Source organism: Tubulanus polymorphus, chromosome 9, assembly GCF_964204645.1.
Source record: "Tubulanus polymorphus chromosome 9, tnTubPoly1.2, whole genome shotgun sequence".
In the NCBI taxonomy this organism is placed as follows: domain Eukaryota; kingdom Metazoa; phylum Nemertea; class Palaeonemertea; order Tubulaniformes; family Tubulanidae; genus Tubulanus; species Tubulanus polymorphus.
In genome coordinates this window covers 5,469,115-5,593,984 of record NC_134033.1, presented here as the reverse complement: position 1 = coordinate 5,593,984, position 124,870 = coordinate 5,469,115, and the positions used below count along the sequence as shown (strand labels likewise).

At 40.0% G+C, this 124,870-nt stretch overlaps 4 protein-coding genes across 7 annotated transcripts; 1 reads left to right on the top strand and 3 right to left on the bottom strand.

Annotated features, from left to right (window-relative positions):
• Positions 1–5,693: 5,693 nt before the first annotated feature.
• LOC141910891 (uncharacterized) lies at positions 5,694–12,659 on the bottom strand. 3 transcript variants are annotated; one of them, XM_074801761.1, is made up of 3 exons: positions 12,630–12,659; positions 9,581–9,736; positions 5,694–9,076 (listed from the first exon to the last, which is right to left on the bottom strand). In XM_074801761.1, the coding sequence occupies exons 2-3, from the start codon at positions 9,714–9,716 to the stop codon at positions 6,591–6,593; spliced, it is 2,622 nt and encodes an 873-aa protein (XP_074657862.1). In that variant the 5' UTR covers positions 9,717–9,736; positions 12,630–12,659; the 3' UTR covers positions 5,694–6,590. The 3 variants fall into 3 exon arrangements, with proteins under 3 accessions (XP_074657862.1, XP_074657861.1, XP_074657860.1); XM_074801760.1 differs by lacking the exon at positions 12,630–12,659 and adding an exon at positions 10,184–10,282; XM_074801759.1 differs by lacking the exon at positions 12,630–12,659 and adding an exon at positions 9,902–10,274.
• Positions 12,660–18,727: 6,068 nt separating this feature from the next.
• LOC141910489 (FMRFamide receptor-like) lies at positions 18,728–19,828 on the bottom strand. Its single transcript, XM_074801181.1, has one exon. The coding sequence runs from the start codon at positions 19,826–19,828 to the stop codon at positions 18,728–18,730; it is 1,101 nt and encodes a 366-aa protein (XP_074657282.1).
• A 5,770-nt stretch (positions 19,829–25,598) lies between these two features.
• On the top strand, positions 25,599–26,699 carry LOC141910488 (FMRFamide receptor-like). The gene has a single exon (XM_074801180.1). It carries the CDS (start codon positions 25,599–25,601, stop codon positions 26,697–26,699), a length of 1,101 nt encoding a protein of 366 aa, XP_074657281.1.
• Positions 26,700–32,728: 6,029 nt separating this feature from the next.
• On the bottom strand, positions 32,729–76,548 carry LOC141911032 (uncharacterized). 2 transcript variants are annotated; one of them, XM_074801978.1, is made up of 20 exons: positions 76,435–76,548; positions 75,245–75,310; positions 74,742–74,843; positions 71,649–71,714; positions 70,440–70,574; positions 69,890–70,114; positions 69,385–69,531; positions 68,905–68,967; positions 68,061–68,152; positions 67,691–67,799; positions 66,897–67,068; positions 66,357–66,433; positions 65,386–65,507; positions 64,557–64,719; positions 64,127–64,192; positions 38,881–39,094; positions 38,267–38,399; positions 38,013–38,030; positions 35,516–35,675; positions 32,729–34,787 (listed from the first exon to the last, which is right to left on the bottom strand). In XM_074801978.1, exons 1-20 carry the CDS (start codon positions 76,492–76,494, stop codon positions 34,554–34,556), a joined length of 2,424 nt encoding a protein of 807 aa, XP_074658079.1. In that variant the 5' UTR covers positions 76,495–76,548; the 3' UTR covers positions 32,729–34,553. The 2 variants fall into 2 exon arrangements, with proteins under 2 accessions (XP_074658079.1, XP_074658080.1); XM_074801979.1 differs by lacking the exon at positions 38,013–38,030.
• Between the last annotated feature and the right edge of the window lie 48,322 nt (positions 76,549–124,870).

Below are 124,870 nucleotides of genomic sequence, written 5' to 3'. Positions count from 1 at the left end.
GTGTTATAAGTAATGAAAAAGTGGCGTAACACTACACACAAATGTCAACCCGGTAAGTTAAGTGAAGATTTCCTACATGACTGCCAAATATAATTCATCGATTAGGATCTAACCCTTTCTGTGCGGTATAAGAATCGATTTTATTTGTGGTCGATTTTATTTGTAACTAGAAACTAGCGTCATCCCACGCAAATGCCAGCCCGGTATGTTAAAAGCTAAGTTTTCCAATTTGACTGCGATATTTTTGATATTAGATATTTAAATTTGATCCTGATTTCAGAGTAGGAACTATGCCCGCTACTTTTAGCCCGTATAATCATGTATATTACCTTTTTTCTGAGAAATTACCAAAAATCGATGTTTCTTGTCATAATTCTGCGTAATTTTGACCTCCATCTTCGACGAGGGACTCGTAACGGATTCAAAATGTTTCATAATTCCAGTATATATCACGGCGCCGCTGGAATCTTTTACTTCGACGTTGGGATATGAGGTTGTCGTATCGAATCGTAACAGTTCCACCACGTCTCCCGGGTCGCTTTCAAACGTCTGAAAAACAACAATAAATGAATCCCGTTAAAAAAACGGTACATTCGGATGGCACAGGGAGAACGTGCTCACTCGAAATTTACCCGTGCCCGAAAAAACAAAGGCAGTGTTTTTTTCGTGGCTCTTTATTTACCCGCAAACTAATAAGACAACAGCAGTCCGCGTAACGTGAGATTTAGCTTATTATCTTAGCTTATTAAGTCCTTCAAGCGCTTAGAAATTGTTTGAAAATCCTCTGGACTCTACAAGCCTTTTTTCAATATATTTAAATACACAAGCTGCCCTGTTCATTTATCTGTGCTGATGTTGCGTGGAATACCCCTAATAAGTCCAGGGGCAATTCACTGGGGAATGAATGAATGAGCTTGGCTCCGAACTTATTTGAACTCGGGACACTTTCAAGTAACGAAATCCAAACTGTGGAACTGGTTTGAGAACTATATTTGAGGATCCTGAACACCGTCGAATCGGAAATTTGATGTGGAGTACAGTTGGCAATGTGTAACAGGGGGATTAATAGCGAAACTGATACCAGAGGACGGTTTGTGCAATTGGGTTCAAACCTATGAAACTGTGTTGAATAACGAGCATGCCACTATAGCGCGCCTACCGAGCTGCGATGTTTCGTTGGTTAGCCGGGATCTACTAATATTTCACGTTCGAAAGGTGCTGCCATCTTTCAATACCAGATGAAAAAATCAATTACTGATTATATGAATACACCACAGTGCAGTGTACTAGTGAATGGCTATCACCAGCTGTACATCGCACCGTGGTGTACACGCACTGAAAGGTAAATGGATAGAAGCGTAGTGTACGTACCATTTGACAACTGGTAGGGTATCCCTTGTACGGTGTATTGAAAGAAACTGCTAAAACTCCGCTTCCGGATAAACGTCGATTTTTCGGTTGCGAATTACAAAATGAGATCGTCGGGCTCGGAAACGTCGACGGCGTTTGAATCTTTGTGCCGTTTTTACACCCGACCACCGTCACTGATTTCAAAACCGCGTTTCGTCTCCACGAACACACTGTCACGCCGGTACCGTTGCAGTTTTCGACCGCGACGTTCGACAACGCGATTTCCGACCAATCGTCATCCACGTACAGTCCGGCGGCTGATGAGTTTTCGATTTTGACGTCGTGTACGCGTAAATCTGCCCCGTGACCAGAGATATTGAGGGCGGCTATTCGACCCGTCTGCCCGGCGTTCTGCACATTCACGTGACCGATTGTCAGCGCTCGATTACCGGCCGTCGCCGTAATCGTAATCCCGACCCATCGCCTCGTACGCACAGGCGACATCTCGCTCGAGATGAACGAGATTTTTTCGGCGGCCGTGCCGACCATTTCCAGCGCGCCGCCGCGCACGTTCAAAACGAGCCCGGCTCCGCGTTCGAAACGGATGATCGCGCCCGGTTCGATTTTCAGCGAACCCGTCGACGACACGGTCACCGTTTGACGCGTTTTAATCAAATACGGACCAGCCGCTTTGGTCACCACGTGAGTACCAGTGATCGCGCCGGGCAGATGTAATTCAGTTAGGGCGGACGCGAGCGACGCAGCGGTGACCATCAACAACGCGACGGGCAGCGAAACTCTAGTCGGCGTCATTTTCGGAGTGTTTCCGCCAATATCGACCTCTAGATTCCCATTCAATAAGTCTCGATTTCACACAACGGATTAAACGATCTGAATCTAGAATAGAAAATGACGTGAACAGCATTTGAATCTTCGGACTCGTTATAAAAGGAAAGAGTGGGCGAAGAAATTTTGATAAAATGAATTCAAAACCTGACGTTCTCGGCATAAAGCTGTGGTTTCCATTTGACTAGCGATGATAACAAATGCGATCGGCATATGAAAAATTTATCGTTAATACTACACAAGTATACGTGTAGATCTATGCCTATATTCCCTACGAGTATAGTTGTGTATCGGGTTCAATGGCGAGATTTCGGGGAATTTTTCTGCGATTTAAAAAAAAACATCTTTTAAAGAAACATCTTTTGAAATGTTTCGCCATTTATCGGTATTTCAACGACTGTGAGACAGTTCTACAGCACGCCGGTGAATTAGGAGCTGCTTCCTTCGACCGTTCGTCATTTAGCGAAAAATTAGGTCAGTAGATATCAGTCAGATGTGAGTTGACTTTGCCGAAATCACGAGTCATCGTTACTCAAAATGTGACAAAGCCAATGGTTGGGAACTCAGGTCCGATTAGATCACCCGATCGTGAGCAGTTAAGTATTCCATTTTTATTATTCTGATTGTGAGAATAGTAAAATCAAATTATTCTGATTGCTTGATGAATTAAATCAGAATCAGATTCGGATTGTGAGATTAGAGAAATCAAATTATTCTAATTCCTATCACCGGGTGGAATTTCGAATGTTTCTTCGACAGCGCGTATGAACGTGGCCGTATATTCAATAATGGTCGGCCAACATTTAACCGCTCCCACATTTTACTGACACTGACAAAAATTTGTTTTCTATGTACAGTCCAATAATTCTTTAGAATGCTTTAAAACCTCTATCGCAGCGAAATAACTTACGTTTTCATTTTTTGACAAGCTATAAATTTGACACAGCGAAACAAACGAAACGAAATAAAATGTAATATACATACGAATAACGTGATCGACCTCTAACATTTAAATGTCGATATAGTCGTGGAATAAACCCTAACGTTGACGCACAACTGTCTAGATAACTTCCTGGTTGACAAGCTGTTTGCGAAATGTGGATTTTCCGCCGGAAAAAAGCATCGATTCGAAAGGCGCTTGACCTATTTCCGTAACGACGGAAATACTCGAATCAGTTCTAGAAATCTTTCATTCCAAACGGAATTTAAACCAAAAATAGACACACGACTAAACATTAGTCGATTGAAGTTATTTCGAATTTTTCGATTGCAGATAATGAATTCGTGTTGATATTAATTCCCTTAGGACAAGACTATGAGCTCAAATAGTCTACTTATTTCCAAATACTTCAACTGATTTTCCACTTAAATACCTACTTTCTTCGTTAATTCCTTTTAATCGAATTTATATCTATATTTTGTAGTAGTAGCAGTTAGTAGTAATTTACTAACTGTACGAGACGCGTATTGTATGAATTATGATGATTGTATACTATTTCATAATACAGCACGATATCGGATTGTGAGATTGGTTAAATCAGATCATTCTGATTGTGGGATTAGTTTAATCGATGTTAGATTGGTTAAATCAAACAATTCTGGTTGTGGTTAAATGAAACAATTCTGATTGTGGGATTGGTTAAATCATATTATTTTGATTGTGAAATTGGTTAAATCAAACCATTTTGATTGTGGTTAAATGAAACAATTCTGATTGTGGAATTGGTTAAGTCAGATTAATTCTGACAGTGAGATTAGTTAAATCGATGTTAGATTGGTTAAATCAAATCATTCTGATTGTGGTTAAATGATTCTTAAATGATCATTCTGATTGTGGGATTAGTTAGATCAGATTATTCTGAATAAGAGAGATTAGTTAAATCGGATGAATCTGATTGTGAAAGGTAAGAGAAAACAGATTATTCTGATTGTGAGATTAGGTTGAAGTGACAGAATCTCAAGTAAAGTTAGATCTAAAACCTGCAAACCTAGTGGATTCGATAGTTTCCTACTGAATGTTATCCTCAATTGAATTGTTGGAAGTTCCGCATTGAATCAACTAATCCTCGATATTTTAGTCAACGTAATCCGCCAAACTGACAAGTCTCGTTAAACAAATTTACGATTTTCAGATCATATATCTTATAATCAATATCACTGGAGAATTTTAAAACACATTAGAAAAATACCTACCGATATTATACTTGTGTGTGTGTGTCTGTGTGTCAGTGCCAGACTCCTGTCAGGTTTAATCTCTCACGACAAAGCAAGTCGCTCTCATTATCAAAACCGGTTTATGAATTCCTCAAACATAAAAACAACAATTCAGTGTCGATATATTCACACATGTATTCAACCAAACAAGTTTTTTTTTAATATTTAGCGCTTGCCGCCAGGATTGTTAATGTTGTGAGCTTCGGTGGGTGACAATCGAGCCCTGGCAAGCGCGGATGGTAAAATTTGCACTTTTGCTGACGACGGTTTTGACCGAAAGCGTTTTAATCTATAAGCAACTATGAAATCAGGGGCTTGAGCCTCGTATGACAGGGGTACTTCCTTACTGGTGTAGGGCGTCCCGGCGAACGCTGCATGCCATATGCCCTTGCGGGGGTCCTCCCCAGAAACGTTGCAAATTAAGGTATACCGTATTTTATGTTATTTCAGTGCATATTACTGCTTAAAGAAGTACTGTAGACTCTTGTCACAGATCAATGTAGGGCGAATTCTTTCACATGTGATTTTGGGCACTTGGTCAAAAGGGGGGTTCTGGGTTAGCACCTCCTAATCGTTTTACTCTTCAGTCACGTGGTACAAATCGAATCACCTTAAATAAATTACCTTACTCTCCAGAACCGGAATCTGAATTTTCTACGATCGAAAAGGCCGCCTTTTTGTTTTTTGTTAAATCTATCGCCAAATTACTTTAATATATGTTTCCCTTTCGACTTTTTAATCACTGACTCAGTTCTTTTGTTTTGTCCTTGTATAAACAAATTGTAATATTCTCCTGTTCTCACTACGCCCGATGATGGCTTATAGTCTTTAGCCGAAACGTTGCGCAAATATATATACTCTTCTTTTCTCGTTTCGGCTGTATTTATTGTAGGATTTCTCGCGTTTCTTTAGGTTTATAAATTGTTTGACTTTCTGAAAAACTATAAAAAAATCCAAGGCACATAAAGTTTGCGGTTTCTATCAGTTTTACTCGGCAGTGAAGTGTTGTCCCCATCTCGATCCTCGCAGGTGCTCGCGGACTGATAAAGTCTAGCAACTAATTGAACAAAACCCACAATATATCAATCAAAAATATCAGCTATTGTTCCATTCCTGACTATGTGAAACTAGAGTGAATCGAGTCCGATTGTGATCTTTGGGGATGTTTCCAGTAACCAGACGCCGTTTTTAAAACATGATTCACATGGCAGTGGTGATCAGCCCACGAAACAATAGAATCACGAACAAAAATGACGGTAATAAGATGATATGAATTATTGCGATATATCTATTTTATTGAGGCGCAAAGCAGAATAAAACAGAGATTTAACTAGAAAATTTACTATGGTAGCAGTTATACCAGCATAATGTTGATATAACTGTTCGTATAATCAACAACTTTCTCGGCATTCTCAAAACGGGTACGCGCAGTGCTACTGTGGCAATCGAGGATTCCACGTATGGCAGGCGAGGATCCGCCAGGTTCGCTAGTAGATATTTGGTCGTTCTACATTTCAATAAAGTCTGAATGAAAACTTTTCTCCAAATGTGAATAAATTATTTGAGAAAGCTACAGCGATGTCCGAGTAGAAGAATGAAAGTATTGTGTATTTGCTGGGTGCTGGGTGATAATAATATCGATTCGGGAGACAGTCCAAAAATCCAGTTCAAAGTTCATTGAAAATGAACTAATTTTGACATCGGGTGACCTACTACTCGTCACGCCATCTGGCGGGATAGCTTGTTGTGCGCGTACCCCATTCCCCCAAAGGAAATATCTAAACTTACGGAATCCAATGTATGAAATATAATTTCCAGCTGAATATTATCGAAATTATACTAGATAATAAGTGGGCAGTTAAGATTTCAACAGAAATACATGTTTCACGACGGTGATTTCATGATTAAATTTTTATATCAGTGCAGTTCCGTTCCGTCTCTAGAACGGACGTTGTTCGTCGTAGAGGGGAACTACCAAGGTGATAAAATGACTCTCAATTTTTTATTGAGTTCCTTTAGCGCTGATTTGATGTCGTCTATGATCGCAGTATGGTCGCCGCCCGTATAACCGATATGCAGAAAAGACAGGTGCGCTAGATTATCGATTAATTCGACGATTAATTCGACGTTTTTGTCGATATCGTCCTGTGTATCGATGCTTTTTCTATGCGCGAGTAACTTTAACCTACGAAGCGTCGATACCGTTTTAATTTGTCGTAAGATGGTAATGTGATGTTTCGTTCCATCGAGATAGCGACTTCTCGCAGCTCGTTTACCGCATTCGATGACAGATACCGAACAAGCGCGTCGCCGTCAGCTCCTGAACGCAAATCTATTGATAACACTGTCAGCTGTGGCAGTTGATCTAGAATTCGGCTTATTCTTGCATTAGCAAAAAGGTGCTTAAGTTTCGGCATTGAACCGACGCTGTCGCTAATTTCTGCCCATTGACTTGTGGTTAATTTCTTCAGATCGAGCCAAATTGTTTCGATATCTGAAGACTTTAAGGCGTTGTTAAAGTAGTTAAATTCTTCCCCGCTCAAATATTCATCGAAGATCTCGTTGAGGTGAACGCTCTTCAACACCGGTATTATCTTCGTCAGCTCTCCGATCACATTTTCGCTTTTAACCGGAGGTACTTGGAGAAATAAATGCTTTACGAATGGATAGGATTTCCGAATATCGCCTAAAAGTTTCGAACTAGCCGCAGTTTCGATTAACAGAATTTCTTCTCTACTCTTTGTGAAAGCATCACGACTGGTCAGCTGATCTTCATCTTCACGCGTAATCAACCGACTGGTTCTAGTCCATTCGCAATTAAACTTCTTGTAACATATACAAACATTATTTCCATCTTCCCACACAAACCAATCTATACTGTTGCTCTTCTGACACGTAGGCAAGTACGGATTTGGTCCGTCTAATGACGATGACGTGTCCGTCTTAACTATCATACCCCGAAGACTAGTGTTACTAGTTATGGCCGTTCCTAATTCGCGGTATTCATCGGCGCATCCACCGGGTTCCAGTTCGTAATTGAGATCTATTATGTAAACAACCTCGATCGGGCATTCGTTTTGTCGGAGTATTTTTGCCAGTACGTTTATTTCGAATCCGCTATCCACACGGACGATTAACATTTTTCCCATGTAGTGAACGATTTCGCCGATGGCGTCGTCCGGACAGTCGGCTTCATTCAGGTAGATTAACAACTGATCTGATAATTGATAGCTTTCGGATTGTAACTGGATGAAGCGTTCGTAATCGGGGACGAGCGCCATCAGGAGTCCATTTCGACGGCTAAATACATCCACGAAACCCTCCACTTTTACTTTTACAAATCTATCATCTATCAAAGTCTTGAAGAGTTCAGCAAGGCCACGGTTATGCATGTAACGATGCAGTAGCCCTGCAACGAATCTCGGGTATAATTCGCCATATTTCTCAAGTTCGTCCGGTAGTTGATCAAACGCGCATCTGTTCCAGGGTATTTCGCCACAATGATCGTTGAATTGCACGACCGAGTCTACCGCCGCCAGAAATTCTTGCACAGATTTGTGAACAAATCGTAGCTGGACGGAGCGGTCCGATTTATGTCGCGGTGACACCTCTTTGCACGTCAAAGCCGTCCTCTTCGATTCGTCGGGTTTCAGACGATTTTCGCTAAAGCTGTTTTGACGCGCGATGAGCGTCTCGTACGCAATTTTACAAATTTGTTTGAGCGCTACCGAATTTTCAATATCGCCGAAAAAACATTCCGACGACAAGTCGAAACCCTCGCGTTTACTGATCAGAAAACATGTCATATCGATGTAGATATTGGTGAGTTTGGACGGAACCGTAATTTCTTCTTCGTCCATATAGAGAAAACAAAACATATGTAGTATCAGAGGGTTGTAGTAGATACTTTTAAATAAAGGAGTTACTTTGTTACTGAGCATGTTGAACAGATCATACGGATCGCGCTGTGGAAATTTTCTCCTCATAATGTCGATGACCTCTTCCATTCTGAAGCCGGATATCGAAGCAACGGTGAATTTTGGATCAGTGACGATTATGCTGCCCCCGGACTCACGTGTTGTTATGACGATATGCGCTTTCGGTAATGCATTGATAACGCGTACGATGTCCTTCTTCGCTTTATCGCTTTTCAACTCGTCGAAGCCGTCTAGAAAGAATATCGCCTTCTCTGAATTTTTCCGTACGAATGTCTCAAAAATACTAATCGGCAGATCCTGTTTGATTTCTTGATTCAAAAGATTTTCGAAAATGTACGTATGAATACACGGGTTATCAGTGGGCAGATCATTTAACGGTATATAAAACAACATAGGGAACCCCTTTAGAAACTCCGTCGGTGAGCTCGTCCAGTTCAAAACCAGATTTATAACCTGCGTTGTTTTACCCATACCGGGCTCACCTACGAGGCACACACGTTTCATAGCGCGCGGGTAATAAGCGAAAAGCTTCTCGAAATCATCGGGTAAAATCACTGACTGCTCCTCGTTGTTTTCATTCTGCTTTCGGGGTCGAATTTTTGCGTGTTCTCTGGTGAAGAAGTCGTGGAAATTGATGAATTTATCGCTCCACCAAACCTCTTTGTAATCTTCAACATCGATCATTTGGTCGTACGTTCGTTCGAGACACTTCTGAACTTGATTGACTTCTGTAATAATTAGATCAGTTTTGGATTTTTATAGTGCAAATATAAAACAATTACTACATGAAGTACCTTATTTTCGATCAGAGAAATAATGATTTCATATTTGTTTTCAGATAATAGGCTACATGGTGGGTTAATATCCTATTTTTCTTTTTGTGTTTTGTACAAAGATTAAAACCAAGTGGGTCGATTGGACCATTCTCCAGGGGCAAGGTATCCTTGTTGTCTCCGGCCTTTGGAAAAGTCTTATGATTTACGATTGCAGTAAGGCTTTACTCAGTAATCAGATCGGAGCATCCGTTTGCCTCCAATCGTATTCTTATATTGGTCAAATGACCTTTTAGCGTGTTCCAAACCTCCGTCCTGTTAAGGTGCGGGTGCGATTCGGATTTAGTGTGGAGCCAACCGGATAATTCGGTTGGAGACTTCGGAGGTCAAAAAGAGTACGGTGCCCTAGAACCAAAACGAGCCCCCTTAACGGTTAAGATGGTTAAAATCGATAATTACCTAGATTCTGAGGAGGTCTTTCGTTGGATAGTTTATCTTCATGGTGGCAACACTGATTTATTATCATTGTACATTTGTCGCCGATTTGAACTGATTCCGAATTATCTACGTTTATCTGTGGATTACTCTCCGCCATTATGCATTATTTTAGGCCTACTGAAAAACAAAATTCACAATTCAGTCATTTGCAGCTCAAAAAGTGCTGACAAAGCACACATACTTTTCTGAACAAGCACATATGCCTGGTTTCAAAGTTAAGCCTACTCATGTTAACACACAAGCTGCCCACGTTGATTTTTTTACGTAATTTGTACTATTCACCTTTAAAGGCAGATTTCAATCGTTTAAGTAATATCGATTCGAGATTCACAAACTCAATACCGAGACTTTCGGAATCGGCAGAGACCGATCGGAATCTGCCAAACTCTCTACCGGCCACTTGAACTATCAGGTTTACGGATTACAAACTCAGCACCGGCGACCGCTTCTATCAGGTTTACAGAACATGCTATTCCGGTATAGGTTGATCGTATTCTTGTCGCAACGAACGCACCAAACTATCTATTTTGTCCCTCTGATAAATCCCATCTCAAACTGATATACCTTTTATTCATAAAAGAGTTGCCAAGTGTTCATTTCAAATTCACGTAATCCTATGAATCAGCAACATCAAGGAAGCAAACACATGAACAACAACAAGCTGTCAGATAGTTAACAAACTACTCTACACGAACAAGGATGAACCCCGAATATAGGCTGCACCAGTTATTTTCCATGACGCATATCACATGTCAGACGTTTATTTGTTTGTATCGCACTTAGTGCGTTGACGCTGTGCTATTAGTAATTCAAGGTTTAACTTATCTGTCAATTTGACCCAAATTCCGTTATGTTATTTACATGTAATATAGATCAACGAGAAATGATCTATGATAGATAAATTGTTCATTGCAGTTGACAAAATCAGGTCAGATTTCGTGGCGTACATAACGTGATAGCATTATAGTGCCACAATTAAATGAGAGAGGCCGAAATCTGCCTAATGCTGATTCTTTACTAACTATAGTATTTCAGCTGGTCGACCCAGCCATCGTCATACTTTTAGTTCTGTTCTATGTCTCTAAAGTTGTATATATTTCAAAGAGCAGTGAGCTGGCGACTGTACCACCCATTTCGAGTGAGAATTCCGACGTATCCAGAGACGGTTCATGCGAACGCCAGGGCCTGTCATACTTAATAATGAATGTATAAAGCCTCTGTCAATAACCAACCACAGTACCCATTGTATCTAAAAATAAGATCTATTGTATACACGATTCGTAGGTCATTGTACCCACACCAGGATGGGTGTGTTGGGCCTAGGCTTCCCCCTATTTGTCAAGACAACATTTTCACAACAACCTGGACGAAGAAAGTCACAATTAAGATGACAAATTAAATCCAGTCTTTCATTTCTAGAATCATACATCCCCAGGAAATGATAAAATTCTTTTTTATAATAAGGGTCTCTGCTTCTTCGAAGAAACCGTATTGTAATCATCGTGATTATTCCTTTTCCACTTTCCAGACATATCTTTTTCATGAAATGTATCTCCTCTCAGATTGGACTACTAACAGCTTATGAACGTAATTTTCAATTCTGACAGAAATACAACTCAGCGTCTGACCATTTCGAATTTGCGTATAGTAATTTGTTATGAATAAATCCCGTGTAATTACCGGGTCTAAACAGCGACAAGAATAACGCAAAGCATTGTCATCCATTGATAATAGTACATCCGGAAAGCCTACAAATTACCTGACGACCTCGAGCGTCAAACTCAACCGTAATTCACGAATTCAGACTTAAAATTAGTCCGCATCCGTCAGTTACCGCGAACAATATCAGCCAGTGCGCAGAGTCTTATTAATGGAAGAACATGGCGGATGGTGGAAATCATTTTCGGCTTAAATTTATCGCAAATCTATAGCGAGTTTTAGGACTTACATTAACTATGATCCCTAAAATGAGTCAATTGATAAATTCTATTCGTAAATCAATTTACGTTGGCTGCATTTCACGAAGATTTCTGACTCAAATCAACGTAATATGGACTGAAATGTTAGGGATTTTCATATGGAATTTTACTTCCGCGTTCACTTGACGACTCGGATCGATGTCAACGGCAGCAGAGTTTATGTAATTTAAGGTGAGAATCCATTAACCAGGGAATGTTAGACATGGTTTTTTGGTCTAACTGCAGTTAAGGTCACCTTACCACTGGGTGGTGCTATGATATGAGTATACATATGGTAGCAAATGAGTACTCCGCGAAGCTACGCCAATGATCATTGTTGGCTACCTACTTAATGCCTAGCATTTTTTGGGGTTACACCTAGAATAAATCCAGGCCCTTAATGTAGTGTGTAGAGCCAGTGGAGAAATCCTAAGTACTTAGTAAGGGGCTGGTTTATACTCATGTATATGACTATTTATGTCGATAACTTTCTTTCCAGCTTATATTCGTGGAATGAACTGGTCACTACGGTCTCCAATTCCTCTGCAGATTCTTGCAGCTGGTGGGAATATATTTAAACCACAGCGTGCAAGTGTACTTTTCAAATCAAGCTTTTTTGTCATTGGCAGTCAAAGCCGTAACTTATGCGCAACTGTCTCGCTGTAAGTGCCTGACGTTGTGTGTAATTGTTTTTTTTTCTAATCCATGTTTACAATATTTGGATTGGTAATCAGTCGTGCTAACGTGCATAAAGAATTAGATTCATTGTTATTATGGGATGATAATTCATGGGCATCAAGAGTCCTACGACTTACCCTTGATATGAAGCTTTTTAAAGTTTATCAGTGACTTGTTTTGAAGTAAACCGAATAGCCCTTATACCAATTCCACATGGCTTAACGGTCGGTGTCTATGCTCTGCGAGACAGTAGTAATAGATGTTTCACGACAAACGTACGATACAATGCGACGTACGATACAATACGTGTAAAAACAAAACCAACTTGAAAGATTGTTAATGCCTTGAAGGAAGATAAGAAAAATTATACGTACATATTCATTGCCTCATATTATCGACAACGGGTTGATGAAAATAGATCGACTCCAAATATTCGGAATGCAGTCGGGCCCTAAACCATCAGTCGGATTGGTGGCCGAGAAGGATCTAGGCTAACGGGTTAGAATCCTGATACAGCTCAGATGTTGTCAGTTTGATTGCGAATTAAAGGCTTCGGTTGCGTGTTCCAATGTTTAATCAGCCCTTATAACAATGACGACTATAATAATAATGAAGCAACTGAAGTGAAACCACCCGACGCTAGATTTACTATTTCAGATCCTAAGAATGTGGAAAATGGCACTTTATTATGTGTTGGTTATTCAAAGCCACGAAACACCCAAATCTCATCGAACCAGATATTCTAGGCCCATTAACGTTTACACGTCTCAAACATCTCCTTGAGCCGATGTCGGAACTTCCTTCTCGACGCGACGTAGACGAAGAAATTCGCCGACGCCGAACATTTCCTCATCAGATCTTTCGCGAAGTCCATGTACGGACCGATGCCGGCTAGAAGCGAGCCACTTTTACCGTATTTATAAACAAGAAAGTTATTTACCGTTCCGGACATGAGCAGAGTACGTTTAACCAGATAGATACAGCAGATTATCACTAAAGCCAACGTCAAACTGCGTTCATCTTTATTCCTAGAAAGAATCGTCGATGACGTCATGTGTTTCCGGGTATTCGTGGTAGATTTGAGTATTTTGATTATGTTTGCCGTTAACACGAGAACGGTGGCGGGTGGGACTATATGAAACACCGGTGCGTACACGAATAGCATGTATAAACGATAATTCCGACTTTGGTTGAACGCCGTTAGTCGTGTGATCCATCGTTCGTGACCGGTACACGGATTAGTCGATCTCTTAGCCCATTTCTGAAAGAACCACGGACAAGAAATAGCAGCCATTAAGATCGTAATTCCTAATGTGTTGTAGCGAGCCCGTTTCAAAGAAATTAGCGCGCTCGCTTTCAAAGGCCACCGTACTACGATAAATCTATCAACGGCTATGATTAGAATTAACAAATCGGCTGCACCAGAAAAGTAGAATCTGATCTTCTGCGTGTACGGGTATGTTCGTTTAATGAAGTGGTTGAATTGTAAGGTATGGTCGAGCAGTAACGTGTGACTGTACAGTTTATTTTGAAAGTCGAATAACAGATACGATGCGCACATACAAGCGTCTAGAATAGCCAGATATTTCAGATAGAAAATACTCGTATTTTTCCCGTTATCTTTGCGAAGAATCGCGTAGGACAAAACGTTTAGGAAGACGCCGAAAGCGGCGACGCTCGCGACGACCCAGTTCGCCGCCTGATAGAAAGCGTTCACGTGAAACGGTTTGTAATCGGAATGGTGGATGAATTTGCATCTGGGATGCGGTTTGAAGCCGCCGTTTGCTGCAGTGACGCCGGTGACATCGGTAGCATTGAAGCTCAAACTCGCATTTATCTGAGCTTCCATCGAATACCGTTCGTCTACTCCTGAATACAGATAGTCGTCTGCCCTTCAAAACAGATAGTGTTCTGCTCCTCAATACAGATATTTGTGTGCTCCTCAATACAGGTAGTCGTTCTGCTCCTCTATACAGATAGTCGTCTGCTCCTCAATGCAGGTAGTCGTTCTGCTCCTCTATACAGATAGTCGTCTGCTCCTCAATACAGGTAGCCGTTCTGCTCCTCAATACAGATAGTCGTCTGCTCCTCAATACAGATAGTCGTCTGTCGTTCACTGCAGATAGTTTGTCTGCTCCGCTGTTGAAAAGTCAGCCGACAAAACTCTTCATACTTACATTCAACATCGCCTTTAACTTAGAAATGAGCAAAATGCTTTCTTTTTGCATCATTCTGGTGGAGTTACTACTCGATAAAATGAAGTCCCGACTCACGTTAAAACTCCGTAAAGAAACACCAATAATGAGCGCTCACAATGTGCGCAGATGAGTAGAATCGATTTCTTGCAAAACTGATGTACGTAGCTATATTTTTAGTGGAAATCTATATTTATATATATACTAACCAGAAAAATGTTACTAAACTTTATCGATTTCTCAAGTCGATTTTTGTGAGCAGAGTCATGGAATATTTTTTTTCTCTTTTTTTGTTTAATTAACTAGATAAATACGTCAATAGTCATCAGCCAATCTTAATTTTTATGAGTTCGGTTTGGACGATATACGAACAATAAAAATACGTATACGCAGATCTTTCAGAAGAATTTCAGAAATACCTGAGGCGAATTCATCTTGGTAAATCAGATTTCATTTTTATAATCGTAATGTACGTGATCCAAATGTCCAAATAAATAATTTTCATAATCGTAATGTCTAAAAGCCGAAATCAATACGCAATGTGTGCAAATACCTGTTTTAAATAATCATGACATTTTCATTAAATTTGGAACTTTCACCCAATCGCGCGGTGCATGACAGAAACGGACCAAGCCTCCGAGAGGCACAGTGGCCGAGTGGTCGAAGCCGCCGGTCACTGGTCTTGTCAATCCAGGGTTTATGGGTTCAAACCTTGGTCGAATGTTCTTCTGTGGTCTCCCCCATTGGGAAAAAGAAACATCGAACCCACTTATAATGCCCTGCGTGGCGCTTAGTGGGTTGAGGGTGTTAAAAAATTTTAAAAACTAAGCCTCCGATCAAACTGAACTAGGGCATAAGTTGCCGACTTTTCTTTTGCAACAGCCACTGCTAGCACTCCATCAGACCTCCGATAGCTTCCCTTCTTCAAACGCAAGGAAATCGCCTTTAACCTCGATTCCGTCAATGAAATGTTTTAGAGAAGCTTTTTCTCAGAATTTCTGGACTTCTGGTTTATGTACAGTTTTGGATTCTAACTCGTTATTAATGTTGTTATTATTATAGAATCTCCAAATTGTACTAAATCGCCTCTTATATTTCCTAGGACAAGGAATTTGCACGGGTTTCGATGTTTGCGCCTGCGACAGCGGGTGGAACTCATCGCTGAAGTGTGACGTGGCCACGTGTTCGACTCCGTGCCAGAACCCGGGCGTCTGCACTGATGAATAATACGTGCGAGTGTAAAACTGGTTATTACGGTAACAACTGCAGTCGGAGGTACGGCGTGAACCTCTTCGGTCCAGTTTTTATCGGAATTCTGTGGCCGGTCGTTCCACTGATCGAAAACTGGCCGGAGAGTTTATCGTTTATGTAGAAGCGTCGGACGAAGGCACTCCGAAACAATGCGTCGTTAAATACGATTTCGAAGCGCAAAGTCTTGATCAGGCGACTAAAGCTGGTGCCACGCCAGCTCCTACAACTAAACTAGCTCCTACAGCTACACCAGCTCCTACAACTACACCAGCTCCTGCAACTACACCAGCTCCTACAACTACACCAGCTCCTGCAACTACACCAGCTCCTACAACTACACCAGCTCCTGCAAATACACCAGCTCCTACTACAACTACACCAGCTCCTACTACAACTACACCAGCTTTTACGAGAACTAAACCAGCTCCCACAACTACACTAGCTCCTACAACTACACACGCTCTACAACTACATCAGCTCCTACAACTACATTGGCTCATACAACTACATCAGCTCCCATAACTGCAACGGCACCACTTCGCCCTAAACCGCCAACTCCGACCGCAAATGAGGACGAACTGCTCATCACAGTGATCGCCTCGTTGGGAGGTGTGTTAGGGTTGGTAACTCTAATCGCTATCGGGTGCAGTGTGCACAGAGTGCGCCAAAAACATAGACGAGGCTTGACGGAAAATCAGCCGGTTGCGGATTTCAATGCGATGGAATTGGATAGAAGATAGTGATCATTTATTTGTTGTCAGTCTAAAACTGGAAATGTTAACTAAACCTTCATCTAAATATCGCGTATTCAATTAAACGATTTATTATCATCATTGGATGATGATAATATTTTTTGAGATTATAACCCCTATCTTGTTTGTACAATATTTGGCGGGAGCATTCGTTTAAGCTAGATTTCGGGATCCGGTTTTTCCTCCCGCTATTGAAGTTTGAACGGCGCAGTTTGGGAGTCGTATGCAGTCTGTCCACCCTAGCGCCGATTTAGTGTTCGGTGAAATCATGGACTCTAAAACGTTTTGGAGTCCATGGTTAAATGGTGGCCATCAATTTAAACGCTTATGACATGTTAAAAACATAAGTCTCTCTCGTAATCCCTCAATCTGGGATCATACGATGATTTTACTGAATATCGACCTAGTATTTCGTCCTTGCTGTGAAAGCGTACGTGATTTCGGTTTTAATCTTGTAAAATTTGTCCATTGAATTTTTCTTGAAACCGCATGTTTTTCATGGTTCTATGCAATTATTCAATGTTCAATGTTCGTATAGTGTTTGTTTATAGGCCTACATACGCCGGGTATACACTATATTTTTCTCCGAGCAATAAAAACGCCACGAAAAAAATGTCATGTACGTGTACAATCACCGGAATGCATCGCACAATTTGTCAACAACAAAAATTCCAGAACTCACAATGGTGTGCTACTCGCCTTTAGCGCATGGCTACGCGTCTGTATAGTCAAATATGTCTCAATATTGTTTACAGTGTATATTTTGTATTCAAATCATGTAATGACTGATTATTCTATATCCACGAAGAACGAATTTTTGTATTGTGAGTCTCACTCGATTCGATATGTGTCGCTACTAGTGTTTAGATATTGCGAATTATTTTTTAGAATTTTTACTGAATTCATATGAATGAATGAACGATACATATTAGAAAACTAACGTTAGATGGTCTGCATTGAAGCAACAGTGAGTTGGATACGGGGATGGTGATGATGGCGGTGGGGATTGTGAAAATTATATTTCGTACATTGGATACTTGTAAGTTTAGATTTATCCACTGCGAGGAATTTGTGAATGACACAGGTTGTGGATTATACGAGCAGTTATATCATCATAGACAATTTTCTGATAACTGTCTGTCACATCGGCTCTCCGTGTGACGTTTTGAACCGTTCGTTAATAATCGATTGATCTACCTTTATTATGCATCAATTTGTTCAGTGAGGTATTTGCATTCAGGAATAAACAACGATTTTTACTAGAGTTGCTTTTGTTTTTTTATTTATGAGCGATAGTTTACTCAGCATACGCTCGCGTAATGCTGAAAAACTGCTCCGCGGACGCTCGGAAACGTTGCTAACACGTCATCACGTAATCATTTGCATAACAAAACACTGTAGGTGGCGCCACATTACGGGCCACGAACATGCATTTATGCTAATTCATTATTCATTTTTGAATGCAGATTACTTACTGAACAAAATGATGCAGCCATGACATTCACTGATCAATTGATTGTTACCGAAATTACAAACCAAAACGTCGCACGGAGAGGATGTGACAGACAGCAGATGTAATATCTGTTCATATTACTCTGATTTGCGCTTCAATGAAATAAATATTGCAATATTTCATGTATTCATCTTATTGATTACGTCTTTATTGATTGCAGGATATTCAGTTACGTGGCCTGATCACTACGACCATCACTGAATGCAGTTATGCAGTTGCGATTTAGAGTTAAATCTGAGTTAGTTCATTTTCAATGAGTTTACTATGAGTGAAATCTTAACTCAAAACTCTTGAACTGCAGGTGCTGATGACTAAAAAAACCCCAACCAAGTGATACGATACAATACGTGTCTAAAAACAAACCTAACTTGAAAGTTTATTGATGACTTGAATGAAAATTACATATTTATAGCTTCATATTATCGACAATGTTTCGATGGAAATAAATCGATTCCCAATATTTGGAATGCGGTCAGGCCCTCAGCTATCAGCCGATGACGACCGTGACGTTCCAATCCGGATACAGCTCGGATGTCGTCAGTTTAATTGTAAATGAATCGGCCGCATGTTCCAAAGTTTTATAAGCCTCTACAACAATGACGATGATAAAGATAAAGCACCAGAAGAAAAAACCACCCGACACTAGATATTCTATTTACGTCAATCATTGATCGTGATCTAAATGTGAAAGGCGCATTATTACGCGTTGGTCATTCAAAGCCACAAAAAGACGCCATCTCGTCGAGCCAGATATTCTAGGCTCAAAAACGTTTAATCGTCAAAAACATCTCCTTGAGCCGATGTCGGAACTTCCTTCTCGACCCGACGTAGACGAAGAAATTCGCCGACGCCGAACATTTCCTCATCAGATCTTTCGCGCCATCCATGTACGCGCCGACGCCGGATAGAACCGAGGCGCTTGGGCCGTATTTAAAAACAAGAAAGTTGTTTACTGTGCCGGACATGAGCAGGGCACGTTTAATCAAATAAATATAGCAAATTATCACTAAAGCGATCGTCAAACTACGTTCGTCTTTATTCCGAGACAGAGTCGTCGATGACGTCATGTGTTTTCTGGTATTTGCGGTAGATTTGAGAGTTTTGATTATGTTCGCCGTTATTACCACGACGGTGGCGGGTGGGACTATATGAAACACCGGCGTGTACACGAATAGCATGTATAAACGATAATTCCGACTTCTATTGAACGCCGTTATTCGTATGGACCATCGTTCGTGCCCGGTACACGGATTCGTCGATCTCTTAGTCCATTTCTGAAAGAACCACGGACAAGAAATGGCCGCCATTAAGATCGTTATTCCTATTGCGTTGTAGCGAGCCCGTTTTAAAGATATTAGCGCACACGCTTTCAGAGGCCACCGTACTACGATCAATCTATCAACGGCTACGATTAGAATTAACAAATCGGCAACACCAGAAAAGTAGAATCTGATCTTCTGCGTGTACGGGTATGTTCGTTTAATGAAGTGGTTGAATTGTAAGGTATGGTCGAGCAGTAACGTGTGACTGTACAGTTTATTATGAAAGTCGAATAACAGATACGACGCGCACATACAAGCGTCTAGAATAGCCAGATATTTCAGATAGAAAATACTTGTATTTTGCCCGTTATCTTTGCGAAGGATCGCGTAGGACAAAACGTTAAGAAAGACGCCGAAAGCGGCGACGCTCGCGACGACCCAGTTCGACGCCTGGTAGAAAGCGTTCACGTGAAACGGTTTGTAATCTGAATGGTGGATGAATTTGCATCTGGGATGCGGTTTGAAGCCGCCGTTTACTGCAGTGACACCGGTGACATCGGTAGCATTGACGGTCAAACTCACGTTTATCTGAACTGCCATTGAAAACCGATTGTGTTTCTTTTGTGCGTAGCTTATCCGATGAAATGAAGTCCCGACGACCGTGGTCGTATTTAAACCCGAACTCACGTTTATCACTCCGTAATAAAGACCTCAATAATGAGCGCTCACAATATGCGCGGATGAGTAGAATCAATTTCTAACAAAACTATTATAGCTACAATTTATATACGTTGAAATCTATATACGTATGGTCAGAACAAATTCTAATCTTTATAGATTTCTTAAGTCGAAATTAATTTTAATTCTTTTTTTGTTATTTGCTTTCCAGATATACGTCATTAGTCATCGGCCAATATCATCGATTATGAGCTCGTATGTTTGGAACGATTATGAACATTAGACATTATGTATATACGCGCATCTTTCAGCAAAATTTCAGCTGAGGCGAAATTATCCTGTCAAATCAGATTTTATTTTCCTTAATCGTAATGTCCACAGCCGAAATCGATATGCAGTCTTGACAAATCTCTGTATTTTATGATCTGGACATTTTTATCACATTTTCGAACTTCCTCCAATCGTACAATGCGGTCGAAATGGACCAAGCCTCCGATAAAACTTAGCTACAACAGCAAACTTTTCTTTTGCAACAGCCACTGCTAGGTCCACCAGTTCTCCGTCCCCTTCTCTCTGTAACCATCACTGAATCATCCTTTACGATTTATCCATTTTGATTAGAGATTTATATTACATTATAGAGCATCATTTTTATCAGTGTGATATTTCCTAGTTAGATATCATAATTAATTTTATATGAATATCAGACTTTTTAGTACATTAACTATTTTAGGAATAAATTCATTCACTCGAAATCGGAGTAGACACGTCTTCGTTTATTATAGAAACTTGACGTGACATCTCATTTGAGTGTGTTATGATTAATGTTAAAGGAAACTGCTTCACCCGAAATTCCGTCTATTAGTGGACCAAATTATTGGGCAAACCTCCACCTTAGCTCGGTTTCTATCCACCAATCGGTTGCCTTGTCCAAGGAGGTGGAGCCAAACCCAAGAAGGTCTATGATCGGTCGTAAATCTGGATCTGTTGTGCTGATAGTTTAGTAGTTTAGATAAATATACGGAAGCTGGAGTTCATGGCTAGTGTTGTTATTCCCAGACAACCTGCGTTGATGCGTACGTCATACATAAACATAAATAGAAGAAATACAAATAAACAAGTCTGAAAGTGACGTATGTGTCTACGTAAGTAAACCTAATATGGTGCGGCCATTGACTCTGTTGAGTGCAAAAATATATTTATAGAAAATTGTGACGTGTGCAGATACGTCATCGCCCATACATGGATGGGAGGAATGTTGTGACGTATGAATACATCACAAGCCATGAATTCCAAGCCATGTGTGGAAGAGGACCTGCACACGTTACAAAAGAGAAAGTAATATAAATAGGGAGGTTTCAGTAAACACGGGAGCTCCGGGGAATGATCTGGATACATCTGGGAAGAAGAAATAAACGAAAGATAACTTAAGAAATTGTTTTGTTATATCTGGGAGCCGTGTAAGAAGTCAAAACCAAGGACTGGGATCTGACCTAAGAGAGTGTCCCTCGCAACATCGACGAGAGGAATTATTACCACAACGCTAGTTGGAGAACCCAACCCGGATTCACAGCACTGGTAGATATACGCGACCATAACATTGGCGGAGAATCCATCACCACAACGGATCATTCTGGTTTTGGACTCACAATAACAAAGAACAACTATTGAATATCATCGTGTTTTGGTCTTATTGAGTAAGTGTATAATTGTATTTTCAGATCAAAGGTCGAAATGTCGGGCTTAACTCAACCTTTCTCCCTTCAATCTGAAAATACAATTATGCACTAACTCTAATATTTATGTGTAAAAGATACAATATTAAAATAATCAACATTTTTGATAAATAAAAGTGTTAATTTAATAAGATATCAATATCTTTTGGAATATATTAAGTGTAAGTAAGGTGTGAGCAAAATGATTTTAGATATTTACTGAAAACATAATAAAATAATTGATTAAAAGTAACGAGTCAATAACGAGTTGATAAAAATATATTTTTTAATACTTTTTACAAAATAAAGGAGAAAAATAATAAATAAATGAGGAGTAAATAACATATGATATTTATAAAATACTTAATGAAATATATGATAATATATGATAATAATTGACTTTACAAAATAAAAAGTTATAATATAACTTGGATTTTAATATAATCATTCTAGAATTCTTAAAGAATTATTAAAGAAAAATAAGAAACTAAGAGAAACGGTAACCACACTCATACGTGGTGAACGGATAATAAGATAAAAACACACTATCTACAGATTAAAAGAATTTAAAAACAAGAATTTATTTATTCGATCTAAAATATTTATAAGACACGACGTTTCGATCTCACCCTAGAGATCATCCTCAGGTGTGAGATATAGGTTACAAACAGGGGAATATATACAGAGGAGAACAGGTTAATTGAGTAAATTGGTGAGTGAGTAAATAATTAGAAAAAAAGAAAATTAGAAATTAACCGAATTCGAAATTGAAATAAAAGAAGCTAATAACTGATTTTCACTTTTTTACATTAAAAACTATATCTCAGCAAAAAAATCTAGTGTATGGAAGACAATATGAAATTGATAATATCATTATGTTTAATCAATTACTATTAAATGAAACATATTTAATTATTGAACTAATAGATACTTTAGATTATGGTATTAGAAATCATAAAATATTTAGTACAGTGTTAAATTCTAAAGGTAATTTCGATGAAAACATAATAGGTATTCTTGAAATTCCTTTTAATGAAACAAAAATTAATATAATACTTTCAAAAGGTGATGATTTGATAAACCTAAAAATTAAAGAATGACATTTAAAATATTTCAATTTTGATGATTAACAAATTATTGATGATGAACATATATAAAATATTGGAATTCAATGTGATTAAAAAAATAGTAAATCTTTTAAAGACATTGCAATTCAATGTAGTTTAAATAATGAATTGAAAAGATGCAATCCTAATAAAAAATGTATTCTTATCGTGGAGGTAAATATTTAAAAGCACATAAATCAAAGCATTATCAAACAATTAAACATAAAAAATATGAAAGGAGTAATGATTCTATATTGAAAATAGATTAAGTTGAAATACTAGATTATATGTTTCAAATATATAAAAGTGAAACATATCAAAAATATCAAAATATTAGAATTAAATCTGAAATACTATCATATGTTTCAAATATATAAAATTTGTATATTAAAATGATAATTAATAAATTATGAAATCATGAAATTATATGTTTCTAATATATACAAGTTTTATGTTAGAATTACAATTAATTAAATTTTAAAAATTAAATCATAAAATTATATGTTTCTAATATATAAAAGTTTAATATTTAAGAATAATTAATGAAATATTACATTCGAATCTTGGTAAATTTCAAATTATGTATTTCAAATATATAACAGTTTGATATTTTAAAATATATATCGAATATTAAATTTGAATCTTAAATCTTAAGCTTATATGTTTCAAATATATTATAAATTAATGATTGAAAAATAATATATGTATATGTTTAAAATTTAGTAGCTGGAGGTTTAATATTGGCTGCATTATATTTTTATAATGAAAATATTTCAAAAGATTTATTAAATCAAAATATAAAATTTACTAAAACATTGTAAAAAATTAAATGGAAACTATCATAAAAAGTTAATATTTCAAAGGAATTACATTGTTAAGAGGTATAGAATCTTGACTTGCAACAAAATCAATTATAATTTCAGATGCAAATATGATTGATAACAATTTTATTGTATCATTTAAATTCAAATTTATTTCTGTTTATTTTAGAATTCAGATATCTATTTTATATTTCACAATGAGATACTAATATCGCAGATTTATATAAACTTTTAATGACAGTATCGTTTATTTTCATTTCATATTACCTCCACAATAACAATACATTTACAAATTATTCTATTAACACTTTTAATATTTTAAAATCTAAATTATTTTACTCACACTTTACTCACACTTTTCATATTGAAAGCTATTAATGACAATTAGGGATGAGAGGGAAGACTTCGAATTGTTGAGAATTCTTTAAGAATTCTTAGTTTCTTAGTTTCTTTGATAATTCTTTAAGAATTCTTGGATGATAAAATCAAAATATAAATCATATTATAACTTTTTGTTTTTTAAAATCATATATTTTTCTATGTTTTCAGTGAAAATCTAAAATTATTTACTCACATTTTTTTCACACTTTTCATATTTCAAAATATTGATATTCTATTGACACTTTTATTTATTGAAAATTTTGATTACTTTAATATTTTTCTATTTTTTCAAATAAATATAAGAGTGTATAATTGTTTTTTTTTTCAGATGGAAGGGAGAACGATTGAGTGAAGCTCGACCTTTCGACCTTTGATCTGAAAATACAATTACACACTTACTTTCTTGGACATTACAGGACGTATCAGGACAATAGCGGACAAAACCTGGGGCCCCAGGTTTTGCCGCCTGAATACATTCGCCGCTTTCGTCAAAAAACGCAATACACAATTTACGCGCAAAATAAAAAAGCGTTTATGTAATAAAAAGAAAAAGCATTAATATATCTCGACAAAAGCGAGGAAATCGCCTCGTTACAACCTCGATTTCCTGCAATGAAATGTTTTAGTAGCTTTTTCCCAGAATATCTGGACTCAAATTTAGTTAATTGTTTTGAAGTACATAGATGAGAAGATTGCTTTAACCACTCGCCCACACCACCCACTTGCTCGTATCAGATGGGTACCGCGAAAACCCTTTAATCCGATGTAGAAAATATATTTTTGCACCTCCCTGCGACAAATCAGTTAAAATGGGTAAAGTATTTTGCCACCTTTTTCGTAATGATAAAATCAAGCATTTTCTTATTGGTAACTTTTTTGCTTCTTGAATGTTCGTCGCTTATTTCTAAATTTACTATGGGCCTGCGTGGTTTTAATGAAGCGTATTTGATAACATGATAAATATCGGTAAATTCCTCTACGTAACAATAGTTTTGTATGTTTGCTTTGTTGTCTTTGTTGTCTTACGTCGCTTGAATCTTGCTTTTCCGAGACTAACCCGATCATTCTTATCTGCCGAAATATTCATTCAACCTCACGACGTTTCACGCCTTTGCAGCAGGACTCGAACCCATTTGCCACTCAAAACTAACAGCTAACGTGGTTATTACGCCTTATCCTATACTGAGCTCCAATATGCCTTCGTAAATTCTTGACTTACATGATATAATCAATTGGATTCGTTGGTGACTATCAACGTTTACCTGAGCTACTTAAAAAAGGAAATCGTTCCATGATTTTACTCTATAAAAATTTCTTAGAAATCTATGATGTTTGGAAAAAACTTTCTAATCTGAATTTGCCGATATAAATCTCGACGACCTTCTCAAAAATATAGAGCTATATCGGTTTTGTATGGAATCGATTCTGCTTTGCCACGCATAACATGAACGCTCGTAATTGGCGTTTATGTACGGGGCATTTAAACGCAAGTTCGAGTATCAATGCGACTACAGTCGTCCGGACTTAGTCTCAAACGGAGAAATTTCGTGAAAAGCGAAAAGGAACTACATCGCCCATCGATAGAGTTTGAGGCGGTGCGGACTGTGACTATGACCCGTCTTGGTGGCTGAATATTCGTGAGCAGACTGTATTCAGGAGCAGACGATCGATGGCAGCTCATATAAATGCGAGTTTGAGCTTCAATGTTACCGTTGTTACCGGTGTCACTGCAGTAATCGGCGGCTTCAAACCGCATCCCAGATGCAAATACATCCACCATTCCGATTACAAACCGTTTCACGTGAACGCTTTCTATCAGGTCGCGAACTGGGTCGTCGCGAGCGTCGCCGCTTTCGGCGTCTTCCTTAACGTTTTGTCCTACGCGATTCTTCGCAAAGATAACGGGAAAAATACGAGTATTTTCTATCTGAAATATCTGGCTATTCTAGACGCTTGTATGTGCGCATCGTATCTGTTATTCGACTTTCAAAATAAACTGTACAGTCATACGTTACTGCTCGACCATACCTTACAATTCAACCACTTAATTAAACGAACATACCCGTACACGCAGAAGATCAGATTCTACTTTTCTGGTGCGGCCGATTTGTTAATTCTAATCATAGCTGTTGATAGATTTATCGTAGTACGTTGGCCTTTGAAAGCGAGCGCGCTAATTTCTTTAAAACGGGCTCGCTACAACGCAATAGGAATAACGATCATAATGGCGGCCATTTCTTGTCCGTGGTTCTTTCAGAAATGGGCTAAGAGATCGACGAATCCGTGTACCGGGCACGAGCGATGGTCCATACGAATAACGGCGTTCAATAGAAGTCGAAATTATCGTTTATATATGCTATTCGTGTACACGCCGGTGTTTCATATAGTCCCATCCGCCACCGTTCTCGTGTTAACGGCAAACATAATCAAAATACTCAAATCTACCACGAATACCCGAAAACACATGACGTCATCGACTATTCTTTCTAGGAATAAAGACGAACGTAGTTTGACGATCGCTTTAGTGATAATCTGCTGTATCTATTTGGTTAAACGTTCCCTACTCATGTCCGGTATGGTAAACAACTATCTTATCTATAAAAACGGTTTGAGGGGCTCGCTTCTATCCGGCATCGGCCATTACATGGACTTCGCGAAAGATCTGACGAGGAAATGTTCGGCGTCGGCGAATTTCTTCGTTTACGTCGCGTCGAGAAAGAAGTTTCGACATCAGCTCAATGAGATGTTATATATAATTAAACGTTTGTAAACCTAAATACCTGGCTAAACGGTCATTTATAGTGGCTTTGAACGTGGCCTAGCTGTGTCCATTTGCACAGTTGTCATTTGTATGAAACCAATCATAATTCTCGCGACAGCCTGCGACGGGTTTATCATAATGCGGTTCAATGGAAAATGTACTGGTTCCACTAGAAACACCGACTAGATAGTACCACACTTGAATTTTACATATTTTGACTTCAGTAAAAGTAGCAGAATTTATCAGATTATCTACCAGTGTTCGTTAAAATGATATGTTCATACAGTAACTAAAACCCTTTTACCTTATCACTTTCATATTTACACCCAAAAAACCAAATTTAAGTACGATCTTCAATGAAACTTTAATGAACTGTAATTCGTCAATCATCTTTGGCATTACCATTCAATACCAGTATCGATACTAATATCAACATCAATATCAATATCAATACCAATATCAGTAATAATATCAGCACCAATACCAATATCAATACCAATATCGATATCGATATGAATACCAATATCAATGTCAATATCAATATCAATGTCAATGACAATATCAATATCACTACCGAGTAATTATGAAAATTATACGGGACACTGCAATGAAAAATGTGATGAATATTACATCAATTTATTCGTCACCCTATAAAACATTGTGTTTATCAACCTCTTTCTTCACGCTAGGAAACCCTGCCACACTAGATCGAGTAGCTGCTACATTCGTTACGTACTAACTAACTGTGCAGCTTAGATGATGTCATTATTAGCCAATTAGATATCCTGTTTATATTAGCATTGGCTCTTCAATGTACCGCTCTTCCGTGAAATGTACCTCAGCGATTGTACAACCAACAATCTGATTGGCGCCGCGAGTTTTCGGACGGTAAACCTGCGCATGTAACTGCGCAACCGGTCTTGTGTGGCAGGGTTTCGTACCGTGGCTATGTCTATCGATGCCATCAGGTTCGAATCCCTGCCGAAGGAGGATGTGTTTTTATTTACCAATACTGTCAAAATAGGATCTCAGTATCGTTCATCATGTTCGTATATCATATCACTTATTCGTGAAATAAAAATTCGGTATCAAAAACGATTTTTGCGAAATTAATTCCCGTATCTTTGGTATTTTTGTTCAGTTGAGATGAGTTGACGATCACTTTTTTATCTTTGCGGCAGGCAGATCAGTTTTTATTTTCTATGGTTTATATTCTGTAGCTCTACTCTAATGGCAGTGACCTTTCATACGCTCCATAGAACAGCGATACAAATCAATCAAAACCTATTTCACAAATAAACAATTTACGACACGCGCTAAACGCGTGTTGGCGCAACCTCAAAGCAAACACGCGCACCGGGATGACATGATACGTTAATCATTACAAAAATGACGCACCCATGGGAATTCATGACTTCGATAAATAAACGAAGGGGGGTAGCGAAGACAAACACGGCCGTCAACTTCCGCCGAGCGCTATCGGTGACGGACTGAATACGCGGTGCCGAGTTACAATTTACACAACTAAAACCGCGTGAATTCATACAAAACGATTCGACACATTGCTAATCGACTTGGCAGGCTGCGGTTGAATGGGCTCGGTAAGGTATATTTTAGACCCACACTATCGACGTTTAATAACGAAAATAAGACCAGTTTCAACTAGTTATCGTTATCAATTTTGGACCTTGTGGGTCATTTTTGTATATAAATGACCCCGATATATTCAAACATGGATATTCTGGGTCATTCACGAGCATATAAATGACCCACTTTATACAAATTCGATGACGATAACTCAGATGAAACTGATATTTCGGGTTAAATCTTCAGGGGTTTTTTATTCTCAAAAACATCTTCAACGATCAGGTCTAGTTTTAGATGATTTGCATCGTTAGTCTTCAATGGCGTTGGTCTCTTATATATATAAACCACATAGACTCGGTCTAATCTTATTTCAATTGATCTCAAAAGGTTTTTTATCACGTCAAATGACTTTTTGAAATCCAGAATATTCGCTAATTCGACATTACACCGAAGTTACATATCGTAGAAACTAATCGGATTGTCAGAGCTGTATTGGAGATATTTTAGATTTCACCGCAGAATCGTGAACGCGAACGAAAAAAATGTCGATCAGAATTTCGCCGTCGGATCTCGTGCTGAAAACCAACGACCACGCAATTACGTTGGACGTTTCCGAGCAGCAGCAACGGTTGCAGCAATCGGAATCTTCGAAGCGCAAAAATGGAGGCGGCATCGGCGCGGGTACGGTCTACACAAAAACGGCGATTTACCCCGTATTTCGACCGATTTTGATCAGCATGCGGATGCTCGGTCTGTACCACGATCGTCACGGGGGATCGTCGGCTATTCGCTGTATAACCGCTAACGAAATCTACTGCGTAATCGCGTGTTTGGCCTGCGGGTGGCTGACGTTAGCTCGTTTCGCTGCCGACACGAAAATCGTCGCGTTCGACCAGTTCACCATGTTTGCCATTTTAGGACTGATCTACTGTTTTTGGGTCGCGTTCAACTTCACGTATTGTTTCGTAATTTGGCGCTGGAAGAAACTAGCACCGTCGCTGATCATCGAATTACAGAGTGTCTTCGAAACGATCAAGTGTAAGGAGGCGTGCTCGTTCGAGAAGGGCGTCGGATGTTCGATTCGGTCGACCACGATAGCTTGGTTGTTCGTACTCTTGAACACGGCCTTCGCGACGTACATAACCATCGAACCGTTCGAAAACGGCACGCTCTCCGGAGGCAACATATTATCACCGGTATTTTGGTTAAAGGACGCGTCGCCCGGATTGAAATGGTTCTTGAGAATCGGCTGCGTTATCATAAACGTGTACATGAGCGCCGGTTGGGTGATGACATCTTTCTTCAATCATCTGTCCGTTCAATGCGCCGTCACCGCATTCCGCAGTTTGAACAGCCGATTCGTCGAAGAGATGACCGATGACCCGCGCACACTGCTTCGCAATCTAGAACAACATCGCAAGGATCACCAGAGATTGTGCCACCTGGTGGCGCATATCGACACTATCCAACAGTTGTATAATTTGAACACGACTATGTGCGGTCTGGTCGGGTTGATGTGCGTCATGTACAACACTATTTGGCATTTTCGATTGTCGTCGGGCGCGTTCGTAATCTTATCGCATATTTATTGGATTCTACTGATGTGCGTTTTAGTTGGAATGACGCTGTTCGATGGAATCACCCTCAATGACAGTGTAAGTACAAAACATCAATAATCTGTTGCAAGCCAATGGTAACCACCGATATCAAGCTATGCTTGCCCGCAACTAGCCTACCCTCGCGTCCATAACATCGTTATGAACGTAATCACCTCGGGGTAAAGTGATACCGGCAGAGCTACTGAAGCGAGGATTCAGCGATAATCCGCCAGGATCGCTAGTGGCACTGGGTTACCGCGTTTCGATTTCTCTATACATAAAAACTAAATTCAACTTTTCTTAGTAGTAAATCAATTGTCAGTGAAATATTTACCAACTGCTGACTGCGTGAGAATGGCAATCTATCCGATGACTCGTTTGATAATTTTCATACTTGGAAGCCTGAAATTCAACTTCAACTTTCTATTTCTATGAACTGAATTTCACTAAGAATGACCCAGTATTTTGTTGCACCCTCTGGTGGTGTCAGCATCCCATTGAGGAGCTCCACATTCCCCTTAAAATGGCGTTCATACAGGTGCCATGCTGTAGGATGGGTCCACATCGCGCCATCGGAATGACAATGTTGTGTTCCCACATCCAACGCAGAGGAATAAAACCTAGATGGGACAATCTAACTGCTCATTATATGTTTGTAAGAACCTTGTCCATGAATACTGCAACATTACGTCACGGAAGGGTGGTAATGGCTGCCGTATTGGTATGTCAGATTACTAAGCAATTTTTACTCGTAGCCTGAAATAAAAGATAGACTTTCAAAATGGTTAAGTTAGTTTCATAGAATGAACGTTGATTGTTTCGTTTATCTTCTCAATTATCTGCGATTTAGATAACATAATCATACTATTCTTTGCATAAATTCATACAAATTCCCGCCCACGAGCTCTTTATTATATCCCTATATGAATCATTAGATTAAACGTCGTTTCTGGTTTCTATTTTTCAAGGCGCACGATCTGGTCGAGTCGATTCACGATCTGAATCTAAATTCGAATGAACATCTTTCGACCATGCAAGTTTTACAGGTAAGCATTGCACGATGGACTCAAGAGAAAGAGAGAAAGAGGGGGAGAGGAGGAGAGGGAAGGAGGGAGGGAACATGCATACATGCATACATACGTACGTGCGCGCACGCACGCACGCACGCACGCACACACACACACACACACACACACACACATACATACATACATGCATGCATAGTTTGACGTCCACTTATCATTAACAATGTTATGTATGGATTGAATACGTTTTTGTATATACGTCATTTCTATTCGTCAGTTTACAACTTTTGTCGCCCGGTTACAAGGCCCACCGATTGGCGTCACTGCCTGGAAATTCTTCGTCATCAATAGGGATACGTTCTTGACGGTAGGTTATACGAATAACTTAGGAACCTAACACAGCTTCGATTTGAAAGCAAATTGGCGGAATTATTTCCTCAAAAATTGTACGCGTATAGGACGAGCTATACATTATAACCGCTGGACAAGTAGACTAGTTATGTTGGTCTAATGGGGCGAATTCCTTTACAACTGTCTGAGAACCACCGGATAATTTTCACCAAGGGAATGAAATAAAGTCATAAAAGCATTGTGGAGAACGTTTGTCTTATCAGTTTATGGACTGGTTGCTTTTCAAATTCCATAACTAAAAGATAGATTTAGACTAATGGTTGCCTGTATAATCACTTAAATACTATGTTGGGTGTTTTCATAACCGCATGATCGATTAAAGAGTGAACTTGGAGGCATTCGGTGGTCACCGTATTTGTATTTGAGTACGCTCCTCATCGGCGTGCTTGTTTTCTACGCACGAGACCGGGGTTCGAGCCCCGGTGAGTGCACGTAGTTTTACTTACACTTCTATATATCGTTAATCTTACCGTAGTTCCTGTTTTCCTCATTTCCAGTTGACCGGTATGTTCCTGACGTACTTCATCATTATCATACAGTTCGACGCGACGGTTACAAGTCAATCCGCAACAGCGCAAGGAAACAGCAGTGTATCCGACTGAGTCGCTATTTAGGTAATTGTCTGGTTTGCTACATGCAGTCTACCACAAGTGCCGCGATAACCTCCAATGGTCGTTTGACGTTCTATTTACCGGTGTTTTTGAATACCACGGCACGGGGTTCAGTAAGCGAAACGACCGTTCAGCCTTAACTAAGCCTCGCACAATAACGACCGTAGTATAGAAACATTCGGCTGATTTCAGGGCTAGACTGGCAGGAATATCACAAAGTGACGGGCTGAGTTTGAACCCTCTGCATCAAACAACATAGACGTACTATGTAGCATATGAATATTGGGGCGGGCAGAGAAATTATTATTATGCTTTCAAAGCCTTTAAAAAACGATATAACGATTCTTTCTATAGGTCCTAACAAAACTCTGCTAGGCCTGTAACAAAATCCTCGTTAGTGCCGAGTGAACGATTCTACATTAAACGTCTATCGGATGTAACAATTGTATTTCATAAGACTAGACAATTATGTTGCACGACGGTTTCGTTATATACAATTAAAGTGTGATTTTGACCATTGGTTCTCAGAATTTTGGTGCAATTGAAATACAGACTAATTTTTCAAAACGGGCACGAGCCGATACTAAAAAGGCACGGGAAACTCGTAGGGAAGGGGGACATTCCTGCTTAACTGGACTGCGTCACAGAGATTTTAGATTCATCCGTTTTTCGTTACTTACTTAACGCTAACTCAAGTTGTCAGTTACGCGCGATAGCGATAGTATAGTTTTATTAAATTCTTTTTTATAAATATCAAATATAGATGATAATAATAATAATAATAATATTAGTAATAATGATGTAATGTATAAGATGATGTAATACGATATAATATATGGTATATAATGTATTATACTAACAATATCAACTAATATTTTTTCAAGAGCAGCTCGGATACTGTAGTAGAAAAGGATCCTCGCTACCTTCAGAAAAATGACGAAACAAATTCTAAAAAAAAACCCAAAACAAAAAACTTATAACATAATTCAACAGTCTTTACCACAAAGATTTCATTTCACGAAAAACTATTCAATATAATCTAAATATCCCGAATATCTAATAAACTGTTTTTGTAGAGATTTGACCTATGACTTTTAAACAGTAGTTTTCCGATTATTTTATTCAGCCGGCAAAAGGTTTTACCGTTTTTCAGCGCGGCCTTCTATCTACATCATTAATTATCTACGGTTCATTTTCTTTTAAGTTTTCCCTTTTTCGCAGATAATGTATGCAATTAATACACAACAACGAACTAAACATTTTCGAAGAAAGGTCGAATCTTGATTTATATCAGTTTGTAATATATGTCAATATACAATCAGTTTGTTATATATGTCAATATACAATTATAAATATCACTTGATATATTCACATGCAATAGCGATAGAAATACTAATACATCACATATTTGGCGTTCGGTACCGGGCAAATTATATATTTACAATTCAAGCTCAAGCGACCGTCGATAAACATGCGATTAAAAATCCTTTAGTACTACAAGAAAATATTTTTAGGCGAGCAAAATATTGTTCATTTGTATCCTTTAACGAAAAAAAGGAAACGATGTAATGTTTCAGTTTACAACGTTGACGTTATGTACGTTATTCAGAAGTCGGTCAGCGGCCTGGGGTTAAATTTTGCTCAGTTGCTCGATAGCATATTCCCGATGCAAACCACGAATCAAAGCCGTTCTATGGAGGTCAATCTCCTTTCTCTCAAAGCTGTGGTCAGGGCAACGTAATGAATTCCTCGCGAACCCCTTACATCCGTGGAACAACTACAACGGATACGAAGCTAATTGAAGTAATCCTTCACAGGTGTGGTGAGGAGGTGGTGAATTCCCCTCACGATTTGTGTAGGAGTGAGTGGCCTTGAACAGACACATAGGTGTCTAGGTGAACTACCCTCACAACGAAGAGTGTGGGACTAAAGTAGGCATCTGGGATCTTAAAGAACACCCTCACAGCAGTGTTGGGAGTGAGTAACTTGAACAGACAGTCAAATGGTTTCTTGGTGAGCCCCTCGCAGCTGTGGTGGGAGATGAGCATAATTTATTCGCAGTTTGTTGGTGAACTTAGTACCCTCACAATTCAGGCCTCAATATCGCGGGCGGGTTCTAATCGAAATCCAATAGATTCTTAACACCCAAAAGCGAAACCGACCTCGTCACAGCGAAAGCGAAAATATTGCAAAGGATACTCGAAAAAAAGCGAAATTAAAACTAAAGGATTTAAAATCGATGCTTGAACGCTATTTCTATCTCTGGTTAAAGTACTAATAAAATTGTCAAAACGCTGTTTTCTAGATCAGCGTTGTTCACATTAATTTAACACTACTGGGAAGACAGCGCGACACTGTTTCACAGTCCCGATACGAAGTATAGCTCAAACCAGTTTTCATTTAGCTTTTGCAAGTACAGCCGAAAAGCTACGTAAGGCTAGGTTTAACTGTAGACTGTAGCAACGTGAATCAGAGAATAAAAAAGGGCGACAACATTCTATGGTAGAATATCAAAATTGCATATATAAATCAACTACGTCAGTGATCGGGATCTTCTACAAATTCTGGTATTTCATACAAGGCGATTCAGCACATTTATGATTGATGTTAAAAGTTTTATGAGGAGAATCTCTAATAAAACACCGAACTGGCTAGAATTCGCGATTTCAGCTTGCCGACTTTGCTTTTGAACAGTTTCTCCTCTTCTTCGAACAGCTCCTTGTTGTCGTCGATTCTGATTTTCGCTTTGATCAGACCGCGCCGGATCGCCTCGCTGATGCCGATTTTCTCTTTGGTGACGTTGTTCACGTAGACGTCCTCGTCCATGTCAAGCAGCCCGAGGCGGATGGCTTCGTCGAACGACACCTGTGGCGATACCAAGCGGTGGAAATAAATGCTTAATGTTTGATTAGAGGAAAATTTCATTAGACCGGTTTTTGAACCAAATTGTCCAAACAAAAAGTTAAAGATGTTACCCCATGAACTACCAAAAGTCACAATGTGCATGATGCAGTAATAAGACATGACATTGACATAACATTAACATAAATTGACATAAAATTAACACATAGATTAACATAAACCACCGAAAAATTTGTCTACTCGAAATTCAATATTGAAATGTTAAAGCTGTGGGATTTAAAGTCTTATGTTGGCCCATGTTAGGTAGACATTGATTAACTATTGTGCATTAATCAAAAGGTATTGTGTGCGTCGGTGTGCACTACGTCATCGATATTGGCGTTAGGAAAATAGCAATTACAATTATAAATTCTGGCGTTCATTTTGTAATGAAATGTATTTCATGGCTATTAGATCATTCTATTCAACGAGTTCTTGTGTTATTTGATAATGAATTTCGAGTCGTTGTGCCGCCCTACGTCATCAATATTAGGGCTAGCTCGGTAAGACTGGTACCCGGGCAATTCAATTCAATTAAGTCGATATATTATTCGAATTCAAAATAACTTCATGGACCCTAGATAATATATCATATTCATAACATTAGGCAATATATAAAGTAAAAACATATTTTATTCTTCTATGTCAATAGATTTTAAAGTTTTGATTTTTCGTTTTGTTTTTCAAGTCACCTTTTGTTTTTTACGCTGGTCGACTACTCCATGGACGGAATACGTTCTGGTGACGGACTGCGACTCTCCCGGGTCGGTGTCGTCGTATTCGACCTCCAGTAAACCTAAATCGATCGCTTCGGAAAGCGGAATTTCCGCCTTCTCTTCTTTGTCATAATATCTGCAACAATTGGTGAAAAGAAAACGATGTTGATTTCATTGAACTTCTGTATCTGTATTCGAAAGCGCGTGTCGGCGAAGTTCGGGCCTTTTCAAATACTTGGAGTACGGATTCATGAGAAATACAATAGAAGGGCAAAAGGAAAGTGAAAAATGGGGAAGTATAAATTAATTACAGGCTTTTTAATGATAAGAAACCCGGCAAGAACGGATATCAAATTTGAAAATTTTTGAACGTATGCGGAACAAATAAGATTGCTGAAAATGTTGATCAATTCATTAATGGGACAAACACCAAAAAGTGGCTTTTTGCAAATCATGAAATCGAAAATCGAGGTGGAAATACTAAGAATCAAACTTTAAGTTGAAAGATATTGATGAAATCGGAGCGATAGAATGCAAAAAATGTTCCTGGCTCGTTCGCAGGCGGCGGATCCGTACTTCGAGTAACGTGAAAAGGCTCAAAAGTGCTGTTGGAAGCAATTTCGTCACTGCGCGGCCCATATAGAGACTTATAAAGCAACGGGCTGTGACCTTAACGACCAGCAAGGAAAAAACATGCACCATAAAAAAACGTGGTATAACGTGTAAAAAACATAAACTATCTAAAATCTCGCTTTATGGAAATTCGTGCACTGGACTTGCAACAAATTGCTGGAGTGCAATCAGACGGTGCAAGATACACAGAATATGGACGATTTTTTCAGCAAATGCTGGAAAGAAACGAACTTATGGAATCCGATAGATAGAGCCTTCGAATACCGTTGATAAAACACTGTATCCGTGTTGTGACGGTCCCACGATAATAACGATCACAAATCATGTGAAGTCATATAAAGTCGAAACATCGAATAAACTACTAATCAAGGAACTACTTTCGGACTTATCAATAGTTTTTCGTTATTATTGTGGGATTATCTGTATACAACGTATTGACAACGACCTTCCGAGGATAGAGTACCTCGGCTGCTACCGGGAGAGTAATGTGCATCTTTGGATACACCGGTTTACATCAGGCGCAATGGACCACCGTTCCAAAGAGAACCTGAAAATGGTGTACCCCGCTTTACTAACGGCCATCATCAGGTATATAATGCATTTCCAGGTGCAGGTACGAGGGGTTACACCGATGTACCTGATATCCCTTCGACTGTATCAGGTACACTGCGCTTGTTCAAGTGCCATGCAAGAATTCATTCATCGCTATTCCATAATTTCGACTTTCTTGTTCGACTATTGGATTTGATGATATTTATAAGAAATCAAAAAGCACGTTGCATTCTAGTGCTCGGGTGTATTTACATAAAATAATGCAGTGCCCAGTACGCGTTCGGTTCATTTTTTTACTCAAAACCATGTGATTGAGAAAAAAAAACAAACATATATAACATGCTATAGTACGAGTTCGATTTTCGGGAGTTCGCAAAAAGTATAAGAAAAATGATTTGCGTGCAATTGTAAAAAAGGAGAATAATTCTGCCGTACAACATGCTACGTGTAGTTTACTAGGAAATGCAACTCAGGGACCAATTGCACAGTCAAAGCTTTATAGATCTACTACTAAGACCATCTTCAATAATCAAGTTGAATTCATGTTCAATACCAATGAAAAAGCATAAACCAGTCTCGGCTAATTTCGGTTCTAAAAACGATCTAACATAAGACCAGTCTATAAGCCTATGACCAAGCAAAGAACTCAAGACCAGCCTAAGCCTATTTTGCTTCTACGGCCAATTAACTAACTGATGGATTGCTTTCTGACAATTTTCGATTAAAGACGCAATTCCGCAACTGGGCTTAACGAAAATTGATTTTAGGGTTCGAGTTTCTGCTGCAGAATTTGGAAAAGTTTGTCCGATCGTTATCTATAAGATATGCAGTAAACCGCATTTAATCCGGATCGATTTGTCCACGCAAATTCTTTTGACGAATACTATATCGTGCACAAGGTTCTTACAGATCAGGGAGTCCGAAATCCCCAGACCCTCGACCAGAAATACCCAGATTTTACATAAGGCATCCTCAGTGGGGCAGCCTCTTATCAAGTGATTCCCTGTGCCATTCGACACCAGAGCAAGAACAACTTAACACCAAAATATCAGATTCCATGACACTTTCCAAGAGAAGAGTCGCATGAAGATATACTGAACTACAGTCGCCTAGATCTTTTAAAAACCAAGTGAATCTTGTGCGAATATATATTCTTTTGTTGGTGTGAGGCTCTGGACTGTTTGGATAAGATGGAAGTCCGGATCAATGATGCGTGATTACTGTAACTGATCTTGCATATAGAAAGTGGAGGTGCAAAACATTGATACTTGTTTTTCAAAAAAGTTACCTGAGCTCGTGACTGGGTCTGTATAATACGTGCAATAAAGAAATCAATATCAAACTGACCGTTTTTTCAAATTTGAAGTTTCAACTGACATTAGCTACATCTTTTTAATTTCATTACTTTTGAATTGCTATTCATTGAATAATTGAAATCAACAAAAGATATATTCAAAATTTGATTACGTATCTTTCGCAATTTGAGTACAGATAAGATAATGGTAATCATTAAGCGATATTCTGACAAATTGCTTTACTTACTTGCCGGTGTCAAGGTCGAGGATGCCTCGTTTCTTAGCCTCGTCGATGGAGACGAATTCGTCCGTTTCGGTGTCCATAACGCGTTTGATTGTGTACTGCTTTCTTTGTCGTGTGGTGGTAACCGTCAATACGCCTATGAAATTAACATCAACATCGCTACAATGAGTGAAATATTCCCGGGGATTTTAAACTAGATTAGCGATATATTCAAAGGGGGCAGATTTATTTGGTGTAAATCATAGAGGCTAGATTTGAATTGAGTAATATTTGATAAACATTCAATAATCGGCATAGATATAACTAACAAAACACAAGCGTGGAACTAAATTGAGAGTCACATTAAATCCGCACAAGTGTGGAACTGGGTTCAGATTCAAATTAAACCCACAAAACTTTGGAACTGGATCCAAAGTCAAATTAGACCCACACAACCATGGAACTGGTTCTAGAGTCAAATTAGACCCACACAGCTGCGGAACTGGATTCAGATGCAAGAAAAACCTACTAAACTGTGCATCTCGATCACGAGTCAAATTAATTTGTGTCAAATTAAACTGTGGAACTGAATTCGGAGTCAAGTTGACCCCCAACTGTGGAACTGAATTCGTACTAACCGTAAGAAGTTTTCTCCTCAGCCGACGTTTCGCTAGTTTTCAGTTCCATGATGATCAGTCGTTCGTTCATCGCCTGCGGAATCGGTTTCGAACGTCGCGTCAACGGATTGTAGTAGATACCCTCACTCATGCGCAGTATGCCCTTCTTCGTCGCTTCATCGAAACCGATTTCCTTGCCGCTTCTCGGATCGACAACGGCGCTGATAACCCACACCTGAAGAGATTAAATGCGATTATTGAAATTAAAAGAAGTGAGATGCCGATTCTTGTTCGTCTTAGCGACCAGCGGGGTCAGATTTTGGGTCAGGTCATCAGCGGGGTCAGATCATCGCTAATTCGAAATCATTTCATTTAAATTAATTATTTGAAACGTCTCAAATGCCCCAGTTCAACAGCTCGTGTGCTGATATCGTCCTTTTCTGACTGCGAACTCGGAGGCAAATTGAACTCAAAAACTGCACCGAGATTTTTTTTTAGTTTTCCGTTAAAACGCGTTTAGTTCAAGAAAGAAAGAAACAAATCCATCTAAAAATAAAATTCGAGAAGACGTATCAAAACCTGTATATCCAGTTTTCTGGTATGACGATGAAACGAAACTTTTGTTAGAACGTTATTTCACCATAAACAACGAGAAACCGTCGAAAATAACAATTTGAAATCTTACTCGGGCTAAGTTTTACGAGAAAGGTCTATTCACAGTAATATAGCAAAAGCCCATTATAACGACACTATTGCGACCAATGAAAAGTATGGCATTAAAACGAATTAGGCAGCGTTATAAATAATGGTATTTCCATTGGATTTGCATTAGATTGAGCGAATGCCTTCCCTCGAAAATGTTGGTGTTCGGAGTGAGCAATGGTATTTAAGAGTTATCACGGACATTGACTGTGTTTGGTGTTTTGATATTTTTGTCACTTCACTTTTCACAACCCTTGCTCAAACGTTGAAAAACTTTGCCCGAGGTTTGTTTTACACTTTTCTTCTGTTAAAAGAAAAAAGAACGAGAACTCATTGTTACCACGTAGTACAAACACATTCATAATTCGTTATTGAATACATCAGTTAGCTCCACGAAAAATCACACCAAAGTTTTTACCGTTTTCTCGGAAGAAGAACTACACTCAATCGGTTCAGACATGTCCATCCGTTCCTAAAAACCCCAGCGAAAGCAAAAGCGACATTTGAAGGTAAATAAATAAGCAGGGGCATGCTGCGAAAATGGGATGAACAAGATATGCCGTAAGCAGGATACAGCGATAAAATTTCATATTTCATCTTAAAATGTAGAGTGCGAGACCACACTGATAGCAGAACTCAATCTAAACCGACGCTTCCAACGATGTTTGGAATCTTACCGTCTCAACAGTCACCGCCGCCGAGGCGAAATCCTCCGTCGTCTCGTCAACCGCCGTCTCAAGGTTATCGGCGTTAGGCGCGGCTTCCGAAAGCGCAAGCTCATCGGCGTTGATCTCCTCTTCATAAATCTGATCGGTAATCTCGTCTTCCCCTAGTAACGTTTCCGACGATTCGTTCAATTCGTCGGCCGTGTAAAGGGCGTTCGACGTGTCGTCCTCGTCAGCGGTGAAATACAGTGACGACGTCGGCGAAAGCATCTCGTCTCTATTCGCCGCTTTAGTCGCCTCCGTATCGATCACCAACTGATCGTTTTGTAGGCGACTAAGTTCATCTTCGTGCTTGTTATCTTCTGTATATTCTAAAACGTGACTCGACGTCCAATCGACATCAGCCCTATCGCCGGCAGCCGAGATAGATTCCCGGGGCGGTGATACGAGGACAGATTCGGACCTTTCTTCGCCATCGGAACCATTCAAAACATCGAAATCGAAATAATAGGTATCCAATGCCGTATTTATCGGTTCAGGTTCTGACGCGACGATATCATCTTTGCCGATGACATCTTCAATTGGTGCTTGGAAGAAGGCTTCTGTTTTCTCTTCGGTAACCGGAACGATAGACGATTCTTCAACGTCGGTTACATCAACGTCGTTTGAGCGGTTGAATTCTTCAACCGGTTCTTGGAAAAAGGCTTCGGTCTTTGTTTCACAAATTGGCACTATTTGTATCTCGGAATTACCGGCTTCTACCGTTGTATCGGCGTCCGGTGAGACATAATTTACGTTGTCGAATGATAAGCCAGTACCATCCGGCAAGTGCGTTTCTTTTGGGTCGGTTTTTCCGTTCGTAGTACTAAGCAAGTCTTCAACTTTTTCCAAGACTCCGGGATTCGTTGAAGTATGCACATCAGCCGATGCAGTTACGTCGGGAAGTAACGACGTTTTCGCGCACTCCAGCTCTTGATGCGATTTGTCCTTGTTTGACAATGACTGGCTATTGGACATCAATACATCTGGAAGCGGTAACTCAATGGCCATAACCGATCGAGTATCCTGTGTTTTAACGGTGTTATCCGGTGACGTCGTGTTGAGTTTTTCATTCGCTTCTGTTCGTTTCGAATCGGGCGTGGTTTTAGACTTTCTCGGTAATTTAGGGGTTAGCGTTTTCTTAATCTTTCGAAGAGCTTTCTTCGTCGACTGAAACGCGCCGTCGGCTGAGGATGTGTTGTCAACTGCGTTCGTTACCTCATCCTCGAAGATTTCCTCAAATGAATGATTCAGTTCGTCATCGCTCAGCTCCGCCACAACATCAGTCGATTCGACATTTTTTACGAGAGGAGCCTTACCTTTGGAGCCTGGTCGTTTGGCGATGGTGAATTTATCTTTTATTTTGTCGAAAACCGAAGGATCAGAAGAGTGCGACGGAGCTACGTTGGTGGCTTGTATCGATTCGTCTTCAATCGGCAGTTCTTCGTCGATTTCGAAATTGGGCTCGAAATTAACCGTGTTGTACTGAGTGTTGAAATCGCCGCTGTAATCAAAATCGTTTCCGAAATCGGGTAACGTTTCAACCTTATTAGTTACTGTACCAGTGACTATAATCGGGTCGTCCGCTCGGGACATTCTCAACTGATAATCGTCCAATATCAGCGGGTCGGGCTCGTTTCTGTTTGACCAATTACCAGAAGAATGTATAGTTTTCGAAATTCCTCGATCGCTTTCGTCCCGCGCTACTTCACAGGAATCGAATGCAGCCATGAATTCTATGACGTTGTCGTCGAATCTCCGAGGCGCCATGCTCTCAGTTGCCGTTATCCTTTCGACGACCACTTCATCGGAATTAACCTCATCTGAATCGGAGGCGAAAACATTTTTGACTTTTTGTAGGAAGTTTTCAGCTTTGGCAGTTTTATTGACGGGGCTAGCGTCCTCGAATTGCGCAGATTTAACGGTCGTAGTCTGGTCGAACTTACCGCTGGAATCGGGTGAAAATCTTTGCTTGACCATTTGGATGATCGATTTTGATTGTACCGCTGCCTCTTCCACGCGATCGACGGCGATTTCATCGTAAAACGGATTCTGAACAGATAGTTCACTTTCCGGTTCGCTTGTCCCCTCAGGAGTATAAACGATGCTTTTCGGTTCATGCGTTAAAGCATTTTTAGCTTTCCCCAGGAACGAATTAGATTTATTCGATTCACCGTCGATATCGGCTATTTCAACCTTTTTATCACCAAGACCGAAACGCGGCAATTTTATACCAAAACCTAAATCACCTACATCTGAAGTGGATTCGGTCTTCTCCATGTCCATCAGCCTGTCAGTAGTACGCGAACTAGAGAACTTTGGTAATTCAACACTTGTTTCGCTGTGTTTCAATTCAATCTTAGGAATTTCTTCTTCGATTTCTGTACTTTCGGTCATAACCAAATCAGTATCTAGGTCACCAGATTTGCTAACGCGGCCAAAACGTGGACCTTTGAATTTTGGGAACTTAAAGCCAAATCCAAAACCACCTTTTTCAGATTTGTCATATTTGCCTTCTTCCGTTGTGTCGTCATTTGTATCTGGTGCGGTTTCAGTCACATCCATTTCCATCAACTTGTCAGTAGTATGAGAACTAGCGAACTTGGGTAATTCAACACTTGTTTCCGGCTGCTGAAATTCAATCTCAGAGATCTTTCCATCTTTATCAATACCTTCAGTTTTAACTTCATCAGGATCTAGGTCATCAGATTTGTCACCTTTACCAAAACGTGGGCCTTTGAACTTTGGGAACTTGATTCCAAATCCAAAACCGACTTTTTTAGAATTGGCTTTATTCATGTCGTCACTTGTATCTGGCGCGGTTTCGGTCTCGTCCTTCTCCATCAACTTTTCAGTAGTACGAGAACTAGAGAACTTCGGTAACTCAACTTTTGTTTCGTTCTGCTCCATTTCAATCTTGGGGATCTGATCTTCTATGTCAATATCTTCAGTTTTGTCAATATCAGTATCTAGGTCAGCAGATTTGTCAACTTTACCAAAACGTGGACCTTTGAACTTTGGAAACTTGATACCAAATTTAAAACCACCTTTGTCCGAATTGACCTCACTTGTGTCGTCACTTGTATCTGGCGCGGTTTCGGTTTCACCCATTTCCATCAACTTTTCGGTACTATGGGAACTAGAGAACTTTGGTAACACGACACTTGTTTCGGTCTGTTCCAATTCAATCTTGGGGATCTGTACATCAATATCGTCAGGTTTGTCGACATCAGTATCCAGGTCAGCAGATTTGTCACCTTTACCAAAACGTGGACCTTTGAACTTTGGAAACTTGATACCAAATCCAAAACCACCTTTTTTAGAATTGGCTTTATCTATGACGTCAATTGTATCTGGCGGGGTTTCGGTCTCGTCCTTCTCCACCAACTTTTCAGTAGTACGAGAACTAGAGAACATCGGTAAGTCAACACTTGTTTCATTCTGCTCCATTTCAATCTTGGGGATCTGATCTTCTATGTCAATATCTTCAGTTTTGTCAATATCAGTATCTAGGTCAGCAGATTTGTCACCTTTACCAAAACGTGGACCTTTGAACTTTGGAAACTTGAAACCAAATCCAAAACCACCTTTGTCCGAATTGCCTTCACTTGTGTCGTCACTTGTATCTGGCGCGGTTTCGGTTTCACCCATTTCCATCAACTTTTCGGTAGTATGAGAACTAGAGAACTTTGGTAACTCGACACTTGTTTCGGTCTGTTCCAATTCAATCTTGGGGATCTGTCCATCAATATCGTCAGTTTTGTCGACAACAATATCCAGGTCAGCAGATTTGTCACCTTTACCAAAACGTGGGCCTTTGAACTTTGGAAACTTGAATCCAAATTCAAAACCACCTTTGTCCGAATTGCCCACACTTGTGTCGTCACTTGTATCTGGCGCGGTTTCGGTTTCACCTATTTCCATCAACTTTTCGGTAGTATGAGGACTAGAGAACTTTGGTAACTCGACACTTGTTTCGGTCTGTTCCAATCCAATCTTGGGGATCTGTCCATCAATATCGTCAGTTTTGTCGACATCAATATCCAGGTCAGTAGATTTGTCACCTTTACCAAAACGTGGGCCTTTGAACTTTGGAAACTTGATACCAAATCCAAAACCACCTTTGTCCAAATTGCCCTCACTTGTGTCGTCACTTGTATCAGGCGCGGTTTCGGTCTCATCCATTTCCTTCAACTTTTCGGTAGTATGGGAACTAGAGAACTTTGGTAACTCGACACTTGTTTCGGTCTGTTCCAATTCAATCTTGGGGATCTGTCCATCAATATCGTCAGTTTTGTCGACAACAATATCCAGGTCAGCAGATTTGTCACCTTTACCAAAACGTGGGCCTTTGAACTTTGGAAACTTGAATCCAAATTCAAAACCACCTTTGTCCGAATTGCCCACACTTGTGTCGTCACTTGTATCTGGCGCGGTTTCGGTTTCACCTATTTCCATCAACTTTTCGGTAGTATGAGGACTAGAGAACTTTGGTAACTCGACACTTGTTTCGGTCTGTTCCAATTCAATCTTAGGGATCTGTCCATCAATATCGTCAGTTTTGTCAACATCAATATCCAGGTCAGCAGATTTGTCACCTTTACCAAAACGTGGGCCTTTGAACTTTGGAAACTTGATACCAAATCCAAAACCACTTTTGTCCGATTTGCCCTCACTTGTGTCGTCACTTGTATCTGGCGCGGTTTCGGTCTCACCCATTTCCATCAACTTTTCGGTAGTATGGGAACTAGAGAACTTTGGTAACTCGACACTTGTTTCGGTCTGTTCCAATTCAATCTTGGGGATCTGTCCATCAATATCGTCAGTTTTGTCGACATCAATATCCAGGTCAGCAGATTTGTCACCTTTACCAAAACGTGGGCCTTTGAACTTTGGAAACTTGATACCAAATCCAAAACCACCTTTGTCCGAATTGCTCTCACTTGTGTCGTCACTTGTATCTGGCGCGGTTTCGGTTTCACCCATTTCCATCAACTTTTCGGTAGTATGAGAACTAGAGAACTTTGGTAACTCGACACTTGTTTCGGTCTGTTCCAATTCAATCTTGGGGATCTGTCCATCAATATCGTCAGTTTTGTCGACATCAGTATCCAGGTCATCAGATTTGTCACCTTTACCAAAACGTGGACCTTTGAACTTTGGGAACTTGATTCCAAATCCAAAACCACCTATTTTAGAATTGGCTTCATTTATGTCGTCACTTGTATCTGGCGCGGTTTCGGTCTCGTCCTTCTCCATCAACTTTTCAGTAGTACGAGAACTAGAGAACTTCGGTAAATCAACACTTGTTTCGTTCTGCTCCAGTTCAATCTTGGGGATCTGTTCTTCTGTGTCAATATCTTCAGTTTTGTCAAAATCAGTATCTAGGTCAGCAGATTTGTCACCTTTACCAAAACGTGGGCCTTTGAACTTTGGAAACTTGATACCAAATCCAAAACCACTTTTGTCCGATTTGCCTTCACTTGTGTCGTCACTTGTATCTGGCGCGGTTTCGGTCTCACCCATTTCCATCAACTTTTCGGTAGTATGGGAACTAGAGAACTTTGGTAACTCGACACTTGTTTCGGTCTGTTCCAATTCAATCTTAGGGATCTGTCCATCAATATCGTCAGTTTTGTCGACATCAATATCCAGGTCAGCAGATTTGTCACCTTTACCAAAACGTGGGCCTTTGAACTTTGGAAACTTGATACCAAATCCAAAACCACTTTTGTCCGATTTGCCCTCACTTGTGTCGTCACTTGTATCTGGCGCGGTTTCGGTCTCATCCATTTCCTTCAACTTTTCGGTAGTATGGGAACTAGAGAACTTTGGTAACTCGACACTTGTTTCGGTCTGTTCCAATTCAATCTTGGGGATCTGTCCATCAATATCGTCAGTTTTGTCGACAACAATATCCAGGTCAGCAGATTTGTCACCTTTACCAAAACGTGGGCCTTTGAACTTTGGAAACTTGAATCCAAATTCAAAACCACCTTTGTCCGAATTGCCCACACTTGTGTCGTCACTTGTATCTGGCGCGGTTTCGGTTTCACCTATTTCCATCAACTTTTCGGTAGTATGAGGACTAGAGAACTTTGGTAACTCGACACTTGTTTCGGTCTGTTCCAATTCAATCTTAGGGATCTGTCCATCAATATCGTCAGTTTTGTCAACATCAATATCCAGGTCAGCAGATTTGTCACCTTTACCAAAACGTGGGCCTTTGAACTTTGGAAACTTGATACCAAATCCAAAACCACTTTTGTCCGATTTGCCCTCACTTGTGTCGTCACTTGTATCTGGCGCGGTTTCGGTCTCACCCATTTCCATCAACTTTTCGGTAGTATGGGAACTAGAGAACTTTGGTAACTCGACACTTGTTTCGGTCTGTTCCAATTCAATCTTGGGGATCTGTCCATCAATATCGTCAGTTTTGTCGACATCAATATCCAGGTCAGCAGATTTGTCACCTTTACCAAAACGTGGGCCTTTGAACTTTGGAAACTTGATACCAAATCCAAAACCACCTTTGTCCGAATTGCTCTCACTTGTGTCGTCACTTGTATCTGGCGCGGTTTCGGTTTCACCCATTTCCATCAACTTTTCGGTAGTATGAGAACTAGAGAACTTTGGTAACTCGACACTTGTTTCGGTCTGTTCCAATTCAATCTTGGGGATCTGTCCATCAATATCGTCAGTTTTGTCGACATCAGTATCCAGGTCATCAGATTTGTCACCTTTACCAAAACGTGGACCTTTGAACTTTGGGAACTTGATTCCAAATCCAAAACCACCTATTTTAGAATTGGCTTCATTTATGTCGTCACTTGTATCTGGCGCGGTTTCGGTCTCGTCCTTCTCCATCAACTTTTCAGTAGTACGAGAACTAGAGAACTTCGGTAAATCAACACTTGTTTCGTTCTGCTCCAGTTCAATCTTGGGGATCTGTTCTTCTGTGTCAATATCTTCAGTTTTGTCAAAATCAGTATCTAGGTCAGCAGATTTGTCACCTTTACCAAAACGTGGGCCTTTGAACTTTGGAAACTTGATACCAAATCCAAAACCACTTTTGTCCGATTTGCCTTCACTTGTGTCGTCACTTGTATCTGGCGCGGTTTCGGTCTCACCCATTTCCATCAACTTTTCGGTAGTATGGGAACTAGAGAACTTTGGTAACTCGACACTTGTTTCGGTCTGTTCCAATTCAATCTTAGGGATCTGTCCATCAATATCGTCAGTTTTGTCGACATCAATATCCAGGTCAGCAGATTTGTCACCTTTACCAAAACGTGGGCCTTTGAACTTTGGAAACTTGATACCAAATCCAAAACCACTTTTGTCCGATTTGCCCTCACTTGTGTCGTCACTTGTATCTGGCGCGGTTTCGGTCTCACCCATTTCCATCAACTTTTCGGTAGTATGGGAACTAGAGAACTTTGGTAACTCGACACTTGTTTCGGTCTGTTCCAATTCAATCTTGGGGATCTGTCCATCAATATCGTCAGTTTTGTCGACATCAATATCCAGGTCAGCAGATTTGTCACCTTTACCAAAACGTGGGCCTTTGAACTTTGGAAACTTGATACCAAATCCAAAACCACCTTTGTCCGAATTGCCCTCACTTGTGTCGTCACTTGTATCTGGCGCGGTTTCGGTCTCACCCATTTCCATCAACTTTTCGGTAGTATGGGAACTAGAGAACTTTGGTAACTCGACACTTGTTTCGGTCTGTTCCAATTCAATCTTGGGGATCTGTCCATCAATATCGTCAGTTTTGTCGACATCAATATCCAGGTCAGTAGATTTGTCACCTTTACCAAAACGTGGGCCTTTGAACTTTGGAAACTTGATACCAAATCCAAAACCACCTTTGTCCGAATTGCCCTCACTTGTGTCATCACTTGTATCTGGCGCGGTTTCGGTTTCACCTATTTCCATCAACTTTTCGGTAGTATGGGAACTAGAGAACTTTGGTAACTCGACACTTGTTTCGGTCTGTTCCATTTCAATCTTGGGGATCTGTCCATCAATATCGTCAGTTTTGTCGACATCAATATCCAGGTCAGCAGATTTGTCACCTTCACCAAAACGTGGGCCTTTGAACTTTGGAAACTTGATACCGAATCCAAAACCACCTGTGTCCGAATTGCCCTCACTTGTGTCGTCACTTGTATCTGGCGCGGTTTCGATTTCACCCATTTCCATCAACTTTTCGGTAGTATGGGAACTAGAGAACTTTGGTAACTCGACACTTGTTTCGGTCTGTTCCAATTCAATCTTGGGGATCTGTCCACCAATATCGTCAGTTTTGTCGACATCAGTATCCAGGTCATCAGATTTGTCACCTTTACCAAAACGTGGACCTTTGAACTTTGGGAACTTGATTCCAAATCCAAAACCACCTTTTTTAGAATTGGCTTCATTTATGTCGTCACTTGTATCTGGTGCGGTTTCGGTCTCGTCCTTCTCCACCAACTTTTCAGTAGTACGAGAACTAGAGAACTTCGGTAAATCAACACTTCTTTCGTTCTGCTCCATTTCAATCTTGGGGATCTGATCTTCTAAGTCAATATCTTCAGTTTTGTCGAAATCAGTATCTAGGTCAGCAGATTTGTCACCTTTACCAAAACGTGGGCCTTTGAACTTTGGAAACTTGATACCAAATCCAAAACCACCTTTGTCCGAATTGCCCTCACTTGTGTCGTCACTTGTATCTTGCGCGGTTTCGGTTTCACCCATTTCCATCAACTTTTCGGTAGTATGGGAACTAGAGAACTTTGGTAACTCGACACTTGTTTCGGTCTGTTCCAATTCAATCTTGGGGATCTGTCCATCAATATTGTCAGATTTGTCAACATCAATATCTAGGTCAGCAGATTTGTCACCTATACCAAAACGTGGGACTTTGAACTTTGGAAACTTGATACCAAATCCAAAACCACCTTTGTCCGAATTGCCCTCACTTGTGTCGTCACTTGTATCTGGCGCGGCTTCGGTTTCACCTATTTCCATCAACTTTTCGGTAGTATGAGGACTAGAGAACTTTGGTAACTCGACACTTGTTTCGGTCTGTTCCAATTCAATCTTGGGGATCTGTCCATCAATATCGTCAGTTTTATCGACATCAATATCCAGGACAGCAGATTTGTCACCTTTTCCAAAACGTGGACCTTTGAACTTTGGAAACTTGATACCAAATCCAAATCCACCTTTTTTAGAATTGGCTTCATTTATATCGTCACTTGTTTCTGGCGCGGTTTCGGTCTCGTCCTTCTCCACCAACTTTTCAGTAGTACGAGAACTAGAGAACTTCGGTAAATCAACACTTGTTTCGTTCTGCTCCAGTTCAATCTTGGGGATCTGATCTTCTAAGTCAATATCTTCAGTTTTGTCAAAATCAGTATCTAGGTCAGCAGATTTGTCACCTTTACCAAAACGAGGGCCTTTGAACTTTGGAAACTTGATACCAAATCCAAAACCACTTTTGTCCGATTTGCCTTCACTTGTGTCGTCACTTGTATCTGGCGCGGTTTCGGTCTCACCCATTTCCATCAACTTTTCGGTAGTATGAGAACTAGAGAACTTTGGTAACTCGACACTTGTTTCGGTCTGTTCCAATTCAATCTTGGGGATCTGTCCATCAATATCGTCAGTTTTGTCGACATCAGTATCCAGGTCATCAGATTTGTCACCTTTACCAATACGTGGACCTTTGAACTTTGGGAACTTGATTCCAAATCCAAAACCACCTATTTTAGAATTGGCTTCATTTATGTCGTCACTTGTATCTGGCGCGGTTTCGGTCTCGTCCTTCTCCATCAACTTTTCAGTAGTACGAGAACTAGAGAACTTCGGTAAATCAACACTTGTTTCGTTCTGCTCCAGTTCAATCTTGGGGATCTGTTCTTCTGTGTCAATATCTTCAGTTTTGTCAAAATCAGTATCTAGGTCAGCAGATTTGTCACCTTTACCAAAACGTGGGCCTTTGAACTTTGGAAACTTGATACCAAATCCAAAACCACTTTTGTCCGATTTGCCTTCACTTGTGTCGTCACTTGTATCAGGCGCGGTTTCGGTCTCACCCATTTCCATCAACTTTTCGGTAGTATGGGAACTAGAGAACTTTGGTAACTCGACACTTGTTTCGGTCTGTTCCAATTCAATCTTAGGGATCTGTCCATCAATATCGTCAGTTCTGTCAACATCAATATCCAGGTCAGCAGATTTGTCACCTTTACCAAAACGTGGGCCTTTGAACTTTGGAAACTTGATACCAAATCCAAAACCACTTTTGTCCGATTTGCCCTCACTTGTGTCGTCACTTGTATCTGGCGCGGTTTCGGTCTCACCCATTTCCATCAACTTTTCGGTAGTATGGGAACTAGAGAACTTTGGTAACTCGACACTTGTTTCGGTCTGTTCCAATTCAATCTTGGGGATCTGTCCATCAATATCGTCAGTTTTGTCGACATCAATATCCAGGTCAGCAGATTTGTCACCTTTACCAAAACGTGGGCCTTTGAACTTTGGAAACTTGATACCAAATCCAAAACCACCTTTGTCCGAATTGCCCTCACTTGTGTCGTCACTTGTATCTGGCGCGGTTTCGGTCTCACCCATTTCCATCAACTTTTCGGTAGTATGGGAACTAGAGAACTTTGGTAACTCGACACTTGTTTCGGTCTGTTCCAATTCAATCTTGGGGATCTGTCCATCAATATCGTCAGTTTTGTCGACATCAATATCCAGGTCAGTAGATTTGTCACCTTTACCAAAACGTGGGCCTTTGAACTTTGGAAACTTGATACCAAATCCAAAACCACCTTTGTCCGAATTGCCCTCACTTGTGTCGTCACTTGTGTCTGGCGCGGTTTCGGTTTCACCCATTTCCATCAACTTTTCGGTAGTATGAGAACTAGAGAACTTTGGTAACTCGACACTTGTTTCGGTCTGTTCCAATTCAATCTTGGGGATCTGTCCATCAATATTGTCAGATTTGTCAACATCAATATCTAGGTCAGCAGATTTGTCACCTATACCAAAACGTGGGCCTTTGAACTTTGGAAACTTGATACCAAATCCAAAACCACCTTTGTCCGAATTGCCCTCATTTGTGTCGTCACTTGTATCTGGCGCGGCTTCGGTTTCACCTATTTCCATCAACTTTTCGGTAGTATGAGGACTAGAGAACTTTGGTAACTCGACACTTGTTTCGGTCTGTTCCAATTCAATCTTGGGGATCTGTCCACCAATATCGTCAGTTTTGTCGACATCAGTATCCAGGTCATCAGATTTGTCACCTTTACCAAAACGTGGCCCTTTGAACTTTGGGAACTTGATTCCAAATCCAAAACCACCTTTTTTAGAATTGGCTTCATTTATGTCGTCACTTGTATCTGGCGCGGTTTCGGTCTCGTCCTTCTCCACCAACTTTTCAGTAGTACAAGAACTAGAGAACTTCTGTAAATCAACACTTGTTTCGTTCTGCTCCATTTCAATCTTGGGGATCTGATCTTCTAAGTCAATATCTTCAGTTTTGTCAAAATCAGTATCTAGGTCAGCAGATTTGTCACCTTTACCAAAACGTGGGCCTTTGAAATTTGGAAACTTGATACCAAATCCAAAACCACCTTTGTCCGAATTGCCCTCACTTGTGTCGTCACTTGTATCTGGCACGGTTTCGGTCTCACCCATTTCCATCAACATTTCGGTAGTATGAGGACTAGAGAACTTTGGTAACTCGACACTTGTTTCGGTCTGTTCCAATTCAATCTTGGGGATCTGTCCATCAATATCGTCTATTTTGTCGACATCAATATCCAGGTCAGCAGATTTGTCACCTTTACCAAAACGTGGGCCTTTGAACTTTGGAAACTTGATACCAAATCCAAAACCACCTTTGTCCGAATTGCCCACACTTGTGTCGTCACTTGTATCTGGCGCGGTTTCGGTCTCACCCATTTCCATCAACTTTTCGGTAGTATGAGAACGAGAGAACTTTGGTAACTCGACACTTGTTTCGGTCTGTTCCAATTCAATCTTGGGGATCTGTCCATCAATATCGTCTATTTTGTCGACATCAATATCCAGGTCAGCAGATTTGTCACCTTTACCAAAACGTGGGCCTTTGAACTTTGGAAACTTGATACCAAATCCAAAACCACCTTTGTCCGATTTGCCCTCACTTGTGTCGTCACTTGTATCTGGCGCGGTTTCGGTCTCACCCATTTCCATCAACTTTTCGGTAGTATGGGAACTAGAGAACTTTGGTAACTCGACACTTGTTTCGGTCTGTTCCAATTCAATCTTGGGGATCTGTCCATCAATATTGTCAGTTTTGTCAACATCAATACCCATGTCAGCAGATTTGTCACCTATACCAAAACGTGGACCTTTGAACTTTGGAAACTTAATACCAAATCCAAAACCACCTTTGTCCGAATTGCCCTCACTTGTGTCGTCACTTGTGTCTGGCGCGGTTTCGGTTTCACCCATTTCCATCAACTTTTCGGTAGTATGAGAACTAGAGAACTTTGGTAACTCGACACTTGTTTCGGTCTGTTCCAATTCAATCTTGGGGATCTGTCCATCAATATCGTCAGTTTTGTCGACATCAATATCCAGGTCAGCAGATTTGTCACCTTTATCAAAACGTGGACCTTTGAACTTTGGAAACTTGATACCAAATCCAAATCCACCTTTGTCCGAATTGCCCTCACTTGTGTCGTCACTTGTATCTGGCGCGGTTTCGGTTTCACCCATTTCCATCAACTTTTCCGTAGTATGGGAACTAGAGAACTTTGGTAACTCGACACTTGTTTCGGTCTGTTTCAATTCAATCTTGGGGATCTGTCCACCAATATCGTCAGTTTTGTCGACATCAGTATCCAGGTCATCAGATTTGTCACCTTTACCAAAACGTGGCCCTTTGAACTTTGGGAACTTGATTCCAAATCCAAAACCACCTTTTTTAGAATTGGCTTCATTTATATCGTCACTTGTATCTGGCGCGGTTTCGGTCTCGTCCTTCTCCACCAACTTTTCAGTAGTACGAGAACTAGAGAACTTCGGTAAATCAACACTTGTTTCGTTCTGCTCCATTTCAATCTTGGGGATCTGATCTTCTAAGTCAATATCTTCAGTTTTGTCAAAATCAGTATCTAGGTCAGCAGATTTGTCACCTATACCAAAACGTGGGCCTTTGAACTTTGGAAACTTGATACCAAATCCAAAACCACCTTTGTCCGAATTGCCCTCACTTGTGTCGTCACTTGTATCTGGCGCGGTTTCGGTCTCACCCATTTCCATCAACTTTTCGGTAGTATGAGGACTAGAGAACTTTGGTAACTCGACACTTGTTTCGGTCTGTTCCAATTCAATCTTGGGGATCTGTCCATCAATATCGTCTATTTTGTCGACATCAATATCCAGGTCAGCAGATTTGTCACCTTCACCAAAACGTGGGCCTTTGAACTTTGGAAACTTGATACCAAATCCAAAACCACCTTTGTCCGAATTGCCCTCACTTGTGTCGTCACTTGTATCTGGCGCGGTTTCGGTTTCACCCATTTCCATCAACTTTTCGGTAGTATGAGAACTAGAGAACATTGGTAACTCGACACTTGTTTCGGTCTGTTCCAATTCAATCTTGGGGATCTGTCCATCAATAACGTCAGTTTTATCGACATCAATATCCAGGTCAGCAGATTTGTCGCCTTTACCAAAACGTGGACCTTTGAACTTTGGAAACTTGATACCAAATCCAAAACCACCTTTGTCCGAATTGCCCTCACTTGTGTCGTCACTTGTATCAGGCGCAGTTTCGGTTTCACCCATTTCCATCAACTTTTCGGTAGTATGAGAACTAGAGAACATTGGTAACTCGACACTTGTTTCGGTCTGTTCCAATTCAATCTTGGGGATCTTACCATCAATATCGTCAGTTTTATCGACATCAATATCCAGGTCAGCAGATTTGTCACCTTTACCAAAACGTGGGCCTTGGAACTTTGGAAACTTGATACCAAATCCAAAACCACCTTTATCCGAATTGCCCTCACTTGTGTCGTCACTTGTATCTGGCACGGTTTCGGTTTCACCCATTTCCATCAACTTTTCGGTAGTATGGGAACTAGAGAACTTTGGTAACTCGACACTTGTTTCGGTCTGTTCCAATTCAATCTTGGGGATCTGTCCATCAATATCGTCAGTTTTATCGACATCAAAGTCCAGGTCAGCAGATTTGTCACCTTTACCAAAACGTGGACCTTTGAAATTTGGAAACTTGAAACCAAATCCAAAGCCACCTTTGTCCGAATTGCCCTCACGTGTGTCGTCACTTGTATCAGGCGCGGTTTTGGTTTCACCCATTTCCATCAACTTTTCGGTAGTATGGGAACCAGAGAACTTTGGTAACTCGACACTTGTTTCGGTCTGTTCCAATTCAATCTTGGGGATCTGTCCATCAATATCTTCAGTTTTGTCGACATCAGTATCCAGGTCAGCAGATTTGTCACCTTTACCAAAGCGTGGACCTTTGAACTTCGGAAACTTGATACCAAATCCAAAACCACCTTTTTTAGAATCGCCTTCATTTGTGTCGTCACTTGTCTCTGGTGCGGTTTCTATCTCGTCCTTTTCCACCAACATTTCAGTAGCATAAGAACCAGAGAACTTTGGTAACTCAACACTTTTTTCGTCTTCGAGCCAATATGGTAATTTTTCTGATGAAGAACTATTCTTAAAAGTATTTACTGTCCCTACAGATGCTGGCATTTCAGGAATTACATTAGCAATGCTACATGTAAGCACGGGTGTCGATTGGCTTTGCCTGGATTCTGATTTACTCATTTCTTCAACAATCTCAACTGGGTCATTCTGTGCAGTTGTATCTTCTTTCACTTGTTGTGCATATTTTTCTGCAATGCTGTCAATGAACATCTTCTCTTCATCAAGCAAATACGGTAGAGAGATTGATTTCACCAATGGCTTTTCTTCATCGACTGCGTGAGTTGGTGTTGGAATAGTATCTTTCAGCCTTTTCTCGCCTCCTGCTGACATATCTACCACACTCGTAGTTCGAACTTGTTCAGGATACGATTCTGATGGTTTGCTTTCAATAAGCCTTTGACTTACACGTCTTTTGATAACGATCCTCTTCACTTGTCTATTTCCTTCTGTTGGTTGCACTGTCTCGACTGTTTCCACTGCTTGCGAATAAACCGGTTTCGAGTTGGTAGCCTGAACCTCGTCGGATACTATATCGGACGGTTTGACTTCCGATTCTCCATTGCTCTCAATCAGTTTCATTTTCTTTCGCGGTGAAGATTTCGAATTTTCTACCGTTAAAGATCCATCGTCCAAAATTCCGTCGATGAATTTCTTTTCATCATCGAGCCAATAAGGTGATGGTTCCAATGACGAACTACATTTGGACCCATTTCCTGTGTCGGCAGGAGTTTTGATATCTACGTCTCCTGAAAATTCAGGAATTATATTCGAGCTTGAAAAGACAACGGGCGTTGCTTGGCTTTGCGCGGATACCGATTTACCGATCTCTTCTACAATCTCAACGGGTTGACTAAGAATCCTTGTATCTTCTTTGTTTAGCAGTGCGCATTTTTCGGAAATGTTATCTATGAAGGTCTTCTCTTCATCGAGCCAAAATGGTACAGAAATAGAGGTGTCCGATGGTTTGGCTGTTTCTACATCATTCTCTACGGGGAGAACCTCTATTGGCAGAGCTTTATCTCCTTGCTTTACAGTTGCATCTACCTGTGGAGAAGGCACTGATTCGAGAGATTTTTGAATTTGTTCACCTGATTTTGATGCTGGTGCTTCGCCATCAACGACAACTCTTCTTATATAACGTCGTTTGCTAAACCCCATATTCACCTGGTTTACATTTTCCTTCGGCTTTATAGTTTTGATTGGTATCACCGACGGCAGATAATCAGGCTTTAGAGTTTCACGATCTTTTTCCGATTCCGCTTCAGTTGGTTTGCCTTCAACAACCTTTCGTTCTTTAGAGTCATCGTTCATCAAGCGATCCTTCATTGGTGTTGTTTTAATCGTTTCTGTTTGTGGCGAAGTATTTGTACTCTCATCCCTTGGTGCAACGATAACAGGCGTTGCTTGACATTGCTCGGAAACAGATTTGCCAACTTCCTCGAAAATCTCAACCGGTACGTTGGACACCATCTCAGGAGCAGACTGGTCAACGACGGACTCAATGAATGCCTTTTCGTCATCGAGCAAAGACGGCAATGGATCCGATTTACAATTATCCTTGACCTCAGGAGCCACGACTTTTAAATCCTCTTTACTCGACGAGTCGAGTGAGGTGTCATTCAAGCTAACTATATGTGATGGCGTCGAGTGATTTTGGTAGGATACTGATTTACCAATTTCTTCTGCGACCTTTACTGGTTCCTTGGGCACCATCTCAGGAGCGGACTTGTCAACGATACAGTCGATAAATTTCTTTTCGTCATTGAGCCAATACGGCAATGGATCCGTTTTTCTATTTTTAACTTCAGGAGTGAATACTTTTGAATCCACTTTACTCGCAAATTCAGGTATTATGGTTTTATTGGAGCTAGGTATGGTTGCGGGTGCGGAATGATTTTGCCCGGAAATCGATTTATCAATTTCTTGTACAATCTCAACCGGCTTCTTGGACATCACCTCAAGAGTGGACTGGTCAAGGATAGAGTCGATGAATTTCTTTTCATCATCGAGCCAATATGGCAATGGTTCCAATTTAGTTCGATCTTTGTGTTCAGGAGCGAATACTTTTAAATCAACTTTACTCGCCAATTCAGGTAAGGTTTCATTGGAGCTAGGTATGATTGCGGGTGCGGAGTGGTTTTGCCCAGAAATCGATTTACCAATTTCTACTACAATCTCAACTGGCTCCTTGGACATCATATCAGGAACGGAATGGTTAAGGATTGAGTCGATGAATTTCTTCTCATCATCGAGCCAGTACGGCAATGCTTTCGATTTAGATCTATCTTTGACTTCAGGAGCGAATACATTTGAATCATCATTACTCGCTAATTCAGGTAAGTTTTCATCAGAGCTAAGTATGGTTGCGTCCTCTTTTGCGACTGCTGGTTTCGTGTCTTTTGAATCAGGTGTTAATTTGTCTTTTATCCTTTCGATGATAGACTTTGATGCTGGTTTATTTGGCTTCATATCATCTTTATCAATTGCATCGGCCATTTCCACCGGTTCAATTTCAGTTGATTTACCGGCAGTAATGCCCATGTCGGATCCTAAATCTTCTCCAATCGTAGGTTCTGGTGGATTGGTCTTGCCATCATCATTGGGTTTTGTTGGTGTTTCTTGTAAGTCAGTGAGCTTTTCGTCACGACCCAACCTTGAAGTACTGAATTTTGGTAATACCAGATGAAGGCCAAAATCATCTTTATCGGGTTTGTCCGAGTCATCCTCAATTTTTGGTTCAATAGCAGTTGGTTTGCTTTCGGTATGAAGAATATCCACTTTCGGTATTTCGACTTCGGTAATGTTTTCTGCAGTGACATCAATTTCGCTACTCTCATTATTTCTCGGGTCTTTTGCGTTTGAGATTAGCTTGTCTTTAATTTGCCGTACAATTGACTTTGATGCTGGTTTACCAGCATTCATATCATTTGTTTCAACTGCGGAAGATACTGCCAAAGTTTCAATTTCAATATCCTCATCAACAGTTTTCTTCGGTTTAGTATCTACATCCTCAACCCCAGGAATTGCTATAGGCCGATCCGATTGTTCCTCGTCTTCTGGTTTTGTTGAATCAGACGGTTGGTCCCCTATAGGTTGATCCGATTGTTCCTCGTCTTCTGGTTTTGTTGGTGCTTGTTTTAAATTGGAGGGTTTATCACCGCGACCAAATTTTGGAGCATTGAAGTTTGGTAATTTCAAATCAAAGCCAAAAACACCTTTATTGGATTTGTCCGAGTTGTCTTCAATTCCTGATTCACTAATAATTGGTAAACTTTCATTTTTCACTGATTCCCCTTTCGGTATTTCGACTTCAATTACGTTGTCAACAGTTTCACTCTTTTCACGATCATCATTTTCCACTGTTGGTTTTGTATATTTTTGATTAGGTGTTAATTTGTCTTTCATTTGTTGTACAAATGATTTTGTTGCTGGTTTACAGGGTTTATAATCAATTATCTCAACTGTAGAAGATGGATCAGACTTGCCCACGACTTCGGGTTCTGCTGCTGTTTGATCTGGGTCAGTCGCATTATCACCACGACTAACGATTGGTACACTTTCATTTATCACCGATTCCACTTTCGGTATTTCGACTTCAGTTACGTTGTCAGCAGTTTCAATCTTTTCACTATCATCATTTTCCACTGTTGGTTTTGTATCTTTTTGATTAGGTGTTAATTTTTCTTTCATTTGTTGAACAAATGACTTTGATGCTGGTTTACCGGGTTTAGAATCAATTATCCCAACTGTAGAAGATGGGTCAGACTTGCCCACGACTTCGGGTTCTGCTGCTGTTTGATCTTGGCCAGTGGCATTATCACCGCGACTAGCAATTGGTTTACTTTCTTTTTTCACCGATTCCACTTCTGCAATTTCGACTTCAATCACGTGTTCAATGGTTTCAGTCTTTTCACTATCCTCATTTTCCAATGTTGGTTTTGTGTCTTTTTGATTAGGTATTAACCTTTCTTTTATTTGTTGAACAAATGACTTTGATGCTGGTTTATCGGGTTTAGAATCTGTTGTCTTTACTGTAGCAGACGGATCAGCCTTGCCAACGACCTCAGGATTTGTTGCTGTCTGATCTGAGTCATCACCATGACTAGCAATTGATTCACTTTCATTTTTCACCAATTCCACTTTCGGTATTACTTCAATCACGTTTTCAGGCTTGTCACTATCCTCATTGTCAATTGTTGGTTTTGTCTCTGCTTGATTAGATGTCAACTTTTCTTTTATTTGTTGTACAGTTGACCTTGGTGCTGGTTTATCGGGATTAAGATCATTTTTCTCAACCGTTGCAGATGAATCAGACTGGTCATCGAGCTCAGGTTCTGTTGGTGGTTGAGCTGGGTCAATGGCATTATCACTACGGCCATTAAATTTCGGTAATTTCAGATCAAGGCCATATCCACCTGTATTGGGTTTGTCTGAATGGTCTTCAACTTTTGGTTCACACGCAATTGGTTTGCTTTCGGTGTTGACCAGTTCCACTTTTGGAATTTCAACTTCAATCACGTTTTCGCTAGTTTGGCCTATCTCGCTGTCATCATTTTTCACTGTTGGTTTCGTGTCTTTTTCATTAGGAGTTAGCTTGTCTTTTATTCTTTGAACAATCGACTTTGATGGTAGTTCACCGGCTTTCATATCATTCGTTTCAACTGCAGCAGATATTTCCAAAGGTTCGATTTCTATATTTTCATCAACGGTTTTGTTCAGATTAGTACCTACATCTTTAACCACAGGTGCTCTTATAGGTGGGTCAGGTTTTTCCTCATCTTCTGGTTTTGTTGAATGAGACGGTAAGTCCCCTATAGGCTGATCAGATTGTTCCTCGTCTTCTGGTTTTGTTGGTGCTTGTTTTAAATCGGAGGGTTTATCATCGCGACCAAATTTTGGAGCATTGAATTTTGGTAATTTCAAATCAAAGCCAAAACCACCTTTCTTGGATTTGTCCGAGTTGTCTTCAATTCCTGATTCACTAACAATTGGTTCATCATCATTTTTCACCGATTCCATTTTCGGTATTTCGACTTCAATTACGTTGTCAACAGTTTCTATCTTTTCACGATCACCATTTTCCACTGTTGGTTTTGTTTCTTTTTGATTTGGTGTTAACTTTTCTTTTATTTGTTGAACAAATGACTTTGGTGCTGGTTTATCGGGTTTAGAATCTTTTGTCTTTATTGTAGCAGACGGATCAGCCTTGCCAACGATCTCAGGTTCTGCTGCTGTTTGATCTGGGTCAGTCGCATTATCACCACGACTAACGATTTCGACTTCAGTTACATTGTCAGCAGTTTCTATCTTTTCACTATCATCATTTTCCACTGTTGATTTTGTATCTTTTTGATAAGGTGTTAATTTTTCTTTCATTTGTTGAACAAATGATTTTGATGCTGGTTTACCGGGTTTAGAATCAATTATCTCAATTGTAGAAGATGGATCAGACTTGCCCACGACTTCGGGTTCTGCTGCTGTTTGATCTTGGCCAGTGGCATCATCACCGCGACTAGCAATTGGTTCACTTTCTTTTTTCACCGATTCCACTGCTGGTATTTCGACTTTAATCACGTGTTCAATGGTTTCAGTCTTTTCACTATCCTCATTTTCCAATGTTGGTTTTGTGTCTTTTTGACTAGGTGTTAACCTTTCTTTTATTTGTTGAACAAATGACTTTGATGCTGGTTTATCGGGCTTAGAATCTGTTGTCTTTACTGTAGCAGACGGATCAGCCTTGCCAACGACCTCAGGATTTGTTGCTGTCTGATCTGAGTCATCACCATGACTAGCAATTGATTCACTTTCATTTTTCACCAATTCCACTTTCGGTATTACTTCAATCACGTTTTCAGGCTTGACACTTTCCTCATTTTCAATTGTTGGTTTTGTCTCTGCTTGATTAGGTGTTAACTTTTCTTTTATTTGTTGTACAATTGACCTTGGTGCTGGTTTATCGGGTTTAAAATCGTTTTTCTCAACCGTTGCAGATGAATCAGATTGTTCATCGACCTCAGGTTGTATAGCTAATTGATCTGGATCGGTGGTTTTATCAGCACGACCAAACCTTGGAGCATTAGATTTTGGTAATTTCAGCTCGAGGCCAAATCCTCCGTTATCGGCTTTGTCTGAATCGTCTTTTGGTTCACTGGCGATTGGTTTGCTTTCGGTTTTCACCACTTCCACTTTTGGTATTTCAATCACGTTTTCACTAGTTAGACTTTTGTCGCTGTCCTCATTTTCTACTGTTGGTTTCGTGTCTTTTTGATTAGTAGTTAACTTGTCTTTTATTTTTTGTACAATCGACTTTGATGATATTTTATCGGGTTTCATATCATTTGTTTCGCCTACAGCAGAAATTTCCAAAGGTTCAATTTCAACTTTTTTATCAACATTGATGTCAGAATCGTTATCGATTTCGACCACGGGCTTTGTTCCCAATAGGTCAGGTGTTCCTTCATTGTGAGGTTTTGCCGGGCTTTGGTCAGAGTTGGAAGACTTAACGACTCCGCCTAACTTTTGAGTATTGAATTTTGGTAGCTTGAGACCATGACCATATCCATCTGGTATATTTGTTGTTTCCCCATCATTCTCATCAATTGGATCTGGCGTGGTTTTTGTGTGTTCTAACTCCACTTTTGATATTTTAGTTTCAATTAACTTTTCATCAGCCACTTTCAAATCGATGTCTGAACCTTCAATTGGGGGTATCGTTTCTCGCGAATAAGGATCTAAATCACCACCAAGTTTTGCTAGGGTTTCCTCTGGATCTGATGGTTTTACTTCCCCGCTGAAACTTGGAGTATTAAACTGAGGAAATTTCAAACCAAATCGAAAACCTCCTTTATCACGTTTGTCCGGATTCTCTTCGACTTTGTCTTCACCAGTAGAAGGTTTGCTTTCGGTTTTTCCAAATTCTACTTTCGGTATCTCCTCTTCTTCAACTGAATTTTCGTTTTCTATATTTTCTACCTCTGGCTTCTCATCTTTTGGATTAGATGCAAGTTTGTCTTTAATTTTCTGAATAAAAGACTTTGATTCTGGTACATCGGGTTCTACGTCATTCTCTACAGGTCTACTATCTACTACTTTCGATTCGACTCTGGTCATTTCTTCTTCAACAACTTCTTCGGGCACCACCTCAATCATTTTCTTAAGTATTTCATTCTCTAATTCATCTAATGGCTTTTCTTCTGGTTCAGGCAGACTTTTCTTACCATCATCACCAGTCATTAAGTTTTTTGGAGTAATCTCTCGAAGATACGCTTTCTCTTGAACTTCAAGACACTCCACTATATCCTTTGAAACAATGTTTGTCATTTTTATGTTATCGTTATTCTTGTTCGGCGGGGTTGGGTTGTTTCCTGTCGTGCGGGGGTCTGTCTGGTCGTTATTTTGTCGAGTATTCTCGTCCAAATTGTCTTTATCACCCTCGTTATTTTTTCTCGCTTCGATTCGGCTGAGCCCGGTGGCTGTATCGGTGAAATATTTATATTTATGGAGCACGTAGCATTGGCCGTTTTCGACGATATCACCACCATTTAGAAGCCGCAAAAGCTTTTCTTCTTCGGGCGTAATATCCTCGCCGTCCGACGACGGAGGACTACCATCACCGATGATGTTCACCATGTTAACCTTATTCCAAACTCGACCACTCGCGTGGTCGTACTGCAGCGTATCGTCGTACTTATACACGTAAGCTTTTTCTCTAGTAACTACTGAAGGATCGCTTAGTTCGGTGGTCAGATATATTGACTCGTATTTATTCCAAACCCTCAGCGTTTGATCATTTTCGTCGGACGTATCCGTTTCTTGAAAAGGCAAATCGGAGCTTATTGTTTGGATTTGGTCAGCATTTTGATCTTGCGCAGCAGTTTTCGAATCAGATTGCTCAGTTTTCCCAGCCTGTTTGTTCCTTTCGCTTCTTGTCCTTTTAATCTTCTTCAACACTTTATTCGATGGCACTTTCCTGAGAAGTCCTATCGTATCACATTTTTTAGGTCTCGGGGCTGCTATTTGTCGGGAATCTGTTGTATCAACCGATTGTACACTAGTTGCAATATCCTCGAAATTCGGAGTGGTCTGCATTTGAACTATATCTGTTGGCATAATCTCAACATGTTCCTCTACTTCATCCGGAACGTCTGTTTTCATAATTTCGTTTGACCCGCTAGTTCCATTCGGGGCTGGTTTTTGATCACCTGAAAATTTCGATCGGTTTGGCGATGAGGTACTTTTCTTTTTACGTTGAGGCAGAGGGCTTTTCTTTTTGCCAGTCGGAGACGATCGACTGGATGGAGCACCTTTTTGTTTCTGCATCGAAGGACTCCTACTCCGGTCCGGTTTGATGCGAAGGTCCATGTAAGTCGGGTCTTCAAGTGAAATGAATTGAGGGAAGAATATGCGCTAGATGAAAAAGAAAATAAGCAAAGCATACGTAAAGCAAGGTCCGTGCTATCTATATATGGACCTGAAGCACCTGGCATTTGTTAATATAGTAGGAAAGCCCATACATATAAAAGCGGTGGCGTGCTAGGGAAAGCTAAGGCTAATAACGTAAAGATGTTTTGATAAATCAAAGATGAACAGGACTTCAATAAAATACCCACAACAATTTGTACATACAACGCAGAATAACCTTAACAAACTACAAACTACAGACTACTAATAATAATTCAATATAGAGCATGCAAAAGTATGTACATCTTCAACCACACGAACGACTTATGGAAACAATGGGGAACCTTAAACACGAGTGTGGAAGTTTACTTATAGCTAGTTTGAAGTCTCTGGGTGCACCAGTACTGTACTTGGTCTATTACAATTCAATTCATTATACGTTTTGATTGCAATCGAAGCAACCATTCTTTGTCAATCAATTATAACATGGGCTTTATCAATAAAGAGATTTGATCGGAAATTCGCTAATCAAGGCAACTTAGCTCAATGTTAGTCATGTAATCAGGTGAAAAAACTTGTGTTGTGTACCCCATTGTTTCAAAGGTCAATGTGAACAGTCCCTGTGCTTGCAGCTGATTCATGGAGTATTTGAAGGCATTGCTGAGGGACAGTATATACTTCAAGTGGCTACGATACATCCACGTAATAAACAGAGTTGTTTTTGTTACCTGTTTCTGTTCGTGGGAGGCTTTCATGACGGCTTCAGCGTCCGCTTCTTCTTTTGTTTCCGTCGCCTGAGATAACCATATTATACAATTAATGATAAAAAGTAATCTGGGAGACCAATCCCAAATGCGTTTTTCCATACCGGGTTGGTGGTAAAGTGACTAGAATTAACCGGTTGCTCGTGAACTCCATTCGCTGAACACAACCGACATAAAACATTAGACATTCTATTTGCACTCTTTTAAAGACTGATTGTTTATTCTTTTTCACCCTTGGCATTTTTAATTGATAATGAACTACATAGACCGGACATTAGACTTTTGATCAGAGCTTCATCGGCTTCACAATAATATGATAAATGTCTGGGATGTTCGCAGGCTGCAGACCGATATGTGCATCGAACGACCGAGCATCTCGACAACTTCAACATACCTCGATCTCTTTCGACGTTGTTTCCGGTTCCTGGTAGTTTTCGGTAGCTGTCACTTCAGTGATCGTCTCTTCTACGATATCCTGACTACTGCCGTCTGCTCCGTCATTGCTGTCCGTCTGGTCGATCATATTCATATTACGGAAGAATTCTTCCCGCCATTTACTGAAAATGTCAGATGATGTAGAATCTTTCAGTATACTTGTATATACTGTGTCATTATACTTAATCGGGTACTGATCAAGGGGTTGCTTGTGGTGCTAGTGCCTCATCCCCTTCCTCTTAGTTAAATGCCTCTAGTAATAGTTCGACGTAGGTTTTATATCAGATGATCAAAAGCAGTGCCTAAAATGCTTGTAAATGAAACAAAATATTGGAAATTTCTCAGAGAAGACCCACAGACCATATTACTTGTCTTCGGTGCCCGCAGTTCGGCGTCTCGTACATTTACTTAACTGGTTGACCCTGGGTGGCTATTTAAGACTTTTTCTACTTAAACCTGACGATTACATTTCGACAAGGTTAAGGCTTATCTGCATAGATAGCTCCATTTAACCCTCGACAGTGGAACAGGGATGACTTTGCGTCAGGTTAGAAAAGTAAATTTCAATCTACTTTGATTCGTTAACGCTAATTCATCGTTAACGCTATGTCTTCATACTCTACGTCTTCATTCAATTAGCTCATTGGTCCATTGATTAATTCAGGGGTCACAACTATGGAACTGGTAACATATTAGTGGTCCTATTTTCCATGTTCTAGGAAGTTTCATAATACTATTTCATCCATACAATTTCATGTAGTTGTTGTAAACAGAAAATGTTCCCTTACGTTATGATAGTTTCCATGCTGGACCAGCTGTAATTTTCCCAACCTTCCGGCATCAACATGAACTCCGGCCAACGCGATAGCTGTGTCAGTAGATTGTAACGTTCGAACCCTCCAACAACGTCCTACAAAGTATGGATTGATATTTAGAAAACCATTGTTCTTAAAGCATGCATCACTATCAAGAGACACCTAATAACCAGTCCTGGTAACTAACTTATAAACATTTTCGGTGAAATGGAGCGGCCAAAGGATACATAGCCCGATAAAATGTCTACTACTACTTTAGTTAGTTTGTTCGAAAATAAGGTGATAATTTTCAAAACGAAAATTCCAATTGACATATTGCTATATGAAAAGAACTAAAGACGAACCTAAAACCAACAACCCCGAACGCAAACACGAAACCAGAAATCTGTTTTTGGGAGTATTAGATTTTTTTAGGAAATGCAATCGGATGTTCCAAATAAGACCAATAAACATGAAAGGCAAAGTGAGCAATTGTTCTTTGATTTAGGTTTATGATTTACCCGTCAATATAAAACGCAAATTTCCATGTCAAGTTTCTTATCCTAGTGTTGTGATAGGGTCGTATGTTTCAGGTTAATGGTACTTAGAATCAATATTTTACTCACACCAGTAGTTTTTTTTTAACACCCTCAACCCGCTAAGCGCCACACAGGGCATTATAAGCAGGTTCGATGTTTCTTTTTCCCAATTGGGGAGAGACCAGAGAAGAACCTTCGACCAAGAAACTCTGTCGCCACCAGGGTTTGAACCCATAAACCCTGGATTGAGGCGCAGTGGTCGAGTGGTTTAAGCCGCCAGTCACTGGTCTCACACCAGTAGTGGATTCCACACATATTCTCAATGATTAGGAAACGAGAAAATCAAGCAAAGCGTGCGCTCGATCAAGTCATAACATGAGAAGATAATGGTAGACATCAAAAAGCTCTAGATCTTCTTTAACTTACCCGCCATAGCAGCAGTAAATCTCTAATAATCATCCCATGTTCGTTGAGGGTGCTAACTTCTGCGTCGTTTGCTGCGACTGTCGAAATAAAAGTAAATGGAAAGTTAGGTTACCTTTTCAGAACATTGCCTTCTTATTCCCTGTGAGAAAGGTGCGTACATCTTCCTGGGCTCTGGGTCAAGTGACGTTTAGTTTTGATCAGCCGTTCCGAGATCACCAGCTGCAATCGTCTCATGGTAAGTAGTTTTTTCCTGGGCCTGATTTCATAGACTGACTATCAAGCTTACGGCTTAGGGTGAATTCCCAACCTAGGTCACAGGTAGACTAACATCGTAGGTCTAGTTGTGACAGCATAATAGTAACACGTAAGTCACCATGTTACATCACCAAATGTTCTATATTCTGAACAATGGCAAAGAAGGTGGTATAAAACAACATATCAATGAATGGTCAACTAGCTCTTAACGATTTTCGGAATGGCAATCGAACAATTCTGACCTTGACATCTAAATCCTCCCTAACTGCCCCATGGTTTAATTACCTCTCGTTGTTGAACGTTCCGTCAACGTATTGCTAACGGATTTCACATTTTCGTCGAACTCATCAAACAGCGGGTGTGAGCATCGGAATACACTGACAGTATCCGAACTATCGGTCAATACTGTAGAAATCTCAGTCTTTGAGTTATTCGGCAAAGCTTTCAAAATACGCTCCTGAAAAGGTTACATGTAATCCTATTAGATTTGACCCTAGAAGACACATTCCGGAGTTGCGAGTAAGCTCCGACTCAAAAGAGTTTAGCTTCAAATGATTTAACCCTCGTTCAATTTTTAACTCATAGATATGTTGGTCGGGAGGAGTGATGTTGTCCTGGTATCAAATCAATAAATGCGAAAACACGTTAATTAGATTTCTGTTAACGATACGAGCTTTTAAGATTAGTCCGTAGCAGCTTAATCAGGTAAATGAGCCGTGGTTTGGACCCCAGTACCCAGTCCGAAATTAAGTTGAGGATGTTGACTATGTAATCAAAGGAACCAATAAAATCCAAAGTTTTGTTACCAAAGGGCTATTTTTATGAGCTTGAATACACAAGATCAAAAGAAACTAAGATTGATCGTTTTACTCCAAGACTTCTAGCCAAGGTAGTGCACATAATTCCATTACTTGAATAATGACATATTCAAACTAATTGTTGGTGAAAAGTAGTCATAATCAGTGATTATGTCAAAGTGCGTTTTCATGAAGGCAACAATCTTTTGCAGCATTCCTGTCTCTAAGGGTCTTTAATTTTGTTGGAAAAGAAAGGACCCATCCCATCGACACACATCGTACCTGATTGATTTTCCAATCTTTGATACTGCCTGCGACGTACGGGAAGATGCATTTGGCACAAAGGATTTTCACGGCCAGCGACCAGTGACCTAGAAGCTGGACTAATGATCTGAAATGAGGATGAACATTATCTATTACTAAACGGCACGTACATGATAGCTGCATCTAAGATAAATGTTAAACTAATGGGCAAAAATTCGAGGCAAATATCAAACTCGCCATTACTGCTAATAAGGATTGCAAAGTAATTCTTAAGGATTGCTGGTGATATCTTTATTTAGAAAACAGAGAAAACGCATATTTTTTCTTTGTAATGCCTTGAGTCGGTGGTGTGTCAAGCGACTGGAATACAGAGTAAGTTGCAACTAACCTGAATACTGCTTGGATTGCTTCAGTGTCCGGTGGAGGAATCAAAACCACTGGAGCCGGAACGAGACCACTATTTCCATCTGACGTTTTCACCTGAATGATAAAGATTTTTAGTATTCCTAGTCGAAGCGACCGTGACAACGGATACTAGCTGGATCAACGAAGTTCTGAAGATGTTTGTGATCCAAAGGAAAATACAGAAGAAAATATAGAAAAACTGCTCCTTCATCAGGATAAAGATCGTAACACAACACAGCTTCCAGGGGTCAGTTTTAGAGACTGGTATTTTCTTTAACCCGGGGACTTACTCATTAAGAATTGAGTTAGCCCCGGGTTGAAGCTAATGCCAGTCTATTAAAGCGGACCCAAGGTTTTTCTTTCTTACACAAACATAGACTGAGAATAGGCCTAATGAAAAATGAAGATAAAAAACTAGATACCAAGCATTTGATAGAACATAGTATTTGATAGGACATGGATTTCATAGAACGTGGTCAAAAAGTTAATTAACCGTATGTACATACGACGGAAGGGTAGACATGTTTTACTGACAAGTTCACAAAAAGTGTCGATATTATTACAAAACAAGTGTACTAAGTGGGGGACGGCACAATACATCTCAAGTTTAAAGTAGTTCTAGAATTTCAAGTGCGTGTAATAGGCTATTTCATACAGTGGAACCTCGTTAATAAGAATCTTGTGACCAATTATCGATTCGAACGGGTTTCGTGTCCAAATCTGAATTGGTATGAATATTTTAGCAGGTACTTGCTGAAGATCATCGTAAAAAATGGGTTTCGTCTTCAAACAGAATCGTATTAACGACGTTGCTGGAAGTCCCTTACCTTCCACATTTCAGGGTTCGAGTTGTCAAGTAGAAGCAGATCTTCGCCCTCTCTGAATTCGACCTAGAACAGAAAATATCGGACGATAACGACTGCGTCGTGAATGGGGAACTGACACGCGAAGTTGCGGCGATCGAGGATTTCGCTTATGGCAAGCGAGGATCCGCTAGGTGTAACTAGTAGTTTCTCAATCCTCGGCTTTCAATTTCGAATGAACTTTTCTCTTAAGTAAATCAATTATGAATGGAAACTATACGAATTTCTGAGTAGAAAATGAGTTGAATGTATACTTAATGGGTCAGGTGATGATGTATGGAATTTGGAGCCTGATAATTCAGTTCAAAGTTGATCATTATGAACTAATTTTGACAAGGTAAAACCGAGTGCTTTTAACGCCATCTTCCGGGATAGCTGCTGTTGAAATTTCCGGTAGGATCTAATCATTTGAGGCCGGAAAACGCTCACAGCTCTAAGACTTACGTTAGTGCCTTTGAAAGCGACCATCGCTCTGACCGGCAACGGTTCCTTGTTGAGGTTCGTTCGCTTGTGAACCGGCACGATAGAATGCGATAATTCCAGCAATTCGACGATTTTCGTCTGATACAGTCTCAGTGCGAATAACAAATCCTGCAATATATTATCAATAAACGCTTACTTCTCGTTACATAGATTTTAGAAACTCGTTCATTCTGTTGGCAACGATCATCTGTTGGATTCGATATGGGTTCCAGGAAAAAATATAGGTTCCCCATTAATTGCCCAGAGATATCATATATTATAACTATTTTCTTTTTTTTCTAAATTTCAAAGATTGCTAGCTCCTTAATTTGCAACAAAAAAAAATTGCGCACGGATTATTCTGTTATACAATACACATTACGTATTACATAATACAAGGTGACCAGAAGATTGCATGGCATAAATTTATAATAATATTTATAATTAATATATAGTATCTCGGGTTATGTAAGAGTAAGTACTATACCTTTCCCTTTTGCAAAAGTCGTTTTCCGTCGTCGACGTTCGGGTTGAATTTGTCTTCCTCGAGACTTCGGATCAGCGCCGGCAATTTCGCGTTCAAACATTTGCCGTATTGGTCGGCGTTCATGTAGAACTGGTGGTAGTTGGCCGCGTTGCGTAAGTGAACGCCCGTCGCGTCGTGTAAGCGTATAACCCATGACCACGCTCCTCTCGCAGATAGCAGTTCATCCTTTCGAAATTCGAAAACGATTCGGTCAAGATTCACATACATATGAGCATACATGTACATATATACATACATATGCACATACATACATGCATTTACGTATATTTGTATACATACATATGTACATACAATATTCTATGCTTAATGAGGTAGAGAACACAAACAATAGATATATTTATTGTTATCATTAAGTAGACGAAAACTGTTTAAAAAAATTTCTGACATGATCAACTTCGACTAGATTTAAATTGCAGAAAAATTGCAGAAAAATGACTTTACTAAATTCCTAATCGGTGAAGTTTCAATGTCGAACCAGAAATAAACTAACCGTGGCTACGAGTTTTTCGATCGTCGTCTCGTCCGGCAGTCCGTTGACGGTCTCCTCGTTTTCCGCTTTACCGGCGTTGTCTTTGTGTATTTGTGACAGCGTGACCGAGCGCGAGTCATAACGATGGGCTAGATCCTTTAAAACACGATAGAGGAGCACAGTGTAATTTCAAGAAAAAACTTCGCGGGATAAGTCGATTTTCTTTCGAATAAAGAGTGGAAGACCAGTATTCCTATACTTCTACACCAATTTTCTAGTAGTTTCTAAACGGAATGTGGAGCGGTGTGGCCGGGTGGTTATACCATTCGGCTCTGGGAAGCCAGGTCGTGGGTTCGAACATTATCATAGTGTCCTCGGGCAAGACTCTTAACCTCATTGCCTCTCTCCACCCAGGAGAGAATGGGTACCCGGCCTGATAGATGACTCATGAGCGTTTGTTGGCCGCTCGGTGATACTTCTCCTCAGGGAGAGATGACTGATACATCTTAGAGTATTGAAATGGCTGGTGTAATAATACCGAAAAATGTAAAGCGCTCTCACTGGATTTAAGACACATGTTATTATTTGTGATCATGCGAAAGTCTGGAAGATTTCAAAATCGAATCCCTTTCCGGAGCTAAGGCCTACTGAGGCGCAGATCCAATGGTGCCTAAGCTGCCCGAACCCCGTTTTTTCACAACATGGCTGAAGAGAATTAATTACACGTGGCAAATCAATTTGCCAGTCATTTTGCTCTAGAATCACTCGGGATGCTAAAAACATTATCCATTTTTCCAGATTTCCCTGGAAGCTCAAAAGCCCTTGATGCACTAATCAAATTTATCCTTGATCAACAGCTACTTTTTTAAGGTCTTGTTACATTTTTTCTATGGGCATCCTTGATCATGGAGAAGGCATATTTGCAGGCGAATTAGCAATTTAGGCGTCGCAATCGTAGACGGATGCATTTTACAGCATCTCCAATCCAAGAAGTAAACATTCCCTTACCCTTTAGAGATTATGCCAACGAAGTTTCAGAATATTCTACACGATGAGGCAGTAAAAAGTAATGAGTTCATTCAGACAAAGGCATATCAAAATAGTCATGTGAGTGTCTTGTACGAGGCCCACATAACCCCCTGGATCTGCGCCTGGCTCCGGGCAGGTGTGACGATCCAATCAAATAAATACGAGTGACGATTCCCTATATTTGAAGACCGTGGGACTCACCTTGCTGCCTTCCTCCAATTTACCGACTGAACATATCTGCTGTTTGTTGCTGCCCTCGGGCGCCGACTTGAAAATAGAAAAAGAAGACTATACATTCTTGAGACGGATTATTAATTGCAATGGTCTAGAAATATACTCGTAGGGCAAACACAATTATACTAATTTTCCTGGAAAACCCTAATTGAAAAGAAAACGCAAATCCAGGTTATTTGTAAGAATGAAATAAGAAAATACGTGTGTCATAAATAAGAGGAAGATTCGAAATCTAAACATTTAAAATGATTTCCTCGGTGAAAGTAGAACATTTTTCGCGAAGTTTTCATAGACTTGCACTATGTGAGTAAATGAACTTATCATTACTACAAAGGAATCCGTCACAAGACTTGCGGGTATTTCAAAATTCAAAACAAAAATGCGATGATATCAAAACGGCTCAACGCGACCCTCGTAATAATACAATCTGTTATCGCATTTGTGACATGGCGTTTCGAATACGATAATGTTCGCATAATTTGCAAATTGTTGACGACGACGCCCAAGATTTTTTCTGCTGATACTTTTCGTGAATTGTGACGAGCCATCTAGTAGCTTCCATTTCCTTTTTTCAAGTTCAAAGAAGTCAATATCTCCCAAGTTACTATTGGCGACACCAACAGACGTTACCCTACAGCTGATACTAAATTCAAACAGAAAAACTTTAATCAAGTTACGGTATCTATATTTTTGAATAAATGCTTACCAGCCTTTGCTCGAAATTATTATTATCATATCAATTATGAGTATTTTGTATAATATGTATTGAATTTATACATTTTGTGCTCTGTGCAATCGCATTTATTGTTGAGCAAATAAACTAAACTGAAAACTGAACAGAAAGCTGTGTGGGTGAGCGGGTATAGCGTTCGTGGGTTCGAACCCCGTACATTACCGTAGTGTCACCAGGCAAGACATCTCCCTCCACCCAGGAGTAAATGGGCACGTGGTATTATTGATAGCTCATGAGCTGCCTGGCGACTGCTCGGCTATTGCTTCTCCCCAGGGAGAGATGACTGATAAATATGGATTAACTAAGGCACGATGTAATGATGCCAATTCAAATTCGTCGTTCATTTTTGAACACCCGATATACATGTATATTCACCACATAGACAACACGATTTGAAGAATTTTTGCATAAGCAATTAATAACTCTATAATAAATTATACTATTACAAGTAACATGTGCATCGTCAACGTTTAATTCTCGCGACTCGTCGCGAACCGCCGCCGCCACGTGTTATAATCCGTGTACCATTTACAAACAAAATGAATTCATGACTTGATGAATGAATTAATCAATATACTATACATACGACATACACGTGATAAATCTGCGTCGAGGTATAAAGTATTGGCGATACGAAGCCAGGTAGAAATGCCATAGTTAGTCATAGCTAACAATGCCATCGGTAGCCATAGGTAACAATGCCATAGGTTGCCATAGGTAGCAATGCTATAGGTGGCCATAGGTAACGATGCAGTAGGTAGTCATCGGTAACAATGCTATCCATAGATTAAAATCACATAGATAATAATGCCAGATATGATGCCTATATAACATAGGTAGAGGTAAATGCAAAACAATTTCCGTTCTACGTGGGCTACTTCATGATGTATGGACAATTTTGTTCTCTGCCTGTATTCTGTTCCGGCATTTCTATATCTGGCATTCGTAATATAGAAATATATTCTACCCTCTTGGATTTGGCATTTCTATCGGAGAATTTCGACTCTCTCTCTCTCCTTGGGGAAGCCCATGCCTCGATCGGAAAAAATAGAAGCATCTTACGCGCTTGTAAAATGTCCGGCGAGGTGTTCAGCGGGTAGAGATCTAAAAAACGAAAAATCTGACCTCGACCTCGGGCGCCCTGTCTCCGAAGCCTCAACAGCGTTAAGCGATAGTAGTTTGTGTCGAAGGCAAATAAACTAATAAACTCTTTATCGAGCAGAATGTTCTGTGAACGGTAGAATACCCTCACTCGAACGGGGAGAATGCATTATATGATGAAACCCGTAATGTACAAAATCTAAAACCAAAATCATTATTCAAAGAATTAAAAAATTCGACATTAAAATCATTCGTACATTCCTCTGTTTTTGATTTATTTCGAAATTTAGATTTCGAAATTTTGAATTTGTACATTTTGGTTTTTATTATCATATGGACTAAATATGATGAGCCCTCGGAACCATTTCATTTTAAAACTAGGCCCAGCTGAACAGGCAAAAACTGAACCACGATCATTGGCAAATGGAAATAAGATACAAAAGGACGATATTTTGTATCGAAAAAAAGACTCTTTTGATTAATCAATATGTATGATTTGTATAAACATATCCAGCACGCTTAGAATATGCGAGTAGGGTCCCGGAAAAACTGTGCTTAGATCGCGTCATATGCGATTGAAAAGCAAATATCGTGAGAAAATGATATTGCTATTTACTTATTGATATGGCTTTCAATTGCTATTATGCAATAGATATTTACTTAACGGAGAATATCAAACAATATCGCAGAGAGGTTAGAGTGTCTTCACAAGGGTGTGATGAAAGACAATATATTTTATAGTCGAAAGTGCAAAAAAGCCTTATCGCCTGTAGACATCTACAAGTGAAACTCAGACACTGTTGAGCTGGATTCGAATTAAACCCACACAACTGTGGAACTGGGTCTAGAATCAAATCGAACTCACATAACTGTGGAACTGGGTTCGGAGCCAAATAAAACCAACTCAACTGTGGAACTTTGTCCAGCGTCAAATTAGACTCACGCAACTGTGGAACTGCGTCCAGAGTAAAATTAAACCCGAATAACTGTGGAACTGGGTCCAGAGTCAAATTGAACCCACGCAACTGTGGAACTGGATCTATACTCAGATTGGGCCCACAAAACTGTGGAACTGGATCCAGAGTCAAATGAAATACCCAAACAACTTCGTAGAACTGTGTCTACAGTCATATTAAACCCACAAAACTGTTGAATCCACTCAACTGTGGAACTGGGTTGTTCATATTAAAGCCATGCAGATGTGGAAATGAAATCTTATTACTTACAATATTATCGATTTTGGTGAGATATTCACTCTGATATCTGTAAATACATTCTCCTTGATCGTCATGAATCCGGAAACTGTGATGAAAACAATCCGCCAAGTGCTGCACAAACAAAAAAGATAACAATTAATATCATTCATTCCGAATCGGAGGCGTAAGTATCGCGTTCTTAAAGCCAAAATCTATGTTTTAGACTGGGTTTGGGTGTCACGTATAAACACGACATCAAGCTTTGGGTTCGATTCGCGGTAAGTGCGCGTAATTTGTCACTGTCACTTCACTCTCTACGCGAAGTCAACTCACAATCGCGTTCGGAAGCAGAACCTAAGTTCTGTTAACCGTTGCTAGCTGTTGAGGCGCAGTAGTAAAGGCTTCTCCAAATATAGAATATTTGAAATAACGAAACAACTCAACGGCAGATTCAATTCAATTCTCGCAATTCTGTCACAGATGATGCGTTACTGGTTGTTGGATGTTTAAGCCGGGAAGTGAAAGATACTTACTCTTTCCATGTTTCTGTTTTTCGGTCGATTGCAGACTGGTCTATCAGTTACACTACGATCGCAAACCTGATTTGTAGAACAGAAAAACAAATTCGTGAAACAACAATTTCTAGTTCGAAAATGTTTAGCCTATTATCGACCTTATTTAAAACGTGTCTCGTTCTCATACCGGGCAAGCTGCACAGTCGAGGTTTAGATTTAATATCAAAGTTCTAATAGTCAATGTAACAAAAGACAAGTGTACGCTCATTTTGGTTCTATAGTCAATCTTACAGCTTTTAATACTAGTCTAAGCTAAATTTGGTTCTATAGCCAATCTAACAACTCAAGACCAGTCTAAGCTCACTTTGGTTGTATAGCCAATCTAACAACTAACTTAAGACCGGTCTAAGCTCAATTTGGTTGTATAGCCCATCTTACAACTTAAGACCAGTCTAAGCTCAATTTGGTTCTATAGTCAATCTTACAGATTAATACTAGTCTAAGCTCAATTTGGTTCTATAGCCAATCTAACAACTTAAGACCAGTCTAAGTTCAATTTGGTTCTATAGCCAATCTAACAACTTAAGGCCGGTCTAAGCTCAATTTGGTTCTATAGCCAATCTAACAACTTAAGGCCGGCCTAAGCTCAATTCGGTTCTAAAGCCAATCTAACAACTTAAGACCAGTCTATGCTCAATTTGGTTCTATAGCCAATCTAACAACTTAAGACTAGTCTAAGCTCAATTTGGTTTTATAGCCAATGTAACAATTTTAGACCAGTCTAAGCTATCTTCCCAACTTGGCGGATAGGGTGTTCGGCTCACAGCTAAAAGATCGCGGCTATGCAATTCGGGCAGATCATTTTGCTTCTTGCAAATGTACCTACTTATTTTTGAACTGTTCACGAAATCCTATCGCAATTTTTAACCATCTTTAACGTTTACTCTTTAGCGTTACTTTGCCGTAAAATGAAATCCGCAAACTACCGACCAATTCAAAGAATCAATGTATTGAAATCAAATAGCTAGAGCTATTCACTTTAAGCTGTTTCAAATATAGTTTATCTTCTAAAACGAGTTCAGAGCTAAGTCTAACTTGCTTCGAATTTTCGACAGAAAGGCAATTTACAAATTCACGCTAACTTGATTGAAACTGAAACTTAAACTGAAAGATTGAGCATAAAAAATGTATTCATTTTCTAAACTCACGCATGCGCCTCCAAACACGACGGCCGTCAGTACCCCTTCGATATCGCGAAACCTATCCATTTCCCGGGGATTTTAGATATTCCGCCGGACGCGAAAAAGAGCAGTTCCCCTGCGCGCGATACAGCCAACGAGCGAATGCGTTGTATTCAAATAACGTTCGTATTTCCAATACGTTTGAGCGCGGTCATAAATGATTCATATGCGCGGATATTATGCAGATATCTCGTGTAGAGAGTTCGAACAGACGAAAATCCATAACAATAGCAAAAAACGGTACGAATGTAATTTTCTAACGAGATGAATTAGATATATTCATCGTTGCAGCAGACGATTTCGGGAGATTTGTTATGTTTTTGCTAATATGGGTGTATATTGAATACGCGACCAGAAGACACACAATATCTGTGCATGTGATGATCCCACAATAAATTCAGCCAAAACGAGAAACTTGAATAGAAGAGTATATATATATATATATATATATATATATATATATATATATATATATATATATATATATATATATATATATATATATAAATATATATATATATATATATATATATATATATATATCATTATGTTAGTGGTGTAAACCCTACACCTTCAACGATTACCTATCAAGCATGTCACTCAAGCTTTTTTTTAAATGTACACACAGAATTGTGTACATGAATATTTGATTTCACGCGCACCCGGTTAAATAAGGCTAACGAACGAACGCGTCGCCAAGCCAATTACTTTAGATACATGCACAATGTTATTCATAATCATTCCAATTCATGTTCGACTGATCTCGTTGATTTCGGGACATTGTTTGAATTGAAAAACAAACAACTGAAAAGCTCTACCTAATGTAACGTCTATTGACACATCTTCAAACGGACATAGCACTGAGGCTTTGGATGTGTTCAGTACTTTGCCCGATACATTGCTTATTGAAAATTCACTATTAGAAAACCATTGATAGAACACTATATCCATGTTGACGCGATGTAGAGAGAATCCCACAATTATAACGAAAAAGTACGAAAATGTAACTTTGAAATAGTAGTTTATTCAACGTTTCGACTATATCCTAATAGTCATCTTCAGGAATAATTCATTTATCCTATTAACAATAGTAATAGTAATAATAATTCATTTATTCCTGAAGATGACAATTAGGATACAGTCGAAACGTTGAATAAACTACTATCTCAAAGTAAAATTTTCGGACTTTTTCGTTATAATTGCGGGATTCTCTCTACAACTACTAGAAAACCAAACATAGAGAAGATATTTTATCAGCGCGTTTTCAAAAAGGCGTTCGTCCGGACTTAACATGCACGATCAGACATTTACCTAGTGAGACATTTTAATTGAAAATGAACTACAAACACCAGACATTAGACGTTTTATCAGCGAACCTCCAAAACTGGAAAACTAGTCATCCACACTTCAAATGTGTTCAGAACTTCAGCGGAGGCATTTTTGATCAAAAATGAACTACAAACAGCAGACATTAGACGTTTTATCAGCACACTTTCAAAAACTGATCGTCCACACTTCACATGTGTTTAGAACTTCACCTGAGACATTTTTAATTGAAAATGAACTACAAAGACCAGACATTAGACATTTTATCAGCAAAATTTCAAAAAATTGATCGCCGACACTACACACGTGTTCAGTACTTCACCCAATACATTTTCTACTTATTTTGTTACTACCGAAAAAAAACAACCTCATTGTTGATTTTACGACGAAAAGTTTCCTAAAGCCCTTAAACTCCTAAAGTGCCCACTCGTAAAAATTGTAACAGCGAAGTCCTGCTAAAAGTGGCCACCATGATATTTCACGAAGCCCCGTTGAAATCGGGGCTACGTACACTTATACCATATTTGCTTTGATATCGTAAAAATAAATGATCGTTACATTTCAACGTGTTTTTATGCCAATTTCAAATATAGAGCGTGAGTTTCGGCACTATCGTTTTTTTTTTATAACAGTGCTTTGACTTAACACCAATTTTGTATTATGTAAATCATTTTATCGTATAAGGATTACATAAACGTTTTTCTAAGAGAACCCAAAGAAATACGATACGAAAAAGAAAAAAATGCATAAATATGACGCAAGTTTCTTGAATAAGTTAAAAACAGCAAAACCAAACAGCACCTAAAACGTGCGCGTTGAGTATTATCTGCAAAGCTCTTTGAAAAAAATTACTCTTTCTCATTGTTGAGTTATATGAAAGCCGAGACTCAAATTCTAATTGAGAACCTGAAAAAGGTCGTTTATATCAATCTCCTGATTCATGATATACTCTTTACTTCTTCGTTAGAAACATTTTCCCCTACCTTGCAAAAAATACGACGATTGATGAAAATGATGTTGATTATGTAAAGATATCCTTTCGACCACTCCTCTCCCGACCGACAGTGCCCAGGTGTCCGGCGTTGTGTTGTTTACGACGACGAAAACCGAAATTCTTAAACGGCGACTTCGTTCCGGATAAGCGGGTCTGAATGCACCGAGCGCTTCGCCGAATGATTTAGGCCCTAAATTGGCTTAAGCGCAGTAAGCAGTACATTTATGCTATGTATACTTAATTCAAAATAATAAGCATTTTCATGTATTTACAGGACTCGCGCTGGCGATTTCGAGCGAGGAAGACGATTACACAATGTTTAGTAACCTAGGTTCCGATTAAAACGTCTTCAGGCATATTTTATCTTAGATTATCAGAATATCATTTGCAGCAGACAGTTCTGGTAGGAACATGTTTGCAGTTATTTCATCAAAGTACGGGAACTTAATTAATTAATTAACTTCTGTTTTTTTCTGTTCATCGGGACTTGAACCATATTCTAGTGACATCGGACTGCATGTACACTCGCACAAACTGACACCTGGCCCGGTTTACTGACCGGTATTACCTTTAACCCGGGGCTAATATAGAACTATAGAAGGTTATACCGGTCTACAAAACCGGGCCCTGGGGGGTTCTTGGTGAACTCCCCTCACATATGTGGTTGGAGTAAGTGACTAGAACAGACACTTGGGTTCTTGGTGAACTCACCTCACAGTTGTGGTGGGAGTAAGTGACTAGCACAGGCACTTGGTTTCTTGGTGAACCCCCCCCCCCACAGCTGTGGTTGAGTAAGTGACTAGAACAGGCACATGGGTTCTTGGTGAACCCCCTCACAGCTGTGGTTGGAGTAAGTGACTAGAACAGGCACATGGGTTCTTGGTGAACCCCCCTCACAACTGTGGTAAGAGACAGTGACTAGAACAGACACATGGGTTCTTGTTGACCTCCCCTCACAGCTGTGGTTGAGTAAGTAACTAGAACAGGCGCATGGGTTCTTGGTGAACCCTCACAGCTGTGGTTGGAGTAAGTGACTAGAACAGGCACATGGGTTCTTGTTGACCTCCCCTCACAGCTGTGGTTGAGTAAGTGACCAGAACAGGCACATGGGTTCTTGGTGAACCCCTCACAGGTGTGGTTGGAGTAAGTGACTAGAACAGGTACATGGGTTCTTGGTGAACCCCCTCACAACTGTGGTAAGAGTCGGTGACTAGAACAGACACATGGTAGTAGTGGTGTTAGTTAATGACTAGAACGGACACCTGGGTTGTAGGTGAACTCCCCTCACAACTGTGGTGGGAGTGAGTGACTAGAACGGACGCCAAGCCCAACGGTCGTGATGGTATTGCTTTCTTATTGAATTCGCGTTCTTGATGACCTTATCTTATACCCCATCTCAAAATGACGTAAACGTCTATTGGCCTGCATTATACTAATTATCATGATAATCAGCCGAAAAAAGGTAGTACTTGTTTTCCATCAAGGAAGTGCTTGTTCCGTTTTTAAGTAATTGCAACAGGGGCTAATATAGAACTTGTTTTACTCGACGGGGCCGTAATAACGATATCATCAGTGTTTGATTATATTAACTAACAGAAAAAAACGACAATAATTACTACTTTCTACGTATAAATTCTTGTCTCGTTTTGTATATCCTACGAGCAATTAGCTCGTAGGTCTAGCGAAGGTCGTCGGGGTTACGCCAACCCTTAAGTATTTCTGAGAATAATAATATCGCGCTCGCGAACGCGTAACGTAGAACCAGACTGAACCGGATTTATAATCCGAACACGCATGGTTTACGCGGCCCGGGTTTCTAAAACTATAATCCGCCGAACAACCCTGACGCTACCCTCGTTCACGACTCGGGCCGAAAGTTGGCTCGCGTTCAGGGTCCTAGTTGTTTATGAGGCGCTTGGTCTTCACGGCTAACGCACCGGTTAATGCGTAATGTCTTGCAAAAACAACATTTAAAACGTTATTATCGCAATCACTATAAACTTGTTTAGAATTCCACAGGAGTGGAGATCTTTCCCGGGACACTCAATTCGATTGTTTGCAGAACGTCCCAAGGAACCCTGATTTAGGACGGGTTAGGATCAATCAGCTCTTATGCCTAATCATATTTGACACTGCTTTAAAATGTTGAAACTTTTGAAGAATTTCATTTTTAAATGTCTATTAGAATCAATTCAATGATAATGACATTAATTACAAATATCTTTATAACGGGCGATTCTGCGATTTTGTATTCATTGTGTTGAGCAATCTAAAAGTTCTATGAGTTTATCTGTTTACAGATTTGAATCGTTCTAAATCTGTGAAATAAAGAGAACATAAAATGATATCCGGATGTTGTTTGGGGCGTATTCAAAAAGCCATCACTCTTCACCCCCATCGAGCCAGGATCCCCCTAGTACGTGAACTGTAAACCTGGATACGTATCGGTGACAAGATCTAACAATATTCCTCCAAGGGAAATTGAATATACGTCGTTATACTAATTTCAAAATGAGTTTCAGCTTTCTAGCGCTGCACCAACGCGACACCTTTTGTTTCACTGCTACACTAGCTCGTACTACAGAAACGATTTACAGCCGTTCTAAAGCTAACAGAGATGTAGTCGCGTCGCCCGATATACGACGCCTTTTCGAGCATCACCTGCGTCAAATCTTACTTTCGTAAGATGTCGATTGAAAGACGGGACGACCAGAATTTGGGTTCGAATCCATTAATTCGCGGTCTTGATCGGTATTATACTGTGAATATTTCACCGAGTTGACAATCAGGCTGGTTATGGCTTAAACCTAAGACCGGTCTAAGAGCATCTTAGTTCAAAGCCAATCTAACAACTCAGAGGATTTAAGACTATGTGGGGACTTAATTCTCGACTCTGGAACCGGCCCTTAATAACCGGGTAGCGTTAGGACCGCTGTGAAGATTTTACCGTTATGAAAATCGGGGAAATCGTTGGCTTATGAAATATACACGTGCATATCGTATTCGTATGATATATTTCGCCCACACATCGGGTGGCGTTATAAGATATATTTGAACGTTGACACTGATTTAAATAGAGTGAGAATTAATGATGTAACATGCAACGTGTTACCCTAATTGCAAACAGCTTTCCACTAATATGCCGGTTGAATTACTTGACAGGCTAATTTGGTCACGGATTACAATTAATGGACTATCAATCAATTTGATAATTACATTCTAAGACTGCATTAAAACGTCATACGGTCAGAGTCCGTTAAAAAAGCCGCCGCTGGGTCTAGGAAACAACGCGGTGTTGCAATAACGAATCTACCGCCGTTAAAGAATGGCAATAGAAGATCCCGCTTGTAGTGAGGGTCCACCAGGTTCCACTGATGTGTGCAGTAGGACTTCAACTACTGCCGCAATAGAGAATTCCACTTGTAGCGCGAATCCACCAGGTGTCACATGTATGCAGTTGGACATCTGCGGCAATAGAAGATTCCACTTGTAGTCAGGATCCATCGACTGCTGTAGCAATAGAGGATTCCATTTGTGGCAAGTGAGGATCCACCGGGTATGACTAGTTTGCAGTAGGACATTTACACCTGTTACAATAGGATACCACTCGTGGCAAGCAAGGATCCACCAGGTGTCACTAGTGTGCAGTAGAAACATTAACATGTACAGGTTTTAATGATGGTAACACTTTGCAGCGCTTCGATTTCGTCGACATTTCAATTAAAATCGAACCATCAATTGAAAAAACTAAACAAAACTTCGATTAGAAAGCCATATATATATTTTGTAGTTGCTTATGATAAGAGTTCGAGGTTAAATGAAAATGAACTTAGGTCGACAACCCTAGACTGTATGCTAGTCGCGCCATCTGATGGGATAGCCGCGCTTTGTTGTATAACGCAATTTCCCACGACAGTAGGTCCCAGAATAAATCAACGTATACCAATTTGTCAACAAACGCTCGTGAATTAAAACAACACTACACATTTTGACAACCGCCGCCTTATGGAACGCAGGGGGTGTCAAATACAAATTGAACATATCCCGACAGGTAAGGACAATCAACCAGTCAAACCGTAACAAGTAATACTACATATATCATGGATAATATATTAGATTATTCGGTAAAAATACAGCATGAATGAATTATATGCATAGGCACGTATGATATATTACGTCTATGTTTACACGCATAGATCTAATTCCAGTTACAATCCTGGAGATAATACACCCACAAAAGACGATTAACGAAATAAATTCAGTCGAATTCAAAAGAGCGACCTAAATTTGCGAGAGTTTCCGTGATTTGGAACCGATTATTTTCGTCTGCGCTTTGTTTGGGTATAGTCGAAAATGACGTCATAAACGCAATGATTAGTGTCGGGGCGTTTTTAAAGCGGCGATGGCTGAAACGGAATTCTTTTCAAACGCGCGGAGCGACCTTAATCCCCCAGAAATAGTATGGCCGTTTTCTCGTTCGAAAGACCTATAGTAATGCTTAGTTAGACATTTCGTATTATATAATGTTATGGTGTAAGTGGAATCGGAAGAAATTGAATGGAGGTCGTTTATAAGAGATTTATTGTTCATTTTCTGTCATCTAAATCAAAAGACAGACACTACCCACAGTTTAGCCACAGGACTTCAAATACAAACCCTGGGAACTTTGGTTTTAATAGATAATTGTGGAACAGAGTCAAATTCAACCCACGCAACTGTGGAACTGGATACAGAGTTATATCAAACCCGCACAACTGCGGAACTGGATCCAAAGTGTAATTAAACCCACACAACTGTAGAACTGGATCCATAGTCAAATTAAACCCACACAGCTGTGAAACCGAGTCCAGAACCAAACTAACCCAATGCGACTATTGAACTTGGTTCAAATTCAACCCACATAACTGTGGAACGGGATCCACAGTCCAATTAAACCCGGACAACTGTGGAACTGGGTTCATTCGGAGTCAAATTAAACCTGTTGAATTTTCTGTTTGACTCCACCTTAAAAATCAACTCATTTACCCTTAAGAGTTCACAATAGTTGGAACTGTTAAAGGTCATCGGGTGAAATTTGATTTAGGGATAAAATCATCATCATTTGTTAATTTCAACTCGAGATTCTAACTTCACTGACAGCTATACGGAACACTGGGACCCCTCTGAACTGATCTAAAGTTCGCCTAGTGCAATAACCAATTAGCCAGAACGTAAGCTTTATATATATGTTCATCATAACTTTTCACATTTTTGTCACATAAATCATCGTTTGATCTCTTTTATTTTCACAATTTTCCAAATGCGAAAAGGAGACTGTTATTTCTTGTTCAAAGCAAAGTATGCTTTTAAGTGGACGTTTTATATGACCAGACAAAGTTTCAAAGCGAAATCGAAGCCGTGTTTTTCTTTGCGAAAAAGAAAATCTCCCGTTCTTCGGACGAGAATCGATCGTTTTCGATATTAAGATTAAACGGGATTTTAACTCTCCATTTGCTAGCCTAGGCTAGGTATCGAAAATAGATCAAATTACCAAAATAAAATGCCTGATTCTGGCCGTGAAAATCCGCCGAGCTTAATACATGTCCGAAGTGTTGAATTATTGGTAATTCTACCCAACTGCGACCAATCTAAGCAGATCTGGCAAACATTTGCTTTCTCATTTTCCAATTAGCTTTTCAAAATGCAGACGACATTCTAAAAAGCATTTCAATTTTTTTCGCCACCTCGCTTAAACATTTCAAAAAACTGGTTTCCAATTTGCACAATTTGACAAGGCCCGACTGACTAGATAACGTGAAAAAAATTGTATACATTAAGGCCGGTTTCGATTGGTCTGTGATTCCGGAATTCTGGCGCATTCGTTTCGACCGAAAAAAAGACGCTCTACTTATTCTGGAATAGCGTAATCTGTAAACCTGATAGAAGCGGCCGGTACAGAGTTTGTAATCTGTAAACCTGATAGAAGTGACCGGTAGAGAGTTTGTAATCTATAAACCTGATAGAAGCGGCCGGTAGAGAGTTTATAAAATCTTTAAACCTGATAGAAGCGGCCGGTAGAGAGTTTATAAAATCTTTAAACCTGATAGAAGCGGCCGGTAGAGAGTTTGTAATCTGTAAACCTGATAGAAGCGGCCGGTAGAGAGTTTATAAAATCTTTAAACCTGATAGAAGTGACCGGTAGAGAGTTTGTAATCTATAAACCCGATAGAAGCGGCCGGTAGAGAGTTTGTAATCCGGAATTGTTATTCCGAAATCGGAATACGTTAAAACGAAAGTTGTCTCATATATACGCATGTAGTTCGTTTTCTACTTTTCTATCATCATCAGGAGCAAAACCGCAAAATCTATTCCCCATTCTATTTCAAATTCGAAGCAATACAAACAATCTCATTTGGAAAGAGTAGTTTGATCGTTTCTCAATCAGTCTGAATAGACCGATTAAAGAATACGAATTCGTTTTTTTTTAAGATGCGACTATTTTGGTTCAAAGATATCCAATACTCTCTCACCGGCAACGCCCTGGAACGTGGTTCCGATCAAAAGTCATCCCCGCCGAGAGTGGATTTCGGTCCCAAGATCGAGAAATTCATCGTGAAAAAAGATAGTGACAATACCCACCTATTTGTCGAATAATACGCTATTGTCCACGTCACGTTTACATTTGAGATTTATTAGTATTTTGGGTGGTGATATTTGCCACCCGCGCAAGCAAATACATATATGAAAAAAATGTTGTTTAGATGCTCTTTTCGGAGCTTTCACCGAAGTATATGTTTTTTGTCGGCCTATATGAGATAAGTCCTTTACAGCGCAACCACGACGAACGGCCCCAGGTAGCAAAAGCATTATTGTGGGTCCGTCTCAAAGTTTTTACCAGCTGCAGCCATACGGCGAGATATTCCTCAAAGACAAGCCCCGTGACCCACCATTTCGATCCAACCGAAATCTAAGTCTAGAACCATTTGTGAATCGATGTAAACAACAGATTTAAATTTCTGTGAAATAAGAAGCCTAAAGCCCATCGCGAACCGAGCGTATGTTATACACGTGTGCAATTGAAAAACCTCGTTGATTTGGCAAGAAAAATTGATCAAAATCTTAAACCTTTGAGAAAAGTCATAATTCTGTGTATAGATGTTGCAGAAGTCTGACATGCCATTGTGAATTTGTTCTCGCTAGCTGGCGCTAGTCAGACCGGAAGCTATTGTATGCAGCCACTTACCAAAAACGAGTTGCTGATGGAAGCTTTCAAGAAACGTTCATTTAGTACCGGGTTACCATAAATTAACGCAGCTAACCTCGGTGACCTCGATAGCATTCGAAGCGTCAAATGCAAATGGCAAACACTTCCATTGAAAATTTTTTTTTTAAAGCGGTAAAAAACCATTACAGCGGACAGGAAGTGAGCAAAGGTGGCAGCACATGATGGTGATGGTGATGATCTGGTGGTTTATAGGCGAAAGCACAATAGATTATATTTAAGATTATTCGAAATATGAATAACTTTTCGTGTTCGGTACCTTTCCATTGAAAGAATGACGTATTTCTAATTGACATGTAGAAAAGATGTAAGCGCTGTTAACAGGTTAGACATTTTGGAAAAGTACACTTTATGCAATTATCATTGTCAAATCCAATAGAACTGCTCTTTTTCGGGATTCTCTAAGCCCTCCACCCTCCTCCACCCTCCTCCACCCACAGAAAAAAGAAACAAATTCAAATGCTAGATACAGTCCTGGTTAACCGACTATATTGACTGAAACCACTCGGTTCCTAAAGTGACCCAGTTTTTGGATACATTTACAAGGTCTAGGATGAATTAAGACTTTCCGAAATGTTTTCATCAATCTCTAGAAATTCTCGTCTTACCCTCGGTTGATATCTTCTACCTTGTACGGGCATAGCTGCTCTAATCGACTAACAGGTATGAACTATACGAACTGATGATGATAACTTAACACAGAATCAGTCAGAATTCTACAGCTAATATAGTATGCTAGTACACACTAGTTAACCTTCCATATATGTAGTCCTACTGTTAACGCGCGTAATTCGTTCGCCACGACAAGTTTTTTCGGAATTTCACTTTTGTTCAGGCAGGTCACGGTCAGGTCGCGGGTGACAAATGACACAAAAAGTGCCTCGAACCTAACGCAACAAAGATTTCGATCCGCTCGACTAGACGTCAGTATATTTCACTTTCAGAAAGTCCTCGCGCAATCCGATTTGTATATATTATTTTAAATACGTATTTCCCATTCGGCTGCGCGCGCGTTCGTTCCCGATCAAACTCACTTTCATGTAAAATCCTCGATATCCGATACGAAATATTCCCTCGAAAAAAGTTTCAACAAAATGATCTTTCCAGCCCAAAGTATGTATGCTTCGAACGCAACGATAAGGTGCGGTAGCTTACGCGGAATATTTTCTCAAATGTTGAACAAACCGAAATAAATTCTTCTAAACTATGTATAGATATCCGAAATACTCGCCAGTTCACGCTTCCAACAATAGTCTTTCGCGACACAATTCTATATTGGTAAATGCGCTTGCTGGTTGTGTATATAGAGGCGACAGTATGAAATAGTAACCGTATCGAGCTAAGCCGGTGGGGTTTTCTATCGGCTATACGCGCGCGCGCGGTCGAGCGAGTCAAATTGATTATCACCCGCGACGCGCATTGCACAAACCACACGTACGTACGTATATGTTTTTACAAATATCGTTTTTAGTGAGAGTTTAGCATTTCCCGTCTCGATTTCCTCTCGCATTTCCCGAACGATGCGCGCGCTACAACAAGTGTCAATATCGATTTATATCGAAGTGGGGCATCCGCTCTTGCTATCACATATTAATATGCGTACTTACGCGTACGAGTATGAAAACATTCCTCGCTATCCCCCCTCCCGGCGCCAGAACGATCTCAGAACATGTTGAGATCCACAATGATTTGAATTTCTCGGAGAATTCAGGCTCATCAAGGATCGAAATTAGCTTCGAATGTTCTTCGATTTACTCTAGAATTTAGACCAGCCTAAAAGACCAACCGATTTCTATAACTGCCAATATCTAACAAGTCAAGGCCATGTTTGATTAATTAACTCCTACTTTCCATTTGTCCAACACTCTGTTCATCCTGTTTCCAAAGCTAGAGCCACATCCCCATTCCCTCTCATAAACTTGTTCTGTCCCCACCCCCACCTCCTAATCGGCTGGCCTCAGTATGTACGTACTCTCTCACAAGCCCGTCGCCTAATGGCAATCGTTTCCGAGACAGATATACAAAGTGTGATATGAGTCTCATGTCATGTGTCCATATAGTCATCGAATACGCCTTGAAAACATCGAAAAGCATAGTTAAACTTTTAAGAACGCATGAAATACTGACTTCAATGGTCTACAACTGAGTTGCACTAAAACGATCTCAAAAATAGTTGAATATCTCGAAAATGTGGGTTCATTTAGGGTCAAAATGAGCTTTGTTCTTCAATTCACTAAAAGGATTTAGTCCGGTCTAAAAGACCATCCGATTTCTGCCAACGCAAGACTTTTGGATTTTTGGCCCTCGTCTTATATGGAACTATCAAAATTCCAGTTACGAAGTTGATACGTGAGCAGGTTTGCGGCAGGTCGCCCCTAACGGCGGCCGAAGCGATTCCGCGAAATCAATACTCGGATGTCGAACCACGTTTATTCGTCCGCCTCCCAGAACGGCGGCGGCCGCGTTCGTGTTTATTTAGGACGCGAATATTACAAAACGATTGCGGGAAACAAAAACATCATCGGAATGTGACCGAGGTATTACAAGCGAAATGCTGACTGTCAATAGGGATAAAAATATCAACGCGATTTCGACACGTTCGTTATCGAGTTTCATTGCACAAACACCGGATAACATTGCCAGGTCGTCTTTATCGCGGTGAAACATCGCAGCTTGATCTGGAATCCTTGGCCAAGTTTTATCCATGGCCAGATTTGTTTGATTCGTGACAAGATCATGTCATTGATTCGATATCGATATAGGCTAAGGGGGCTCGGATTCGTATAAGTCACTTTTTTCTTCTCTGGGTGTTCTGTATTTCCTGTATTTTCATTATTGCTCTATATTGTAAAAAAAAAATTCACACGAAATCCTGTTAATTTTTCTATTCTATAATTTAATTTTGAAATTCAAAATAAATTCACGACCTGGTTTCTCAGGGTCGAACGCTCTAACAACTCGCCCACGCCGCTCCACATAATTTGTGACTGCCTAAGTCTTCCAGGGACAGTTTGCAAACAGTACAGTTCCCGCTTAACAAGACAATGCTGAAGTTGTTCAACTAACTTCTTCAATCGGTGCCGTATGAATTAAGATGAATTGAAAATAATCTTGAAAAAAACATGAAATTATCTTCAATTGCCTGTGGCATTCCTCTCCGAACCGCCAATTTATCGGTTATTTCCTCGCTATTCATACCAGATATCTATATAAATGTATGCCAATCAACGGTGGAAAATAAATACGTGATCTAATTCTGAATATCGGCGCTTTATTTGCTTTCGAATATTTCTACCGTCATTTCGCAGACTCGACAAAAAAGCGGACATGTTTTTCCGTGATTTTGACGCTAATCGGAACACCACTACAGGGCGTATGTAAGCGTGTGTTTGGACCGCTGGCGCGCCGAGACCTACAACCATGGCGTTCAAGCTATTGTCAAAGTATTAATATCCTAAACAACGTCGCGAAGAATGTTCGAAAATAAAACCGGTTATCATTTCACGGTTTGTCTTTTTGTTCGAAAATTCACAATGCTTTGATTCATACGCGGATCTATGCCGGGACACCGGTGAGAATGTAGTGATCGAAGTACGCGGTCTACTGTTAGAACGGGGGGTTACTTTTCTGAATTTGATAGTAATTCATAGCTTGAGTTAACCTCTGTATACTGAGGTAAAGTCTAAGGGCATATAATGTATTCTCACATCTATAAGGTCACTGAAATATTCACGAGGGTGGACCCCATTTATGAATTTGCGAATAAACGTGGTCACTCCATTGGTCGTGTTGCATGATATCATCGCTTTGGCTGACAGATGACTTAAAAACCCACTCAACTACTATTATTCCCCGAGGGGGGGAGTGGTTGGGGGCAGAGCTGTTAGACTTGAAGCGATACAAATGTGATCTATCATTTCAACGTTTGATAAGTCAAAATTAGCATATATGTCATTCATATTCATTTAGTGTTCTAGGGATGCTTGACTTGAAATCAATTCATACTATTTCCGAATACTTTAGAAAGTCGTGGAATTCGTATACTTTTTATGAGAACGTCCAAAACATCGACTATCAACACAAATCGTTACCAAATTCGAGGACGTCATCGGCAAGTTCTGATTTCAAATTCGACTATTCCGGGAAAGATGAACAAGCTTTCACCATACAGTGGACTATATCGTCTGTAATTCTGATATCACGCTTACTCGTGATTTTGAACTGAACACACACCAACCTCTTTCGAATCAACCACTGACCTGGCCGTGTACGGCGTCATTTGAATAACCTGTTCGTTATCAATCAATTTTTATCAATCATATCTAATTTGCACACATATACATACAGCGCACTACTTAAAAAGCAGGGAATAATACTGTGTATTGCGGAAATAATTACTAAATGATATATAGTGCTAGTTTCAAAAGGGCCTTAGTAGTACGTCGATTACACAAACGGGATACATTATATTCATTGAGAAAATATGAGCTGGAATCAAGCTTCAGAGATATGCTATATTCTGTATATGTTTTCATGTAAAATCATATACGCGGTTCATCTAGAATTTCTTGAATTGCGTAACATGAATTTTTCTAAATGTTGGGAGTGTGGAAGGATGGATTAAGATCGCTGTGAAACTGGATCCAGAGTCAAATTAACCCACACAAACAAGTGTGGAACTGGATTCTGAGTGAAATTAAACCCACGCAACTGCGGAACTGAATTCTGGTTGAAATTAAACCCCCGCAACTGTGGATTCAGAGTCATATCAAACCTACCCAACTGTGAAACTGGATGCAGAGTCGAATTCGACCCACACAGCGGAACCTGTTTCGGAGTCAAATAAAACCCATACAACTGCGGAACTGGGTCCAGAGTCAAATTAAACCCGCACAACTGTGGAACTGGGTCGAATAAGCCACACAACTGTAGAACTGGATCCACAATAAAATTAAATCGACAAAACTGTCGAACCTAATTCAGAATCAAATTAAACCCACACAAGTGTGGAACTGGGTCCACGGAATGAACGTCCGTAGCCACTGTGATGGCGCAAGACCTATTTATTCAATCATTCAAAATCCAGGGGCGGATCCAGACCGTATTAGCCGTATTGCCCAATACGGTCTAGAATTTTTAAGTGCCCTTCGAAATTTCACCGTCAATATTTTTGACGGCATTTATTTCAGCAACCGCTAATTCCGTGTCCGTAATCCGGGCATAATTATAAAATTAATCGGTATATACTGCTGCCGAGAAAGTGAGGAGAGATAATCATATTTGTAAAGCCTTTAATCATGATAAATTAAAAAGGGCACTTTCCTTTTGCAAGGGGCACTCATGCTTTAGATGAGGGCACTTTGTCCTTGCCTTTTCAGGGAGGGCTAAAGGGGCACTCGTACTTTAGAAGAGGGCACTATACGCGGAAGATGTTGAAGAAAAGGGCACTTTTTTGCCTAATTTTTAAAATTTTAGGGGCACTTTTGGTTTGGAAGATGGCACACGACATAAGGATAAATGTGAAGACGAGGCAATTTTTGCCGATTGTTAACAATGAAGGGGCACAATAGCCGTATTCTGTATAATTGTTAAGGGGCACTTTTAAAAATTATAGGGGCACTAGGCGAAGTTGGCGACAACCATTCTTTCATGGGTTCGCCAGCTTCATTTTTTATCCGCATCTGTTGAAATCTTGTCTCGAATTCGTTTATTCTGGATTGCTCTGCTAGCCTCTAGAAGCCCTCTAAAAGCCTTCAAATGGTACCATATTTTCAAAATTTTCTGGGGGTGGGCTCCTAGACCCCCCTCGATGGACTTCGCGCCTTCGGCGCTCGCATTGACCTGGATACTGGGTGTGCCCTAGATCAGAAAGGTGCCCTTAAATTTCCTTCCAATACTGTCTACCCATCCCCCTGGATCCGCCCCTGAAATCAAATTCACTCGAGCTAAATCTTCGAAAAATATAATAACAGCTATCTCGTTGATGATTCTCTATATTTCTGACTGATATTTTCAGTCGACTATTCGATAATGCGGATCGGCCATAAAATGTGTTAATCATTCCACGCGATAAAAAAACTGTTTTTAAACTACAAACAAACCATTATGCTTTACGCGCATATAGCGCACGGTCCCGTTTATGTATTCGCAATCAATTATTTAAGCTATACTCGGCGCGGATGTCAATTTTCTAGAAAAGCGAGAGCTCTTCAAATGTCATTCGTTAACAGTTGAGCACTCTTTGAATAAATGCGATACCCCGATATACGCGCGCGCCGACCAAACATTAATTAGACTATTGTTTCAGCGTGCGAGGATACAAACACACATTTACCATTCAAATAGTAAACGTCAGGCTTCGGAAATGATACTCTGAAATATGGGGGCCATTTCATAGGACGAATTAACGGGATGGTGTGGGATGCGCCCCGCCCCCGCCTAAGAATTCAATGTTCCCGGTATAATGAAGAATATTTAAGAATAAAGAATGTTAAAAATTCTTGGCTGGTTCGTCTGTTTTCCGATGCGTGGTCATTAGGGGGCGGTCTACTCTTTTCATTCTAATCATATGGCCCAGTTCGGGGGTGCGCCGCTCCCAAAATTAGACCCTGGATTCGCCCAAGGTCTTCAAGTTGCATTGTATATAGATGCCCGCACGAGGCTGGGAAGATATTTTGTTAAAGTTGGACTCATTATTTCATAAAAACTGATAACGACTAATTGAAAATTGTATAAAGTATAAGAACAACATAATAGATGAGTGTTATCTTAAAAGTGTCGCAAAGATTAACTTAAAACTTAAAAGTGAAAGTTTAAATGAGTAGCGTCATGAAAAGCTTATTTGATCGATATTTCCATATTATTTTCATTGCCGCCCAATCCAGAGTTTAAACGAAACGAAAAAGACAAAAACACTTGTAAAAACTCGAATAGGGGGAAATTATTCAACAATCATGTGGGTACCCAAAAACGTGGTGCCTGGAAACTGTAAATAGGTTTGTTTTTGACACAATGTTGATGAATCATTGATAAATTGTCTTCACATGAAACAGCCCCCTTGTTCCGCGATATACGAAGTAGATTTAAAGTTGTTTAAAGTTGTTGAATTGTTATCGAAAAGCAAAATCGAAAATGAAACTAATTTCATCTCTACGATTAAATCTAGTAATCTAATTCGCGACTTCGGAAGCAATAGGCCCGATATTCAGATCCTGACGAGTTCAATCAGCTATTTTAAGTTGTGAATATAAAAGGTTATCTATTTCTGACTACAGTCAAATCTAAGTTTTACGCGCTGTGCAACCGGGGACCAGGGTTAAATTTCGTGAAAAAGTTTAAGCTTAAAACGGTTTAATTTGGAAAAAGAGAGTTTAAATTGTTGTCCTCAATGAAATCATGAGGTTATTAATAGCAGTAAAAACCAAACATTTGAAGTGAACTTTTTCGTTAAATCGAACCCAGGCTCGGAGATTAGATAGATTGTTCGGAGATTTAGAATAACCGGAAAAAGAATTAAATAATTTTGCCTCTGAAAAACTTAACGAACCTTCACATACTAGACTAAAGGTCCATCAAGGTACTTTTTTACAGGCGGCCTAAAGAAAACAACGAAATGGCGAAGCCAGTAACAAGTGGCAGTATATACCGCGTACGCTGCACATACCTTACAATCCGCGCGAAACCAAATCCCGATTAACACTAAAACGAAAACACACGGAAATAAAAACCAGTCCCCAAATTTGAGCGTGACGTCATACGCCGTGTGTTTTTTCAACACGCTTGTTCAGGCAAATGCAGGCGCAGTATAGGCCTATAGCATTGGGAAAAAAAAACTACAAAACGGGTTTTACATGTTTTTCTTTAGGTTTTGTGCAAATATAACTCTAATTGGAATATTCGTGCTTTAAAAAGTGGCTTAGTAGTGGTACGTACGTGTATATGCGAAATAATTGGATAATTAGGTACGAATCGTGCCGTCGGAATGGGAATGCAGAAATCCTGGTTCTGTAAACATGTATACAGCCCTCAATTCAACTTGTGTCGCCATGTATGGTATAATTAGTATTAATGCCTATAGATTAAAAAACGCTCCGTCAAAATAAGTTCAAAACAGGCTATATATAGGCCACTGTTGCGTAAGTTGGAATTTGTTTGAAAAAAAACCTGGCCTCGGTTACTCCAAAAGTTGGTAAATGTTAACCAGCGGATAGTTGATTTTGAAATTTACGTATTTATGCTGTTCTGGAATAGGTAGAGCGCATTCTGGTCGAAACTAACGCGCCAATAAAAGATAATTCCGGAATGAGCAGAGACCAATCGAAACTTACAAAACTCTCTACCGGCCGCTTCTATCAGGTTTACAGATTACAAACTCTACCGGCCGCTTCTCTCAGGTTTACAGATTACGAACTCTCTACCGGCCGCTTCTGTCAGGTTTACGGATTACGAACTCTCTACCGACCGCTTCTATCAGGTTTACGGATTACGAACTCTCTACCGGCCGCTCCTACCGTGTTTACAGATTACGAACTCTCTACCGGCCGCTTCCTATCAGGTTTACAGATTATGAACTATCTACCGGCCGCTTCTATCAGGTTTACAGATTACGAACTCTCTACCGGCCGCTTCTATCAGGTTTACAGATTACCAACTATCTTCCGGCCGCTTCTATCAGGTTTACAGATTACCAACTCTCTACCGGCCGCTTCTATCAGGTTTACAGATTACAAACTCTCTACCGGCCGCTTCTATCAGGTTTACAGATTACAAACTCTCTACCGGCCGCTTCTACCGGGATCACATTATTCCGTAATTGGTAGAGCGTATTCTGGCCAGAGGATAATCCCGGAATCGGCAAATAGAGACCAATCAAAACTTGGTTTCGGTATACAAGTTACCGTGTTTATGTCAAATAAAGGATGAGCAAGTTATTATTACAGGAGGAATGATGGCAACTTTTGAAAAGATGTCTAGCGCGTGAGAAATAATGGGAGGGATAGGCTCAATGTAACCAAAGCAAAGGATTTTATGAAGCCAGACATTTTGTACACAAGAAACACAGTATAAACACAATTCAATAGGAGCCATTTCCAAAACTCTAGATTGAAATTTCAAACGATAGAATTAGTTCGAACGTTTAATACTCTCTTGTTCTTTCTTCGTATTTATGGGTTTTCTTCAATCGAAACCTATGCCTAACTTAACAAAACAACCGACAAGTTTTTCAGTATGATCTGCAAATGTCTCACAGTCGTTTGCATGCACTACAACTCATAGACAGCGCTTACCAAGCGCTATATATCTGTACTTCGATTTCTGATTTTAAAAACAAACCCCCTGTATCGCTCCCGACTGGTGTGGTGGGTCTGTGAAGTATAGTGGCTGATTCGGGACATGTAAAATTATTTTATTACGAAAACGCACAAAAACAAATCTGACCGCGCAAAAACAAACTTTTAACGCGCGCGAAAAAAACAAAATAATCCGTTTTTGCGCGGGCGCAAAAACAAATATTACCGAGTAAAAACGAAATAATCCGTCTTTGCGTGCGCGTTAAAAGTTTGTTATTGTGCGCGCGCGCAAAGACGAATATTTGTTTTTGTGCGGTCGTGAAATTAAAAAATATTACGCCTGCTGGTATGGTGTTACGCTCTCACCATGTGATAACTTGTTAGATCTACCTAGTCCCAGTCCTCATTAACATAACATTTGAACCTAAAATGGAACTGGTAGAAAATTCGGAAAATAGCTGAAAATAGCAATTGAACCCAACTATTATACCCAACTGTTGAAACATTACAAAATAATCAATACGGTTAGTCATGGGAAATCTTTTGCGTGCAAAAACAAATATAACCGCGCAAAAATAAACTTTTAGTGCGCAAAAACGGAATCTATTGATTTTGCTAGTTAAAAGTTTGTTTTTGCGCGGTAATAATCGTTTTTTCCCGAGCAAAAACAAACTTTTAGAGCGCAAAACGGATTATTTTGTTTTTGCGCGTTGAAAGTTTGTTTTTGCGCGGTAATATTTGTTATTGCGTGGTCACATTTGTTTTTGCGCGTTTTCGTGGAGGACGAAAAAATAATTTTTCATGTCCCGAATCAGCCACCATAGTAAAGGGACACTCAATCGAAAAAAAAAGTCAAACGAAAGTTACCAACCAAATGAATAACGGGGTCTATCCCTATTCTAAGATCAAAAACAGTGGTTCATCATGAAGTGCAAGTAAACAGGACGACTAACTTGAAAGTTAATTGCCCCCTTGACAAGTAGCACATATATTGCTTAGTATTGTCGAAAATAAGTAATATCCTATAAATTGTATAACATTAAGGATCAATGAAGTTATTTTCGATTTGTTTAAGTCGATAATTGAATTGACCGGCAACCAGTCTAGCCCCGATTCCGTAGTGCGCATACTCTCAAAAATGATTACTAAATGAAATAAAAGTTATGAAACATATCTAATTACCCAATAAACGACAAAAATCAGAAGTGTCTGTTATTTTGAAATGCCAATAGTGATGACGTAGTACACAGAACTACTTCAGTAACGCTTAATACTATTACTGTGACGCAAATGAATGATAATAATAATGATAATTTGTGGGAAAATAGTTGGATTTTAGTTAATTTTTATGAATTTTCCATCGCTATTTTTCCGTTCACCATGATGCGCATACGTGGTTGAGATATGTTTCTGGTCTTCATGTCTCCCTGTCAATGAGCTATCCCGTCAGCTTAGACAAAACTGATTCGATTGAATCAATGTGACGTTGTTTGTCATCAGAATTCATCCCCGAGACCATCGCCATCTTACCATCAAGAGCCGATCTTTGATCCGCTCGTTCGCTGGTGGCGATTTAGAATCTCCGTGGCGACCACCTTGAATCGTTTATTCGTTACGCAGTATATGAAGAAATTGAAACAGGAATCAGTGACGGTCAAACCGTACGATATTTTCAGTAATATCATGCTGATCTCTTCCGGGAGTCTTTGAAAAAGAAGTTTAACCAACGCAAGCGGAGCTTCGAACACGATGTAACAAATGACAATAGCGGCGGCCATTTTGAAAAAAGATGTCTGCTCATTTTTGTTTTCGTGTTGGTCGTGACTGATAATATTTCTTTGTTTTTCCTTAGCGAAAATAAGAGTGGCCGCGATTACCGAATTAATAGATATCAAAGTCAAAATAGGCGTAAATATAACAAAGCTCACTACTAAGTATTTGGAACTGAATGCTGACCAGTTTTCGAAATAGTCCGAGTACCATTTGTATTTACCTAGTAAACGCATGTAAAAATAGGGGCCCCGGTTTCGACGGCAGCTCGTTCTGTATATACTGTAACCAGGAACGATGTATGGGAAACTTATGAGTATCGCTATTGCGTAGATAACGGCGACGAAAATATTGACAGTTTTTCGAGTCCAAAATCTCCGCGATTTCAACGGAAAAACGACGACGATCATTCGTTCGAAACTCAACAAAACCACCGACCAGTTCCTCAATATAATGCTCAAGTTGAACAAGCCTTCGTTGACTAGAATGAACTCGACGCCGAAGTGCCAGTCGTCCACGTGGAATAGTAACCTACCGACAGTTATGAACACGTGGGCCGTGCGCAGCGGGTACATAACGAAAACCGTCGACGCGTAAAACACGTCATTTATAGCCAGTATTTTGATGAGGTGACAAGCGGCCGATTTCATTCTCCCCAGAACAACGAGAGTGAAAATATTCGACAAAATAGCGAACACGGTGACCGGTCCGTAGAACGCTAGATATACCAGCACACTGAATTTATAGTCCCATTTAGCTGTCGGGTTCTGCTTCAACCATTCCGAGCACCAGTCCTCGCTGTATACTGCTGTCGAATTCATTCGAACACTTAATAATTGTCGAGTTTCTTCCTGTAGATAACACTGGATTGTCCAATTCAACTCGAAAGTGAAAATCGATCTCGATTTATCATCTCCCCCGCGGGCTATTCTGTAATTTCGCGATTCCTTCAGTAATCAAGATCGCACGATAGAAAATTGCAGCTTATAAACTTGAGAATTGATTTATTTTGAGAATTATTTCTCTGTATCTTCATATAACTTTCACATCTTTCTTCCCTTAAATCAAGCCTTCGGGATAGTTTCACATCTCGTATATATGTGAATACGAAGGAAAATGACCATGGATGACCGGACCAAGTATAGAATCCAGTTGAGCAGTTCCAGGACGAATCACATATTCATATCTATCCATCCTACAGAGTATAACTGGCCGACTGATCGACTGGATGACTGTACGACTGACCGACTGTACGACTGGCCGACTGGATGTCTAGAAGACTGGATGGATCACGACGATTGATCGACTGGATGACTAGATGACTGTCCGACTGACCGACTGTGTGACTGGCCGACTGATCGACTGGGTGACCGGACGAATGGACGACTGAATGACTGTACAACTGGCCGACTGGATGTCTAGATGACTTAATGACTGTACGACTGGATGTCTGAATGACTTAAGGACTGTACGACTGGCCGACTGGATGCTTGGGTGTCTGTATGTTAACTTGACGACACGTTCAATAAATCAAGTGGTGATGGTGGATCGGGCGTGATAGAGGAAATTGTGGTGACTATGATGGAATTGATAATCATGAGTAAGGAGATCCTGGTGATGGTGAGGACGGTAGTCATGGTGGTGGTAAACGTGATGATGGTGATGGTGGTGATGCTGGTGAAGGTAATGGTGGCTATGGAGATGATAGTGATGGCGAAAGTAATGGTGATAGCGATGGTTTGATGTTGGAAATGATCGTGGTGATGATGAAAAAGGTTATCGATATTGGAGAAGGTGATGCTGGAGTTGGAGATGATGGTGAAGTTAGTGATGATGGAGAATGTGATTGTGTTTACGGTGAAGACGACGGCGATGGTGGTGATAGAGATGAAGCTGGAGGTGATGTTATGGTGGTAATGCTGGTGGAGTGATGGTGTTTATGGTGAAGACGACGGCGATGATGGTGATAGAGATGAAGGTATTGGAATGGTTATACATACTTTTATATCAACCATAGAATACTGCTCACTAGAGCAGTAACTTGTTCTGCAGTAACGTGTATTCAACTGTGTTCAACTGTATTAAACTGTATTAAACTGCATTACATCTGTACGTCATGCTCAGTACACATCATGTGATATTTCACTATATATATTGATATGTAAAGGGTAGAGGGAGTCACTTTTGAGAATAAACTACTTTAATGTCAACACCGAGTCGTACTGCTAGTCACTTCTTTCTGGAGAAAAGGTATTGACATAATGGTCCCTCGAGCCGAGAAAGAGATGAACCAAACTTCTTAGAAGAAGCCAGAGAATCAGAGAACAATGGCGGAGAATTCAGCTACCGAAAAATCAGGAGTTGGTGTAAAACTTTCGAGAGCAGGACGTTCAGCAAACAGAAGAGTCGCGAACGCTGTTACCTCTGCATGTGATACAGCTATCAGAGAACACGACTTACTAAAGGCTAGTATCAATTTGAACAATCTCAAACGCAAATTCAGCCAGTTAGAGATGATTGATGGCCATTTATTAGACGAGATCCAGTCTGATATTGAAATAGAACAATTTATTTTGGAAGCTGAAGATTATTTGAACAATTTGAATGGCAGTATTTTCAAATTTAACCGTGAAATCGGGAAAATGTCTTCGCTAGAGAAACAGTCACCAGTGAGATCAACTGAAATTAAAACAGCTTTACTACAAAAGTTACAACTTCCGAAATATAACGGAAATTTGAAAGAGTGGCCAACGTTCTGGGGTTTATTCGAAACGTCAGTTCATCTCAACTCACAGTTTTCGGAAATCGAAAAATTTAGCTATTTGAAGTGTTTCTTAATCAGCGATGCAAGATCGTGCATTGACGGTTTGCCATTGACGAATGACAATTATTCAGCGGCTGTTAGTTTGTTGAAAATGCGATTTGGACAGAATCACAAGATATCACAGGCTTACCTTTCCGCGCTTGTTGATTTAAGTCCACCGAACAACGAACGATCATCCCTGCGTAAATTTTACGACGAATGTAATTGTCACATGCGTCAGTTGAATGCACTTGGAACGTCTCATGATAATTACGGCGCAATGTTGGTACCAATAATTATAAGAAAGCTTCCGTATGAAATCTATCGAAATATGTGTCGCACAAACAAAAATTGTGAATGGTCAATAACATCTCTTCTTGATTGTTTTAGATTCGAATTAGAAATTATTGAGTCCACTGTATCTCTTGATGTCAAAGATGTGAGTAATTGTACTATTACTGAACCTACAAGCACCGTAAGTCAATTTATTCTTATCGACCGGAGCTCAGAATTCTAAAAAGAAGTGTTTTTTGCGAAGGTTTGCATGCATCCAACGAGTGCACTGTAGTTAATGATGTTAAAAAGAGATGGAAATTCTGAGAAACAAATCTTTGTGTTTTAATTGTTTAGGAGATAAGCATCATGCCGGAAACTGCAAGTCTAAATATTCGTGTCGTATGTGTAAAAAGCGACATCATACCAGTATTTGTTTTCAAACGCGGAAAACACGACCTTATTCTGTTCCGAATTCTAGAGGTGTCAATTTTTCCGTTGAGGAAGGTCAAAACCGTGGTATAGGCAATGAGCAAAATAGAATCAAAAGCAATATGACAAATTCTGTGACAACGCAGTCTTCATCGGTTCCGATTTTTGAAACAGAGTCTTTAATACAAAGTGATGATCACATTGAGACACAAACGGCATCTCAGAATATTAGTTTGTGTAATTCTTTCGGAAATGTTCTGTTGAAGACTGCAGTTGTTAATATCGAGAACCCGTATAGTGGTTCTATTGTGTCCTGTAATACATCGTTCGATGATGGCTTGATTCATTCGAATGGTCGGTTAGAGAATGCAGTTTTGGACGATTTTGCTAAACGACCAATACTGCTTCCAAAATATCACCAGTATGTCAATTTGGTGATTCGTCGATCACATTTCAGAATAATGCATCAAGGCGTTAATGCTACTGTTGCCGATATTCGATGTAAATATTGGATACCGAGTATCCGTCAAAGAGGAAAGGACCTACTGAAATCATGCTGTTAGTGCAAACGTGAAAAAGGTAGACCCTTTTTCTTACCGTTACCTCCTTCACTACCTGGTATCAGAGTTTCAGAGGTTCCAGTCTTTCACCATACTGGTATTGATTATTTAGGTCCACTTGTGATTAAGGTATTGACAGAAGGTGGGAGTGATGTTATGGTGGTAATGCTGGTGGAGTGATGGTGTTTATGTTGAAGACGACGGCGATGATGTTGATAGAGATGAAGGTGAAGATGATGTTATGGTAGTAATGCTGGTGGAGTGATGGTGTTTATGGCGAAGACGACGGCGATGATGGTGATAGAGATGAAGGTGGAGGTGATGTTATGGTGGTAATGCTGGTGGAGTGATGGTGTTTATGGTGAAGACGACGGCGATGATGGTGATAGAGATGAAGCTGGAGGTGATGTTATGGTGGTAATGCTGGTGGAGTGATGGTGTTTGTGGTGAAGACGACGGCGATAATGGTGATAGAGATGAAGCTGGAGGTGATGTTATGGTGGTATTGCTGGTGGAGTGATGGTGTTTATGGTGAAGACGACGGCGATGATGGTGATACAGATGAAGCTGGAGGTGATGTTATGGTGGTAATGCTGGTGGAGTGATGGTGTTTATGGTGAAGACGACGGCGATGATGGTGATAGAGATGAACGTGGAAGTGATGTTATGGTGGTAATGCTGGTGGAGTGATGGTGTTTATGGTGAAGACGACGGCGATGATGGTGATAGAGATGAAGCTGGAGGTGATGTTATGGTGGTAATGCTGGTGGAGTGATGGTGTTTATGGTGAAGACGACGGCGATGATGGTGATAGAGATGAAGGTGGAAGTGATGTTATGGTGGTAATGCTGGTGGAGTGATGGTGTTTATGGTGAAGACGACGGCGATGATGGTGGTGGAAATGAAGGTGGAGGTGATGTTATGGTGGTAATGCTGGTGGAGTGATGGTGTTTATGGTGAAGACGAGGGGGTTGATGGTGATAGAGATGAAGCTGGAGGTGATGTTATGGTGGTAATGCTGGTGGAGTGATGGTGTTTATGGTGAAGACGACGGCGATGATGGTGATAGAGATGAAGGTGGAAGTGATGTTATGGTGGTAATGCTGGTGGAGTGATGGTGTTTATGGTGAAGACGACGGCGATGATGGTGGTGGAAATGAAGGTGGAGGTGATGTTATGGTGGTAATGCTGGTGGAGTGATGGTGTTTATGGTGAAGACGACGGCGATGATGGTGATAGAGATGAAGCTGGAGGTGATGTTATGGTGGTAATGCTGGTGGAGTGGTGGTGTTTGTGGTGAAGACGACGGCGATAATGGTGATAGAGATGAAGCTGGAGGTGATGTTATGGTGGTAATGCTGGTGGAGTGATGGTGTTTATGGTGAAGACGACGGCGATGATGGTGATAGAGATGAAGCTGGAGGTGATGTTATGGTGGTAATGCTGGTGGAGTGATGGTGTTTATGGTGAAGACGACGGCGATGATGGTGATAGAGATGAAGCTGGAGGTGATGTTATGGTGGTAATGCTGGTGGAGTGATGGTGCTTGTGGTGAAGACGACGGCGATAATGGTGATAGAGATGAAGCTGGAGGTGATGTTATAATGGTAAGGCTGGTGGAGTGATGGTGTTTATGGTGAAGACGACGGCGATGATGGTGATAGAGATGAAGCTGGAGGTGATGTTATGGTGGTAATGCTGGTGGAGTGATGGTGTTTATGGTGAAGACGACGGCGATGATGGTGATAGAGATGAAGCTGGAGGTGATGTTATGGTGGTAATGCTGGTGGAGTGATGGTGTTTATGGTGAAGACGACGGCGATGATGGTGATAGAGATGAAGGTGGAAGTGATGTTATGGTGGTAATGCTGGTGGAGTGATGGTGTTTATGGTGAAGACGAGGGGGTTGATGGTGATAGAGATGAAGCTGGAGGTGATGTTATGGTGGTAATGCTGGTGGAGTGATGGTGTTTATGGTGAAGACGACGGCGATGATGGTGATAGAGATGAAGGTGGAAGTGATGTTATGGTGGTAATGCTGGTGGAGTGATGGTGTTTATGGTGAAGACGACGGCGATGATGGTGGTGGAAATGAAGGTGGAGGTGATGTTATGGTGGTAATGCTGGTGGAGTGATGGTGTTTATGGTGAAGACGACGGCGATGATGGTGATAGAGATGAAGCTGGAGGTGATGTTATGGTGGTAATGCTGGTGGAGTGGTGGTGTTTGTGGTGAAGACGACGGCGATAATGGTGATAGAGATGAAGCTGGAGGTGATGTTATGGTGGTAATGCTGGTGGAGTGATGGTGTTTATGGTGAAGACGACGGCGATGATGGTGATAGAGATGAAGCTGGAGGTGATGTTATGGTGGTAATGCTGGTGGAGTGATGGTGTTTATGGTGAAGACGACGGCGATGATGGTGATAGAGATGAAGCTGGAGGTGATGTTATGGTGGTAATGCTGGTGGAGTGATGGTGCTTGTGGTGAAGACGACGGCGATAATGGTGATAGAGATGAAGCTGGAGGTGATGTTATAATGGTAAGGCTGGTGGAGTGATGGTGTTTATGGTGAAGACGACGGCGATGATGGTGATAGAGATGAAGCTGGAGGTGATGTTATGGTGGTAATGCTGGTGGAGTGATGGTGTTTATGGTGAAGACGACGGCGATGATGGTGATAGAGATGAAGCTGGAGGTGATGTTATGGTGGTAATGCTGGTGGAGTGATGGTGTTTATGGTGAAGACGACGGCGATGATGGTGATAGAGATGAACGTGGAAGTGATGTTATGGTGGTAATGCTGGTGGAGTGATGGTGTTTATGGTGAAGACGACGGCGATGATGGTGATAGAGATGAAGGTGGAGGTGATGTTATGGTGGTAATGCTGGTGGAGTGATGGTGTTTATGGTGAAGACGAGGGGGTTGATGGTGATAGAGATGAAGGTGGAGGTGATGTTATGGTGGTAATGATGGTGGCGTGATGGTGTATATGGTGGAGACGACGGCGATGACGGAAGTTTTGCTGGAGGTAATGAAGATGATGATGATGCTTTACAAGGTGATTGTTGATATGAGGATGATGGTACCTAGGCAGAAAACTGGACATGCAGTCGACAAGACGGTCAGTCATCCAGTAATCCAGTCACACAGTCATTCAGTCGACGAGTCTTGCAGTCTTCCAGCGATCCAGTCACCAAGTCACCCAGTCGACCATTCATCCAGTCATCCGGTCACACATTAATCCAGTCAGCCAGTCACTAGTCAACCAGTCATCCAGTCAATCAGTCAACCCAGTCAAGCGGTCAACCGGTCACCCGTCAACCAGTATATATGTATACCACGTTACCTGTATACTTTCGGTGGGTCTTCGAATCGCGTCAAAATTAATTCAGTTTCTGGTTCAAATCTAATGAGTTACATAAATTGTTATAAAAAATGGTTGGAAGGATCATTTGAAAAATCAATTGAAACAGGATTAATTAGAGTCGAAATGACAAGTATTTCATCAAGACAAGGAATTAAACTGTTAGAAACTTTTAAATCGGATGTTCAAAAGAAAATATCTATCATACTACCTGCATACCTCTAATTAAAAGCATTATTTGCTGTGTTAAACAAACTGTGCGTATTTATAATACCGTTGAAATATGTTTCTAATTTTGTTAGTTTAGTAATCTATCAACAAGAAAATGTACAGGATGTATATCTAGAATGAGTAATGATATAAGTGAATTATCATATTTACTAATATTATCAATGTTTACGATAATGTGTTATTGAAGTTAAAAAGTAATCCAAAAATGAAGGATCTGTAGTTATTCCATGATCTAATTCAATGTTAACCACGTGGAAACAAGATATTTCAAGGTTCAACTCAAAGGAAACAGGAATTTAATTTATAACATTAAAAAAGAGATATAATATTAAATCTAAAGTTAAAATCAAAGTTAAAATCAACTAAGATGAAGCAATTAAAAATTATCGAAAGAAAGCAAAGAATAACATCAAAATTGTCTCAAATTGAAGAAAGTCAAGAAGGTTTATAAACGAATTTTCATTCAGAAAAAGACAATTTCATTTACAAATTTAAAGCATAATTCAAAACAGTGAAGGCTCCTATATTTGAATTTAGGGAACACTATATCCTCGAAATTCACATTGAAAATGCATTATGTTCCTAAAATTACCGGATAAGACAATCGAAAAATATTTGAAATCAAAGGTTTTTCCTATAGCAAGAATCCAGATAATGAAGAAAATAACTGTGAAAATACTATTACTTAAATTTGTAAATGAAAAATTCTTTAATTTCATAACGTTTAATCTTTCTCTTCATTCATAAATCGAACGTATCTCCATTTCGTAATTCATATATCGCGTTTTCTTTATTCGAAAATCTTATGTATTTCTGTTTTTTGATTCTAAAATCAAAGGAATTGTTTTAATTCGAAAAGATAGCCCCAGGAAGGCTGTGTTTCGTGATTCTAAATGTATTCATGAATTTATGGAAAAGCGTTTGATTTTTTGACGAGTTATATCTCGTCGGTAAATGGGTAAAAAATCATTTCAATTACTAAATCGATTTTCTGACGAGCTATATCTCATCAAAAAAGATCTGAATCTTTTTTCTTAATTCATAAATCAGAAGAAGAAACTTTTTTTCTCATGTCCCCAGGACGTTTCCGTATTTCTCAGATTTTAGATAAGCAAAATTGTAATATTTTCTTTAGTAATTTATTTTTCTGAAATGATTTTATACAGCGTTATATAATCGCAGAATATAACTGAAGTTTTAACTAATTCATTATTTTCTGATTTATTATACTTATTAATGTTTACTCCTGAAATATCAGCTATATTATTATTAACAGTTAGATAATATAATATTGAATTTGCATATCTATGATTCATATCTTTTGTTGGTATTTCTATCGTTGAAATAATAACATTTTCTACCGTTGAAACGTTAGTGCTTAAACGTTAGTAAATTCATCATTTTTAATTTCAATTTATAATCATTTTCTGTTGGCATAATTAATTTACCAAAATCTTTATAATCACACATATTCGTATGTTTTGATAATGCATTTTATGTCATGAATTTAGACAAACATTTTCTACATAGTCCGATCTAAATAATAAATCTGTTCATCTTCATCATTTTCTATGATATAATGAATCCACTACATTATCATCATCACACTTTTCTATTAAATATAAAGCTTCTAATGCATAATCTTTGATATATTTTTACCTTTTGTCTCTTGTAACTGCATCAATTCGAATATATATATTTTGGATTATTAAATTTTTCTATTTTAGGAATCATTTTTATAGTTACTGGAATTTGATCAATTTTATATTATGATTCATATTTCCGATAATCCGTTATTCTAATACTATGTGTAATATATTCTGTTGGATGCAAACAACTAATAATTGACCATAGAAAACATTAATTATCTTCATTTTAAACATTTATGACTGCTATTGTTATAAATGGTAGCTTAAAATAAGAAGATGCTACAATATTCTTTTCTGTTGTATATTTGGATTTATTTGGAAACATTTTATTAATTTTTGATGTTTTATTCCTTTTTGTATTTTGAATATTTAAATCTAAATATATAATTGCATTCAGTGATAACCCAGAACCCTCAAAATATTTCTCTTCAATATGACGTTTAAATTCATTAAATACTTTATCCAATTTCTCTTTAGTTTGTGTTTTGAAAATTACATCTTCAGAATGTGTTTGAATATCATATTCCATTTTTCATCAGATTTGATAAAACTTACTTTTTCCAGATACACTAATTTTTTGGATATCCAACATCCGAAACATAATCTATTATTTTCTTTCCATTATTTCAATATATTTGCTTCTATTGTTAATCCTTTATAAAATCTAAAAACATTAACTGCAGGTCCGATCTAACTATTTAATGTTTCTAATATTTTAATTGCGTCTTTAATTTCTAATGAATCAATATAGTGTCTAATATTAAGGCCCATATGAAATAGATTTAGTTTTTGAAACTAGCCTTTTGATGGATTTTTTATACAGGTTCCATCATCAGAATATTCTGTAATATTCTGTAGAGTTTTGTTTAAGGTTTGTTGATGTTTAAAAGATTGTATTGGTATTGGAGTTTCGAAATCTACGACATTCTTTTCCTGTTTTGCAGAGTTTTCATGTCGGGCATTATGAGATTTATCGGCAGGGAGGGAGGGAGGGAGGGAGGGAGGGAGGGAGGGAGGGAGGGAGGGAGGGAGGGAGGGATGTAGGGAGGGAGGGATGTAGGGAGGGAGGGATGTAGGGAGGGAGGGAGGGAGGGGAGGGAGGGAGGGAGGGAGGGAGGGAGGGAGGAGGGAGGGAGGGGAGGGAGGGAGGGAGGGGAGGGAGGGAGGGAGGGAGGGAGGAGGAGGGAGGGAGGGAGGGAGGGAGGGAGGGAGGGAGGGAGGGAGGAGGGAGGGAGGGAGGGAGGGAGGGAGGGAGGGAGGGAGGGAGGGAGGGAGGGAGGGAGGGAGGGAGGGAGGGAGGGAGGGAGGGAGGGAGGGAGGGAGGGAGGGAGGGAGGGAGGGAGGGAGGAGGGAGGGAGGGAGGGAGGGAGGGAGGGAGGGAGGGAGGGAGGGAGGGAGGGAGGGAGGGAGGGAGGGAGGGAGGGAGGGAGGGAGGGAGGGAGGGAGGGAGGGAGGGAGGGAGGAGGGAGGGAGGGAGGGAGGGAGGGAGGGAGGGAGGGAGGAGGGAGGGAGGGAGGGAGGGAGGGAGGGAGGGAGGAGGGAGGGAGGGAGGAGGGAGGGAGGGAGGGAGGGAGGGAGGGAGGGAGGGAGGGAGAGGAGGAGGGAGGGAGGGAGGGAGGGAGGGAGGGAGGGAGGGAGGGAGGGAGGGAGGGAGGGAGGGAGGGAGGGAGGAGGGAGGGAGGGAGGGAGGGAGGGAGGGAGGGAGGGAGGGAGGGAGGGAGGGAGGGAGGGAGGGAGGGAGGGAGGGAGGGAGGGAGGGAGGGAGGGAGGGAGGGAGGGAGGGAGGGAGGGAGGGAGGGAGGGAGGGAGGGAGGGAGGGAGGGAGGGAGGGAGGGAGGGAGGGAGGGAGGGTAATGAATTCTAGGAGGATGAATTCGATGCCATCAGGTTCCCTGCCGGGGGAGGATGTGGACGGCTGCGGGCATCCACCGCAACGATGGGATCACGTTTTCAGTAACAAGCTTTACATATGCGGATATTTTCCTGCTTCAGTTTTTGGAATGATTCTAAACTCTGCTTCTATTATAGTTTTCCGGAAGATCGGTCGTGATATTTATCAAACTATAATAGTTCTTGCCTGGTTTGATTTACTGTTTCTAATTTCAGTGTTTCTTCTTTATCCGATTCGAATATTTGGTATCATATTTTTACATCCCACCACACTTCTCGGCCGTTACGATGACTGGTATTTTGGACACGAATTCATAATCTGGGTTCTACCGCTGTTTCATACGTTTCAAATGGCAAAGAATTGGTCCGTAGTTATAATCAATTTTGAAAGACTTCTGGTTGTCGCGAGTCCGCTGTATTTCGAACGATTCTGGAACAAAAAACAAATCATTTTTCTGGCAGTTTTAAACGGTATTTCTTCCGCCATTTGTTTCTGGCCGTATTATTTTCCGTCATCTTTACCCGGAAGAGCCACGGATCCTTGTTTTCATAATTTATTTACAATGGGTGCTTTCGGCGTGACAACAATTCGGACACCTTTTTTTCGATATTATTCCTATATCGCGACGGTCATCCTTCGGAATTCCTATCTTTTCATGACTGTCATTGGACCATTTACGCTTCTAACTGCGATTAATCTAACTTTGTTCGGAATTATGATGTTTAGAAAACTAAATCGAAAGAAACAATTTCACACAGACGCCGCGGCGCCCGTTGAAAAATCTACCGAACTGAAGATATTAAAAGTGGTTCTTATCATTAGGGTTTTCACAGAAAACCCTATTGATATCCGCGTGATTATTATTAGGGTTTTCTGTTATTTCACAGAAAACCCTATTGATATCCGCGTGATTATTATTATTATTATTTTCTTCCACACTATTTTTACCAAAAGAACATAGGCTTTGTTACCTTACCGCTGTTTCATATACAATCCATATAATATCGTTCAGCTCACTGAGATCTACAAATAGCCCGCGTGTTTTTTCACGAATCATCGTTACAAAAGCGCTGTCGGGCCGTAAACATCGAAAATTTAGCCCCATTCAATGCGGCGACATGTTTTTCGAGTCGTCATCCCGAAATCAACCCGCAGGCCGACTGTCACTTCGATTATCAATTCAAGTATAAATGAACTAATTTATTGCCGCAGACTTCAAACTCAGTCGCGGTCTTCAAACAGTGATTTTAACAATAGCCCATTTTCCTCATCAAATCATATTACCGATACACTGGAAATTGACTACTTTAGATTTTAAAAGCACTGTCGAGCCGTGAACATCGACGAATCAACGTGTTCAAGTTCAAGTTCAAGTTCAAATTTATTTCACAGAAAGCATGATAGGCTATGTACACAGGTTGAGAGAAAACAAACAATAGAATTTACAATTTTTTTAAACAAAGCACAATTATAAAAAGCGAGAGAGAACAGTAGCTTTCAGTGTGGGCCAAGCAAAGCCTTTAGGCCGCTGTCGCAAGCACCCAGGGAATAAAAACGAAAGGGAAATGAAGAAATAAAGTGGAAGGAAATGAAAGTTGATGATTTTTGATAATTTCAGGAGAGTTTATATGAGTAAGCTAGAGGGTTCAGGAGAGTGAGCAATTATAACAATTAGGGTTATTACATTGATGGATATCATTGTAGGTGGAGGTGAGATATGGTCTGAGTTTACGTTTTAAATTTTGTTTGCTTGTTTGTAGGATATCATTGGAAAAAGGTAGTTTTTGCCAGATGTTTGAAAGAATGTTTTGAGGTGAATTTTGATGCGGGGTTGGCGGTGTTTGTTTTGAAAATAAAGAATATGCGTGGTCTAAATATATGCTTTTTCTGATGTTGACTAAAGGAGATAAGTTTTCCGCGGTGAAGTAATTAGAAAAGTAATGGGGTGAAGATTTGATGGTGTTTTGAATAAAAAGTGCAGTTTTAAGGATGAGGACATCATTGATTTTGAGGATTTCAAGATTTTTAAAAAGTGGGTCTGTGTGTGCAGTGTACTTAGAGTTGGTGATTATTCGAACAATCTTCTTTTGGATTAGGAGGCATTTTTTATTATAAGGCGAGTGGCCCCAAGCCAACAAGCCATAGTTCAAATGAGGATAGACTAAGGTGTAGTAAAGAGAAAGTAAATTTTGTGTGTCTAGGATGTTTTTAGTTTTGTTTATGATACCAGTAATTTGTGAAATTTTCTTGTGTATTTTGTCGATATGTGGTTTCCAGTTCAGATTTTCATGTATTGTCAAGCCGAGGAAATCTTTTTGTTTTACTCTTTCAAGTTCAAAGTTGCCTATTTTGATTTGTTGTATGTGGTTTATGAATGGTCTTCTCTGATAATTATGAAATATGATATATTTAGTTTTGTTCAGATTAGGGGTTAGTTTATTAGCGATAAGCCAGTCATTCAATATGTTTAGGTCATAATTAATATACTGTATGAGTGTGTTGAGGTGTGTATGAGAAGCAATGCAATTTGTATCGTCAGCGAATAATATGTACTTCATGTTTACCGTGGAGGCATAGATATCATTGATGTAAATTAGAAAGAGAAGTGGACCTAGGATGGAACCCTGGGGTACACCGATGTTTGAGGATAGTGTAGAGGAGTTGTAGGATTTGTACGAAACGTATTGTTGACGATTAGAAAGATATGAGGAAAACCAATCTCTTGCTATTCCTCGGATGCCGTAATGTTCAAGTTTATCTAGTAGTATATCGTGGTTAAGAGTGTCAAAAGCCTTCGAAAGGTCCAGGAAAATGCCGATTGTCCATTCATGGTTATTTAGTGAGTTAGAAATTCTGTCTATGAGTTCGAGTATTGCATGTTCGGTTGAATGGCTGTGTCGGAAACCATATTGGTTAGGAAAAAGGTGTTTGTCAATGAATTTAGATAGTCGTTTATGTACAAGTTTTTCGTAGATTTTGGAAAGTGAATTTAGTAGTGAAATGGGTCGATAATTTTCGATCAGGTTTATGTCACCTTTTTTATGTAAAGGTGTTATTTTAGCTATTTTAAGTAAGTCGGGGAATTTGCCTGTTGAGAAGGATTGATTTAAAAGGCAAGTTAGAGGGTATGATATGTGGTTGATGATTCTCTGTAGGGTGTATGTGGAAATGTTGTCATGACCACTTGAGTGTTTTGTTTTGAGATTATTTATAGTTTCTATGACTTCTCTTTCGCACACTGGCATGAGGAAGAAGTTAGAGTCGGATCTAGGTAAATTGTTCAGGTAGTGTTGAGATGGCATTTGAGACAAGGGAAGTTCATTTGCTAGATGTTCACCAATTTGATTGAAGTGATTGTTAAAAGAGTTGGCAATTTTGATTGGGTCGGTAGTCTTAATGTTGTTAATTTTGAATGAGTGTGTAATGTCTTGTTTATTATTAGTTTTCCCGATTACTTCCCTCAGGATTTTCCAGGTGTCTTTTATGTTGCCGTTTGCTATTTTTAAGGATTTTTGGTAGTGAAGTTTTTTGGAAAGTCTAATGATTGAGTTAAGTTTGTTTCTGTATGTTTTGAAGTTGTGTAGTTCGATAACACGTAGGATTTCATTTTTTATAGACATTAGGTGTATGTATTTTTTATCTTTGTTGTAGATCGATTGAATTATGCCTTTAGTTATCCATGGGCTTCTTGGTGTGTTGTATTTGTTTTGTTTCAGTTTTTTTGAAGTGGTTTCTGAATTAATTATTGTGCTTAAGGTCGCTGAAAATGATTCGAATGTTTCGTTAATTGAAAGGTTGTTGTTTAGGAGTGTTGGGAAGTCAATATCGCTGAGTTTATCACATATATTGTTAAATCCTTGTTCACTGATAAAATTTTTTGTGTATGTTTGTTTATTATTGGGTTTTCGTTTTGTCCTGTGACTACACGCAAAAGTGATAAAATGGTCCGAGAGTGGTGTTGTAAGGATGCCCGAGTAATAGTTATGTGAGTTAGTAAATATGTTGTCAATTAGAGTGGCACTTCGGTGAGTGACTCTAGTTGGCAGGGTAATGAGTGGAGTAAATGAGTTTGTGCTAAGTAATTCGAAAAAAAGAGAGCTATAATTTTCTTGATTTGTTTTTATCAGGTCAATATTAAAGTCTCCACAGATGAGGATATCTGTATTCAAGGAACTGAGTTTAGCGATTTCCGTTTCCAAAGCTTGTAAAAATTGATGGGTGTTTGATGCTGGGGGTTTGTAAACTATTCCAATTATTTTCTGTGCGTGATTTTCATTTTTTTTCCAAATTTTGTAGAATTTCCATTGTACATTATTATCTGTTGGATTTGAGACGAAGTTACTGTGTGTTACTACATCGTCGTTCCGCGGGGATCAGCTGCGAGTTTCTCCTCATCATGAGAATCAAATCGAGTACAAATTAATTTATTACTACCAGTAATTTGGCTGCGGGTTTCAAGGAGTTAGTATAACAATACCTATTTTTCTTTACCGAATTAACCGAATATTTACTAAGATAAATCTTTAGTGTACCGAGGAATCGTAGGCCTAAACTAAACACGCCGAAGAGATATAGCGGAGAAAAGCTGTTATGTCGACGAGGTATCAAAATAAAAGAATATATTACTTTATTCGGCCGCGGGCTTCAACCTCTATATCAATACCATCAATACTCTATATTTCCTACAGTACATACCGATCATTGTCAAATGCACAAGGTATTTACTAAATACAAGTATATAACACATAATCCTTTCCGTATGCTGGACTCACACTTGACATTCGGAGTAAGCGTTCGCTGTGGGGGAAAGGGATCGTTCGCTGTGTCGCTTGAAGTGTTTATCGAGTTTGACGCGGCTTTAGGCCTACCGGTACTGAGCTTTACTGTCTCAAACAAACACAGTACAATTGTTGCGTTTACTAACGGACTCATTGGATTGAACTTCAAAACAAAATTTACGATATTTAGGTGGGTTGTTAAATTCAATAGGCCTACGACCAATCTGTCCGGATGTTAGGCCTACGCATATACATAGGCCTACATAGGCTAGTAGCCTCTACTAGGTTAAGCGTTCGCTGTGGGGGAAAGGAGATCGTTCGCTGTGTCGCTTGAAGTGTTTATCGAGTTTTACGAGACCTTAAGGCTTTAGTATGATGGCTGATAAGGGCCATGCGTAAAAAAAACACGTATATGCAAATGAGGGCGACATTATGACAAAACGACAAAACTAAAATAATGCGACAAAACAATAATTTTGGTTTTGTCGCCCTCGACAATTCATTATTTTGGTTTTATGGCCCGCGACAATTCATTATTTTGGTTTTATCGCCCGCGACAATTTTTTTCTCTTTTTGTCGCAGTTTTATCGCCTGCCACACTTCAATATTTTGGTTTTATCGCCCGCGATAATTCATTAATTTTGTTTTATCGCCCGCGACAATTCAATATTTTGGTTTTGTCGCCCGCGATAATTCATTAATTTTGTTTTATCGCCCGCGACAATTCAATATTTTGGTTTTATCGCCCGCGACAATTCATTATTTTGGTTTTATCGCCCGCGACAATTCATTATTTTGGTTTTGTCGCCCGAGACAATTCATTTTGGTTTAATTGCCCCCGACAATTCAATATTTTGGTTTTATCGCCCGCGATAATTCATTATTTTAGTTTTATCGCCCGCGACAATTCATTATTTTGGTTTTATCGCCCGCGACAATTCAATATTTTGGTTTTATCGCCCACGACAATTCATTATTTTGGTTTTATATTTTGTTTTTATCGCCCGTGCCAATTTTCTTTTTGGTTTTGTCGCCCGCGACAATTCAATATTTTGGTTTTATCGCCCGCGACAATTCATTATTTTGGTTTTGTCGCCCGAGACAATTCATTATTTTGGTTTTATCGCCCGCGACAATTCATTATTTTGGTTTTGTCGCCCGCGACAATTCATTATTTTGATTTTGTCGCCCGCGACGATTCAATATTTTGTTTTTGTCGCCCGAGACGATTCATTATTTTGGTTTTATCGCCCGCGACAATTCAATATTTTTGTTTTATCGCCGCGACAATTCATTTGTTTGGTTTTATCGCCCGCGACAATTCATTAGTTTGGTTTTGTCGCCCGCGACAATTCATTAGTTTGGTTTTGTCGCCCGCGACAATTCAATATTTTGGTTTTGTCGCCCGCGACAATTATTTTTCAGTCCACTTGGGACTTTAGTCCCAGCGGGCTATTGCGTTCACTTTTCGTCCGTCCGTCCGTCCATAGACGGAATCCAGTTATTTTGGGAAGTTTTGAAGACGCTTCAAGGTAATGTCTTGATATTTGGTTTATACATGTATCTACCCTAGACACATCGTCAGCCCAAAAACTGGCCCTGTCAGATTCAAGATGGCCGACTGGCAGCCATTGTTGTTTGCCAAAATCAGCACTTTTTAAACATTTTCGAAGTTTTCGTGGGAAATTTTGAAGACGCTTTTGATCAATAACCTTGATCTTTCGTTTATATTTGAATCTACCAAAGGCCCATCAGCATAAGAAAATTGGGTCGATCTGACTCAAGATGGCCGTCCTATGACCTTTTTAGTGCCCAAAAATGTCAATTTTGGCCAGAATTCTAGGTCACGTAGCTTCCTACTGGTTTGCCATTTCTCATTGCAATTGCTGATGGATATTCTTTAGAGAGGGATGTTTTATACCTGGGACAGGTATCTTTGATCAGCCAATTATGACGCAATTGGCGGCCATCTTGGTGACATCAGTACTCATTCGTAGGTGGGAAAAAGTTTTTCCACATTAAATTGATACCTAAGCATATTGTGTTACTATATTCAATTGGAAAGTTGTAGCCCATAACGTGTTCTATGATTTTGGTGAGTTTCAAGGTCATTGGTTTTTGTATGTGGCCATCAGGGGGCGTTGAATAATACAATAGTATTGCTATATTTGTACCAAGGCATATTTTGTTACCATGATCAATTGCAAAGTTGTAGATCATGACATCGTCTATGATTGTGGTGAGTTTTTAAGGACATTAGTTATTCCATATAGTCACCAGGGGGCGTTGAATAGTAGAATGGCTTAGCATTTCCTTATTAGATTGGTACCTAGGCATATTTTGTTACTATGATCAATTGCAAAGTTGTATTTCATGACATGTACTACGATTGGGGTGAGTTTTAAGGTCATTGGGTTTTGCATATGGTCACCAGGGGGCGTTGAATTGTAGAATAACTTAGTATTTCCATATTAAATTGGTAACGAGGCATATTTTGTTATCACCATCGATTACAAAATCATAGCTGCTCACATGTTCTATGATTGTGGTGGGTTTCAAGGTCATTGGTTTTTGTATATGGTCACTAGAGGGCGTTATTTATTGAAATTGTTAGATTGTTGAGCATTTGAAACCACTTCTTAAGTGAGCATGGTGTCCCTGGACCCCTAGTTTGGTTTTGTCGCCCGCGACAATTCATTATTTTGGTTTTGTCGCACGCAACAATTCAATATTTTGTTTTTGTCGTCTGCGACAATTCATTATTATGGTTTTATCGCCCGCGACAATTCAATATTTTGGTTTTATCGCCCCCGACAATTCATTATTTTGGTTTTATCGCCCGCGACAATTCATTATTTTTGTTTTGTCGCCCGTGACAATTCAATATTTTGGTTTTGTCACCCGCGACAATTCATAATTTTGGTTTTGTCACCCGTGGTTTTGTCGGAACATTAAGTTTTTTGGTCGAACAGTGTGTTAAGGTCGTTTTGGAAATTTACTCGGTCTGGTATATTTTGGATTACTGTGTATGTCATTTGTCAGGACATTAAACAGAAGACGAATTAGGATACTACCTTGCGTGACTCCACTAGTTAGACCGTCTCATTCCAAGATGAGGCATTCCGTTGATTTCGGTTACAAGTTTCCGTTCAGAGATAACTGCTGAGCCATTTGGGCGACCTATCATTGATACTGTTTCCTAATAGCCTGTTTAGCAATGGCTGATGTTGAGCCTTATCAAATGCTTTGTTGAAATCCACCGTTGAACAGGATTCTAAGACTGCGCAGAAAACCCGTTATCGCTGCTTTGCAGCTATATTTGTATTTCTGTTCTTTATGTGTGAAATTCCCGCGTCGCTGGACCGTTTGCTAGACTTTTTTAAAACGTACAATTTTCCTCACGGTCTATCCGGGGATGAACTAATGGTCATGCGTAAAGTAGGAATTCTGCTCAGTGTCATAGACTCATCCGTAAACTTCTTCGTTTACTCCGCAACGAACGGAACCTTTAGAAAAAAAAGCTAAACAGGTTTTTATTGTTTGTTATCTGTGTGATGTTTGAATCGAACAGAAAAAAATATCATCTTTCGTTGCTTTAGGATTCGACAATAATGTTATAATCTATTATAGAACCAACACAAATTAAACGCAAAAATATTTTCATGAACAAAAACTTTGGATTTTTCGCATTAAACCTGGCGTCAATTTTTGCGTTTACTCATACTACACACTGGTGACACCTGGTGGATCCTCACATGCCACAAGTAGAATCCTCCATTGCCACAGTATTCTCACCACGCGGCGCTGCTAGTATGCGGAAGTTAATCAGTGCAGCTTCGATTTTCAGAGGACGTATTCCTTTAACTTTGGCCCAGTGCGCGTGCGTGTATCGTAAGTATTCACACTTGTTACGTGTTCTCAGCTCTGCGGTTGGTGGATAGGGAACAACAGAAAACGACCTCGGTCCTGACCACAGCTCCCACTCCTTACCCCTACCACATAAAATAATCCCTTAACTCACAAATAAGCCCCAACCACGACTTCCCAAATAAAACCCTACCCCTCAAAGCCGACTGAAAAGAGGACCTTTTACTGTATTAACTGTGATAAATGTAAGTAAATTTTGTTCGGAATTATGATACAATCGAAAAAAACAATTTCACACAGACGCAGCGGCCAACTGAAGATATTTAAAAAGTCGCTTAAGCTAGGGACACACGAGCGTATTTTTTCGCCCGATCGCGACGATTAAATTCGCCAGCGAATTCGCCGACGAAATTATACGCAAGATACGAGCGGGCACACATGGCGATCAAACCGAAATTCGGTCAGCGACTGGCACTGAGGGAGAGAGTTAACGAATCACATGATATCAACAATGCATCCTATTGGTTGATAAAAATGGATCGCTCGGCGAAATTCGCCGAGTGCGGGCAGACGAGCGAATTTGCGGGCGATCCAATCGCCGGCGTAAATAATCGGCCGAAAATATCAAACATGTTTGATACGGGCGATTCGCCGGGCGATCGAGTCGGCCGACGAAATCGTCGTCGCCGTGAGTGGCCACACGAGCGAATTTTTGGGCGATTTATAAATTCGCCGCGATCGGGCGAAAAAAATACGCTCGTGTGCCCCTACCTTTATATAGCAAACTGAAGAATATAACTAAAGAAACATAGCCTACACGCGAACACTGTTAAAACGACTTGTCACCAAGCGGGTTTTAATTTTTATATTCTTTTAATTGTCTTCTGTTTCTTAGCATTATCATTATCAAAATAATCTTCACCTAAAATATCATTATTCATATTTCTAATATGACTTTTAGATTTTAAATGTTCTTTATAATATCTTTTATCACTGAATGATTGATTACATGTGTCACATTTGTATGTTTCTTTTTCATTCTTTAATTCATCTAATTTAATTTCTAATATATCATCTTTATATTTTAACTTTAATTTATTTTCTAAATGTGTTCTAGTTTTATTGTGTCTTGCTTTTTGGGATTTATCTATATTGATTTTATACGTTGAACAGTTGTACTTCTTATTTGCTTCCATTTTAATATCAAATTTTTTATTAAAATTGATTTTAGAAGTTATTCATATATATGAATATTTTAAGAGTTATAGGGATAATAGGGGTTCAGGTTAAAGGTCGAAGGGGCGGGTGAGTAAAAAATGAAAAATAAATTCGAGCGTGCGAGAATTTATTTTTCATTTTTTACGAGCTCGACCCTTCGACCTTTGGCCTAAACCCCTATTATCCCTATTACTAAAGTCAGATAGTCGTTGATCTCATATTCTGGGACCAATTGAGTTGGCCATCAAGCACAATTTATGATAATTGGAGGTAAAAATAGCTACCAGCAATGGTGTTGATATCGACGCTGGTCGCAATATGTAACGACATTATTTATTTATCATGACGCATTGTTTCAGTCACGCAATTAAATTATGGTGTAATGTTATTACAATGTGATGAATTCAGAATATAATTTAGCAGGTATGTTGAAACTTCGAAACGTAAGTCCCGCAATCACGAACCAAAAGACTTAAAATATCGTAATGTTGAAATTCATTTAAATCCAAATTTTTGATACATACAATTGCACAAATACATCTCGTTGATATTGACCAGAGATGGAATGAACTGGGACAACAGTTTACTATGGGAGAGAACCTAAGGTTTGACTTTGACACAGGAATTGAAGTGTGACTCGCTTGGTGTTTAAATATATTCATGATACAGATAATCCTCGTGCAGTATACTGATATATCCTATAGCGCTTTGGTTGTATTTTTATCGGAAAGTATACGTCGATGCAGTAGCAATGTGAGGAGAGAGAGAGAGGGTGGGTGCCACTGACTCATTGATTACTGAGCTTCAACATGAATTCTACGACAATATTCTCCGCGACTACATTGGACGGCTGCGGGCATCCACCAGAACGATGGGATCACGTTTTCAGTTATAAGCTTTACATATACGGATATTTTCCGGCTTCAGTTTTTGGAATGATTCTAAACTCTGCTTCTATCATAATATTCAGAAAGATCGGTCGCGCTATTTATCAAACTATAATAGTTCTTGCCTGGTTCGATTTACTGTTTCTTATTTCAGTGTTACTGCTTTATCCAATTCGAATATTTGCTATCATTTTCTTACATTCAACCACACACCTCGGCCGTTACGATGACTGGTATTTTGGACACGAATTTATTATTTGGGTTCTACCACTGTTTCATACGTTTCAAACGGCAAAGAATTGGGCCGTAGTTATAATCAATTTTGAAAGACTTCTGGTTGTCGCGAGTCCGCTGTTTTTCGAACGATTCTGGAACAAAAAACATATCATTTTTCTGGCAGTTTTAAACGGTATTTCTTCCGCCATTTGTTTCTGGCAGTATTATTTTCCGTCATCTTTACCCGGAAGAGCCACGGATCCTTGTTTTCATAATTTATTTACAATGGGTGCTTGCGGCGTGACAACGATTCCGACACCTTTTTTTCAATATTATTCCTATATCGCGACGATCATCCTTCGGAATTCCTATCTTTTCATGACTGTCATTGGACCGTTTACGCTTCTAACTGCGATTAATCTAACTTTGTTCGGAATTATGATGTTTAGAAAACTAAATCGAAAGAAACAATTTCACACAGACGCCGCGGCGCCCGTTGAAAAATCTACCGAACTGAAGATATTAAAAGTGGTTCTTATCATTGTATTTCTGTTCTTTATGTGTGAAATTCCCGCGTCGCTGGACCGTTTGCTAGAATTTTTTAAAACGTACAATTTTCCTCACGGTCTATCCGGGGATGAACTAATGGTCATGCGTAAAGTAGGAATTCTGCTCAGTGTCATAGACTCATCCGTAAACTTCTTCGTTTACTGCGCAACGAACGGAGCCTTTAGAAAAAAAGCTAAACAGGTTTTGATTATTGGTTATCTGTGTGATGTTTGAATCGAACAGAAAAAAATATCATCATTCGTTGCTTTAGGATTCGACAATAATGTTATAATCTATTATAGAACCAACACAAATTAAACGCAAAAATATTTTCATGAACAAAAACTTTGGATTTTTCGCATTAAACCTGGCGTCAATTTTTGCGTTTACTCATACTACACACTGGTGACAGATGGTGGATCCTCACATGCCACAAGGAGAATCCTCCATTGCCACAGTATTCTCACCACGCGGCGCTGCTAGTATGCGGAAGTTAATCAGTGCAGCTTTGATTTTCAGAGGACGTATTCCTTTAACTTTGGCCCAGAGCGCGTGCGTGTATCGTAAGTATTCACACTTGTCACGTGTTCTCAGCTCTGCGGTTGGTGGATAGGGAACAACAAAAAACGACCTCGGTCCTGACCACAGCTCCCACTCCTTACCCCTACCACATTAAATAATCCCTTAACTCACAAATAAGCCCCAACCACGACTTCCCAAATAAAACCCTAACCCCAAAAGCCGACTGAAAAGAGGACCTTTTACTGTATTAACAGTGATAAATGTAAGTAAATTTTGTTCGGAATTATGATACAATCGAAAAAAACAATTTCACACAGACGCAGCGACCAACTGAAGATATTTAAAAAGTCGCTTATATAGCAAACTGAAGAATATAACTAAAGAAACATAGCCTACACGCGAACACTGTTAAAACGACTTGTCACCAAGCGGGTTTTATTTTTTATAAACAAAATAAATATTGATGCTTTTCCCGATGCGGGCGTATGGAAGCCCTGAAACGACATTACGAATTACGTTTTACGAGCGCATTTGGTTTTTTAATATTCATTGGGTTCATTTTCCATGACGCGGGCTGCATTTCACTTCCTTGAGAAACTAGAGTATTTCTATGTGTGGCCTACTGACACGATTCCAAGAAATGTAAACATTTCCGACATCGATTCTTACAATACCGAGAAATGTCAAACTCGTTGCTGCCTGCGCACCTCCCGCTGAAGTTCACAATCGACAATGCGTTGTCAGACAAATATGATCACGCGCACATCCGATCAATTCAATTCAATGCATCTTTTATTGATACGATTACATTATCGGAATGTAAACAATTACGAGGGAGACCAGACAAGGCGTGTGAAATGCTGTTCACATCAATGTTACAAAAAATAGACAACTTCGAAAACAGCGTCCGAAGTAAATATCCGCTTTTGTTAATTCGAACGAACGAACGAACGAACGAACGAACGAACGAACGAACGAACGAACGAACGAACGAACGAACGAACGAACGAACGAACGAACGAACGAACGAACGAACGAACGAACGAACGAATGAATGATTCTAAACATTGTATAATGCATATGATATACATATAATGATGATGCATTCGAAATGAAGATGATAAAGTATAAGCACAGACGACAAAAAGAAGCCGAGCGAACAAAATGACCCCTAAACGTTGCGGCACTAATGGGGTCCAGATAGAATGAATCTACGTTAATACAATCTAATGCATCGTAGTCACGCGAGTGCGTCGTTATCTTCACTCCGATGAAGCAGGAGTAACCACGTAAACAATATACGTAACAACACTTTAATCCAGAACGCAAATGTGTCACCCGGCTGAGCCATCGGGCTAAGACAGGGCGGATCCAGACTGTGGGGCACACAGCGAGCACGTGCTCCCGTCGCAATATTTCCCACGCCATTTTTGAAAAGCAACGGAATTTTTTATCGGGGCAAATTTTTCTGCCCGTCACTCATACAGCAACAGTCAGCTGGCCACGATTTGGGCCAGTACGCTTAAATTATCTTTAATGCCAAGCATTTAAGTGCCTGGGGCTGGTTGAATAGTCATGGCTGAGACTTAAGACCAGTATAAGACCAACTTAGTTCTTTTAGCCAATCTGACAACTTAAGACCAGTCTTATGATTTAGGACCACATTTGGACTTGAGTCGCGACAGTGCAACTGGTCCCTGGAGATTAAATTGAAATGCACTAAATTCTCCAAACTTCCATTTTCGCTTTGCACGTCTCGGATACTTGCCATTTTTCATTGTTTATGCCCTTGCCCATTCTTAGTGCTCCTATTTAAGCCCCTGCCCGTATATTCGCTACTTACAGGGGCGGTCCAATTTCGACTATCTTCACCACGAATGGGAGATTTTTGAAAACGGCACATTAGGCTTAAAGATGATATCACATGTTCTCCTAATCTTCTAAACTTTTCCAAACCGCAATAAGGTTTGAAATCCGTTCATTTCTATAACTGCCGGATCTGTTATTGTTGGTTTGATCGCAGTTTTGAGGAGAAGACTAAATGTAAAGAGTGCATAGGCAACTGGCCAGGTCAAATTTTAAGCTCAACAGAAATGAGAAACAAGACATCAATTCTTCTAGAATTCAATGAATCAACCGCAATTCAAAGTAGATATTTTCATTCATTTTAAGATGTTTTTCCTAACGAATAACGAGACGCGAGAAGTACTATATAGGTTAACTGTTTATCTGACGCAAGAGCTTTTGCTACTAATGTAGACGCTTCATCAGGTAATATCGGACTACGCCATGTAGGGCCCTACTGCCGGAAAATACTGAATGGAACGAAAACACCACAAGCCTAACTCAGAAATCTCACCTCAGAAACATTTCAGAAGTTGAGGGTTGTATACCTATTATCAGAAAGATGTTCGCGTGCCTCACATGTATGGGTCCGACTCTTTTTATCGATATTTTGGTCGCGCTTGGAATTACCGCGACTTTCAGCGCAACGAAACGAAAATACGTTAAGCTTTCGGATCACGGATGTTTCTAACCTAATGAATGTCTTGGTAGAGATTAGTTGTTCCCTCCTCATCGATAATTATCCGTATCGAAAAAAATGTATGTCGTGTCGCTACGATCGACTTTATCCGACCGCGATCTTAGAAATACGAAGGTCAGGACATTGACATCATTTCTTCATTTTCATGTGCATGTAACTGAGAGGGAGAGGGAGAGGGAGAGGGAGAGGGAGAGGGAGAGGGAGAGGGAGAGGGAGAGGGAGAGGGAGAGGGAGAGGGAGAGGGAGAGGGAGAGGGAGAGGGAGAGGGAGAGGGAGAGGGAGAGGGAGAGGGAGAGGGAGAGGGAGAGGGAGAGGGAGAGGAAGAGGGAGAGGGAGAGGGAGAGGGAGTGGGAGAGGGAGAGGGAGAGGGAGAGGGAGAGGGAGAGGGAGAGAGGGAGACGACCTTTTCTGGTTGTTACTCATTTTTCCTAAACCACTGTTGTTTTTGTAACTTAACCTTTTCAAATCTGTCGAGAGTTTCCGACGCCACAGAATGCGCGCGCGCGCGCGTGGTCGTGCTGCTCTAAAGCAGTCTCAGCAGACACGAACAGAGTTTATTTTTCCGTCGCCGACGAGTCGAACACCGCCCGGTTTCCAAGCGCACGAGCTAATGAAAAACGCGACGCGGCAAATTGTCTCGATGAATTGGATCGGCGACACAATTATTCCGCGTGAAAGAAAACCAACCCGAGCAGCGTCAGCCAGCGCGCGCGAGGAGATTGACCAACTTTCAATGGATGTACTCCCAACTACCTGTTTATACATAACGGACTAAAACGAGGGCGCCGTACCTGCTCGATATATTTCAGACATATTCAACACCGGCTATCGTCATCTATCGAATGGAAAATTGTTCGTCTTAAAAAGACAATAAATCGTTCGCGTATCGTTTCGATTTCTTGCGGTATCTCCACTTTCGTCGGGGTGTGTCATGAACTTCGCGGACTTTGAATAAAATGAAAAGTGACTGCCGACACACAGCCCAGCCACGAAAGAGGTAGATTACCAGTAAAAAATCTCGGAAATGTAGGCTACTTACCTATCGGAAATCGAATGTAAGGTAGAGTCTTTCCCGAAGACGAACTCGTGGTTTCGTAATCATCAATGACGGATTTAATTACTTAATTGAAAGACGGTGACATTTTCCGACCAAGATTCACGATCATCAGTCATCATCTCTAGTGACAGTATTCTGCGCGCAGCTTCGCTCATTGGTAAATCATGCCTGAAAGGAACGATTTCAGCTGATAAAAAACGGTAATTTCTCTGAAATGTCTCATATACGAAAGGTTGATTTGCTTTCGAATGATACATCAAATACAAGATTCGATTTAGAATTGCGTAGGTTCGTCCATCCGGGTTTCGTGATATAGTCGAGCGATTTTTCATCATGGATGATAGCTCAACTTACTGGGGCTGTCATATGTAGGTCAGTCACTAGACTTGATCGCCAACTGGGGTTTCCTACGATGACATCATTCTGGGTGATTCCGTTTGGGTGAATCTGTTGGTGCCTCCTCTAATGTCAGTTTCCCAGAATGATGATGTCATCATGAGAAATCCCAGTTGTTGAACAAGTTTGAACTAGATGAAAGCTCCAGTAAGTAAAGCTATATTATCCACGTGAAAATAATTCTAAATTGCTCGTCCATAAGATTCATTTTGCTTTCGATATTTCTTAAGTCGTTGCACAATCGATGGATCGCAAGTAATGTATATCAGGGGTGGAGCTAGGAAAATCTGAAGGGGAGGGGGGGGGGGTCAAAAGAAGAAAAGAAACAGCATTCTCGGGAAAACCAGCCATGTCAAAGACCAGCAGCCGCCATCGACGAAGATCTAATAGTAGGTCATATACAGTAGATCTTACAGAAGAAATAACGTCCTTTTTTAAACCAACTAAAAAACATGGCGTTACAACAAAATTATCATTACAAAGAAGGGTATTTCATTCGAGTTAGATTGGGCAAATTTTT

Excerpts from the sequence above, each read along its gene's own strand:
- LOC141910891 (XM_074801761.1), bottom strand. The coding sequence starts at position 9,716 with ATGGCGGAGAGTAATCCACAGATAAACGTAGATAATTCGGAATCAGTT. Across the intron at positions 9,077-9,580 it reads AAGACCTCCTCAGAATCTAG|AAGTCAATCAAGTTCAGAAG; the intron begins GTAATTATCGAT and ends TAATTATTACAG.
- LOC141910489 (XM_074801181.1), bottom strand. The coding sequence starts at position 19,828 with ATGGCAGTTCAGATAAACGTGAGTTTGACCGTCAATGCTACCGATGTC.
- LOC141910488 (XM_074801180.1), top strand. The coding sequence starts at position 25,599 with ATGGCAGCTCATATAAATGCGAGTTTGAGCTTCAATGTTACCGTTGTT.
- LOC141911032 (XM_074801978.1), bottom strand. The coding sequence starts at position 76,494 with ATGGATAGGTTTCGCGATATCGAAGGGGTACTGACGGCCGTCGTGTTT. Across the intron at positions 65,508-66,356 it reads ATTTACTGCTGCTATGGCGG|GACGTTGTTGGAGGGTTCGA; the intron begins GTAAGTTAAAGA and ends CATACTTTGTAG. Across the intron at positions 64,193-64,556 it reads CAACGTCGAAAGAGATCGAG|GCGACGGAAACAAAAGAAGA; the intron begins GTATGTTGAAGT and ends TGGTTATCTCAG.